Source organism: Perissodus microlepis, chromosome 7 (genome assembly GCF_051167445.1).
Source record: "Perissodus microlepis isolate ML-2025 ecotype Zambia chromosome 7, ASM5116744v1, whole genome shotgun sequence".
NCBI classification, from domain to species: domain Eukaryota; kingdom Metazoa; phylum Chordata; class Actinopteri; order Cichliformes; family Cichlidae; genus Perissodus; species Perissodus microlepis.
The window spans coordinates 54852616-54995872 of NC_140467.1; the positions used below are offsets into that span (position 1 = coordinate 54852616).

At 39.1% G+C, this 143257-nt stretch overlaps 6 protein-coding genes, 1 long non-coding RNA gene and 1 pseudogene across 12 annotated transcripts in view; 2 read left to right on the forward strand and 6 right to left on the reverse strand.

The window, feature by feature from the left end:
* The window catches only part of fbxw2 (F-box and WD repeat domain containing 2), an 11916-nt gene extending 3387 nt beyond the window's left edge, over positions 1–8529 (reverse strand). Inside the window, exons 1-7 of the mRNA XM_084936054.1 lie at positions 8234–8529; positions 7249–7541; positions 5908–6130; positions 3009–3203; positions 2295–2428; positions 2062–2148; positions 1776–1945 (exon numbers count right to left, since the gene is read on the reverse strand). Of these exons, the coding sequence (XP_084792180.1) occupies positions 1776–1945; positions 2062–2148; positions 2295–2428; positions 3009–3203; positions 5908–6130; positions 7249–7515 (1076 nt within the window). The 5' untranslated portion in view covers positions 7516–7541; positions 8234–8529. The remainder of the gene's footprint in view (positions 1–1775; positions 1946–2061; positions 2149–2294; positions 2429–3008; positions 3204–5907; positions 6131–7248; positions 7542–8233) is intronic.
* Positions 8530–23239: 14710 nt separating this feature from the next.
* LOC146384181 (ras-specific guanine nucleotide-releasing factor RalGPS1-like) lies at positions 23240–100854 on the reverse strand. 2 transcript variants are annotated; one of them, XM_084936055.1, is made up of 20 exons: positions 100542–100854; positions 92903–93042; positions 87481–87585; positions 81211–81261; positions 76210–76293; positions 74018–74107; positions 70964–71056; positions 68462–68588; positions 47965–48102; positions 45142–45235; positions 40729–40796; positions 33954–34080; positions 32363–32514; positions 32221–32269; positions 31656–31736; positions 31141–31246; positions 30927–31019; positions 28076–28181; positions 27875–27966; positions 23240–25565 (listed from the first exon to the last, which is right to left on the reverse strand). In XM_084936055.1, exons 2-20 carry the CDS (start codon positions 92957–92959, stop codon positions 25536–25538), a joined length of 1743 nt encoding a protein of 580 aa, XP_084792181.1. In that variant the 5' UTR covers positions 92960–93042; positions 100542–100854; the 3' UTR covers positions 23240–25535. The 2 variants fall into 2 exon arrangements, with proteins under 2 accessions (XP_084792181.1, XP_084792182.1); XM_084936056.1 differs by lacking the exons at positions 92903–93042; positions 100542–100854 and adding an exon at positions 86131–86246 and having other exon boundaries at positions 87481–87554.
* LOC146384182 (angiopoietin-related protein 2-like) lies at positions 52452–68043 on the forward strand. Of its 3 annotated transcripts, none has more exons than XM_084936057.1 (5): positions 52452–52799; positions 56127–57044; positions 61400–61593; positions 62980–63250; positions 67600–68043. In XM_084936057.1, exons 2-5 carry the CDS (start codon positions 56162–56164, stop codon positions 67797–67799), a joined length of 1548 nt encoding a protein of 515 aa, XP_084792183.1. In that variant the 5' UTR covers positions 52452–52799; positions 56127–56161; the 3' UTR covers positions 67800–68043. The 3 variants fall into 3 exon arrangements, with proteins under 3 accessions (XP_084792183.1, XP_084792184.1, XP_084792186.1); XM_084936058.1 differs by having other exon boundaries at positions 52452–52682; XM_084936060.1 differs by lacking the exon at positions 52452–52799 and having other exon boundaries at positions 56108–57044.
* An 8864-nt stretch (positions 100855–109718) lies between the features above and the next one.
* LOC146384183 (E3 ISG15--protein ligase HERC5-like) lies at positions 109719–117947 on the reverse strand (annotated as a pseudogene). Its single transcript, XR_014800602.1, has 16 exons — positions 117928–117947; positions 117714–117838; positions 116969–117027; positions 116723–116841; positions 116567–116611; positions 115570–115690; positions 115258–115456; positions 114629–114771; positions 114405–114512; positions 114177–114275; positions 113586–113753; positions 113349–113489; positions 112959–113238; positions 112679–112862; positions 111318–111420; positions 109719–110371 (listed from the first exon to the last, which is right to left on the reverse strand). The product of XR_014800602.1 is annotated as an E3 ISG15--protein ligase HERC5-like (transcript).
* Positions 117948–118282: 335 nt separating this feature from the next.
* Positions 118283–119888, reverse strand: LOC146384184 (kinesin-like protein KIF1B). Of its 2 annotated transcripts, XM_084936062.1 has the most exons (5): positions 119805–119888; positions 119383–119704; positions 118964–119156; positions 118670–118788; positions 118283–118560 (listed from the first exon to the last, which is right to left on the reverse strand). In XM_084936062.1, exons 2-5 carry the CDS (start codon positions 119472–119474, stop codon positions 118518–118520), a joined length of 447 nt encoding a protein of 148 aa, XP_084792188.1. In that variant the 5' UTR covers positions 119475–119704; positions 119805–119888; the 3' UTR covers positions 118283–118517. The 2 variants fall into 2 exon arrangements, with proteins under 2 accessions (XP_084792188.1, XP_084792187.1); XM_084936061.1 differs by having other exon boundaries at positions 118518–118788.
* Positions 119548–124661, reverse strand: LOC146384185 (kinesin-like protein KIF1B). Its single transcript, XM_084932477.1, has 10 exons — positions 124653–124661; positions 123275–123379; positions 123146–123176; positions 122813–122921; positions 122628–122694; positions 122396–122480; positions 121124–121176; positions 120037–120141; positions 119805–119938; positions 119548–119704 (listed from the first exon to the last, which is right to left on the reverse strand). The coding sequence occupies exons 1-10, from the start codon at positions 124659–124661 to the stop codon at positions 119548–119550; spliced, it is 855 nt and encodes a 284-aa protein (XP_084788603.1).
* Positions 124662–128502: 3841 nt separating this feature from the next.
* Positions 128503–133372, forward strand: LOC146384186 (glutathione synthetase-like). Its single transcript, XM_084932478.1, has 6 exons — positions 128503–128519; positions 128982–129234; positions 129378–129459; positions 130464–130683; positions 131187–131283; positions 131389–133372. The coding sequence occupies exons 1-4, from the start codon at positions 128503–128505 to the stop codon at positions 130481–130483; spliced, it is 372 nt and encodes a 123-aa protein (XP_084788604.1). The 3' UTR covers positions 130484–130683; positions 131187–131283; positions 131389–133372.
* A 9186-nt stretch (positions 133373–142558) lies between these two features.
* Positions 142559–143257, reverse strand: part of LOC146384187 (uncharacterized) — a 2907-nt gene continuing 2208 nt past the window's right edge. The window contains exon 4 of the long non-coding RNA XR_014800818.1: positions 142559–143257. This exon is cut by the window's right edge and continues 229 nt beyond it. This is a non-coding gene — a long non-coding RNA (uncharacterized LOC146384187).

Below are 143257 nucleotides of genomic sequence, written 5' to 3' on the forward strand. Positions count from 1 at the left end.
ATTTCAATAACAAATTTTCAAACCTAACTTTTTCACGTCTCCATAATTTTTCTTGTAACTGCCTTGATCTTTTGCTCATATTGAGGCTACAGGCTGGTTGGTGGCTGGCTCTAAGCTTTGGATAGCTTTAGCCACTTTGGTGTGAGGTATTTAACTTTGACAAACTATGTGCCTCTACTCAGAGTAAAGAGTTTCCATGCTATCAACATGTTAGTGTTTCACTGTGAGAGCGCATGGAACTATTTGCCTGTGCTGCTGTGTGCATGTTTATACGTATGAAATGGATGAGCTCATAATGAGTACGTGAAGCCAGTCTGCTGGTCACCAAGAAATTACCTGACTCCGGTCCATAGCCGGTCAATTGGTGTATCTCTAGTGGAAATCACTCAGACTCGACTTGGATCGACTGGCTTTCCATTACAATCACTACCACCTAATGTGGTAGGTACTATTTAAGTACCTAGTACCAGGTACAATGGCCTAATGGAAAACCCTGAAAACTGTGGTGAGTTGATCCGAGTAGATACTAATGGAAAGGGGGTTTTAGATTTTCGCAGATTTTTTTCAGTGTTTACTGTAACCACGTAGATTAGTATTGTTTTTTTTTTTCCCAGACCAGAAATAAAACGTTTAGAACGCTCATGGGCCTTCATATTTATATCTATAGTCTATATCAAAATGTATTTTCCAACCTGTTCTTGCAATGATGACAACTTGTAATTTCATTAAGGTTTCATATTATTTATTTAAATCCGAAATGATAGCCAAGTCACCTCTCATTCACTCCATTACATTTCGTAAACCGTCTGTCTCCCCTGCATATTATAGATTAATTATAGAGATTATAGAGCCAGGTGGAACTAGAATTCGGTATGTTATCAAATTTCCCCTTACACGCCATAATTGCTGATAGAGAACTGGCAGTTAAATCTAGAACAAAAGCAAACTGATGGATAAACCACACTAAAATATGTCAGAGTGGTCAATTTGGGTCGGTTTTACATGTTGCATTTTTTCAGATGTTGTGCTTATGACACAAAGTTTTTCCTAACCAGTCTCTATGTGTTAGCCCTGTGACAAACTAGCGACCTTTCCAGAGTGTACCCTGCCTCTCGCCATAAGACAGCTGGGATAGACTCCAGTCCCCCCGCGACCCTGAAAATGTTAAACTGAAGAGAATGGATGAATAGATATTATAATCTGAATTTCAGGGTTACAGCCTTGTCATCAATACAAATTCAACAGGTGATCAAATAATTATTTCCTCCACTTTAGTACAACCCTCATGATCTTACAACTTTAAAATCCCAAAAGAATGTCATATGGACATCTTGGGAAGGAAATGTGAACAGGTGATCGACGGACACTTTCCTTGGTTACTTCAGTTTTTAACTAGCTTTTTGTATGCTGTAGTTTTATTTGATTTTCTCTATCCATCCATCCTCTTGTGCTTATCCTTATGAGGGTTGCAGGAGAGCTGGAGCCTATCCCAGCTATCACAGGGCGAGATGCAGGGTACACCCTAGACAGATTGCCAGTTTGTCACAGGGCTAACACAGAGAGATAGACAACCACTCACGGAGGAACTGCAGGAGGAAACCGGATTACCTGGAGAAAACAAAACGCAAACACAGGGAGAACATGCAAACTCCACACAAAAAGGGCCCGGTCTGATGGGGGAGTGAAACTCAACAGTACTAACCACTGCATTTTCTGTTCCATCTTAGTCATACTAGGCACCTGCATGTTTTCTAAAATTATGCAACCTATTTTACCTGAGAATCTCAAAACTGGCAAAATCCCACTGATAGACTCCGAGGTCAGAGCTGCATACGATGTAGCGTCCATCAAACTGCAGGCGAGGTTGGAGGCTGATGCTGCGGTCCTCTGACACCGACAGTGTCTTTAAACACTTGCAGTTGATCTCTCGGCCTAAGGGCCATACCTGTACACCAAACACAGGACTGGCTCCATCTTATGGACTCTTTAGATATAGCAGGTCATGTATGATGACCAAGTCGTTTTCCTTTAAAACACATTAACTATGGAAGGGAACATTACCTTAATCTCATACTTGTCAGCACTGAGGAGAATGTAATCACCAGGACTGTGCACCATTGATTCCACTTCACTCTTCTGTAGTATCACCTGATAACAGAAAATCAACAAAAGTTTCACATCTTTAAAACAACAACAAACAAAAAACATTAAGATTGGTTATTTTCTGCCAGTAATTGAAGTAATGGAAATAAGTTTCACACAAACTCAGACAAAAAAACCCATAAAATTCTGACCTTTGTTACCCACTCAGTGTGTCCAGTCAGCGTGTTGAGACAGGCACCAGCAGATAAAGCCCAGACCTTCACTGAGAAGTCTGCAGAGCCGCTGACAAGTACATCCAGCTCATCATTGTAGTCGACACTGAAAACTGCACACGTGCACATACACATGCGCACACACATGCAGTTAGGAGCTGTAGCACACATTAAACATGTAGCTATTCTTGTTGGCAGATAATACCAAGCTTTGCCTAGGAGAAGTTCCACTAGTATAACAAAAATGAAACTGTCCCGTTCTTGATAACCCTCATCTTTACACCAGCTCTTGAATCCACCACTGACTGTTTCAATGTACTCCATCTCTCTACTCTTTTTAATCCCCAAAATTGGTGGCAGATGACTGCTAAATATTCCACAGTGTACAGAAATGCGCACAGACAGTTGGGTTATATTTTTGCCATTTCCTTTTAGGTTTGTTTCAAAACTGTCTGTGGACTTGTGTTTCTTGCCTAATCAGACTTTTTGTAATGCCTTTGTTTTGACAGATTTTAAAGTGCCCTTGCCATATAAAGCACTGTCACAAAGAGATAACATAAAATACTAAAAATAATGCTTCTTCCACGCAAAGTTGACCGTTTCGCTATTGACCACATGTTATCTGCCTCTCCTCTAGCATTAATATGCTTCCTATTCTAGATAAGGACATAACTGCTCAACACTGAAACCAACCTGCTCCTGTGTGGCCACGGAATTGCTGGATTTTAGCCCCTGTACTCCACTCCCAGCATGCAATAGTGTTGTCAAAGGACCCAGTCACCAGCTTCTGTTCATCAAATTTTACTGTGGCACAGGTGTGTGTCTGAATTCCATAAATGCACTGTCCAGTACGCACATCCCATAATTTGGCAGAGAGATCGTCAGATCCTGAAAAACAAGTAAAAACCATCAGTGTTACTGCTGTAGTGACAGATTCAACCTACATGAGTGTATATAGAAGGCTCAACATGTACAAGCCCTCAGGACCACACACTGAGAATGAAACAAACATTACAAACAATGCTTCCACACCTATTCCAGACATGGTCTGCATGAAAGAAGACAAAACTGGGTATACTCAAAACAACCCTTATGAGTGTGCTACTGGTAGAAACTACTGTGCCATAATGTGATACAGATGAAAAAACAACAACAACAGCAACCTATACAGTACCATTAACAAGTATATGTCTTAGTTTTTATTTTTTGCATGTTTGTCATACTTTGGGCCCTGAAGCAAGGGCACTCAAGTTATGCGGCAGGACAATGATCTAAAACGCACGAGCAAGTCCACTACCAATAATGTGGGGTTTTTTTTGTTTTTTTTTAAATACAACAAGACAAAAAACAGTTATCCCAAATACTTTAGTGGAGTTCTTGCTGGCAACAACGGCACAAACAGTTATTAGGGTTAAGGTGCAATTTCTGTTTCACACAGGGTCAGGTAGGTTTGGATTAGGGCTGCCCTAGTTATCATTTATATATCACTTTAAGCAAGACATAAATGTACATACAAGACAAGAGAGGATAACTCACACGCCTATCTTTTTTCCTAGTAACTCTCTCTTCTCTATTTTATCTATCAAACCTCCAAAGAAGAACCAACAGTAGCTAAAACAGACTCAAAGAAAAAGTGTTTTTATGATAACTATGAACCTGAGTGAAAGTCAGCCTCTTCCTACAAGGGTGCAGAGAATGGAAAAACTGTGTTGGAATATGAAATGTAAAATAAAAAGCATATGAAACCATCAATGCGGTGTGTGTGTGTGTGTGTGTGTTTTGGGGTGTAAGAAGTTGGCAAAGTATTTCAGGTAGCAGCTTCCTAAGTTGTAAAGTTTCCATTAACTACCATTTCCTATTGGAAATGGTAGTTAATGGAAACAGTAGAGGACAAATTAAGGTGTGGTTTTAAGATCTTAAGGCCAGGAACCCGTCAGAGAAACTTGCTGATGATAGAAAAGAGATATCATGTTGTATGCTTAACATTCCTAGTAATGAAATCCCAGAAAGTTGATTCTGTTCATCTGCACTAAGAGTTTCCAGTAGGTAAAACCTCTGATCACTCATTCAAGTGACTTCTGTTTTCTGTATAAGGTTTCCCCAAGATTATATAGATTGTACAGGTGCATAACAAATATCAACCATGAACTAGCATCATTACCTAACATTGAGTCACAAGTGCAGTTTCATGATCATTAATATGCAAATTGGTATGACGACTGATCAAAGTCCAATTTGAGTACTATTAAAAATTCTGCAATAAAAGCATAGTCCAGACATCCTCTCATATGCATATATTTAAATTTTGAATAAATCTATAATCATTAAAAGCAAACTTTTTTTTCATTTACCCATTATTGGGTATGGTGTATAGAGTTTAAATATAAATCCATTTCGGAACAAGAGAAGTACTGTGAATACTTTCTGGACGCATTGCATGTGAATGACTCCTGGGTGAAAATCAAATTTCAAGACGTACAACAATTCACTGATCACATTAACACAGGTTCACCACAGAAGGAAAGACAAAATCACGTGGTAGTGTTCTTGAACTGTTAAATCACCATGCACTACAGGGAACATATGAAAGTTGTAAACTGACACATACCAATCAGTTTTTAAGGTTTTGACTATCATCATCCACTCAAACACAAATTGTGTGACATCAGGACTCTACAACACAGAGTGAACACCATCCCCATAGACAATGGATATCATATCAAAGAGGCCCTGAGTAAATGTGGTTATCGCAACTGTGCATTTGTCAAAGCTCAGAAGACAGCTAAAGAATGTTCCAGGCGAGAGAGAGATCAACTACTTCCTAAACGAAAACCAATGGTAAGATCTTATGTGTCCGGAGTATAAGAAATGTGCTTTGTCTATGCCAAAAGCCAAAAGCACTATGCCAAAAGCTGGACCTTGGGTTGGACCTTATACTACTTAATTTATGAATTCAGCAGGGGATCAAACAATTAATTCCCCTGCTGTACATGAAAAGTGAACTGTCATCTCTGAACTAAGGAGTGTGCTAAGATTGAAGACATTTCCCAACTCTTGTTAATAGTACTCATGGACGTTAATCCATGGTCATGACAATTTCCAAATCAAATTCCTTTTTAAATAGAAACAAAAAACAAAAAAAACAAACCATGTCACCGGTTGTGATCTGTCACAACCGGTGACAGATCTATTTTATAAGCACTCTTTAAATGACTATAACTCTCTTACCATTGCGCTAAAGAGAAAATTGAAATGGTTTTAACCCTTTGAAACACATCATATATCAGTACTTTTAGTGTATTCAGTGAATAGTTTTATATTTACTTTTTGTCTATACAGATGTCAGATGATAGACTTGTTTAAACGCTATTTTCAAACTGCAGTTTTTCATGTGTGTATGGGTACATTTCTCAGGACATGATGTGAAGTTAATCTAAAAGGAGTGTTAGTATTATGAGGTTGACAGAAATATCTCTGGATAAAACTGATGAGCTGTACAGCACTGTGTCATGACTCTATCGTAGACGTTTGAGAGCTACCAATTTGATATTTTGCTACTCTAATAAAGACAGAACACACAGTCATGGGGTACCTGTACAGAGGAGGCCGTCCTTGTAATAAAGAGCATATACTCGAGCACTGTGACCAATAAGTGATGACGTCTCAAAGGCTTCTTGATCCTTTAACTGCATCATACGCAGCTTAGCCTTCAGGTAGACCCCCTTCCAATGTGATGCATCCTGAATGGTCTCATCAGTCTTCCAGCCTAGCTCCCGACACACACCCTGCCACACCTCAGTGCAAGAGTTTATCACCTACCAAAAAAAAGGAAAAAAAAGAAAGAAAGTAAGAATATTTGATATGTGAAACAAGTTTTGTCAGGCTCTGTGGATCAATAATAAACATCCTTAAAAACTTGATTATCCATCTGTGTCACATAAATTAAGCTGTATGACACATTTAATCAATTAAATTTCCACCTGTAATTCACTTTGCTCATGCTTCATATAATCATTATCTATACATTTACACAAACATATCAGAAAGTCCATGCAAACAACTAATATATATATATATATATATATATATATATATATATATATATATATATATATATATATATATATATATATATATATATATATATGCCACTTGGTGGAGAGGTTCATATTCATCTAACTATGAGAATGTATACAGTCTTGGTAGTCTAAATATGTGTTCGCTTTTCATGCAAGGAAACAAAAGTCATCCCAAAACACAGATGTCAAATGCATTTTACATCACTGGCCCCACATACAGCCCAGTTTGATGTTAAGTGGGCTGGACCAGTGACACTACATGATAAATGTGTAAAATTAGTTAAGTGCATAAAACACAGTCTTGTATGCTTTTGCTCCCACATGTTATACTTCTAATGTGACAGTATTACAGATTCATCAACAGATCAATCCAGAGTGCTGACATGATGTCCATCTCAAGCGTATTTCATAAGAGCACTGAACAAACACTATTCTTTTTCACAGATACAGTAAACCAAGAAAAACTATGTTGAAAATACAACATGAATATATCACAATTGGAACTGTCAGTGAAGCTCATATGTGGGCATACATCAGTGCAACAACATCACTGTCTGTATATGTCTGTCAGTTTAGCTATTGACTGTATCTTTGGGCCTGGACAACCGTCATATCTGCAATTTTGGATTTAGGTTGTTATTGAGGATTAAATGGATACCTATAGACAGCATAATAACAGATAAGTACCTTCTACAAACCAAACAATTCTTTCAGAAGCTAATAGCTGCACTTTTATCAAAAACTGAAAGAAGGCATTAGATTTCACTGTGAATGTTTGTAATCATTATTTTCTTTTACAGTTCATTCCTTGAGGAAAGTCAGATAAACAAGGAGTCTGGAAATTTTAGAATTACCTTGTTCCATTGTTTGCAGACTAGGCAGCAGGTGAGCAAGGTCTGAGGATCCAGCCAGCGCAGCAAGTAGAAGGCCAACTCCAAGGGAAGAAGGCGCAAAAAGTCACGTTTCAGCAGTGTCTCTAGTCCATTCGAGAGATGGCGGAGCTGAGCAGCACCACTTAAAGATATGAGGTGGTCCAAAGACTGGTTGCGCTGCTGGTCATTTAGAGTAAGGAAAGTAGCAGAGACTGACTCCAGCCACCCCTCAAATGCTGCCTTCTCCATGGGCACATGAGAGCGACCTGCAAGAGCTATAAGAATAATGCAGGGTCCGACCTCATCACTTTGGTCAGGAGAAAACTACCAAACTCAGCATACACAGAGACAGATTCAACATCTGGGATAAAAGGTGATGCCCTCCAGTCATTGCAATAATCTTTTTTTTTTTTTTTTAAAGAGTACGTTTGAGCCCCTCCAACCCCTTAACATTTAAATCTCTTGAAGAATGAATGACGCCAATTCTGAATCCCTGAAAGGTCATGAACAATAACAGTACAAAATGTATGATTTAAGAAGTGTCCCTGGTTCAGACATTTAACCTGGATCAACCAGCATCATCTTCTCACTCATACAGCGTTTAAGATCCGGCCATAGCAGGGTAGCTAATAACCAAAACTGCAGAAGGCTTTCCGTCAGGCTTCATAAAGCCTTCCGAGCCTGAAAACGACATATGAATGTAAAATAAAGTACATTCGGGTATATGTTTCACTTATTTAAAATTTAAATTTAAAGGAAGCCACTTTTAAGGGCTCCCGTGTCTGCTTGTGCATTCGTTCTAAGTTAGCCTGACTAGCTAGCAACTTTTGTAGCTAACGTTAGCTCTGTAGCAGTGTTATTGTTTAGAGCAAACTAGCTACAAGTGGAAACACTCAAATACTTAGAGAACAATATATGCTATTAAATGATTTAGAACTGTAATTGGAAATTCAAATTGCCCACCAACCAGAGTTGCAGGGAGTTTCCGGATCAACACTTTCCCGGTTTAGGTCACATCGCTAAGTTAGCTGTCGAAAGCTAATCTGGCAACCACCAAGTTAAACGGATTCCAAAGAAAGCTAGTTTTGTAGTTGAGGTTAGCTAACAACCACGATAGTGCTTGTTTTTGTTAATTTTGAATTACACGTAAAACACGTAACGGTAGTCTTCGTTACAGCTCTATGGTGTAGATATTTCATGCAGCAGGGAAAATGATAGCACCTTCTGACAGCATGAAACTATAATATAATGGAAACGCTACCCCTTCATAAAGAGGTCGTTGTCACCCTCAGTTTAATCTTACAGGAGGCAAAGTAAGAGTTTTTATCTCAAAACAACGGGCAACATTTAACAATATACAACCGCATATTTAGTAGCTTTGCCAGCATATTCAGTATACTTATACTTTATAACATTTTTGCATTTTTATTTTCAGCGTTCCCTCTTTTGACGCAACTTGCCTGCAAGACAATGCTGCTGGCACGAAAACAAATAGATTAACTAACTTCCGGTTTTCGCGCGAGTAGGTGTGTCCAGAGTCAGAACCCTTTTTTTAAAAGAAAAAATTCTCTTTAATTCTCGAATACATAAAGGAGTATTAGTACGACGGAGTAATAGCGCCACGTTAAGAAAACAAAATATTATTGATCATTTTGAGAATAAAGTCGAAATTTCGAGATTAAAGCTCTATTTCGAGGAAAATAGTACAAATACTATTTTGAGAAAAAAGTCGAATAAAAAAAGTGAAAAAGTTCAATTTTGCTGCAGGCTTTGAATGGTAAAAAGTAGCACCACTTGGTGGACAAATATAAAATTAAAAATTGAACCGAGTAGTCCAAAAGAAAATCTTAGCATAAAGGAATGCATTAGTTACGTATGGAAGCGTCATTCCGCCACTAAAAAACCGCTATCCATAACTCGAAATAAGTCAAAATTTCGAGTTATTATGGATCAAAGGAGCTTGCAAAGAAAAGCGTCTGGACTTCTTTAAGCTTCTTCTTAAAACTGGGTGTGGGTCCCACACCCAGTTTCACACCTTGGCTCAGGCGATTAGAGGATCATCAGGGGGTCCTTTTGTCCCTCTGTGGGGGGATACTCCCACTAGGTTTATATCTGGGACTCTCCACCATTTGACCTTAGAACTGAAGAAGCTTCTCGGATGAGAGGTGAAACGTCTTCAAGTAACTTAAAGAAGTCCAGACGCTTTTCTTTGCAAGCTCCTTTGACTACGATGACCTGGATGACTGAGAACCTTCACAGACAGTTATTATGGATAGCATTTATTTTTTTAGTGGTGGAAACAAGCTTCCATAGGATAGCAAGGAATGGTATAAGGTCTACCCCAGTGCTCCTCACCTCTAATGAAGGATATGCTACCAAGGAAAATAATGTGGGATGAATTAGTTACACTTTGATGGGGTAGAGCCCTCCAGTGAGATGTTTCAAGTGTCAGAGTTATGGATATGTGGCAGCTAGGCTGCTAGGATTCAAGGAAATTAATGTGGAAGAAATATGTCAAATTACCTATCCTCAGGACAGTGAAGCACAAAGAACAAAACAAAGTCAGCACTTAGGATGGGATGACACAGACACAGAGGACTTGTTCTAAAGAGGTTATGATCATGGCAACTAGTAGCATTTGCATACTGCTGTTTGTTATGCAGTGGAATGCTAGGAGCCTCATGGCAAATGAATAGGAATTCAAACATTTTCTAAGCGGTCATAATTAAAAGCCTAATATTATTTGCATTGTTAATATTACAAGAAAGTTGGTTTAAACCAAGGCTAGGTTTTGTGATTCCAAGATCCAAATGTGAGAGGAAAAATAAGGAGATAACCTTTGGTGCTGGAACCTGTAAAACCTTTATTAGAAAAGGACTAGAAATGAATGCAATAATTGAGTGCATAATAACAGAAGTGTGGACAGACAGGGGAAAATTTACTGTTGTAAGTACATATAATTTCTGCATTACATTAGAGGAAGACTATTTCGTAGCAATTACAGACAAAATCGGTGTCCCTCTAATGTGGGTTGAAGACCTAAATGCACATAATGAGCTGTTGGGAAGCAAGAAGAAGGACAGAAATGGTATAGTAGTGGAGGAATTTATAGACAAATACAACTTGGTTGTTTCAAGTGACGGATAACCAGCATGGTTTAGGACAAATCAAACAATATCATCATCTATTGACATTACATTTGTATCAGCTGATTGGCATTAGTTAGCAAATGTGGATTGTGGATTGCAAAATGTTTACTGGAGCGAAGTACAATGGGAAGTGGCCATACCCCCAAAATCAGTAGCAAATAATCAGTTGCTTAGTTGGAATGAGGAGTCAACAATACCCTCCCATAAGATTCAGTCTACAGCATTATATAATATTTTATTAGTGTCCTGTTAGACCCATTTATTTAAAAAAAAAAAAAGAAAAAAGAAGAAGAAACAAACAAATAAAAAACAGTCTCTTTACAGCTCCGAGATAGTCGTCATTTACTTCCGATATTTATGATATGGCATTATTTTTGTCAGTTAATAAAAACATATTTTAATATACCAGTTTAACCTTTGTTTTTGTTTTGTTTTTCTTGCTAACATTAGGGGGTATTGCCCTAAATATGAGTAACTAAAATGTTTTAAACAAATGTTGTGGTTGCAATATATTAAAGGGAAAAGTGTTTAAAATCTCACGAGGGGACATCAGTAGATCGCACTATTTTCTTATCCCTCCCAAGTCAAGTGAATGGTCTTAGCTAAGGGGACTGATGTAGGACAAACGACTTTGGCTGCTGTTTATTTGTTGCTTGCTGATGTTACATGTTCTGAATAAGAAACATTTTATTGTCATTAAATATCAGATGTTCAATTAAATGATAAGTTTTTACATTAACTTACATATTCCACTCTCCATGTTCCTTTCATGCACCTTTGAAACGCAGCTGGTGCATTTGATAATGCAAATGGCATCCTGCCCCTCTAATATAGCCCCCAAGGAGTTGTGAAAGCTGTCAGGTACATTGATCCTTCTGCTATGAAACATTGGTGGTAGGCTTTTCCCTGGTCCAGTATGGAAAACCAGCTGGATCTCTCCAGTGAGTCAGTGAGATCCTGGTTCTGAGTAAACTGGGGTTGGTCTGGCACTGTTTTGTTATTCAAGAGCTGATAATCAATACAGAGGCGTATGGAGCCATCCTTTTTCCTCACACACGACTGGAGCACCATAGGGTGACTAAGATTTAACAAACCATCTTTTTACCAATAACTCTGGAATTTGTTCTTTTACCTCCCTATCGACCGGCACATCATCCTTAAGTCTGATTTCTATTTACAGGGCTGAAACACGGCCTCTTCACAGAACATTTCTTCCACCACTTATTGCTTTTCGGGGATCAGATGGCTAATGTCAGCTGGTGGAAAAGCAAGAGTTCTGTTTGGGGTTTACTGGGAAAAAGTTAATCTAAAAAGATTAACTGTTCTCTCATGCCAGAAACACAGTTTTCTGTGTCTCTGGCATGTCCGATCTCAGTCACCTTGGTGACCTGCTAAACTGTACCAAAATTTTTTCTCTTTGGTAGCATGATCTCATGTTTTAAGTGCTTAGAGATTAGTACCATGATATAGGGGTGGTGAAGGTTATCGAACTCCAGAAGGCCTTCCCTCAAACTCAGCTGTCCTCGGACATCGTCCTGCTCCACAGGTTCACACAAAAACAGTAGTCTGTACCAAACCTGGAATGACAGCACTCCCACTCTTACTGTAGCTGTGTCACAGTATTTTCTTGGTGGTACCTGGATGAAACTGACCATGTGAATCACTTGTTCACCATTCCAAAGACATTGCATCGGAGGCTAACAGCTGTGGGAATGGCATCACCTGAGAGTTCTTGTCTCTTGATAATCGCTTCAAGCACATTAGCTGCTAGTAGGTGCTGTTGCAGTGACAGCTGACTGACCAGGAAGGGGGCTTGAATGGTGAAACTGGAATTGTAATTCCCTCCTAAGGTGAAGGTGATCTCTACCCAGCCATCTTAGGGGATGGTTTGGCAATTAACTGCATAAAGATCGGCGGCTACCCAGTGAAAGTTCAATTCTATTCATCTCATAGGTGAACATCATCAAAAATGGGCTGCCACCCACATTCCCAATTATACAGTCAGATCGCTGCAGGAGCTTTTCAGTGAAGACTGTCTTCACTTTTTAGGTAGGGGTACCTTGCATTCATGGTGCTCTGACAAGCGACTTTGTGTGACTGTTGCTTGTTTTTCTGTGCACAGAGGTCCACAGACAGATCAGTATGGTGATAGACATTAAAATAACATAAATATTAATAATACTTTTAGGCAATTTTATTATCACCATGGTAAATCACCAGGGCCTGATGGCTTGAGCTGTTAATTCATTTTTTTAATAAGGGTTCCAGCATCATGTGGTATGATAATTTCATTAGATGCAGAAAAGGCCTTTGATTGTGTCAACTGGCTGTTTTTACACAACTGAAATAATCATGTTTGTACAAAACAAAGGTTGGGGCGCCAGCATAAATAAAGTGCAACTATGTACAGTGGCTGTCTTTGGACACGTCTCAGTCCTTTTTCTGGAGGGCCTCTGTCCTAGCACCTCATCCATGGCACCAAACCAAGGCCATGTTGCGGCAGTGGGCTTCCCACTTGCACCCTCGCCCGTCGCTGGATACTTGCACTCCTGAGGGCAGAGTATATCACAAGTGGCAGTTGGCTACAGCACTTTTACATAGGTGACTTTTCAGTGTTCCGTGTGGAGTTACATCTGTCACTACCACTGTACATACTTTGTATTTCCTCTTCAGGTTCTCCCATTTGCGTTTGGCCTGCACAGGGGAGATTTTCCCCGCCAGATTCATCTTCTCCACGATTTCTCTGACAGACGAAATATGAGAGCACATGTATATCAAGTCATTCTGTTTATGGCATCCACAGCAGGATGTACTGGATTGGGACCACAGGGCAGACAGTTTACTGTCCCTTGTGCCTCGATAATTGTAAACCTCATACTGTTGCTGTACCTCCAACCCACTGCGGCTGAGTGTTTCGCACCCGTGAACAGGTGCTCATTGTCATGGCAGAGTCGGATGAGGTCTGCCGTCTGCTCATTGGTCCCTGTAATGCAGCATGACATTGGATTACATTCCCCACCATCCTGCACTTCTGTTTTAGCAGTTCTCCGTTTGCCGTCTGTTCAGCATATACAGCTAAAATTATTTAGAATTACATGAAAAGTATCTGAAACTAGAAAAATTTGCATTTCCTGCGAAAATGCAGTGTGGATGCTTTAAAGCTGAAGCTGTATGCAAAAACTAGCTGAAAAAGCTGAAAAGTTTCAGAAATTGTAAAAACTTTGCAGAAGCAAAGGAACTTTGCTAAAATGTAATAACTTAGCAGAACTGCAATATCTTAGAGGAAACATAATACTTGGCAGAAATACAATAGCACAGCAGAACTTAGCAGAAATATTGTAACTTACCAGAAACATGATAACTTCTCAAAAATACAAGAATTTAGGAGAAATAGTATAAGATAACAGAAAGAATATATTTAGCCAAAAATACTTAAACATTACGGAAACACTATGATTTAGAAAAATAGTACAACATAGCAGAAATACTGTGATTTACCAGAGACACTGTGATGAACTATGAATATTGTAATTTTAAATTAAGACTATGTTTTAGCACAAATACTATAATTTAGCAGAAATACTATCATTTGGCAGAAATACTATGTTTCAGCACAAATACTCTGGTTTAGCACAAATATTATAACATAGCAGAAATACAATTATACAGCAGAAGTGCTATATTTAGAGAGAAAAATATAATATAGTAGAAATACTATGATTTAGCAGAAATACTGTAATCAGGACATATACTGTAACATGACAGAAATTCCTCCACTTAGTAGTAATACTATAACATAAGACAAATGTTATGATTTGGCACAAAAACAAAGATTTGGCAAAATACTATGATTGAGCAGAAGTACTAAGATTTAGTAAAAGTACTTTGATTTAACAGAAATACAATTATGGAGGAGTAATACTTTAAAATGGGAGAAATATTGATACACACACACATACACAGAGCCTAAAGGGAACAGTATTTGTGCCATGGAGTGTTAACAAGAATCTGAGGTCCATATTAGAAAAGCTGGTAAAATCATAAAAGTTTGCAGAATACTGTAAAAGGCTTTCTCTCTCTCTCTCTCTCTGTGGTTGTCTCGCACACACACACACACACACACACACACACACACACACACACACACACACACACACACACACACACACACACACACAAGATCCAATTCAGTCAACCAGTCTAAATATATTGAATTTGAATCTTACAATGAGATCATCCCATAAAAAGGCTTTCTCTCTCTCTCTCTCTCTCTCTCTCTCCCTCTCTGTCACACACACACACACACACACACACACACACACACACACACACACACACACACACACAAGATCCAATTCAGTCAACCAGTCTAAATATATTGAATTTAAATCTTACAATGAGATCATCCCATAAAAAGGCTTTCTCTCTCTCTCGCTTGCTCTCTGTCACACACACACACACACACACACACACACACACACACACACACACACACACACACACACACACACACACACACACAGGGAGAGAGAAGTAAGTTTCTAGGTCAAAGCCTGGGAGCTGCTGAATTTGAATCCACCAATCAGAGAGCCTGTGCACTTTTTCCCGCCAAAACAGGTGCACGCAGCACAGAGAGACACAGGATTTTTGCAGTCTATTTCTCATAATGACGACTCCCCTCAAACAAATGACCATAATTTCCTAACCGTAGGGGCTAGAACGGTCATTCTTACACCGTTTTGTTCAGAAGAGATGGGGGAATCTTAAAGTGTTGACAATTTATCATTAAAATATGAATTGTTAAAGATATTTGACTTCTAATGCACCATAACTGAGTAGAGCAAAGCAAAAACTGCCTTGACTTGCCCTCAAACAACGCTTTCTAACTCTAAATCTATTTGGAGTATCAATATCATTCTTTCACCGTAAGAGACAGCAGGCTTTGGTGAACAATCATGGAAATTTTCAGGTCTCTGTGGAAATCCATTAAAAAGATATAATGAGAGAAAAAAGTGGTTCATTTCCAGAGTTTGAAATCTGAAGAAATCTGAGCGAAGGACGAATTTCCTACCCTCAAACAAGTCTAACTCATTTCAGAACGGTAATAGGTGAGAAAATAATTCTTGAATTGTGAGCGTCAGGAGTGTCTGAAGATATACTGGGACAAGCCTTATGTCTTAACTTTGCTTCGTTAAGGAGATATGACGATTCGAATATGCCTCTCATTACAGAAATCAAGCGGTGATTTTGAACAAGCTCTCCATTGACTTTCTATGGAGAGTTTTGCGACTTTGTGTTGGTCTGAGGAGATTTGCCAAAATTCTATAAATCCCACAACAATGATAGTGACATTTTCGGAAAGCCAGCAAAAATACCTACGTTTTGATGTATAATTTGTGGAAGTTGAGTGAAAATTGAGCAAGTAGCAAGAAGTTGTTCGGACATGAAGAGAAGACTGCAAAACCTTCAGTGGCACACTGGAAGCCAAGTGCATAGCAACCATAACAACGCATGTATTTTGTGAAAAATCACAATTTTGCAACTGAAAACTTTAAGAGGCATAAAAGTAAAACGGTAAAAGATTTGAAAAAGCTGATTTATACCTGAATAGCCCAATAATTTGAGAACATTTTAAAGTTTGAATGGTTGTTCTACGTGAAAATATGAGGAAGTAGTTAAGTTTCAAAAACAAGCAAATTTTAGCAGAATTGCAGAAGTTTCCCATTCATTTCAATGGGACAAATTAAGCTTAATATTTTAAAAAGTATAATATTAGCAGAAATAACAGAATAGTTTAAAATTTGAACGGTGAAAATCGGCTGAAAATTGTGGACTCAATAGTGTGGATGCTTAAAGCATCCACACAATTAATATCCCTAAAGAAAAAATGCACTGCACCAGACCCAGCAACCAAGCAATTTCTATCTCCAGTCAATGAGCAGATAAAACAACAACCAGGAACACACGCAGATGCAGTTAACTATTCAATAAGACAAATACCCCAGATAAAGTTGTATATCAGAACGTGTATTCAAATTTGTCTGGTCTTAAATTGCTGTATAAGAAACTGGATTGAATTCTCCAACTTTTTGTCTAATTTCATATAATTATTTTAATTGAAAGAATAAGTGATGATGAAGTTTGTATGGGCTCTAGTTTGTCTTTCCTCTTCCCATTGTGAGCTGTTCATTATAACAACGGAAGTAATATTCCAGATGAGGGAGGGACACATTTATATACAATCTTCACAGTCACACACAAAGAGATACAGACGCACTTCATAAAGTCACAAAGTAAACGCATCTGTACAGAACGTTTATTCCCTGTTCAGTGATAGAACAACATATAGCAATTCAATGGTGGGAAATAACTTGGCAAAAAAAAGTCACAGACTGATAATCACAAGCCAGTGGTTATGTTATTCACAATTACAGAAAACACAAAAAGTTTTAGAACACAAAAAAATGCATGTATGTCTGTTCAGAACACAAGTGGTATTTCCTCAAAGGAATTCATCAAAATCATAAAATAACTAAAAACAGCATATAAATTCCTCACCTTAATTATTTTTTTCATTTAATTATGGTGCATTAAAGAATCATATAAGCTGAAGCTAACATACAATATATTTGTTTCATATGTAATTTAATAATCACGGTAAAGGAAAGAAAACTGGCAATGTGGAAGAAATATATTCTATAAGTACTCTTCTGGTTGTCAAGTCAATATTTGAGAGACAGTGTTTACAAAGATGGATGAAAAGCTCCACTAAGGAATGACAGACTACCTTTGTGTGACATCACCTTGGCAGCATCCAAATCACAGATTGTGTGTATTATATATATATATATATATATATATATATATACATACACAGTGTTGGGAAGGTTACTTTTAAAATGTATTCCACTACAGATTACAGAATACATGCCCCAAAATGTATTTTGTAACGTATTCCATTACGTTACTCAATGACAGTAACGTATTCTGAATACTTTGGATTACTTAATATATTATCATGCTTTTTATAACTACATGAATGTACTATTGCTGTGTGATTTATTGAGGGTTACTCGCCATACCAGATGTTTAAATCTTAATATAAAATGAGTAACCGTAGGGTGGACATTAGGTAAGGCTGCACTTTTTTGCAGCGATCTCGTATAGAAAACTATTCCGCGCGTATATAAAACAGGTCCGCGGCTCTGAACCGAAGTAAAGGGACCTATGGCTAATATGTCGGGTTCCGTGTCGGGCTCCGAAAACCAGCTTTACTTTGTTGTGTGGGTCAACTTTGCTAGTGAGAGACAGGGAGAGGCGTTGAAAGGCTGCTCCAATGGATCTTATTGTTTCAGAGGAAAACACGAACACAGTGTACAGTCGAGTCCTAATAGGTTACTTACAACTGGGCTCGTCAGGCACTCTTTTTGGCTGCAGTGGTTATTATTATATTTGCATGCTTCCATCTCCCGTTTCTGCTCGGTGACAGCTCATACTTTTCTCCTTTTTCTCCCTCCCTCGCTCACACAAAACGGGTATGGCAGTCCATTCTCCCTGCAGCACGGACTACACTGACCATGAGGCTACATTCTTTAGGGCGATGCCTGTAACACTCTGCCTATTGCCTTCATATTAAATCATATTAAATCAAAATATTTCTTCACGCCATTATGAGCCGCGAGATTGAGACACAGGCATTAGAGCCTCTTAATGCGTGTTTTGTTTGGGTTTCCACCGGCATGGTATTACCAAAAATAGAGAGAGCATAGCCTAACATATGAAACAGGAAAAGACCGCCATGTAATCCCTTTATTTCAACAAAGTAACTGTAATTCTGAATAATACAGTTACTCATATTTTGTATTTTAAATACGTAACGGTGGTACATGTACTCCGTTACTCCCCAACACTGTATGTATGTATATATATATGTATATATATATGTATGTATATATATATATATATATATATATATATATAGCAGAGGGCCATAGAGGGCCATAGAGGGCCAATCCTGCTGATGGGTATCCTTTGTGCATGGAGGAGCAGGATGAGCACTGCCAGAGCCCTATAAAATGACCTCCAGCAGGCCACTGGTGTGAATTTCTCTGACCAATCAATCAGAAACAGACTTCACAATGGTGGCCCAGGTCTAGTGTGTTCTAGTTGGCCCTGTGCTCACTGCCTGGCACCGTGGAGTTTGATTAGCATTGGGGCCCTGTGCTTTTTACAGATGAGAGCATGTTCACCCTGAGCACATATGAGAGATGTGAAAGGGCCTGGAGAAGCCATGGAGAACTTTATACTGCCTGTAATATTACTCAACCTAACTGGTTTTGGTTGTGGGTCAGTGATGGTCTGGGAAGGTATATTTATGGTGTAACGCGTAGACCTCCACAGGCTATACAATGGCATTCTGACTGCTATTAGGTATCGGGATGAAATCCTTGGACCTATTGTCAGGCGCTACACAGGTGCAGTGAGTCCCGACTTCCTCCTGGTTCACAGCACGTCTGGCGAGAATATGCCAGCAGTTCCTGAAGGATGAAGGAACTGATACCACTGACTTGCCCCATGTTTGGCTGACCTAAAGTTAATAGAACACCTCTGGGACCTTATGTTTCAATCCATCCAACGCTGTTAGGTTGCATCTCAGACTGCCCACGAGCTCAGTGATGCCCTGGTCCAGATCTGGAATGAGATCTTCCAGGACACTTTGTGCTATCTCATGAGGAGCATGACATTATGTTTTCAGGCATGCATAGAAGCACATGGGCCATGCAAAGTACTGACTACCATTTTGAGTTGCTGCAATGAAATTTTGGTGAAATAGTCTAGCCTGCCGGCTCATTTTATTTCATTCCTAACAATTAGCCAGTCCATCTCAGTATAGATATCCATCATAATGTTTTTCTCATTACGTTCTGAAGTGCTTTCTTGGTACTCCTTTAAATGAGTGTTTCTTTAAAAAAGAAGAAGGAATATATAAATATATAAAGTTTACATAAGTATAGCGAATATCAGGATATAACTAGCAATGGACTGTATATACAAAGATGGACATAACCACCTTGGCATCACCCATTGGTTAAGACATGCTTTGAAGCTCCAGGTGTTTTCACCTTTACCAGTATAGCTTTTGGAAACTGGTATGTCATGCTTGTGGGGTAGATCTGATTGTGAAACAGAGGTACAGTACAAACTGTAATTTATAATAGTTAGTCAATGAGCATACTCTGGTTTATCTTAATTCCTAACATTCACTGGAACACAATTTCAAAATAAACATGCTGAAGCCAAGGGCTGTTTTCCCATGGTCTTCTATACAATTGCAGGGCTTTTTGCAAAATGAGTCACTGCCCACTTCTGACCATTAGAAAAATGCATGTTTAAGGCACGTCTGCACTGACTGCCTTTTGTCAGACCAAGAAGCTACATCCACCTTACAATAAATGTAACCAGCATATAAGGTTTTTGGTTTTAGTGGAAAGGTTTTATATTGAAGTGGGCAGGGAGACTGTTCTTCATGTGCCAAAAAATGCTACAATTCATTCTGATGTCTACACAATGTACTGCCTATTCATGGGCCAATCAAAATGGACTAACAAAACTATAGAACTAACATGGATTTTAAGCTTCATAGTGTTTCCAAATTACTGCAAACCATATTAATGACATTTTTGTATTATTTCCTTCTTTTATTTTTTGCATACAGTTACTCGAATACAGAAGTATCTCCAATGAGCTGAAGTTGTGAATATGTCAGTGTCAACCGAAGCAAATGCCAAATTATTCACTATAAAATTAGGAGTTAAAGATTTTGCAGGTGGGGGATAGCTATGCCCACAAAGGAAGTGGCAATTAGGTGCAACAAAAATTCAACAACATTCAGCAACTTCAAATGGCTAAAAATGACTCTAATGACTGATGATGATACAAACAGGGTGTGTATAATTCATGGAAAGTATGTTTTGCCTATGTCTATTCACTGTCACTCTCCAGCAACTGATGGCAGCAACTGATGGTACTAAACTGTATTCGTCTAACATTTCCCTTTGATCCTGCCAATGGCAATGCCAAGGGAAGGACCTTGACGTCAAGGCAGCTCAAGGTCTCCATATATCTCACTCAGGCTCATAGTGCCCTGGAGAGCACACTCCTGGGCACCGTTGTCTTGCGACAATGGTACAACAAGGGGGAAGTGGCAGTTATCAGTAAAAAGCTTAGTCTGATTGGCATAGGAAAGGAGTGCATGGGACCATTTCCAATGGTGGGAGAGACCATTGTTTCTCATTGGACAGCTGCCACAAGCTAGGTATCATCTCGCCACAGCTTGCCTGCTCCCCTGGGTGCGTTAGGCTTAGAGGTCATTGACCATGACAAGGAAGCTGTAATGTTGCACTAGGAAAAAACAATAGAATTAAGAATGTGAAAACTTCAGCTCTTCACAAGCAGGAAAGTGCGGACCATGTGGCCTGGACTCACCAGCAATCTCCAGCAGATCAATAATGCTTGCAAAACTATAATCGTTGACAAGCATCTGCAAGACTAAATGCTTACATGGCTTGCTTACAGGAGACATGCTTAGCGGACATCAGAGAGTCCAATTAGACCTTCTTCTGCCAGGGTCTGTCACAGGATGTCCCCAGAAAGCATAGTTTCAACTTTGCTGTGAAAATCTAGCTTACTGCAGCCATTGAAACACAAACCGGTGGAACAGAGCAAATCCTCATTCTCTGTGTTCCAGCATCATCAGGCACCATTAACCTTCTGAGTGTCTATGCCCCAAGACTTTGCTCAGTGGCGAGCTGACTGAGGACACCAGGCACGATATCAGATCATCTATCAAGCTTGTGTACTTGACACACTACTCTCCGGCAGTGAGTATTGGACCATTAATGCCAACTAGAAGAGAAGGCTGAACACCTTCCACCTTCTTTGTCTTAGATGTGTTCTGTGCATCGAGTGGCAGGACACAGTACCAAACACCAAAGTAGTACAGCAAGTCAGTAGTAAGCCTTCCTGCACTGATCAATTAGAGACAACTTAGATGGTTGGGCCATGTTCTACACACGCGGGTCGCATCTCCAAGGACAATCTGTACGGTGAATGTACGTTGACACTGAATGTACGGTGCAAAGACTCACACCCTGTCAGCCAATCCAAACTCCGCTTCAAAGGTGTCTGCAAATGTGACATGAAGCTCACAGATATCAACCTACACCTACCTGGGAAAGCTAGCAGATTATCGAGAGGCCCGAAGAGCTATAGTACTATCAAGGAGGGAGTTGAGAGGGTAGAGAACACCAGAAATACCAAGCTGGCTGACAGGAGACCCAAGAGGACAGCAAGCTCATACACTGCTACAGCGCCATCTTTCACCTTCACCTTTGTTTGCAGCCAGTGTACAAGAGACTGTCCCTCCAGAGTGGGACTCCACAGCCACTCTAGGATGTCCACATCCAACCCATAGCACTACACCATCGTCTCACGAGACAAACGGATGCCAATAGGATGATTCCAGCGTTCAGAGTTCCTACCATATGGATTTTTTGTTATTAAATTACTTCTGTTCTTATTTATGTATTATTCATTTTTTCTAGAAGAGATGGCTTAAAAAGGTGTTATCCCTTTTTAAAAATATATCATGGCTGATCTCTCTCTCTCTCTCTATGATTACTTTTCACTCTGTTTTCTAGTGTTGTTATTCTCGTCATACCAGTAATTTCACCTTCTAATGTGGTTGCACATGCAAATGGTAAATGGACTGATTCTTATATAGCGCTTTTTTTTTTTACTGTCCTGGAGTACTCAAAGTGATGATTTCAGACACATGCCACATTCACCCAGTACCACCCATTCTCACAAGCACTTTCTCTATACTTAGTGCTTTCTAACTACATTCACACACATTCATACTCCGATGGATGCACTGGAGAGCAACTTGGGGTTAGCATCTAGCCCAAGGATACTTGAAATGCAGACTGGAGGAGGGTTGGTGGATCGAACCACCAACCTTCTGATCAGTAGGTGACCTGCTCTATCATGTGCTCTACCTGCACATGATATAATCTAGTTTAGCCAAATCCTAATGATGCGTTCTTGTTAGGATTAGGATGTTGCTTCGATAAGGTCAAAGACATTTCCAAGCAAACTTACTTGGAGTCTTTTATCTGCCATATCACTTTATGGGCTATAATGCTGAACTTATAATCACAGGAGACTTTAAAAAACTGATAATGAAGAAGCTTGACATAACTTCATTTGGCTCACTGGTTAAGCAGACTTAAAGAAAAGTAAACTCTTTTAACTCTGTCATTCCCATATTACTAACAGAAGTGAAAGAATTGCACTAAAGAATAATTTTCAGGTATCTGCACTCTACTTGAGTATTTTTCTGACAACTTTTTACTTATACTCTCTACAAATATTTAACACAAATATACTTTGTTACTTTTGAGGTAACGCATTTGAGGTAAGATATTATTTTACATCACTACACACCTTCGCACATCAAGCAATCAATCAATCAACAATTCTATTGGGATATCAATCATCGTTGCTTATCACATACAAAGGGAGGAAAGAGGAAAAAAAAAAGTATGCCAAATGTCTATCTTAAAAAAAAAAAAAACAACAACAGGCAGGTGATTTAAAATGCGATGTTTCTAACGTGTCATATCACATTAACAATATCACCAACCACACAAACTGTTTGTGTGCAGTTTGTTACACAGTGAGTCTGTGTGCAAATGGCTCAGTAGCTGTATTTAGCAGGCAGAACAAAAACTTCACTCAGAGATGAACACAGATGTAAGACAGACAGGATTTAAACAGGATTTATTTATTTAAAGAAGAGGACTACTCAGTGACATTTGATAAACTGGGAATTTAAAGCAAACGTATGTCCTCATTTTAATTTAAATTGTACCTGTATATGATATGAAGTTATGTTTTTCATATTGTGAAATGTCCTGCAAAACAAACTAGGTATACTAATTTTGTGTTATTGAAATACTTGGCAGTTTAATGCAGAATAAACAGGTTAGCTTGTTGTACTGTGATGAAACACTGTTTTTCACAGGGGAACACTGGCTGTGGTGTTCATGGTCAGTGTTAGGTTACAGCAAGTGTAGCAGAGATGAATTTGCATTGAAGCTGACAATGCTTAAACTCACTCGGTAAAGACAATATAAACAGTATACTGTATGTGTAAGGGACAGAAAGCCAAGATAACTCATGAAAACTTGGGTTACATGTTGTTGAATTCAGTTGTGCAAATCCACAAACAGCAATAAACCTCAAAGCAGCTCAACACAGGTTAGCTGATAACAGCATGTACACAAAGAAAATCTACTATAGCTTACAATAGAAATGATTGAGTTGTAATTCTTTTCCCCATGTTGAGTCACTGCAACTGATCTTATCGTTCCCCCACCTGCTAAATTTCAAGTTAACTCCTGACTGTACTAATTTTTCTGTTTAGGTGTGGATGCAAAGTCAAAAAAGTTGGTATTCCCATATACCACTATTATATCACTGTAGAAAGAGGTTCAGTTAGCTTTGCACAAAACAGTCGTGCTTGGAAAGGTCCTTCAAAGACCTACTTTTCTTACTTTGGATATATATTTAGGAGCCTGTACTGTTTCACTTGAGTAAAGAAGTTGAATCAGTACTTTAACTTTTACTGGAGTATTTTTTACTAAAAAGTATTTTTACATCTATCTAAGTAAAGTAAATGGTTCTTCTCACTTGAAAACCCATTTAAGCCAGCCAGCTAGCTAGCTAGCTTCGCTGACTGTCACACAGCTGTACTTTTGCCACCTCTGACCACTGATTCAGTTATTGGTAAAATTTACAAAAAAATAAGTCCCATCCAATAAAACAGAATTAGTATTTAAAATCAACATAATATTTTGATTTTGATGCAGATCATTAATTAATGCCATTGCTAATGGAGTTTTATCCTGATGTCCTTCAGTTGGAGAACAGGAGTCCATCCAAGTTTTACGGTGGGCTTACCAACAGTGTCTCTGAAGAGCAGAATCCCACAGCAGCTGGTGAATCAACAACAATCCATCATATCCTTTTCCCTTCTACAGCCAATTGTCAAAAATAAACTCTTTTTATACATAAATACAGTATTTACACACATTTGATTAATGAAAACTTGGTATTTCATTGGAATTCACTTTAATTTTACTCAACTAGCTGCCTCAGCATACTGGTGTAGACAACAGCTGGCTGTCTTCTGCTTATTAACTGGAATCACCTCTTTGTTCAGTATTGTTTCCATGGTATCTTACTATTTTTCATTTGTTCTGTAGAAAATATTAATTGTTTGTAAATCTTGTTACATACATTTGCAAGCACATTTTACACAAGGACTACCAACTGAGGTAGCAGGGGTAAACACAGATCCAGGGCTTCATCCCCACAAGAGCATCGCATCTCAATCATAAAACAACCTTTAAGGTTAATTCCTGCGTTTGTATGTACAAATCTTCTATTCTGGATTAGATTCAGTCAAACTGTAAGTCACAGGGCTGAAGGTAATGAAGACTCAGCTTCTGTCATTTTTGCTACAGTACTGATCCTTCATTAAAATAACGAGGCCTTGAGATGATGTCACATTTTTTCTGGTGAATAAAAGTTTATGAGTGGGGATGTGCACTTCCCACCTTCCACTTCCTTATGACGATGACACTCAGACTAAACTAAATCTAACAGTCATCTAACACTGTCATCCACATTTATACACTGATGCATCTTTTCACCCAATTATAAGCCCAACATGGGCCAAAAACCAACGTGTTCATGCACACATTATAGCAGCGTAACAAATAACAGAGAACATGGAAACTTAGGGAACGAATCCAACGCCGCAAAAGTCTTCCATTGATTGGATTTTTATAGAGATCATATAAGACTTGTTCTGGTGAAGATCAAAGCAGGTGCACTGGCACGACAGTCCCACATCCAGCATCACAGAGCTTCTTCGACAGTGTCATATGCTTCTTGACTCTAATGCTGATGTCAGCATTATCAAATTCCTTATTCAGTGTGTAATTCTCAAACAACAGTTTGGCACGATAATATCCTGCTCAATAAAGGCTGCTCTCATTCAAATGACATAAGGTTTGCAGGTATCTGTTGAGAGAACAGAGCAGATATTCAGCACAAGTGATGGAAAAAATTACAACAAGCAACTAGTAGGTTGAATAAGAGGGAATGTGGTATATGATGAAGAATTTCTAGACTGTGTACCCAGACAGTCCTTTAATGTTTGGTGTCTTCTCCTGTGATTGGTCACTTTCAACTGTCAACAGTAAGGAACATCCATCTCTACAATGCGGTTCACAAAAATAGCCAAAATTTCTTATATGACGCTATTTTCTGAGTCCTTGATAATCCTAATGGCTGACAACTAACTTGTGAAAGTTGCTAGCACTGACGTTAACTAACTTGAATTGAATTGTAGCATTGAATTTACATTCTTTTCATAGCAACTCTAAACAACTGTATGCATCACATATACCACTATGTAATAAAAGTTAGTTTAGAGAAACAGCACTGCAAATATGTAGATGCTCCTCAGTTTACCTCGACTCACTAAAATAATTTTTTTTAAATAATTTGGCAAAACTAGGAATGCACAGTAAGTGACAGGCTGGAGACCAGAAGTGCTGAAGGTGACCAGCTAAAGGACTGAATACAAACATTTCTGTGCATCTATATGTGCAAACGTGTGTTTTTTGCTTACACTTTGAAACTAACAAACACCACATTCCTATTTGTATAGCTGTTTCAGTTCCTTTTTTTGATTCACTAAACACAAAACAACATCATCTGTCTGATGATTCTATAAAAGATTAAGAATGGGGAATGAGGCCATGGTCCTCAGCTGGAAAAGGGCGGAGTGCACAGTACTCATTAGGGACAAGCTGCTGCCCCAAGTGGAGGAGTCTTTGAGATTTTGTTCATGAGTGAGGGGAGAGGGGAGCAGAAGATTGACACACAGATTGGGAATGTGACCTCAGTGAGGCAGATCCTGTACCAGTCCATTGTGGTGAAGAGAATGATGACTAGGGATTGATAAGAATTTAGCAATTCCAATTACATTATTGATATCACTTATCGATTCTCTTTGGCTCCACTTTGATTCATGCAAATTAATTACATGCTGCATGGTCAAATGTTTGTGCATGTTGGAGGCATTTCTTCTCTTTGTTGTGATGAGTGTTGTGGTCATTACTCAAAATTAATCATTGCACATATTACACAGAACAATTTTTCTTAAAATTAATACAGTAAGTTACTTAATTAACCCAGAAGACAGACTTTGGTTATACTACTTGTTATGTTACTTTCATTTTACTCCGTAAAATGATCTGAAACACACAGTCTCATAATTACTATTTAACAATATAAACCTACAAGCTACAGCCCCCACACACCAGGACAAATCAGAGATGGAAACCAGCACAAAGAGACTTTAAAGCACAGGTGTTGAACTCCAGACCTCGAGGGCTGCTGTGCTGCTTGTTTTCCAACTAACCTGCCCTTGTAGCTTCTTTTTGGCAAAGCACACCTGATCCAGGTAATCAGCAGCAGGTAGGGCAGGGATATCTCAAAAGCAAGCAGGATGCTGGCCATCAAGGACTGGAGTTTGACACTCCTGCTTTAAAGCAACTGCCACAGTAATTCTACTTTAGAAACTTGAACCGGTAGAAACAGAGGCTGCAGCCTGACTGCTCATCAGTTTGTTACCTGTTGAAGTTCAGCAGCAGCTCACTTTATCATGGTGCTGGGCTGGAGTGAGCATTTACTCAGCTTTAATATCACTCTAGATTTTTGGCTAGCTTAGTGTTAGCATGCTTCCTTTGCAGGTGCTTGCAAAGTTCCAAAATTATGTTAACAGTATAATGCAGTTGTTTCTGTCCTTGAAAAGTCTCCACTTTACCATCGCGCTTTCATCCTTTTGTGCAATAAAAATAAAAGTAAGTCCATATCCACGATGGAGATTGCGCCACTATTTTTCTCCTCTGACACACGAACTGAAATCAGCTGATTGATCCCTAGCAAAGCTGTAGTTTTATTCATTTATTACGTCCCTACCTTCACCTATGGTCATGAGCTTAGGTAGTGACTGAAAGAATAAGCTAGCAGATGCTAGTGGTTTAAGCAAACCTTCTCTAAAGGTTGACTGGCCTCTCTCTTAGAGACAGGATGAGGAGTTCAGTCATTTAAGAGTGGTTCAGAGTAGAGCTGCTACTCCTCAAAAATCAACAGGACCTAGTTGAGCTCAACCAGTGCTGCAAATACAACACAAGAAGGAATACTGCTTTAATAAAATAAAATGAAATTTGTTTAAATCACGTTTTAATGAAAAAGGACCGTTTAATCTGACCAAACCAGACGAGCGAGCCAAACGATATGTTGTGTTGTGCTTAGCTTACCTGAGGTCTACTTTTTCTACAAGCCTCCTCTAGGTTTTTGTGCCAGATGATTGCTGAAAACCTGGACCCCGTCTGGAACTTGTAAACATTGCCTGTAAAGTGACATAAATGGTCTTCATGTGAGTATCTAAAATAGTCACATGAATAAAGACAAAAAAGACAAATAAAATAGGCAAGTTTTGCTGATGGTGGGAGGCTGACCTTTTTCTGGGTCACTGAGCTGGAAGATGTTGGGTCGGGCTGGGTCATCTGGCAGTACCACCATCCAGCCAGTCACACAAACCTTTTTACAAGGCCTTGACTTGTACTGTGGCAAACACAAAGCACAAAATGAATTTATCCACTTGCCCTCACTGTACAATTCTGCACTTATCAGGGGAAAACCTTCACCTTAAATACAACTTTATGTGGCTGTGCAATACACACTTAAAGCCAAAATGTGGACATAGTTTCTCTGAAAGTGTCAAGACATTAGCAGCAGATCTTTATGTGTAGTAGTGTAGTGTGTAGTTTCCAAATGCCCCACCATATCTTGGACAATTGTCATCACTGTTCACTAAAGCTTGCCACAAGAAATTTTGACCAGTTGTCCAGTACTAACCATTTGGGTTAGATCAAAGTTCCTTACAACTTTACAGCAGAGCACAAGCTTAGTGTGTTCTAGACTAGAAAAAGACAAAAATGTGATGTGGAGAGATGAGTTCTAACTTTGAGAGTTTTGCGACACGGATTCAACACGTTCCTTTCCATCATTTTTCAAATGTGTTGTTCAAAATGAGGAGAGGCTTTAGGAAAAATAAACTTCTCATTTTCAGCATTTGATGCATGACGACCAATTCATTCATTTCTTCTATGAACAGGAAAGAAAACATAATAGAATAAAGAGGCACCACTGTGCAAATTTGTAACGGAAAGCCTTATCTGCTTTCATAGGAATTAAGTAACCTGTGACTACCTCTATAAAAGAATAGGAAAGACATCAGCAATTAATCTAGGAAGTGTAATAAGCACATTTCCAAACAATTTAAAGCCCATAATTCTAAAGCAACAAGGTGGAAAACACTTCAGACATTTGTCAATCTTTCCAGGAATGGACATTCCAGCAAATTTGCCTCAAGGTCCTGCTGTACAGTGGAGTATATCTAAGAATATAACCAAGCTGTTATCAAGTTTTTTTTATTAACTCTATATTCTTTTTCAAGCTATCTTCAAGTGGAGCCATGAAGATTTTCAAGGTTTATGGTGGGAGCATTTTAAATTTTTAGCTTTTTAAATCACTATATTATCCCATTCACTCCTGCATGAGCAGATATAAAAAATATATAAAAATTGGAACACAAATAGTTTTCTGCAAACACCCCAATATAGTCATAAAATATGTCCTCAGGTACATCTGTGATCATTTTCACATCATATGACTGTAGAAATCTGAAATTATTACATCCAGTAGTCACAAAAATTTCCCTATTCACTGCTGCAGATATTGAAAATTAATAAAAAATTACAATAAACTTGGTTTGCGCAAACTCTTTATAACATTATTTTCTCATTTTAAATATTTGATATGTTTCCTATGCTCTGTTCTGAATAAAAGATGGGTTAATGAGTTTGGAAAATAATCACATGACATTTTACACAGCACCCCAGGGAGTCAGACGTCCTTGTATTTTTTTAAAAGTGGTCTTGAGCAACAGTTCTCCAGGGTTTCTGAAGGCATTTCAAGATTTTTCGTTAGACATTGGCTGCTTTTTCACTCATTTAAAGACCAGTCCTTACTACCTGACCATTTTCAGTGGAATGATTTTTTTGTTTAATAACCCACTTACACAATCGTTCGAACATAAAAACTTTGTTATTTTGTTACTAGATGGCTGTCACAAAAACACATCATTTGATCACATTGTGTTAGCTGAATGTACTAAAGTGCCACAAATAACACAGTTTGACAGGCATAGAAGCATACTTTTTCTTCAACAAGTTGCTTTTCAAAGAGCTGTTACTGAAAACTTGGCATTTGTCTGCTCAATGCAGTGCGTATTTCCAGACATGTGAAGTACAAATGAAGAAGTGACAGTTATAAAAAAAACCCTACACCACATGAACAGTGTCTGAAAGTCAAGTTCTTAAGAAATAAAAATACAATGATACCAAACACACTGCCAATGCACTGAAAGCATATCCGGAAAGAAAAACACACAATAGAACACTAACAGAGAGCCAAACAAAAGGGCCGCCAACGTCTAGTAGTCACACTAATAATTATAATAACAATAATAATATATTTTCAGTAATAAGATCAAATTTGGAGCCTCTGTTCTAAAGAGTTTCGTGTTTGTTTCCCTTGCCATGATCTAGTACAACCAAATTAAGGACAAGGTTAATGTCAAATAATTCCTAATGCTTTTATTATTATTTTATCATTGTCACACTACCTGCTTTTGTCCCAAAAGGCAACTAAAATGACAAAATGATATATTGGGGCCCTAAGAAAGCATTCCATAAAAGCAGAGTATAGGCAGTTTTATTTTATGCCTTATTTTATTTTACTTTGAGCTTTGACTGTACTTGAGATTATTTATTTAGTTATGCATTTAAGAAAATGTTTTCTTTAAAAACATAAAATTTTATATGGGTTAAATACAATCAAAACATGTAGATGTTGTATGCAGTTAAACTTAAAACCTTGCAATTTCTGAAATGCAAACCAATGAGCAGTTCAGACCTGTGTTTTTTCTATTTTGAATATTTATTAGTCTTCATTAATAAGACAAAAGCATTTCTTATCCAATTACTTGATTAATCAACAGAATACTCAATAACTAGGAATTGCTAATTGCAGCCCTAATTAGGTGTATTTAGTTTTTCACACACTCCTTCATTTTTCAATTGTCTCGTTTTGTTTTTCATTTGAGCTTTTATTTAAATAAAGTTTAAACACAGTAAAGAACAGACTTTTTTGTAATTATGTGCTCATACATAAAACCTTACAACTGGAAGAGGGGGTATTTTATTATAACATTATTTACTAATGTTTCCAAGGCATCACACTTACATGCTTCCTCTCAGAGTCCCTCAGTGCTTTCGCTCCATAGAACGTCAGTGTTGATCCAGACAAAATGATCCAAAATCTGGTCCACGAGGACAACTGTTAGATAGAAATATATAGAGAGGCTGAAAACAGTTTTTTTTTTTTTAAAGTTGCTTATATTCAGTACTAGACTGAATGCAAAATAACTAACTTAAACAACAATGAAAGTTCACCATACCTTGGGCTTTCGTCCCTCCTTCAGCAGTGTTTTCCTTCGCAGTGGTCCTTCAATGGTCACACTACCAGCTTCACTGCATCCATAGCAGGAGTTGGTAGCAGAGTAGCTAAGGATGTTGGGTAGTAAAGAACATTTAACATTGTAAGCAACTAAAACAGTATTGAGAGCTACCTTTAAGAGACTCTTTAAACAAAAGGAACATCCATAATTGTTTCTAAAAATAGCTGCTGGCAAACCATGAAGGTCACTGTGTGGTGTTTTCCTACTTAATTTTGTAAACGGATACTTTAGAGACTTAAACAATGACCATATCACAAAATACAGTCAGTGTTTCTATAACTAGAAAATCTCTTTTTAATTAAGTGGAAAGTAAAGCAACATCATTCTAACATCCAAGCAGTCAGGAAATGAAGGGAGTTAAAACATCAAACATTAGAGTGTGTCAAATACAAATGATGACTTCATTCTCTTTTAAGACTGTAATACTGATTTCTTACTTTGTTGATTCACTGTACCTGTAAACATAGCTTCGGCTCCGGGGAGAGTTGCGAAGAGGGACCCTCCAGTTCGGGCCCAGTGTTGCATACATGCGGCCCCTGTTTGTCATAAATTATCATAGTCAGCCTTCGTGGTTGGATAGGTCAGTGCTCAACATCATCGAACCCGAAGTGTAAACCAAAATCAACACTTTACAGTAATATATGACTAAACAGATCATATTGTCCACTCCCAGCCTCTACACAGAAAATAATCCACCTCATTTGCAAAATTGCATTTCCTCTTTCTGGGATATCTATTAACTATAGAGAACTGCTGTTCTAATAACTTTAAGCATCATTGAAAATTTTAAAATGAATTTATCATAGCTTCAGTATAAGGGCAGCGGGGTGATAAATTCTAAAGAGACTGACCAAAATACTGTTGATAATAGTCTTTTCATCTCATTGTACTACAACCTATTAGTGGTTCTAAAACAAAGTTCTTTTTTCCCCGTTAACGTGAAAATTTGTGGGGGAAAAAAAACTGTCATCTAAAAAAATTTCTTATTTCAAAATTTTTACAATTATAATTGTCTCTCACCTCTCCACTGCAGGTGATAGCTCCTCCCAAAAGGAACTTTCACTACTGCCTATCATGGGAAAAAAGAAAAACAAATGTAAAAGTCTAAAGATTTGGATTTGCTAATAAATTGAATACTTGGGAATATTTTTATCACACATACCTAATGACAGGCCATTGGACACAGATGTACTGTGCGGATCATTTCTGACTGGGCTCTGAGATTCTAAGAAGCTGTCATCCAGCAGGTGTCGTGTTTTCTCTATAGGAAATGTGGCACTCCTGCTTTCTGACATGCCATACTGACACATCACGCTGTGGACAGAGATCAACCATCAGACAATCAATGAAACAGAGATGCTGGTTGTACATTTTATGTGTCATGTCATGGCTCAGGTATAGAAATCCTGAACATTGATTGTAGGTAACAGAAGCATTTCATGGCCTTGAAGTTCTCTTTAAATCTACCATCCTTTTTTCTGCTTGTTCTATTCTTGTTCTATAACTGTGCAATTATAGAACAAGAATAAAAGATGATATTATTTTCTGGACAAGAATTCATTCATTTAACACGGGGGTGTCGAACTCCAGGCCTCAATGGCTGGTGTCCTGCAGGTTTTAGATCTCACCCTGGGTCGACACACCTGAATCAAATGATTAGTTCATTACCAGGCCTCTGGAGAACTTCAAGAAATCTGATGAGGTAATTTAACCATTTAAATCAGCTGTGTTGAATCAAGGACACATCTAAAACCTGCAGGACACCAGTCCTCAAGGCCTGGAGTTCGACAAGTGTGCCTAACATGTTGCATGTGTTTTCTTTATTTTGTTCCCATCTTTCTACCATTTTATCGTGCTCTGTTGGAAATGGCCAACATTACATTAGTGGGATTAAACAACAAACAACTCCAAAGTCCTCTATTTTTAAATAATATTTTGAATGCATGTAAAGTCTATGATATTTGTCAAATATAAATCAATATTCCATAACCAACACACCATACTACTAATTACAAATAACATGAATGCATCTCAAATGGTGTAAACAGTTTATAGAAAGACAGTAAGTCTTCATTTAAGGCAGGTTATTTAATGGCCTTAATGGCTTCCTGTTGGGTAACTCTCCTTTGTTTGTCACCCCTTCATATGGAAACAGCAGCATGGGAATTCCAAACACCAGTTAGGCAATGACAACCTTACAGAGTTATTATATTACACAGATTTTTTTTTCCATGTCAGATTTGTTTATAACTCATTACTCTGCTTTTGTTGAGGACAATACTGATGTGTACAAAACGATCAAACAACTGGAGAATACAGATACAGAAACAATGGGCAACCATGGATCAGTCATTGTACACTGCAGACCATGAATTGGACTATGGCACTACCTACACCCCCATAACAGTGCACTGTCCATATTACAACCATTCCTTTTCAAACCATTCCTTTCCATACCAGTCAATGAAAGCTTTTTGGAAACATTTTGGATTTATACATTATAGGCCAAGAATGACTTGGATTTTACTGCTTTTAAAAAAGCATTAGTTTGTCCTTCTATGAGCACTCATATTATTTGTATTCAGTACACTGTATTTTTCTGTGTTGCTTTCAGTGAAGTCTGTTTAATTCCCTAATAAAAGCTTGTGCTCCAAAATGTTAAACAAGAACATGCCATGAGGATGAATTATTTTAATAATATTGTTTTAATATTATTACTACTATTAAAATTGGTAATAGCTTGTTCTGCTTACTTGTTTCCCAGACTGTGACTCTTCCTGTGGTGAGAGGGAGGGGGGGTGGGAATATGAACCCCCACAGACGCATCAGGGCAAGTAGGTCGTCGGTTATACCTCATAGAGGCTGATACCTCACACAGACCTGAAACATAAAAGGTCATTAATAGTACTTATGCGCAATTTACTTATGTGCAACTCTTTTAAATTGACTTATAGTAGGCTACTTTGGTTACTTGAAACTCATGTGTCTTATTTAATCCCATTCACACTTATTATTTCACAATGATTTTCTTCTGACAGCGCAAAAAAAGTGTTCATGATAAATTGGTTACTGTATATCTGAATTTCTTTCTTTCACATCTTCAAAGTAGCAAACAAAAGCAGCAGTGGAACAAGTACAAGTCCTTTATTTGCCTGGTATTGAGACTTTCAGGTTATGTGCCGCTTATTGGTTACTAGTCTGTGTGAGACCTTAAATAATATATTAAGGCACAAAGAACACTTCTGATATTAGAAACTAGATCAATTATTAACAATGCAGAGAATTAAGGCTTATGGAGCATTAAAGCAGGATTTTGTGAAATCACTGGCCAAAAATCAACAAAATCCATAATCATATTGTAATTCAATTAGTGTGTGAAACAAATTCACTAAAATAAAATATAGTTTATGACAGAGGACCTCTGGCCGATCACAAATCTTTTCGGACTTGAATTTAAACAGGGTTTACATTTAATGGGATGCTACAAATGAAACACATACATGCATATGCTTATTCTCATTTCAAAGGGCTTAGAAGTAAGAGTGCATTCCTTATAAATGCACATAAAAAGGTACCAAGGGCTTCCACTGGCCTGCTGGCCACACTCTGAGATCTCAGGGTGTATTAAAAAAAACAACTCAACACCACAGCCACTAGAGGGCACTGGTAAGGTGCAAACTGACCACATAAAAGCCTTTGTTAACATAATTAATCAGTGCAGTCACCCTGTCTAAGCGCCTACATAAATTTATCATCAGTCCAGTCACAGTTTCTGGCAGCACTGCTGATGGACTAGTAAATTGATCCACTGTTCCTATGTGCTTTCTGCGCCAGTGGAACCTCTGAGTCACTGTGCGTTCCCTCTCACTGGAAACCCACTGGGGGCCAATCATTTTGACCATTTGGGACCCATAAGGCCAGTCTGTGTTCAGCATGCTCAGCTTTGAACACTTTAGATTTACATGAAGTTATTTTTTTTTAAGATTTTTTAGTATAGCAGGATCTTTTGATCTCATATGGAGCATATAGAGCTGAACAAAAGACATACAAGCAGCTGTATATGATTGTGTCTATTGGTGGGGTTGTTGGGAAAGCAGATGCATTCCCAGTCATGATGTAATGTGGAATTTGTTGAAATCAGAATCGTTCTACCAGCAGGAGGAATAGATTTAGAGCTCTATTAGCAATCAGTATTGCAGTACAGTAAAGGTAAATTGAAGGAATATAACACACATTAAGGCAGTTTCTTTTCCCGAAACTGGGAATAAAGTGATCTTTCCAGGAAAGAACGTTCTTAATATGGCTTAAATATCAGCTGACAAAAGCTCCTGCTGGTTTGGATTATTGTTGCTTGCTCTGGAAACATTCTCACTCAGCAGAATAAGTCTAATGAAAACTCTAATTTTCATTTCTTTAATTGCCAAAAGTATTTTCTTTAATTTACCACATGATTGTAACTATTCTAAGTGAGAGTGATTGTATTGGTGGTTAGTTTCATCAGCAAGAGGTGGGAATCATTGTGTGTTTTTCAGCCTTTTTTAAGAAATAAAACATTATCCATTGCCTCCCATACCTCACCAAAGAACAACAGTTAAGCCAAAATGATATGCTGACAAGAGTCTTTAATATATGACTGCAGCATTTCTTCATAATAAGAGTAGAATGATGTGGAGGAAAAAAAGAAAAACTGAGACACACTGTGCTGAAAAGTGCATTTTCAGAATGCGCTAGAAAATGTTGGATCTGTTTTTAGGTTATCATGAGACAGGTTAACTGGTTTAGCTCACTTTTAGATCAAATTAGATTGAGAGTGACTCAAACTAAAATGACTTTTACAATATTGAGAAGCACAAAAACACACAAAAATCAAATCTACTCTTGTTTGCTGCTTTTGTCTTTAAATAGCATTGTTTCTTGATATAAGCAGTTTTGAAGGTACTTAGCAAACGCATTGTTTTAGTGCTTTTTGCCTGTTTTCGTAATCTCAGAGTAACTCCATGATGTTGAGATAAGGGTTCTGCTGCTGGAGGACTGCCTCTTCTTGTTGTTACTGAAGTTAATACATGCTGCTTATACTCTGTCTGTATGCTGTAAAGATTAAAAGATATTAGTTTTGTGTGATGAAAAGATTATAATTTAAATTAAAACCAGTCCTTTAGTTTTTCTCAGACAGCCAACGGGAGAAGCAATTCAGACAAAGCAGGCCTGGCAGGTTGTCCGCAGCAATAAAATTCTGCTGTTACCTTACAACAGTTCTTTGAACAGTCATTCCCAGTGATTGTGTGGCAAGCACACATACAGGCTTGTTTAGCTTTTTGATCTGCTGCTCAGACATTACAAAACAGATTGGATGAAATTAACCACAGTGAGGAGTCTCTGCCACGATGAATTCAGTCACAGGCTTACAAGGACAATTATTAAAATGAGAATGGAAAATTGTAAGGGTGCTAACGTCACACAGAGCAGCAACATTTAAACGGTTTCACCTTGTCAGACACAGTGATGGTGAAACTGATCAGTTCAGTCCACCACATTTTCTCAGTCTTACACAAAGAGAGTGAGCAAACCAAATTCTTCTGTTTGGCATTGTGTGAAGTGGATGAGACTTGTTTATACTGACTGAGCCAACAAGACAGTGGACACAGCCAGAACACCCCTTTTCTGCCATGTTATGTAACTGCAAATCTTCATCAAAGCAACAAGAGGAGAGTACCATTAGCTGCTATCATGCACTTATAGTATGAGACAGCCTGCTGACAGTAAATCAGGTAATCCCTTAGTTAGCCAAAACATTGTGTTCACCTCTACATTAGTTTTTTGTTGTTGTTTTTTTAAACTGAAACCATGCCTCCAAAATCTGGATGTCTACAACATCTTTTCCACTGGTGCCTAATCTAAAACTGCTTTAACGAAAAGGTTGCTGCTATGTTACACTTGCACTGCACAATTAAATTGCAGGTTCTAGTTGCTCTTATCTACTTAGCCAGCTGGATGAGAGCAGAGCATTGTAATTCAGGAGAATGCCCAGATGCCTCAGTCCCCAGCTCCTCCAGTCTACATGTCAAAGTATCTTTGGGAAAGATACTGAGCCCTGAGATGCCCCATATATTAATTGGAGTGGGAGTGTTTCTGCGAATGTTGTCGTGAGAATGAAGCGCTTACGCTTCAATGAAGGCTCAACTAGAGTAAAAAAGCACTAAAGAAGTACCAGTGAGTCTTGGATATCACATGAGCTTTACACCATTTCTCTTACATCCAACATGCTTACTTGGAGATTTATTTTCATTATATTCACCTGCCCAGAATTTGCAAATTAAAATGAACTAGTAGTTAAATCTGATACAAAGTACGTTTTTGCATATGAGATGAGTGCCACTGTGCATGGTTCCTGATAAATAAAAACGAAATAAAAAGCAAAAGAGCTGAGTTTCTCATGCTTCTAACTCCGTCACAAAATAATTAGTGCTATTCACTTAATATGAGGTTGATTAGAATGTTTTGCCTCATCAAAGCATTTTTTTTTAAATTAAAACACATTAGTCCAAAGCAGAGAACTTTGCATCTTTAAGTTGGCAGATTGTTTACATTAGATACCCTTTCTGACGCAACTCCAAAAGTATATGTGTCTTTGCTAGGGATCAAACAAAGATCTTTTACTTGTTAAGTAGACATGTAAACTACTACACTATGGAGCCGCCTTGAAAGAAAAACGCCTATACACACAAATTTGTCCAAAGAGAGATGTCAGGTTTATTGGTGATTCTAAACAGACCGTGGATGAAATGGGTGAAATACTTAAAGTATATAAAATACCTGTTTCCCATTCAATGAAAACAATAAGGGGGATCATTTACATTTTGAGAAAAGACAACATGCGGTCACACAAGGTCTCCATGCAGGTGAAACAAGCCATCCTTGAGCTGCAAATGTTTTTTGTTGAGGGTTGGGGGTGGGGAGAACATCCAAGAAATTGCTACATTAGGAATAGCAGACAGAAGAAAATAGTGGTGGATGATCACAGAATCATTACCATGGTGAAGAGAAACCCTTCACAACAGCCAATTAAGTGAACAACACTCTCCAGGAGGTAGGCGTATCTGTCCGGCAATTTGACTGATGAGTTTTGTTTTAGTGGTTACCAGGAGTCTTTCCTTTAATCTGATAGAACACCTTTGGGATGCTATAAATCCAGGCCTTCTCATTCAACAGCATTGTCTGACCTGCACTTCCAGAAGAATCATAAAAGTCTATAAAGACATTCCTAAACCTTATGAAAAGCATTCCCACAAGAGTTGAAGCTGTTGTTATTGCTGCAAACAGTGGGACGACACCATATTAAAGGCTATGCATGCTTTTATATGGTGTCGGCCACATACCATACGGGATGCCACTCAAATTCATATGTGTGTTTGGCAATTTAGTTTATGTTTAATAACTGAATTTCATTACATTTGTGTGTGTTTTATTGTTTGTTTGTTTGTTTCTATTTCAATCAAGCTAGCTAGCTAAACAGATTAGACAGCACTTAGAACAATGTGCTTGTGTGAATGGGTGAATGCACAAGTTGTGTAAAGCGCTTTGAGTGCTCAGAAGAGTAGAAAAGTGCTATATAAGAACCAGTATCATATAGTATTTACAAGGCAACGGGTGGGAAATAACATACAATTTTTTAGGTATCTGTACTTCAATTGAATATTCTCTACATTTTTACACAAATATCTCTACTTATTACTCCTTACATTTTAATAACAGACTTGTTACATTAAGACATCTGAGGAAAATGTTTATTTCAGTACTTGCCTTTAATTCATCAATCTGATTGAGCCCAAATTTTAGGGAACAATAACATATAAAAGACAATCCTATTGGTGTATCTGTTACCGGGACTTATCATATACAAAGAGATTAAACAAGCTAAAACCTTATGTATCAATTACAGCGCTATACTCAGAGTTTATTGCGAGCAGAATGACCCTGAACTGCATTATTAGTGCACCTATCCACAAGTTATAAGCTTCTAGCTAGCACTAAAGATAAAAAGTATCAAACATACAAACTGTGCACAGCTTAAATGTAATGTTCTCATTTTTGAATTAGATGTTTTTAACACAACTATGTGTACTTATACTATACTATACTTATAAGTAAAGAATGTCTGTACTTTTGCCACCTCTGCAAGACAATAACTACTCCTTGCCAAGTCAAATCTTCAGATTCATTATAAAACCATGACTTTAGATTTTTAAAAACCTGGTGCTGGCTCATCCCCATATTCCCAAACCATAAGAACACAGACAAGTGGGTCTGGCTGTATGATGCTGACATTACTTCCTGGTAGAGATGGGTAGAAAATAACCCTGAATGTAGTCTTCATCATGCTACACTAATAAATGAACACCATCACTTAAATGGTAAATGTTTCTATCAGTGCAGTGCACCAAAGCACAGCATGTGACATTATGAAGTAAATGTTGGTTACACCCGCATGTAATGACTATAAACTAATACATCATTAGAGTCTAAACCACCAGGTACACGATACTGTAAAAAAATGAAGGTTTAATTTACAACGGAAACAGAAAGAGGATGGCTTCTTTGTTCATGTTGTTAGCTACTGATACTTGATACACTTGGTTACTGAAATGGTGAAAATATGAACAGTAGGAGTACCTGTGGGAACTACAGAGCTACAGAAAAGTATATGTGTGTGCCTGTGTGTATGCGTGATCTGTTTCACCACAGGAACAGTTATGTTTATCTCTGATTACTCTTTTTAACACACCCAATTTTTTTTTCTGTTTTTAGTGTAAAGTAAATGTTCATACTGATGCTAAATGCTAGTGTTCATTTCAATTCAGTTCAATTCAGAATTGAATTATCAGCGCCCAGGTAAATTTACATAGCACCAAATCAAAACAACTGTCATCAGGGCACTTCACATAGTGTGTTTACATATACTTTTTATGAAAACTCTAAGGTCATGAACATGCAGCAGAGTTATTATAGTTTTGTATTTTCTAATTAGGTTTTATTTTTATTTCCTTTTTCCATTTCAGGTTTTTGGATTTTCTTATTTCAGTTTAGTTTTTATTGTTCTAAAATGTTTAGTTTTACTTTAGTTTTCATTAGTTTCACAGTTATATCTTTTAAATTTATTACTGCATGGAGGGCTTGGAAAATTAGCACAGGTATTACCATAAACACACAATAAACGTGTCTATCAATGAGTCATCAGGCAAGTTGTAATTCTTTTTTCAACCAAACTAATAGATACTAAAAACAAAGCAAATTTCCTCCACAAAAATCAGTTCAGTTACTTTAAAGTTTTTTTTAAGTCTAGTTTTTATTTTTATTTCATTTTTTTCACATTTAGTTGAACTTTTTAGTTCAGTTTCAGGTAACTATAATAACCTTGCCTTGCGGACTTGACAGAAAAAGCTAATAATTTTTGTTTTGAGTACAACTTGGTGGAAGTGCAGGATATCTGCAGGGCTTTTTATCAGTGCAGTTCAACCATGTGTGACTTACCTGCCAGGTCTTCTTTAGAAGAAGCAATGCGAGGGGAACTGTTGCCAGGTTCAATCTTTAGAGAAAGCCTGTAACACAAATGTTTCCATTAGATAAAAGAGCTCAGTGCTGTTGTGTTTGTCAGTTAAAAGATAGTTTCAGATTTTACTAAACACACTAAACATTACGCAACTGAGTAAGGCGATGTCACATCATCTGCTGACGAAGAAAATTCTTTTAATTAACATTGTGTTACTTCTACATATAAGCCGTCTCACTCACGCGTTCTTTTATATCTCAAGTCTTAGGTCAAGCAGTTACGTCGCCCATAATACTCGCAAAATATCACTTTCTTTGGTCTCTGTTTGCCACATCACCACAAATTTCTTACAGCATATGCAGTTTTGCTGGGGCTGAGACAAACAGCATTAAGCAACATATTTTTAAATGTAAAAATGAGGAAAGATAGATTTACTGCTGCCACTCCTCATTTTTTAACATAGTCTAAACACATACTTACTCTGGATAGCATTACCTTGGCCACCAGCAGTAATATTGTTAGGAGTCTTGGACTAGTTTTTGACCAGGATATGTCCTGTGCATATTAAACAAATATGTAGGACTGACTTTTTTGATAAAGTATATAGTTAAGATTGGATCTGGTGACCCTGAATCCTCCCTTATTTATGCTGCTATAGGCCTAGACTGCTGGGGGCATCCCATGATGCACTGTTTCTTGTTCACTCAGCTTTTTCACTCACTATGTGTTTATAGACAACTCTGTATTTAATCATTAGTTATTATTCATGTCTTTTTAATGAAAAACACAAGCCTTGTAATGCCCCAAAAGGTTGAAGTCTTGTCTTTGTCTGCCAGTAACTGAAAGTTTCGTTTTAGACCAGTCTTATTTTGATCTGCCTTTTGCTGCTGGATTTAATATGCAGTATACAATACTATGCAGTATTGTAATTTCTTTGGAAATATGGATTAAAACTTTAATATTAAATTCATGCCATAAAATGCCTTGATAAGATGTAGGGAAGAGGACACAATCAGCCTTAGATTAGCCTCCTCAGAGATTGGACCTTAGTATTATTGAAACAGTTCCATTCAGCCAACATCCAAAGAAGAGGTTTGGAATGTTCTTTAAAAGCCCGGACAACTATTCCTGAAGACTACTTAAAGAAATTACAAAAAAGATTGCCTAAAAGAGTTAATGCTGTTTTGAACAATAAAGATGGCAATACCAAATACTGACTTTAAAGTTCATGAGAAATATACAAACTGTTTTTGCGTTATATGCTGCATTTACATGCATGTTCACATGTTTCCATTAATCAGTGCGCCTACTGAACACTTTCCTAGCATAACAAAGAAATGACTGGTAGATCACTTGATCTTTCACTGTGTCTCTCTACAACTACTAGCAGCAAACCTTTACAACTTATTAACTTTTTTGAGAGCCAAGAAAAGACATGTCATGTGTTCCTGCCCAGTTTGCCACTAAATAACCGTCTATGACCTATGAGTCAACTTTATTGAACAAGATGCATCTTCTGTACATGCAAGCTCATCCTACACAGGGTGGTTTTTGGGTGTCTCAGTACTTGTTCAGGAAATCTCACCCAGGTGAATTTGTTTCCATCATGAACATCTTGAGAGTTTAAAAAGAAAGTTACTGGACTTTAAAATTTTTTTGAAGCTTTTTCACCTCACATTCAAGAGCCTTCTTCAGGTATTTATTTCTGAGTTGTCTCTTAGGAGGTAGTCACTGACCCACTATTAATCACATGCCTCATCAAATGAGCAAAGCTGGAGAAGGCAAGAGATGGGGTACACACAAGGCTAACACAGAGAGACAGAAAACCATTCACATTCAACACGGACACCTATGGGCAATTTATAATCATCAATTAATATAACCACACAAACTGCATGTATTTGGACTATAGGAGGAAGCCAAGAGAACATGCAACACCCCAGACAGAAAGGCCCTGGCCAGATGGTGGATTCAAAACCAGGGCTTTCTTGTTTGATGCGCCAGTGCTGCACCAGCCCAATCTTGTTAGAAACAAAATTATTATACAAAACCAAAAACTACCATGGTCAAAATAGACGACCTGATACTAATAGTGAATTGTCTATTTTGTTTTGCTGAAGTCATTTGTTATAGTTTTCAAGAAACCTCACATGTCTCCCAAGCAATCCCAGCTTGTTCTTCTTTGGTGAATCTGTGGATCTTGGTCTTCTGTTCACCCTACAGATTTCCAATGGGACTGAAGTCAAGTTTTTGTGCACACCAGTCAATAACATTCACTTTGGTGATGCAGTTATTTCTTTACCAGAAGCAACACATGTTTTGGGTTGTCAACCCAGACCCAGTTTTGCTGCAAATACTTGAGAGTTTCTTTCAGAATTGTCACATAGCCTTCTTTCTTCAAGATTCCTTCCACCTTGACACACTCACCTCTCTATAGTTCTCTCACACATGCACAGCCTGCTAAAACTCAGAACAAAGAGTTGTAGCCATATTCATTAAGAGAAAGATAAACTTCACCATTCAATTTTATTTATATAGCGTTGTTGCTGTCACAACAACAGCCGTCTCACGGGAATTAAGGTACTCATAATAGGGGGAGACTTCAACCAGCCATTTAATCCAAAAAAATTATAGGCTCAGTACAGGACTAGCTCAAAGGAACTGCAGGCTACAGACATTCTTAAACAATGAATTATTCTGGTCTTTGCAATGCTCTGCATTCATATGTCCCTACAGGGACTGCGCTATCTTTTCACTAGGACACCACTCACATTCTCACTTAGGCTACTTTTATATTAAAGCAAAAATTTCTGGCACAACTTAACCTACTTCCAAGGTGTGTGAAGAGGATGAAAAAGTCACAATCCAGCAACACTTGAAGGGAAGAGGAACAACTTTATTGCCTGATGAAGGCCACAAGCTGAAACCCGTCGGTCAGGCAATAAAGTTGTTCCTCTTCCCTACTTTTATATTAAAGACACTCAGATTCATCCTATCACTATCAGTGATCATTCACCAGTGTCTGTCTCTCTGACAAAGAAAAGAGTCACACATATTAAGATGGTCCTTGTTGTCCTAAGACATTTACTGCTTTTTCTCTAATTACACTTAATAGCTTAACTACATTAATAGGCTAGATGCTCCTTAGAGATATTACCTCCATCAGTGCTATCTGGACTCTCACCAGGATTGGTCCATCATTGCTATTATTATCAGCTAACTGAGGCAAGGCTGCATTCAATCTACTTTAAACATACCAACGTAACATCTTTGCTAGAGCAAATCTAATCTTGATGCCAGCTCTATATGGCATTTTTTGCCTATTTCAAAATTGCCATTTTTCGAATAATTTGCTAACAAAATTGCAGAAGTCAGTTAGCATGTAAGATCTGTCACATTCCTGTTTCTTTCCTTTAAGGAATATTTCCTAATTGTGACATATAGTCTCCTCAGCTGAACTCAAGCAAATTGTCAATGAATTTGTGTCATCACACTTATATTACTGTAATGGCCTGTTTACTGGCTTGAACAAATCATGTCTTTCACATCTCCAAACTATACAAAATGAAATGGCCCAACTATTAACACAAGTTCACATCACTCATTTTATGCTTTTTACATTGGCTCCCTATACATTTTAGGATTAGTTTAAAAATACTAAACGACCAGACTGCAGATTATTTATCAGAGTTTCTAACAAAATAAACAGATACTTGCCATCTTCATTCCCAAGCTCTGAGTTTTTGTTAGTTGTTCCTCATCCACAACTAAAGACTATAAGGGAAAGAGCCTTTCAGTCTGTGGTACCATGACAGTGGTACAGTCTACCACTACAGCTACATTTAGCTGATTCTGTGGACTCATTTTTAAAATTAGTTAAAATATTTTTTGCTTAAAAAACTTTTTTGTTGATGATTTCATTTTGTACTTACCTGTTTATTTTATTGAATATTTTTATTGCTAATAATTGGCTTCTCATTTTCTTTTTTCTTTTACCGTTTTCTGTTGCACAGTGCTTTGTGACAGTGCTTGAAAAATTTACTGTGTTGGCTCTATCGTCCCAAAAGATATCATATTTCATTTCATATTTAAAGCGTATATGACATATCATTTATGTCCAACTTGAAAAATTATGATGACAAAAGTGACCCTAAGAAACCAAGAAACAAGCAGAGCAACCTAGACTCTGTCAGATAAAGCCATCAATGTCTGCTGAATGAAAGGACACACTATTGAAAAAGATCCTTTCCATTTTGCTTCCTGTGTATTGACCGTCCTCAATTTTACACTTACACCCATGCTTCTTCTATGTGCCTGCCATAATCGACTGATATCAAACAAATGTCAAATAATTAATTTCACAATCCCATGCCATTCACATTGAAAACACTTACTTGAAGTTATCGTCCTCTACAAACTTCTGGAGTTCCTCTATGTAGCGAACTGACAACAGATACTTCTGAACATGCGGCAGGGTCACCAAGTGATCTAATGGAAAAAAGAAAAAGCAAATTACCTTCAACACAACTCTTGGTAGAGAATTAACTTTAAATAAAGTTACTTCTCTTGTCTATGTTCTCCTTCAGTACATCCATGAATTTCCTCAGTGGTCTTTCTCTTTTCTTCTTGACTGGTAGTTCCAGTTTTAGCATCCTTTATCCAATATATCCACTATTCCTCTTCTGCACCACCCAAACAATTTTAAGTCTTAGCTCTCTAACTTTTGGAACGGTCCCGAGTAAGTTGGAGGTCAGAAATTCAGAGTTCCCAGTCAGAAAATGTTTGTGGAAAGCCTCCTTTCCCACTCAGAAACTCAGAGCAGAGTTAACAATCCAACATGGCAGTACTGAACATAAACAGTAGTAAAACTATAAACTATATAACTATTTCAGTCATACTATTACCTGTATACCTCTCATCCACCCACGTGTAATCTGTCTTTCATTTCTCTTCTCTTATACTTTCACCTCTCTAGGCTCTCTACCATCCATCTGCTCCCTATTCTCACTTTAGATAACAATGTCGTCTGTAAATATCATAGTCAATAGAGACTCCTACCTGACCTTACCTGCCAACCCGTTCACCACTACTGCAAACAAGAAGGGGCTTAGAGCTAATTCTTAATGCAATAAACCTTGTTTCCATCATTGACTCCTACTGCACACCTTATCACTGTCTGGCAGTCCTCATACATGTACTGCACCAGCCTTTCATTAGATCCACAAAGACACAGTGCAACTTCTTTTGATCTTCCCTATACTTCTCAACAGTATCAAAACAAACATCACAGCATGAAGCCATACTGCTGCTCACACCTCACACTTCCACCTTCTCAACATAAGCTACACGTATCAGTACATTTACATTTCTATCTTTCATCACACTAATCTGTGCACACTCTTTTGAGCTCAATCTGTCTTTCTAACCAACTGTCTGCATTCCATGTAGGTTATCCTTCACTAGTGTCTAGCTATGCGTGCAACTAATTATAAGCCTTTTCCTTTGCTTTTGCCACCACTATCTTGGCCTTGCACCTCGACTCCTGGTAGTCCTGTATACTTTCTTCATCACCTTGACAGCAATTTTATCTTGGACTTGCATTTACGCCTGTGTAAATGCACAGCAAAACATAGAAGTACATTTTTTATCTGGACAACAGTATTTTATATAACGCTAGCACTCAATAACGCACAAGGATGACAGCAAAGCAATTACAGAATCAACCCACTGATTTGCCATCTATAGAAGACTAGGAACTTATTTTGTCAGTTTAAAATTATCTGAATTATATGTATTAATATAATAATTTTTAAAAATAATTTTTCATCATGTTTGTTAAATTTCACCGGTTTAGCACAGTGTGTGAGCAGGTGACCACATGCCACATGGCCAAAGAGCAGGAGTCGGGGTTTGAGTCTGACCCGTGGCCCTTTGCTGCATGCCTTCGCCTCTCACCTCCCTGCTTCCTGTCCTCTTCACTGTTATTATCCAATAAAGGCTAATTTATAAAATTTGAGTCTCTGTTCTTATACTTAAAATTAATTACTCTGATTAAAATTGCTTACAGTACAATGCCTGTCTTCTTTCCTGTAAAAATACTCATGATTTCAAATCAATTACTTGTAATTACATTTTATTACACAGTAGTTACTTACCCCTAGTAGCTGAGCGTATTATAGTGTTGCCCAATGAAATTTTAAAAATAACATTAAAATGTAGGTACAGGAAGCGAAGCTTATTTTTGGGAACAGAAATGATAAAACACAAAAGTGACTTCCCTGAAACAAAAGCTTTACAACTCATTTATTCAATTATTCCCCTGCTTAGAGTTACAATTTGAGTTATTCTAACTTTTAGTCACTTGCAGATAGTGAAAGTGTATCTATGAAGCGCCTTGAGGCGACTTTTGTTGTGATTTGGCGCTATATAAATAAAATTGAATTGAATTGAATTGAATTGAAAGGTAAACATATTTAAACTAATTAAGATTTCCAGATTTTTTCAATAAAGCATTTAAAAGGCTTCAGAATAGTAATAGAGGATTTATATTTATTGCAGAAATTCACCCCTACTCGCCCCTCCGTCTGGGGCAACATTTCATGCAGGTATCTTGAACATTTTTATTACTCAGCAGCTCCCCACACAAAGCACACTGGAAACACCACATGTTAGCCAAAACAATTAAGGACTTGAATAAACTTAGTGCGACTGGCTGACACTTGAAAATTTTCCTGAACTCGTCAGTGAAAGTAACTTAAGCAAAGCAGAGCAATAAAGGCTTGGGTAACTAAAGCAGAGCCAAGCCATTAGAACTTTATACAAAAACCCAAACTTACACATAAAAGCTAAAAAGACCATATTTCTTTAGCATCCTGCAGTGGTGATCTACTTGGGTTATTATGAACACATACATATTTTGGCTTCATCCATATTAAAGATTTATGACATACAGGGCTGTGAAAAATGTTTAGGTTTTTTTCATATTTGTCACATGTTTCAGATCAAACAATTTAAAAAAATATTAAACAAACTTAAGCTTTGTAAATACAAAATGCTGTTTTAAAACTAAATGCTTTTTTTTTATTAAGGAAAGGAATTACATTTTCACAGTACTGTACAACCATAACTCTGATGTCAGAAGATCATCAATATATACATGATTAGGAAACAGACACTATACTGTTCCTACTGCAACTACTGATGTAATTGTGTCTTACCATAGTTACATGACATCTGCAGGTCTGAAATAACTCTCAGAAGATTGTTCATCTGATTTGTCCTCTGCTCTGTCTCTATGATGCTGTCTGATGCAGGATAAGCCGAGTCAATGTAGATAATGTCCAACAGGTAGATCCCTGTAGAAGGCACAAAAAAGCTAGTTAAACTCTTCTAACAACAGGAATAATGATGGGTTTGAAAGCATACCCAGTGATTTCAACAGAAGAATTTATTACTTCAATGAAAGCTTTAATGTGTGGAAGCATCAGTGTTTTCTGTATTTGGTTCTTTTTAGTCTTTCTCACAATGTCTCATAATGTCAGCGAGAGAAATTGTGAGAGCTAGAGGAGCTGCCAGAAGATTTCCCCTGGAAGTCATTAACACAAATGTGTTATATGGAAACACTGATAAACACTGTTAATCTTGTTCACTACAGATTCTAGTGAAAATGGGCATTAGGCTTTTATTGGTCATTGCAATGTTTTTACTCATTTATAAAGGATGTGGACATATTATTTTTCTGTACAACTGGAAAACATGAATTATTTTGTGGATTTTTGGTTATGAATAGGGGATTTTGGTAGTTGCAAACCTCAGGAGAATAATATAATTACTAAAATTTAAGAAAAAGTGTAGTAAAAGCAATTTAAATAATCACATCAGCTCTGTCACAAATGATCTGGAAAACAGCTGCTGAGTCACCAACTTTCCAACAATTTATTTTAACTTCTCAAGTGTTACAAAATAGTGGGGTGGAAACATACCCTGAGCATGAACAGAAACTCCCTTATCCTGCAGTGTACTTTAGAAAAATAACTACGTATACAATAATGTAGAACATTTTCTGCACTTTATATTTAACTTTATATCCACATAATATGATCAAAAAGGTGTCTGATCTAAATTCATTCTGCAATGTCTCCAGACATCCAGAGAAAGTCACAAAGAACTATCTTCAATTAAAGAAGAAGAACAATAACTGCTGGTACAACCTTCATCTGAGAAAAACTGTGTACAAGTGTACACAGAAGTACTGGTGCTGTGTTAAAGTGCCTGCAATATTTGTGCAGCTTTGTGTTTGGATAATGTACAATATGTAATCTGCAGACCAGGGACTAATAGATGGAAACTGTATAAAGATATTGTTCTATAAACAGTGAGATGCTTTTTGGTCAAGGGATTATGGTGAAAATATCAAACAAACACATTACCTTTTCAAAGAGGTATATGTTCAGTTATTTAGCTAATACTTCCTTCTGTAGCTGGTAAAACCTGAGTTCAAAGATTGTATTAAGGTTACATCCATAGAGCATGCCAAACCACCACGGTAAACGGCAAAAAACACGTTTTTATTAAGTAAAAGCAACAGCACGGTGGCCTAGTGGTTGGAAATTTACCCCATGTAGATACCTTTCTGTTTCCCTCTCAATTATTATTTAGTGTACACAAAAAAATTGATAAATAGCCATGGCCACATTCCATTCCACTGTAGTGTCCTATACTCATGACCCAAGTGTTCCATACACAGTTACATAAATCAGTGTCAGCTGTTAGGCCACAAATATGGTTTTGTTTTTCCAAACATGCAAGCCAAGGACAGCTTTAATTCAGTACAGAAGGAAGTGATAATGTGCTAAACTTGTATGCTAACGGCCAACCATACTAAATACAACAGTACTAAAGAAAGTTCACAGTAACATTTTATTATATGATCCTAATAAATGGTAAACTGGTTGTTGAATAAATTTTAGTGAGTATAGAAATCAGAGGCAATGTCATCGTCTAGCCCGTCAAATATTAGGAAGATTTGGGGGGTTCCTTCAAGTCTTGTATAATTAGGCAACAAACTTAGCACTGGTTTAAAAGACATGAACAAAGAAAACCTTCCCCTACTTATTCAGAAAATTGAGAGCGCCTTACAAAGTTGGGCCAATTTAGGGCTCTCCCTGTTGGGTAAAATAAACAGCATAAGAATAATGCAGCTGGATAGTGTAGTGGTAAGACTACACACCTTTAGAGTGGGAGTCACAAGTTCAATTCCCACCTGGTATCCAGTAAAGATAATCTTAATCTTTGATTAAGAATCTGCATAATGGAGAAAATGATACAGGAACTATTTCAGAGTAATTGGAATGCTAAGGTCAGGATATCTAGGCTTTATAGTACAATGAGACAACATCATTATTTGAGGGTCTCAAGAGAGCTTGGGAAGTGAACCTACAGTGATAGCTATGGAGACAGAGAGAAATTGTAGGTATATAAGAGTCCAGACAAGATAAATGACATATAGGATCATTCATAGGAGGTACTGGACTCCCCGTAAGATTGCAAAATTAAAATTGAGGGAATCAGATATGTGCTGGGGTGTGACAAGAGTAGAGACACACTAATACACATGCTATACGAATACCAAAAGAAATAGAATCTATGGAAAAATAATTATTGTTTCTCACTGAAATACTCAGAATACAGCCATTACAGATCCCAGTACTCTAGATATTAGGTATAGTGACAGACGACCTGAAGTTACTATTCCTTCCACCCCTGAAGTTATCGTAACTGATAGTCACATAATATCCCATAAAGTGATACAGGATATGATGTGATGCTGCTGAAAGAAAGGGGCGTTGCTGGCATGTGATGCCATGAAATGTTGATGCCTACTTTGTATATGAAAATATATTAATACATAAATGTACCTTTGTTTTTTTCTTCTGTTATCAGCTCGTTGTTAGTTGAGTGGTTTGTAGTTTTTTCCTTTTTTTGTGTGCATCTATGTAAATATTGTTGCTATTACATGTCACCATCTTCTCAACTCCACATTTGCTCAACTAGTCTACATGTGGTTACGGGACTTGGAGAAGGTATTCAGCTGCATCCCTTTGTCCTGTAGGGGTGCTTTCAGAGTGTAGGGTAGTGGGCCTGTTGTTGCAGGCTACTAAAATGGATGAGGAAGAACCTTCATTATTAACAATTACACACCAAGTTGACAAGATGTGTGCACATGGAAGAGGATCATGGACTCTACTGGAAATACTGAGTAACACCTCAGGCAGTGTTTTAGCATTTTATCTCCTCATGTAATGACGAAAGAAATTAATAGGATGAAGCCTCAGTACTGGCTCTGAATCCTTTGCAGCTCATATCAGTGTTGGAACAATCAAAAGTAGTAACTTCTTCAAGGACACGAAGAAGACAAATACAAGTCCAAACAAGAATATAATGGGTTAAAAACAATTCTCTGGGTTTCTATTTTTCTTAGTGCTACAGCCTAACCCCAGTGAGATGCACTGGCTCTACATGATATCAGCTGTTCTGACAGTTCAACTGTTAATATTACAGCTGCACAAAACAACCAAAACGATTAACAAATATTTGCCTATGATGTCATACTGATAGATACATGAGTTTAATGCGTTTCAGCTGTGCTCAGTCTAAAAAAGCTGTGCAGCCTTGTTTCCTGTCTCACAGCAAAGCCTAGTTTGAATTTGCCAATGAGGGCTATCCAGCCCTCATTGGCAAATTCAAACACATTGAGTCAGTAGTTGGGCAGCTGCCACTCAGGATATAATGCTACTGTTCATAACAGATGAAGCCAATTTAAATTCAGGAAGTTGTTTTTAATGATTACATTATATTACTACATTTCTTTGTCATCTCCATATTTGTTACCTTTCTTCAAGATAAATGTAGTGTTAAAAGCAAAAAATGTAAAATAATAACAGGAATAATATTGCTGTTGTACCATAATGCCTCTTAGGATCTTTGCTGTCATTCTCAAACAGGACTCCAACTCCACAATGAGAAATGTTACAGCTGAAGATGCAATTATGATACAAAGCCACTGAGAATGTCCCTGTAAAGATTTGGAAATAAACAAAAAGCACAATCAAAAGCTTCTAGAGTTTCACCAAATTAAATAAAAACCATCTCAATCAGATGTCTATGAGGGAAAGATAAAAGTATGTCTTACAGCATAAGTCTGTGAGCATGTTGTGCAATTAAAAAAAAAAATCACTGAGTCACTGACTATTTGTTGAAAGTTTCTCACATGTTATGCAACCAGTAATTACTATGACAACATAACAAACTGTATCCAGACGCTTCCACCTCTCCTCCAGGCAAATTGTTTGAATGGACAGTCACTGCTTGGTTTTACAGATATCCCCCATTTAAAGACAGAAGGACAGAATACACTATTTTTGAAGGAGCTCTTGAAGGTTTACTATCATCTCACTCTGTGTTCTCCCTGTGCCTGCGAGGGCCTTCTGCCCACAGTCCAAAGACATGCATGTTAAGTTGAATTGTTATTTGTGAATGATCTCCCAGTCAGATGGAATTCCACAATCACTGGAGAACAGTGGAAAAAGAGATGACAGCGGGACTTGCTGAGGATAAGGAATTAAAGGGTTTTTGGAGCCTGTCTCGTGTCCCCATGATGTTTTTGCTGCAAAGGGGAGGGGAAGGAGGAGTCGCTATGCCTAACAGCTTAATTACTCCAAGCAACACTGTCTTCCTTCCATTACATATGAGACACAAAGTAGGAAGAGAAACAGATTTTGTCTGCAGAGCAGGCACGAACTTTGAGTTTGAGACTCATTCCTTCACTGCAACACATGAAATTAGAAAGGAAGGCTTTGTTGCCGCTGTACAGATCATCACATCACCACAAGTGGACCACTGTCTTTGTGAACTTTAAATCTGATTCTGACAGAAGGTAAGAAATGATATGAAGAACTTCTACTGCCTAACAGAGGAAACGTGAATGACTTCTGAGGACCTGGAGTCAAATCTTAAACAAAAGCAAGAGAGAAAGAGACATAAACAAGTGGAAGTAAGTCGGGAAATTCATTTTATATGCAACACACACTGAATAAGTGGCTCAACCTTATTTTACACTTAACATACATATAGTTAATAAAAAGGCAGAAGGGAAAGTAAACTCTGTGTTAAAGTTATTTCCTGCTTTATTTAAAAATAATGCATTACTTCAACTCTAATACAGCTCTAAAAAGTAGAGATGTTACACAGTTCATGACATTACTTTGCATTACTCTATAATGTTTGTTTGAAATGCTTTGTCACATAACTGCCAGTTCACATTCCATATACTCCTGAGAACTGAGGACAAAAATCTTTCAGTTTAACTGTTTTTGTGATTTGTGCGTCCACTACAGAGGACATAAAAGAATATGCTGGGTCTCAGGCGCATATGATCACATGTGGAAAAATATTTAATAAAGACTTGCTTTGCAGAAAGTGTGTTCACATTGTGGTTCAGGGAGCCTGGAAGTCATTCAGCTTTTATACTAAAGAATTATCTTGAACCTCAAGCATTTAACTCAGACTTTCAATCCATGAACTGCCTTTAAAAATGTTTGTGTTAAAAATTATAAGAAGCACTCCAAGAGTCAAGACAATTCATTCTCTGTGCAGGTTTTTACTTATAATAGTATTAAATTATTTATTACTATTAAATTATTGTTAATATTTAGTTTATTTTATTTCTTCTTTTTAACACAATTTGAGGCGTTTAAGATGTTGCAGTAAATACAGGTTCAAAATGCAGATTTTTGCTATTTGTCCTGTTTAAACCGACTTTAATATACTTGACATCATTTTGAGTACTTTTTTTTCATTTTTATGTGAATAAAGTACAGGTGCAGAATTCATTTCATTGTTCAGTAAAATTTGCTTAGTGTTAAATTTCAAGTGAAAAAGTTTTTTCCTCATGAGTGTCTTAAACAATACTGATAATATGTGACAAGCTGTGCAAGCTATAGGCTGTAGCTTCACACTGGTTGGCTGAATCCCAAAGGTTTTGAATGCCTTTAACTATCCTGATAATGTCTATTTGTGACGTCTATAAGGGTATAATGTTTATGACGATGACTTTAATTACACAAAGATTATGTAGAAGAAGATAATGAATAATAAATATTGACTTTTAAATAACTGGAAACAAATAACTTTAGCTTATTATATATACTACAGTATAATTAATGAATTTATATAAAACTAACTGGGCAGCTCATTTTCTTGCTCCTGACAATACTTGCTTTAAAGATATAACATACTTTGAGGTCAAAAAGAAGGCACATGTGAAATACAAAGCTCAAATTAAAGCTTCATTGGAATGCAAACTGTAATGTGATATTTAAGATCCTATTTTAACAAATTTATTTCTAAACACATATAATACAGCCGAATGATTCTGATGTCTAACACACTTAAGTGTGTTCAAACATGTCAGTTGACACCATTTGTGGATTTGCATGACAGACTCGGATAAGTGTCTGCTTCTGTATACATCAGCTTCTCAGTCACAATAAGTTACAATTTACAACTAGTTCTTTTATAAGTTGTGTGTTTTGTGCAGACAACATTGATCCAACTCTGGTTAGGTGTTTTCCACGATTAAACGACTCACAGGTCAGTGTTAAGCGGCCTAAAAAACACAATAAAACAAAACAAAATAACCCCATCTCTTAAAATGGTCAGGTACAAGTACTGGGTTGAATGACAGAGGAAGCTGCCTCGCAAAACTTAAAGACTCCAAAAGAGTTTTTATATTATGCTTGTAGCCAGACAGAGTGCAAAAACTATACAGAAATAAATTTATGACCACTCACATGTTGAACTTACTTGAGGTCAACTTGGCCAAGTAACAGTACTTATGGCCTCTGTTGTATGGGGAAAAACAGCTCACCAATGTCTGAACTGACCTGGCTGAGGCTAGACATTTAAAAAAAGAAAAATGAAAAAGATAGATGATGTAGTAACTACCATATCCTAAAGCCCAAGATAACATGGTCTTGTGTAACTGTCAGGGGAGGCTCCGCTTTTCATGTTGTGTTATTGAACATTCCAAAGCTGTGACAGTATTTTTCATCACAAAAAGCAAGAGAAACAAGAAAACACAATATTCTATTATATGAGGTTGGAGCCTAGACTGGATACAGGGAACATCTTTCACTAAACTACTAAAGTGTAACTGGTCAAATATTGTTAAAATGAGCAGCAATGTTTTCACTATTTCATAATAAGGCATAAAGGCAACTTTGAGCCATACTTAATATTTAGTGAATATCTTTTGTTCATAACGTAGACCATGAAATATGTACATGCAAAAACAGCAGGCAGTGACTGAAGCTGGTTGTTGTTCTGGCAAACTTAACGTATAAATACTGATTCTTATACTGATTCATCCTTATAAACCTGCTCTTTCCTCTCTGATTTTACCCTAGCATAGACTGGCTGCAAAAGACTTGCTGTGTAATTAAGTAGATATTAGTTGATTTGCAAGTTACCGGCCGTAATTAAGCCACTACCTTTGTTTTATTTTGAAAATTCTTCAAAGAGTAGTTGTAAAACAGCTAACTCATCATCTTCAGAGAGAAAAGGTTTATTTGAAGATTTTAAGTCAGGTTTCAGAACCCATCACAGTACAGAAATGGTGGTAGTGAAGGCTACAAATGATCTTCTTTTGGCCTCTGACAGTGGACTCATCTCTGTGCTTGTCCTGCTAGACTATAATGCTGACTATATATTTTATTACAGGGATAAGAGCATGCTGTAGGTATTAAAAGTATTGCGCTGTAATGGGTTGAACTACATGTATCTAACAGACTTCAGTGTGGCTATGTAAATGGGAAGTCTTCTTCATACATAAAGGTTAACTATGGAGTTCCACAGGGTTCTGTGCTAGGGTCAGTTGTGTTTATATTACATACACTTCCCCTAAGCACTACAAATAGAAGGCATAATATACATTTTCACTACTATGCAGATGACTACCAGATTTTTCTATCCATGAAGCCAAATAAAATACACCAATTTTGCAGGAATGTCTTAACAACATAACGACCTGGATGACCTGTAATTTTATGCTTAAAATAACAGATAAAACTCATGTTATTGAACTAAAGATCTTAGAAATATGGTATCTAACTCTGGATGGCATTACCTTGCTTACATTATAGGCAGCAACTTTCTGGGACAGAGCTGTGAAAAAACATACACTGCCTGTATGTATATACATATGAGCTTCTGAGCACACAGAGGTGGTGATAAAGTAATTGCCTTCAACGACCAACACCAGGTCAATAACTGATGAGAGAAAACAGACCCTTGCTAAGCATCTCTGCTTCATCTCTTTCAGAAATTGTCGTGGTCTGGGAGCAGCTGAACTGTGCTATGATTCTCCCTGTGGTGGTAATGGTGAGTCTCCTGTTGCTCTCTGGACCAGAGTCAGGTCTCCAAGAAGACACTCTAGAAATTGACAACAGCAATGACATCCTAGAGAGAGAATTTATCTACGTACCAAAACGTCAAAAAAGGGCTGTTGCTGACTACAGTGCCTACCAAACAGACAAATGTTCTTATACCTTCATTGTCCCTCAGCAGAAAAACAACGGGGCAATATGTGTGAACTCCAAGGAGCCAGAGACCTTGCTGCAAAACCGTATTAATAAGCAGGAACTGGAGCTGCTCAACAGTGAGTTGCAAAAGCAGCGAAAGCAGATTGAGGCACTGCAACTGCTGATAGAGCTTGATGGGGGTGTGATTAATGAAGTCAAGCTATTGCGTAAAGAAAGCCGCAACATGAACTCCAGAGTTACTCAGCTCTACATGCAGCTGCTGCATGAGATTATCCGCAAACGAGACAATGCTCTGGAGGTGTCACAGCTGGAGACCCGTGTGCTCAACCACACAAATGAGATGGGGAGGCTAGCTGGACGGTACCGAGACCTGGATCATAAGTACCAGCATCTATCAGCCCTCGCAAGCAGCCAGAGTGCTCTCCTGGAGCAGCTTGAAGAGCAGTGTAAGCACGGAGGATACTTTTACAGAAAGGTTCAAGAGCCCAGCCGTCGTCTCCAGCCACAATCTCCTGCAATCTCCCAGCCTCCTTTACAAACACCTGAATTGTCTCCTGGTGGCTACAGACCTTTCCATCCACCCACTTACACTCGTTACACCAACTACCCCATGAATAATGAGATCCAAAATGACCAGAAAGCCAGAGCACTGCCCACAATGCCAGCCGCAACATACAGCTTCACAAATGAGCCCTCTGGTAAGTACTGGTAAGAAATGTTTGTATCTTCCTTTGAAGTCTGACTGAACAAACATTTGCAGTCCTGCATTCACTGAGAATATACCAACAGAGAGAATAACTGAATTTTCTTTTAACAAAAATGTCAGATAGTTTAGGTTACTATAGGGTAATTTCATCTTATATTAGCCAATTTGTAGAACATCTTCTGTTCGAATGATATGCATAAAGGTTTTATGGTAGAACATTTCAACATATATAATGGTTGCTATTAAATTTTAGCATCATATAACACAGATATATATTTTTTTGAAAAATGGTCTGTCAATCCCCACTTTTGAACTTTTTTTTGCAGTCTGGGGGAATGTTTGATAATAAATATCTCAAATTCTATTAAAGGTAAAAGTCAGGTCATCAATATGAATTCAATGTAATTCAATACAATTTTATTTATATAATGCCAAACTGCAATAGCAGTTGTCTCAAGATGCTTTATATTGTAAGGCAAAAACCCTACAATATTACAATCTGTAACCCAAATCAGAATCTGTAATTTAAGACATCAAAAAATGTCTGGATATTGGCTAGTTAAAATGTGAAAAAAAAAGCTGAGCATGCCTGCAACTTTCATGCTGGGTTGAGCAAAAATATAATTAGATAGTATATTCCAAATAGAACAACATACTTGAGTTTATTCTTAGTCACAACAAGAAGGAAATGCAAATCTCATGCTGGATTGTGCAAATATCTCAAACTGTACCAACATCATTACTAGCTCAGGTAGATCAGAGCAGGTCAGCTACAAACTGGAAGGTTGGTGGTTTGATCCCAGTCTGCATGCCAAACATCCTTGGGCAAGATACTAAGCCCATGTTGCTCTCCGATGAGGGGTGTGAATGTTAGAAACAGCACAGAGAAAAGTGCTTCTGTGAATGGGTGAACGAGGGAAGTTGTGTAAACGGCTTTGAGTGCTCAGAGTAGAAAAGCGCTTTATAAGAACCAGTCCATTTACCATCAAAAATATAATTGCCTATACAGCAATCACATTATAAACTGTATAAAATGTACTGTATAAACATACAAATGTATGTATTTGAAGATGGTGGAGCAGAAAACATTCTAAAAAAAATGATGATTTGACATTAGTGTTATAATCATTTCTAGCAAAATTATAAAACTCCAATGTTTTGTTCCATTTGGAAAGGACAACCTTTTATATTTTTGTGGTACAACTACTTATATTTTCTCAATCCAGCATTAAAGCTGAATCAAAATGGCATTTTTGTCATTTTGGGGACCACAAATTTAATGTTTACAAGCATTCTACATTATTGTTTTACAGTATTGTGCAATTTAATTATTTATCATTCAGAAATCCTAAATAGAAATCTTCCTCACACCTCCCCTATATAAACAAACCCATCATTTCATAAACAGTGTGATAGTGCCCCTTTGCTTTCTGTAATGTTAAAAGTACTCACATCATCCTAAGATAAAGCACAGAGACTCTGGACTTTTACATAATGATATTATATTGAACTTTCCATAGGACTGAATATTTAAAATATATATTATTCTTTCTGCTTACTCTGGTATGAATGACTGAATATATTTTAGTAAATAACACACTATTAGCAAAACACAGTGTGAAAGAATTCTAGATTAAAATTTTTAGTTCAACATACAAGTGAAGATGTTTGACCTTCATCAGGTTTTAGTTAATGCTATCAGAGAAAATATCATGTTCTCTTCGTGCAGCTAACTACATTCAGTGTTAAAAGCAGAAGTTGTGCAGGTCTGAGATCAGCACCACCTTAAACACCAAAATGAGTTACTGTTTATGCTCCTATATAGTGACACCAGTTACATGGATCATGAATCCCTTTGACTTTTTGACTTTAACTTTATCAATAATACAGCTGCAGTTTTCACTGACAGTGTTTCATAAGGTACTTTAGCCTTTGTACTTTTTTCATCAGTTAATTTTGGAGTTACTACAAAGGACGGATATATAGGATGATTTGTCTGTTGTCACTGGGTGGTGCTGAGGTCTGAATCTGAGGGCAGCTCCTGTAATCACAAAGAGAACAGAATCATCACACACTGTGAAATTTGAAGTTTATCCCTCAAATATTAAATAAAACAAAGCCTTATATCCAGATTATCCAGTATCATTTTTACATTTAAGTTGTTTGTGCTTTTTAAAAGGAGATCTGCAAAGATGAGATGAGCAGGTTTCCAATCCTGGTCACCTGCAAGAAAATAGAGAAACATATAGAGGTATGCAGTTTTTGAGCTGCTGCCTGAGCACTGGACAACATATATTAACGCTCTCTATATTATTTCTCTCAAATGATGCAAGATGTACATTCAGGATTAATTCAGATAAATTTTTAACCTCAATATTTGAAACAAACTCTGTAAAAAAAAAAATCTATAAATAAATATATAGAGTTGTGCTGAAAAATTAGCTTTTTAAAAAAATGTGGTGTTCCTGTTCTGTTCCTCATATAAACTGTTTCAGTGCCTCATCTTCAGCTACTGGTCTGAACATCCTTCAATTCAGTGTGAACCCTCAGGTTCAGAGGGTAAATTCATTCGTGTGCACAGATTTAGCTACTAAACATGGCTTTCCCCAACAGCTGATTGCTCATCTTAGCTAGCTAGCTAAGGACATTGATTACAGATTAGTTTACAAACACATTTAACTTACTGAAAAAGTGTGCCAGGGCCTTGGGTCCTTCTCTTAGTTAGTCCAGGTTATTCCAGAACACCTCACAACGTCAGTTTAAAATATTCACTTGTGGTTATGGAAAATCAACACTGAACCTCCTCACAGCATTCCCGTCTATCTGCCATTCCCAAACAGAGATACGCAAGTTTCTCCAAGAAAGCAGCTACCATCAAAGATATCATGATGATGTTGCACCCCAAATTCACATAATGTAGTTGGTAATTAGAATAGAACTTATGAGAAAAAAATGCTTCAATACAAATCGGTGATGAAGACTACTAATAATGCAGAACGCATCTTTGGGAAAAACTTTTTTTTTTTAGAATTTGACCCCCCCAGTCCCATCCACTAATATGGAGGCCAGGGGGATAACAGACAAATTTTGGCTTCATTGTTGGGGAGATGTTAGGTTGTTCACATTTTCTACGGTCAATGGTTTATATACAAGTTACGATGCTGTGTAAAATGTAAAGAAAAAAATGTAATGTGTGTAATATGACTTCTTCTTTTAATACTCTCTAAAGTGTATGGGAACTAAAGAAACCAGTTGCTGTAATTTTAAAGAAGAATGTTTCCCATTCTCACTTAATGTAGGACTTCATTTCATAATATGCTAAATGTTTTTAGTGGGTGACAGGTCTAAACTGCATTTGACTGAGCAAATCTTACCTCTCATTGATTTTCAGATACAGTCACCCTACTCTACTCAGTGTTTTTTCCCAACTGACAATTTTCTGCAGTTATTTTCCCCTCTCTTCTTTTGCCCCCAATGGGTGGCAGGAGTTGCCCTACCTAAAGTGAGTTCTGTTGGAGGGTGAATCCCGTGTAAAAGTAAGGGTTTTCCTCTGGCCATCACCAGTAGGCGGTAGGTCTTGCCCAAGGACACAACAACCAAGACAGACAGAGCTGGTGATCGAACTGGCAACCTTTCGGTTACAAGATGAGCTTCCCAACCCCATGAACCACGTGTGCCACGGGTTCTCCAGCTTCAGCCCACAGTCCAAAGACATGTAGTTAGTGGGGTTAGGTTAATTGATAATTGTAAATTGACCATAGTTGTAAATGTAAATACTTGTCTGTCTATGTGTTAGCTCTGCAACAGACTGGCGATCTGTTCAGGGTGTATCCTGCTTCTCGCCCTAAGACAGCTCAGATAGGTCCCAGCCACCCTGTGACCCTGAATTGGATAAGCAGAAGAGAATGGATGGATGGTTGCCAAGTGGTTGCTCATAGATCACTGGCTCTTTTAGGTTCTGTCTTTAATAGAATAAAGAGAATTCCACTAATTTTGTGTAATACCTTCTATCATTCCACAGAGGGCAAAAAGTGAGATATAATTTAAGAATAGCTGTGTTCCCATGTGTGCGCTGTGACTACAGTACTGTTTATTCTTGCCAGCAGCAAACAGACTGGAAAATATTTGTCATATTTCGCAGAGACAACACGTGATCAGGAGTGACTCACTTTTCCAGGAACCCTCCATCTGTATATTTTTCTATTGCACTTCGTGTCTCCATGTGTGTTGTGTGCACAGGTTGTTAAAACTATAATAATGATGAAGCCAGCATGTCACTAAAAATGAGCCTGTGTTGATCACACACCAGATGCAATTGTATTACCCTTCATTTTCTGCCTTCTACAGGACATTTCAGAGATTGTCTGGAGGCTCTGGAGAGTGGATATACCACCAGTGGAATGTACCTCTTAAAACCAGACAAAAGCAATCAACTTATGCAGGTCTGGTGTGACCAGAGACAAGACCCTGGTGGCTGGATCGTTATTCAGAGACGTCAGGATGGCTCTGTCAACTTTTTTAGGAACTGGGACACTTATAAGGTAATAAGTTATAGTAGCACCCAAGATTGTACTTATGAGGTTGTATGTGCTGTCTAGATACACTGAAGATACTACGAAGCAAAACTGTTAGCCGCAAATGCATTAAATATCGATGGAGCATTGCATTTTAGTAATTGAAACCTCAGTCTTTCTTAAAATGGGAAATAAATGCAGAACTATAGTAGTGCTGTTGCTAATGTAAAGAATGTCTGCCCATTACCATATACGAGTCTGGGTATTCTTAGTGTATAATTAAAAATAAACATGTAGAGAAAAATGTAGCTCTCAGCTGAACCCCACTTTATAAATCACTGTGTCTGAGATTAAGGATAATCTGACTCTAACTGTTCATATAGTCAGCAGTCAGATACAAGACATTTTTCAGAGGAATCTCATTTTTGGCAGTGTAGCATACAGCAACTAGCTTGAGAGGGAAGGGCAGGGTTTTTATAGCTTTTTGTAATAAATAAAGATTTTCAGTAATGCTATGCAACGCTTGCATTGTGTGACATTTGAGAGAACTTATAACATATTATTAAACTGAGTTTCAAGGGTCAGACCTAAAATTGGACTTTAAGAAAACAAGCTGTTACCCATCTCATTGTGTAACATGACTAATTGTAAGAAAAACTCAGTAAACTAAAATACAGTATATGAGATCACAACAGCAGAGAAGAAATCAGTTCCAGTGGTCTCAAAATTCTCACTGTTGCTGCCAACACAGTGATCCAAGAATGTTATAAGCATGCTGTGTTAGTCATGTAGTCATAAATGGTGCTCGATAATACACAAATATAAATGCATATGGTAGAAGCCCTTATTGCCAAAAATCTTGTGACCTAAAGTCATCTTGTGACCTAAAGTCAGCTGAGTTCTCTTCTCAGTCTCAAGACAAAGGGCGATCGTGGCTCAAGAGTTGGGAGTTTGCCTTGTAATCGGAAGGTTGCCGGTTCGAGCCCCGGCTCGGACAGTCTCGGTCGTTGTGTCCTTGGGCAAGACACTTCATCCCCTGGTGGTGGTCAGAGGGCCTGGTGGCGCCAGTGTCCGGCAGCCTCGCCTCTGTCAGTGTGCCCCAGGGTGGCTGTGGCTACAATGTAGCTTGCCATTGCCAGTGTGTGAATGTGTGTGTGAATGGGTGGATGACTGGATGTGTAAAGCGCTTTGGGGTCCTTAGGGACTAGTAAAGCGCTATACAAATACAGGCCATTGACCATTTACATTAGTATTTCCAAGCCAACAATTCCTCTAATGCAACATTGATGAGTCAACAAAGCACTTTTTTTAGATGCTCACAGTTGGAGAGAAGAGGCCTCTCTTCTGACTTAATCCATGTGCTTGTTCATGTACTTTACACCTGACCAATTCAGTGTCTCTCTCCTTCCACAGCAAGGTTTTGGAAACATTGATGGTGAATACTGGTTGGGCCTAGACAACATCTTTTGGCTGACAAACCAGGGCATCTACAAGCTTTTAGTGACGCTGGAAGACTGGAGTGGACGGAAGACCTTCGCAGAATATGCTAGCTTTCGTGTAGAGTCAGAAGCAGATTTCTACAGGCTACGACTGGGCCGATACCACGGCAATGCTGGAGACTCTCTAACCTGGCACAATGGAAAGCACTTTACCACACTGGATAGGGACCATGATGTCTACGCAGGTAAGTGGGTTCCCGTAAAAGACAAGGTGATCACACCTTCTGGTAGATTTCTCTTTCACACACTCTACAGTTGTTATTAGTAGTTACTAACAACTCTTAATAGTTTCTACACTCTTGTAGATTGGTTTGCAGGGATATTCACTTATCCAGAAATACTGGATACAACAATTGCTTTTTGCTTATTGCTTTGTTATACACTTCAATTAGGATCTGCAATCTCTTTCTCCAAACCACAGGCTTGTCTGGAGGTACACAATTTTTCTATGGTGGTATTTCTAGAACAGGAATTTCAGACCTGTACCTCTTTTTCCCCATCTCCAGAGCCTCTCTGTGAGAAAAAAAGGAATATGAAAATTAATGAATATGAAAGATGTCATTTTATGGACTTCCAGTGTCATGTACAAAATTTTAAATGGGAAGCCCAACATGGCAGTCTTAAAGAAAGCGACACTCTACTTAGAATTCAAGAAAAGTTGAAGGAAGCTGTGACTGTGTGGAAAGACCCTGTTGAATTCCTCATTAAGTTATGTGAAGATGTAAAAAAAAAAAGAAGAAAAAGAAAAAAAAAAGAAGGAGGAACTCACAGCAGAGTTCAACCGGAGAATACAAGAAAATGCGCATCACATGGAAGGAACTGAAAAACAAATTGGAGAAATAGAGGGGGACGTGGACAGAGCGGTGGAATGTTGGAATGCTCTCTCACGGCTTCTCAGAAGCCAAATATAAAGATGAGCAAAATGTCTGACCTCGAAGATGGTTCCTGACGTAATATGATCACGGTATTCCAGAGGTTGCAGATTGCACTGCCACTGTAACTTTTGTTGAAAATCTAATTAAGTCAGAGCTGGCTGAAAACAGCATGCTAAACTGAGAGTGAGACCTAGGAATAGAATGAGTACAAGGGGTCCTCGCACAGGGCCTCCAAGCACACCTCCTTGCTCTGTAGTGGTCCAGTTTATTTGATATTGTCAGGGTTCCTGGGTCGTTGACCCAGTGCTTTCAGTTTTGTCACGTTCAGTTTATTCTTCACACTCATGGTTTTCACTTCCTGTTTTCTGTGCCAGCATGTTGCCTTTGTATTGTGTTCCGCTGATTTCCATGTATCATTAGTCAGACTAAGTTCAGCTGTGCACTCACTGGTTTCTAATCACTCATCATCCAGTGTGTATTTAAGTCCTCAGTTTCCATCAGTTCATTGTCGTGTCATTGTAGATGTTATGTTGTCGTTCCCGCCTGTGTTCAGTTGTTCAGCCAGCCATTCAGTCTTTCAGTCAGTCAGTCCTTTCGTTCCTGCTCTGTTCGTTCACTCGCTCCAACAAAATATCATCATCCTGCACCGTGAGTCCTGCGTTTGGGTCATCTCTTCTTCGCCTCCACACACAACCTCTGACAGATATGTAGTCAAAGAATAGAATCCTCCATGCAGCTCAGACTAAGAAGATAATGGTCCAAAACAAGTGGTTGTATTTTGATCATGACTATGTCACAGAAGTACAGAACAAAAGAAGAGAATGTGAACCCCTTAAAAAGGCACTGAAGATGGCTGGTATACGCTTCCAGACATGTATTATGACATGGCAGGGTGGCTTACAACTAGAGATGGCACGATACCACTTTTTTATGTCCGATACCAATATCATAAATTTGGATATCTGCCGATACCGATATGAATCCGATATAGTGTTTTTTAATCAATAAAACAGTTTTTTTTATATCTTGCTGCATTTTGTATAAGTTCATACTCAAGTTAAAAAAAAAACAACAATAAAGCTATTCTGTTATACCTGTATGCAAAAAAAATAGTTCAGTTTCGCAATACTGATCAATCTAATAAACTTAAACCTACACCATCCTCCCTATTCTGGTATTTTAAAGAGTAAGCAACCTAACTAATAGGGTTCCAACTCCCAGTAACAACAACAACAACAAAAAAAATAGGGAAGCATCCCTCACGCTCCACCTCATGATGCTTAATCAACATAATCAACCTTAATTTGATGCAGTGTGGGAAAAAAAATGCACAGAAATCTATTATTTTTCAAGAATAATTAAATAGATTCAACATCTTTCTTCAACAGAATTGCAGACTGCACAGATGGTACCTTCCCAAAGGAAAAAGTACTATAGCTTACTAGGGTATATTAGACTTAATAGTTACTATATACAGTAATGGATTTCTATACATTTTACATCAGATTAAAACTTTGGGTGTAAAATTCGGATAATTATTTATTAAAAGCTAGACATTTTAAATGAGAATAAGAAAGAAAAGTATGTCTTTGTGCCCCCTTTTCCCTGTTAATGCCCTATCGGCCCCCCTGGCTAAACTTTGCTAGATCCGCCCCTGCATAGTTACCAGCCATCAGCTACGTAGAAAAGTATCCTGGTGTAGAAAGTAATATTAAATCAATTCTAACAACAGCTTATCAAGCTTAAAGGTGCTGCTGTTGTTCAGCCGCTGGTTTCCTCTTTCTGGTGCGAAGTGGGCCAAAAACAAACAAGAGCGAAAAGCCGATCAGCTGATCATTAATCAGTTTCATGATTGAAGTAGCAACAGGAGAGGGAGGGAGAGAGAAAAGGCCGTCGCTCCATATATCGGTTGTTAAGCTTAATGTGGGAATGCTTTACAAACATTCAGAGATGAACTTACACACTTGCTTTACTTCTCTCTGGGATATCTTTGTCGGAGATAAAATGCCGGTTTGGTAGCGAGGCTCCAAATGCTCAACCAGACCACCGACAGTTCTCACACGCCACAGCCGCTCTATCACATGATGCATACTGCTCCGACGTGCTAAGGTTATGAGGCGAGTTACTGCGTGTCGCAAGTTTTGTGAGGTGCTTTCGTGATATTTAATGGATCGGATTACATTTTTTATTTCTCTCCAATATCCGATCCAGTAATTTAGGTCAGTATCGGACCGATACCGATACGTAATATCGGATCGGTCCATCTCTATTTACAACACTGCAACCCTATGGTATTATGAAACAGCCCCAAACCATCCAAAGTGTTAGCTTGGAGATTAAGAAAATAACAAAAAAAACTACTAAATACTACTCACAAGATTAGAGATCCAGTCACACAAAAAGCCACCTACAACTTGGATGGTATCCAAAGAAGGTATCCTGCTCCCTTTGGACTTTGGCAGCCGAATTATATGACTTAAAATTAATATTCTCCCCAAATTATTCTTTTCTCAGTATTACCCATAAACAGAAATAAACCTAAACAACAATGTAGAGCCTGGAATAAAAATATCTCACAATTCATGTGGAATAATAAGAAACCAAAAGTGAGGAAATGGGGGTAAGGCTCTGCCTTTATTACTTACCTGCTCAGTTACTGTCACTTTATGTTTGTGTAATCCATGTTATGTAGCCAATTAATGTAGCCAACCATTACAGTCAATGTCTGTTTGTGTTGATAAAGAAATTAAGGCATCCAAGCAATGGGTAAATATGGGAAGACTTAGTAAAAACCTGTTAACTTTAGGATAAGGCAAAATTGTTTAGGCGGCCAACATATAAATCTGACTTTGCACCAGCAGTACAAGACAGCAGGTTCTACCAATGGTTTTCTTTAGAGATTACCTCCATATGTAAGCTCCCTAAACACTGGGAACTGCGATTTTATTTTAAAACCTTATTTCAAACATACCGCTTGAAAATAACTGGAATTTTATAGATATTCAAAGAACGATGGGAAAAGGAACTGGATATTGGCAATCTGTCTGGAAAGTACAGCCATCATCTAGAAATTCCTGGACTTACAAAGACTTTTGTTGGAAAAACATAAATTGTTTCTTTATAATCTAATCTTATAATCTAAACAAAGCATCTAAACATATTCTGGTCTTGTATCTATTCAAACTTTTTTGAATGAGGTATCAGTAATCCTTTCCTGTCTTGGATTTTAACTTTTTGTGCAATAATCATTATTAAATTTTAATCTGTCGATAATTGTCCCATGATCACTTGTTTCTTCTTTTCCTGTGTATGTGTTCCTGTTTTTCTGTTCACAATTTGAAAAAAAGAAATATTTTAACTTTTACTTTAATTGTGGTGGATGGAATTGAAATATACACACAAATGGCTCATCTTTAGATCTTCAAGCTATGCATTCCAAATGGAGGAAACCAAGAACTTAATAGTGCAGGGAAACATCAGTTTGCTTTCAACGCTAATGCTGCAGTCTTTCTCGTATACCAGGTCTACTGATGGACTTTTGACAAAATTGAAACTGTCTTAATTTTCTTTTATCATATTTAAAGCTGTTAGGCTGCTAGCTGTTTTATTTAGTGTACATACCAATTGGTCTTATTTGCTTGTGTTATTTGTGTTTCCAGGGAATTGTGCCCACTATCAGAAGGGAGGATGGTGGTATAATGCCTGTGCTCATTCCAATCTGAACGGTGTGTGGTACAAAGGTGGGCATTACCGCAGCCGCTATCAGGATGGGGTCTACTGGGCTGAGTTCAGAGGAGGAGCTTATTCTCTGAAAAAAGTGACCATGATGATAAGACCCAATGGAAATACCTTCCAATAATTGCTCAGTATGGTGAAACTTATATTTAACAAGATGTTTCCACCAAAGGGATTCTGTATCACAAGACCAGGCACCATTGGTTGATTTTCAAAGCTTCTTTTGGTTGTTATACATTCACAATGCCAAGACGTGGCAGAACCTGTTCATTTCATTTGTCCTACATGTAATGCTTTTATTCATGTTCTTGTGCTCATAAAGTTATACTGCACACAAATAAAAAGAATACAACCTTGCATGTAATGAATGTAAGATGATGCCTGCATTCCTTTCTCAATGCAGGCTGTTACTGATGTAGTGTTTAAAGGGTTTTTTCTCCATCAGAACAAAATCCACAGTTACATATCAGTGAAAAAGAACCAAGAAATTGACATCCAGAAATGTTAATTTCTTGATTGCTGGCAAAAAAACTTGTACTTCTCAATATTAATGGCATTTGTAATACTCGTTAAGTATAAAAAATATGTGCTCTTTGACATAATGTTTTCTTTGATTCTTCCGATGTGCCCAGCGGAATTTGAACTGTTTTGAACAAAAAGAAAAAGTATACATATAAGTCTGGAATGGATGCCGGGCTTGGAAATCTAAAACTTACTTAAAAGGAAATAAAAGAATCTAAAGCAGATTGTGTTAAACTAATGCTGAGACACAGATAGCAGACTCACCAAGGTAAGGAATACAGGGCACCATCTTCAGGGAGCGAATATATTCCCTCATGCGGGTGTAATTCTCTTCCTTGGATGTCAGATAGTTTAGCTTCTCAAACGTGGCCTTGTCTTTCCGACTGATCAGCTACAACAGACAGGAAACAATGACACATACATAATTTTCTATTTTCATGTAGAGCCTTTTACTTAATTGGAACAGAAGCATTGACAGACTGGAGTGCTTTCTAAAAACCAACAGGTTTATTGATATTATGAACTCAGGTGAATTTATATTATTTCTTTATTATATTATATTATATTATTTATAGTATTTCGGCTGACCTTATGGCATATGTATTTATAAGAGTTTTATTTTCATGAGGAGAATATTTAAACAAATCATGCAAACGTGAATTACAAAGTCTGTGGAACACAATTTAATGCTATCCTATGCTAAAGAAAGCAATAAAGGAAGCACAGAAGCTCCTTTCCTTAGTGTTTGGAGAGTTGGAACAGCTCTTATTAAGGCTGCCATACAGATACTTTCAGGTCACGTCTCTCAGTTAGGAACCTCCCTAAGTAAAATGGACTATTAGAATGCAATGTGAACTTGACACAAGGACAAGAGCTAAACATATCTGGGGCCAGGTCACGGGGGCAGCAGCCTAAGCAGGGAAGCCCAGACAGTCCTCCCTTTCTCCGGTCACCATCTCCAGCTTGTCCAGGGGGACACTAAAGCGTTCCCAGGTCAGCTGAGAGATATAATCTCTCCAGCGTGTCCTGGGTCTGCCCCAGGGCCTCCTCCCGGTGGGACATGCCTGGAACACCTCACCTGGGAGGCATCCTTGTTAGATGCCTGAAACACCTCAACTGGCTCCTTTTAATATAGACGAGCAGCCGCTCTACTCTTAGCTCCTCCCGGATGGCCGTACTTCTCACCCTATCTCAGAGAGGTTAGCCACCCTTTGGAGTAGGCTCATTTCCCTCGCTTGTATCCGCAATCTCATTCTTTCTTTCACTGCCCACAGCTCATGACCATAGGTAGGAACATAGATCAACCGGTAAATTGAGAACTTCGCTTTTACATTCAGCTCATCACTGCAGCTGCAGCACCAATCAATCTAAAGGGCAGCCCTGGCGGAGTCCATCACCCACCATAAATGAGTCTGACTTATTGCTGGCTATGGGACAAAGCTCTTGCAACGGTTGTATAAGGATCGAATGGCCTGTAGCACTGGGCCAGATGCTCCATATTCCTGAAGCACCTCCCACAGGACACTCCAAGGGACACGGTCGAATGCCTTCTCCAGGTCCACAAAACACATGTAGACTGGTTGGGCAAACTTCCATGTACCCTCAAGTATCCTCAAGAGCGTAAAGAGGTAGTCTAGTGGTCCACGACCAGGACGAAAACGACATTGTTCCTCCTGTATCCAACGGTCCAGCATCCTCCCCGGCCACCTGATCCAACTCACCACCAGGTGGTGCAGTTACTCTGAACCATCATTTGGCACATAAGTGCAGACAACAGTCAGGACCGTTTCCTTGCACCAAAGGCACAGAGAACAAACCCCCTCATCCACCGGGAGAAACCCCAACATACAAGCAGCAAGTTGAGGGGATACTAGGATACCCACCCCAGCCCGCAGCCTCTCACCAAGGGCAACTCCAGACTGGGACAGAGTCCAGCCCCTCTCCAGGAGACTAGTTCCAGAGCCCAAGCCATGCGATGAGGTGAGCCCGACTATGTCTAGCCGGTACCTTTCAACCTCACACACTAACTCAGGCTCCTTTCCCACCAGAGAGGTGACATTCCATATCCCAATTGCTAATCTTGGTAGCTGAGGCCCACCAGGGGCTCCCCTCATGGCTGCCGCCAAACACACATTGCACATGACCCCTACGGCACCTCCTGCAGGCAGTGGGCCTACAGAAGGAAGGGCTCATGTCCCTTTTTTGGGTTGTGCCTGGCCTGGCCCAATGGACTAAGGCCCGGCCACCAGACGCTCACCCTCAGACACTCTCCCCAGGCCTGGCTCCAGGGTGCAGCTCTGGTAACCCTATCCCAGGTATGGTGAACTGTTCCCTTGATTGTATACTCTTAGGGGTTGATTTGCTCTGGGTCTGTTCCCTCACCCAGGACCAATTTGCCATGGGTGACCCTATCAGGGTCAACAACATGGCCCCTGGGACCCCTGGGATACACAAACCCCTCCACCACAATAAAGCAGTGATTCATAGACGGGCAACAAATAACAAAATACAAGTCAAAACACTGGGTCAAAGTGTCGTATAAATACATTAACTGGTAATACCATATGTTAGTTAAGTTTAATACAAGTTCAAAAGAGAACGGCAATTGACCTACGATAAAGAGATACCCATGACAGGTAAATGTCATCACTGGCACACACTAGCATCTAATTTAAAGAACAAACAAAAAACAACATATTCATGAGTTGTCAAAACTATGAATTACAGAAATAAGACTTTAAGGCATGCACAAAGCTGAAATCTTACCGCCCAGGTTTTGCTGAGTCTGAAGATCGGTGCACTCTGCAGAGCAGAAACCACGGACACCAGAGAATGGAGATTGTTCAACTCCAACAGTTTCTGTAAACAAGAGCGATTATAAAAGACATGTTAGGAACAGGATAGGTAACTTACTTAACTGCGTAAAGTAACTTAGTTTTCCTTTAATTTTAACTGGTTATTAGGCTTTATTAGGCATTATTAGTGATTACCAATTATGGTACTAATTACTAATGAAGAAAAAAAAATACCACAACAAAACAAATTCCAATTATTACTTGGATAAAGTACCAGGATGCGGAGTAAAAATACAATTAAAAAAAAGTCTTATTTACAAATTACAAATTATTTAAAGGTTATATTCAACTAAGAAAAGCAAAAAAGACAACTTCACTAAAATATGAACACTGAGAAATTTGCTTCTTGAAACATTTGCGCTCATTTTAAATTTAACACCCACTGTGTTATATCACCTTGTCCTTTAAAAAAAACTGTACATGTTTAAAGGTCTAAGGGACTGAAGTCCCTCCAAGCTATCTCTGAGTGACAAACAGACAACTACACACTCTCACATACCTATAGCATTGTCCCCTCATCTTTCACTAGAAACATGAGGGGACAATGCTAATCACTGCACCACCGAGACACCCTGCTATATAAATCTTTTTCTCTCCCAAATAAATTTGTATTTTTTGGGAAATAAGATGTGCATACTGACTCACACACAAACTGAGGGACCTTGAAAGTAGCCCTGACCCCCTTAATATACCCTTTGCATATCTTCCACATCTCAACCTCAATGACCCAGGCGGGTAGAGAGGGCCTGGGCGGAGGGCAATTTAAACTGGGCAGCAACAGGGTTAATCATAAAGTCTATCTCAATCTGGACAATTTCTTTGACTCCGTACGGAGAGGAATGCCTTTTGCTGATAGCCAAACCATCTGGCTGTCCTGGCAGGACGGAGTCAAGGTTCGATGGCCAAAAGGTTGTTTTCCTCCTCGGTCCTTAGCAGTGTGGAGCAAGTAGCTCTCCAAAGGTAGCAGCATCTGCAGATGGGAACGGAGGTCTCACCTTTGATGGCTGGGCAGACAGGCAGCTGATAACTGAGCAATGCTTGAAAGGGTAATAGGCCTGTAGCAGCAGAGGTCATGGAGTTGTGGACGTACTTTACCCATTTTTAGATGGGACTTCCATGTGAACTGGGTGAACTGGGGGCCCCAGTCAGAAATTATGTCATAAGGAATGCAGATAAGTCTAAAAATGTGCTGGGTGAGTTGTTCTGCAATTTCCAGAGCTGATAGGAGTTTAGGAAGAGCAGCAAAATGGACAGCTTTGGAGAACCAGTCTATGCTGAATCTAGGGCTAGGTGAGACCACGGATGACCAGGTGTGGGTAGGGGTTTCAGGAGTCTTACAGGTAGGCAAGTGGAAATTTTGTTTTGAGCACATCTGGGTTGGAACATATTCATAGACATCCTTGGACAAAGATGGCCAGGATGGCAGGTGAATCTTGCAGTCTGGGCCCAATGAATTACTTTTAAACTGAACTCTTGTGGGAACACAGAGACTATTTGGGGGTCCTGTAGTGGGGTATGGCTCCCTCTTCTGGGCACTGACGATCTCAGACTTAATCTCCCAGGTTACGAAACCAGCATGAGGACAGAATCGTCTCATCCTCAGGTGAGCTGTCGGAAGTGGCAAATTGTCTAGACTAGGCGTCTGACAGTGGGCCAGTAGGTTATAGAAATATTAAAGCGTGTAGAGAGCTGACCCACCTGCCTTGATGGGAGTTTAATCTTTTTGCAGTTTACACATAGGCAATATTCTTGTGATCTGTCTAAACAATAAATATATGCTCTGAGCCCACAAGCCAATGCTTCCATTCCCCCAATGCCAACTTTATGGCCAGCAACTCCCGATCATAGTTTTTCCTTTGCTGGAGTCAGACGATGGGAGAAAAAGGCACACGCATGGATCTTACCAGACTGTTGCTGTGAGAGAACAGCACCCACTGCAGAATCGCGCTGCGTTGTCTGGAAGTCTGGACTCCCGTGTGAGCTTACAAAGTCCAGTCTATCGAAAACGCGAATACGGACTCCCGTACTTGAGTATTTAGAAATGGCCTAAAAGTCTGCAGTCTATTAACTAACCTCAGCTAACAATGTTGGCTCAGTGTCAGGAATCCTTCATTAATAGTAATTAAAAAATAAATTGAAAAAAAAAAAAATCACACAGCAATAGTACATCAAAGATTCTGAAGTTTTGCCCATCCCATTCTTCTTATGAAGTAGTGTTGGAATTTCCAAGTAAGAAATGCATTCCTGCCCGTGCAGTGCTGGCTCTGTTGTGCTGGCTCTGGGTCCATTGTGTAACTGACGCCACCAACATTAACAGGACACTTTCATTAGAGCCTCTTATTGTGTGTTTTGTTTGGGTTTCCAGCAATCAGAATGAGAGAAACTGTATTAATCCCAGATGGAAATTGAGTAAAAAAAAAAAAAAAAATGTAAAAAAAAAAAAAAAAAAAGAGCAGCAGGTCACACTCGAACCCAGGCTGGCCGCTCTCAGCCATGCGCCCAACTGCGTTTAGCCTTTAGCCTAAATCGGAAATCGGAAAAGACTGCCGTGTATTCTATTTATTTCAACAAAGTAACTGTATTCTGATTACCGCCTATTTAAACGGTAACTGTAACGGAATATAGTTACTCATTTTGTACTTTAAATACATAACGCCAGTATATGTATTCCTCCCCGACACTGTGTGGTAAGTCTATACAAGTACTAGTGGGAAATGGTGGTAATGATGAATATGGTAAATCAATAGTGTGTTGAGCAGGGGTAGGGATTAATAAGTGTGTATAAACTTCTTTCAACTCCATTTCGGACTTAATGATTGAGATGTTATTACATGTCATTGACATATAGTGTATGTTGTTTGAGCACATATCTGTGTGAATGTGTATACATATGTGTGTGTACATGTGTATATGCAGCTGTGTATATGTTAAATAAAAGGTTGTCGTCATCATCATCTGAACTCACCTTTGCTATCTTGACAAAGTGACTCAGTATCTCTGCTCGGATTTTCAGCGTCTGGGCAGTTAAGATTTCTCTCACCAGCCAAAAGCTCACCTAAAACACACAAATATAATTTGAAACACAGGCACATGCTTACACACACATACACACAAAACTTCTGAGGATTAAGTCTGTTTATTTAGGATTTTCACGATCCCACAGATTTTGAATGACTCATTAACACACACACACACACACACACACATACACACACACACACACACTCCAAATTGAAGACAGAAGACAACTATTGATGTATAGTGTATTACTGTAAAATACAATGAAACAACATGAAATTTCTAATATCAAAATGAAGATAATTTTATTTTTAGTCAGTTCTCATGTTGGAGTGTATATTTTTTAGATGATACTCTAATAAAAACTAAGAAAATAATTTTGTTAAATATAGGCATACTTTTTATTTTCAAGACCTATTTGCCCTGTCTTCCTACAATTTTGAGGCCTACTCCCCTGGAAGAATTTGAAAATTAAGAGCCAAAATATGCATATATTTAACAAACGTACTTAACTAGTTATAACCAGAATAGTTACAATAATGTTTGAAAAAAAAGTGCAGTGAAAGTTAGCTGGCTGACATTTTTAAATATAATACATCTTGATTTTTAAGAACCTTAAAAAAAAACCTTTTAAAAAACAAAAACTAAGAGGTCCAAGGGGAAAGAAAGACTCTAGTTTGTGAAAAGTCCATTTCAATAGTAATTACACCAGATCTACCAAGATTAGCAAATGGGGAATATCGAAGGTAAACTGTTTACTTGACTGTGAATTGTAGTTATATGTTTTAAATAAGAGAAAAAACAGCATTTATCTTCACCAGTAATGCATCAGAGATTGAATCCATCAGTACTTTTCATACAAAAACAATGATGAAGATGAAATTTGTCATAATTGATAGAGTGCATCTTCCTGGTTTTAATCCTTTAAGACCTACCATAGAACCAAGTCCGCCAGAGCTTACTTTATATTTTTACATGCTGTAGTGCCATTTTTGGGAGCATTTCAAGTTGCTATACATCAATACAACAATTTTAACAATAGCCCAAATTTTAATAATATTTATGCATTAAATCCATAGTAACCACATAAATTGCAAAAAACTGCAATAAACTACAGAAAAATTGAAAATCGTTTTTGTTTTTTTGTTTTTTACATATATTTCTAATTAAAGAAATTTAAGAAGTTTATCCCTCAAAACTTTAAATACAAAAAAGTTGCAAAAAATAGTTTACAACCACAGGAAATTTATTTTGAGTGTCTTCATAGTTTTATTTTTGAGATACAGAAATTTTTATATACTGCAGAAAAAACGAAAAACAATCCTATAATGCAAATTTGCAAAGAAAATGTGCATCAAAATAAACTATTTAAAGCAGTGCAATTTGAGTTCTAAGCATCCCAGAAACTATTCAGAAAAGCATAAAGTCAAACATGACTTTTAAAAACACCAGTATAGGCTTTTAAGGCCTACAAGTAAAAAACTACATTTTCTGCGAAAATGACGTCACTTCCGGTTTTGGGCAGGTAATGGCGGACATGCGATTGTTCGCGACGTCTATTTCAATGTAGGAAGTGTTACGAACAGCTGATCGGATCGGCAAAGTGTGTTTCTGGAATATTATGTTTTTGTTCCTGCAAGCGCTTTTTATGCAATTTTTGCAAAGCTATATGTGGAAGGAAACTGTGACCTAGCACAAGCTGATGGCATGAGATGTAAGTACAACTCCTCTGGTTTCATATGCAAAAAAAATTATTGCGCTAGCTTACGTGGTTCCGGTTCTACAGGGATTTAAAAATAGTTATGCAAAACGGAGCGTGCCCGCTCCAACCGGCTTTAAAGGGTTAACTAATGACCTTTGAGCAGCATCAAGTTTTTTATTAACATCAAAGCCAAGAATGTTCACTATGAGCTTTATAGTTGAAAGAACTATAGTTTAAACTCCCTAGTTTCATTTTCATTTTTTAACTCCATATATTGAACTTAAAAATGCTCAAATATATTGCGTTCAATATAAAGCTAAAACAAAAGTGGGCCATCAAGTCTGACACCTTAGTATTAATAGATTTGAACCTTGAATGTCCCTACCTGACCAGAAGACTAAAACAAATATGTGCTTTAGAAATCGTATGGGACAAACCTGGTTGAACCGACGTGTGAATGCAACCACATTGGGGGCTAAACTGTGTTTCTCCTTCCCACTCCATCCACAACTAGCCAGCTCCTGCAGAGTAGGAAAGAAGAAAAATTATTTCAGGAATCACCAATAGCACCTGGAGTGTGGTTGCTGACACTATATATATTTATGCATTTTACTAAACTGACAAGGGATGATCACACTACATTATTCGTGGTCAGCAACACTTGTAAAACTAGGAATATATGGGATTCCCCTGCTGCAAAATAACAAACTGCCATTTAGGGTGTTTGCTTTGTTAGTCAGCCTCATACATCCGGTCAGGTTGGAGGCTTTGCTGCTGTGTTTGAAAACAGATCCTCATGTCATTCTATGAAAGTTAGACATTTTTCATTGTCTCAAATACAGTTGATTGAAGCAGGGAATAAGAATAATTTTCCCATTTTGTGCGGTATCATCTGCTTTTTCAAGGAGTTCAAGTGACACTCTAATCTTCCACTATGGAGCTGTCCAGATTAGTTATAGTTGATGCGATGACTCTGACCTCTTTACCAGGACCTTTATCAGTATCATGGATTGTTTTCATTTTACCCAATATGTGTCTGGCCCCACACATTGTAAAGGACAGATACTGGACCTTGTTTTTACTTTGGGTTTCAGAGTGGCATTTGTTCTGAGGAAGTTTTTACTTCATCCTTTCTTTTTAAGTTCTCTCTCCTTGTGTCTTCGTCTCCTGTTTGCCATGTAGTTAGCTCTCACATCCTAAATCTCTTTTCTGCAGTTAAATTATTCAGATTCTTTTAATTTATTTTTATATCCTTTTAATGATGTTGATCTCTCAACAAATTCATTATCATTATGTTTGCAATGACCCATGATGTCAACGGGCTTGTTGTAGTTTTTTTTCTTTTCTTTTTTTGTTACTCTGGAAGTCAACCATTTCTTTTTCTTGCTTACATTCCAAAAGAGGTCATTTCTGCTGGACCTTTCCACAAAGCTCCTCACCTCACCCTGTATTCCAATTCCACTCCAACCTTTATACACCCAATCACTGCAGTGTCAAAGAACTTCTGCAGGTGGCATGTTTTACTCCTATACTGGAAATCTGCAATCCACATCAGTAAACAGGAATGGAGATACGACTGTCCTCTATGGTGCGCCAGCATTACTAACCACCACGTCAGACAGGGTGCCCCTAGCTGCACCAACTGAGGCCTATCTGACATATATATACAGCAATCCAGGAGACATTAGAAGTGGTGAAATCCATTCTGAGCTTCTTCTCACTCATCTTCTCACTATTCAGGTGAGAATGAGTATTCTGTAATAGGTAAATAACAGCATCATTCACCCCCACAAGAGGATGATAAGCAAACTGAAGAGATTCAAGATCATGTAAGCTAAGCCAGCTAAGAACCAGTCTCTCCAACACCTGCATGACATGTGACATCGTGATAAAGATTTATAAAGAAGGAATCGCTTTCTTTGGTACCAGCACAAAACATGATGTCTAGCACTGGTACCTTTTTCTGTAAAAGACTCAAGTTGAAGAGTTGCTGCAGGATGCCAGGCAGCTGGGTAGCACATAAATTTAGGAACTTTGGAATGATGCGATCATTGCGTGAGCCTTGGCTTGGTCTAACCTTTCCAGCTGTCTTCTTATCTGGCCAACTGTTACAGTCATGTTGACAACTGTATAATGGGCTGAGGGCGTGTTAAGGCTGTATTTAGTGTTTAGGGTCAACAGGGATTCAAATACTAAACCTGTTGAAAAACAGATTCATTTCACTGACTCTGTCCAGGATGACCCCCTGCTGCTGTTGATCTTTTGGGTTTAGGCCAGTAACATTCCAAGTCAGCAGTAGGACAACTTCAACACTTGGACATGGATTGATCTACCCAATAGGCAGCTCAAACCCAACAGGCAGATCAAACCATTCCAGGTGTTTGCATAGAAGGTCATATTTAAATAAACTTTAATAGATTTCTAGTAAGTCTAAAATTAACTCACTGAAAGTACAAAGGCTAAGTTATAGTATACACTATCAGTGAAAAATGCAGCAATTTTATTGAAAAAGTTAAAGTCACAGTGAAAGTTACAATATTTCCATGTGATTGTTTTTCGCTATATATATTCTTATTCCCATCATTCTCTTCATTTTTGTACAATGGGAGGAGACAAATCATCCATCTTTTATACAGCCATAGAATAGAATAGAATGTCTTTATTGTCACTATACAGTTGTACAATGAGATACATTGTACAGGGCAGTCTGATATGCTTTGTGAAGAAGTGGCTTCACAAAACAACAGTCCTTCTGATGTCTTACTCGCAACTACAAATTATCCATTTTGATAGCCAGAGAACTTACATTCTCCACAATCACCAAAGGGATCAAGGGTTTATATTTTATATTTCCTTCTTGCTTTGGCTCTTGGTCTGGATTGGCATGCGCAACATCTCCTCTCAAGTTCCAGTAGGATGACTGATCTGGGTCTAGGTAGTAGATAGGTTTTTGGAGAGCGGTAGCTGCTGGTCCGCAGCTGCAAGTGTCAGTAGCAGCTTGGGATCATCGCCACTGTCCGATATCATGATAGAGCCACTCCATTCAGCATGACCCCTTACCATTAAAAGCATTTAAAAAAAGACTATAAAAACCTAGTTTTAAAGACAAGATAAGCCAAAACTATAAAATAAAAAAATTAAAATAAAAATACAAAGAAACTAAGGAAGCTGCTGCAACGGGCTCCCACTCTCAACGTGCCACTCACCAAGTATTCAGATCCATGTTTAATTAGAGCTGGATATGTGGACAGATGTAGAGATTAACTGCTGAAAAGTCCTAAATGCTTTGCTCAAAGTATTTAAAACAGATGAATCAACAGTTGCAACCTGAAATTTTTGCTTTGCTTCTCTCATGGCAGATGCATGTGTGGAGAGTTCTCTAAGTCTTGGATTTCATTAACCCCAGGCTTATTTTTCAGGCTGTGTACTGCTCCGCTTGCACTGTGCCTCAATAGTTGTGCAGCCCATATAACAACAGTCAGCAATGGAGCCCAGTGATTTTAACATTCCAGCATTCCAAGGGAGCTTTTATTTTGACTTAACACTTTCTGTCACACATACACTCACTGTGATGGATGCACTAGGGGCAATTTGGGGTCAGAGAATCTTTCTCCAAGCAAACTTTAGCATGTGAACTTGAGGAGCTCAGGACTAAACTAACATTTGATTGGTAGACTACCCACTGTACTACCTCAGCCACATGCAACTGAATAATTGAAAAATGAACAACGAATGACAACTACTTTGTTAAGAACCCCACCATATTCAGCTCAAGACCCAAATGCATTATGGAAAAAGAAGGTGACCGAAGAGAAGCCTTTGTTGTCCAAAAATTACATCCATCCAAAACTACAGTTTACCAGAAAGCATAAAGACTGACCAGACTTTCTGTCAAAGATGGAATTGTCTGACCAATATAGTAGAGATAACTGGCACAAATAAAAGACAGATTTCAATGAAGAAGCAGATGCATGGTGGAGGAAGTGTTCTGCTTTTGCTGTATTAGAGATTGGGCAGTTTGTGGTTTCTAATTTCCATTTGAATTCTATAACACTTCAAAAGCAGTGACGTCGTCTGTCTGAAACTTGAAGTTGGGAGAGAAATAGATCCTAACCTAGCACTAGAAAATTTCTCCAAGGAATATATCAAAAAGAAGAATTTGAGGGTTATATAATAGCCTAATTAAAGCCCAGATTTGAAACAACAGATCTGAACCTGGAGGACTACAGTTCAACTAGTCAATACCAGAGACTGGTGATTAATTATGCAAAGAGCCTTCAAGAATGTATTTTTCCAAAGGGAGCAATACATTATGCAGCAATGACAAACTTATATATATATTCAGTCCTTAATAACTTACTGCCATGTCAAAATCTATCAACAAATATCTTACAAATGCATAATATCTACAACAAAAAGCATATGCTTTGCTCCACACACTCATGGTAATCCTTTTGCATTTCAATCCGTCAACACAATATTAAAAAGCCAAGAAAATACAAATGTTAGAAATTGTTAAATTGAGGTAAACAAAACACAACAAAAACAACAGAAGTACATATGTGCTTTTGTTTGGTTAAAAAAGGAATGAATATTTCAACTGTTTGCACCTGATTCAAGTGACATTTGGGGGAAGCCTGAACACATGTTGGATGGGCTTTATAGTACACCTACCACTGACAGATGTGATAAGTCTTAGAAATCACATTAGAAGCATGAAACCCATGGCTGCAAAGTCATAACTTTCTGACTGACATTCAGAGATAAAACTACTTGGGATGCCATTTTAGAAGAACAGATTTGTGTACAATTACGTAATTAGGGGATTTCATCCCGAGCCAATTCCAAATCTCAATTTCTTTCCATTTCTCTCCCCGGTAATCCTCCTGGCACATAGCATCTGAAGACACTGATGCTTCGAGATTTTTCAGCCAGGAACAGTGAAAGGAAGTTTACTGACTAAAGCAGGCTAAGCAGCATTTCCAAACATGGAGGACAATCCAGGTTCAGCTGACTGGAGCAGCTGTGAAGACCATCTTGAGCAGAAATACTTGTAATCAGTGAATGAGGAGGAGCAGCTCTCTGAGGGGCCTCCTGCATTTTGGTTTTTCACCTTTTTTAATGATAGAGAAAGATGGCTTTCAATGAAGCGCAGTAAAGGTTTGTCTGGCCAAGAGTCACACCACTGAGTGCACTGTTATTGCCACTGTATAGGCGATACCATTTAGCAATCATAATCATATTGCCCAAGAACAGTGTTCATATTCCATGGGACTGTTATACATCTAAGCTCATAGAATTTAATCAGAAACTGCTTGAAGAATTCAGTAATAATCAACTATTAGGCTTATGACACTCCACAGTTGGCATTGAGAATGAAACTGTGAAATGATTTTTAGAAGACTACCCACCACTTTAACATCACAAGCATTTCTTACCTCTGGTTGTATGGCTTTAAACACTGGTGCATCCATCAGGGTGATTTGACTCTGGAAAAAAAAAAAAAAAAGTTACATGGACATATACACACACACACCAAGTCCAATTAAAATTATATAATGGACATGGACATAATGTTTAGACTCTTGGCTTTCATTTGAGGGTATCCATATTCAACTGGATAAAGGGTTTAGGAGTTTCACCTCCTTAACATGTGCCACCCTCTTTTTAAAGAGACCAAAAGTAATTGCAAATAATTGAAACTTAAAGGCTATTTTATGGGCAGGTATGGGCAATTCCTTTATTATGTTATTGACAATTAAGCAGATAAAAGCCCTGTAATTGTTTTGAGGTGTGGTGCTTGCAGCTGATAGATTTGGAAGATTGTGCTGTGAATGGACAACACGCGGTCAAAGGAGTTCTCCCTGCAGGTAAAACAAGCCATCCTTAAGCAGCGAAAACAGAAAAGAAAAAAAAAAAAAAACATCAGAGAAACTGCCACATCATTAGGAGTGGAAAAATCTACAGTTCTCAGTACATCCTGAGAAAGAAGGAAAGCACTGTTGAACTCAGCAATGCAAAAAGACGTCCTGGACGTCCACGGAAGACAACAGCGGTGGATGATCGGAAAATCATTTCCATAATGAAGAGAGACCCCTTCACAACAGCCAAGGAGGTAGACAGATCAATATACAAATCTACCATAAAGAGAAGACTGCAGCTCATGATCCAAAGCATACCACATCAGAGGTAGTGTGATGGCTTGGACGTGTGTGGCTGCCAGTGGCACTGGGACACTACCGTTTATTGATGATGTGACACAAAACAGAAGCAGCCGAACTAATTCTTAGTTGTTCTGGGAAATACTGTCTGCAGCAAAATGCAGTCAAATTGATTGGGCAGCATTGCCTGATACAGATGGATAATGACCCAAAACATACAGCCAAAGCAACCCAGGAGTTTATTAAAGCAAAGAAGTGGAATATTCTTAAATGGTGAAGTTAGTCACCTGATATTAACGCAACTGAGCATGCATTTTGAAGACTAAACTGCAGACAAAAAGGTCTACAAACAGGCGGAGCTTTAAAAAGGAGGAAACCCACCATCTGGTGATGTCCATGAGTTCAATACTTCATGCTGTCACTGGCAACAAATAGGTTTTCAACCAAGTATTAGAAAGGAACATTTTATTTTCAGTTATCTAATTTGTCCAATTATTTTTGAGCACCTGAAATGAAGGAATTGTGTTAGAAAATGCTCTAGGTCATCACATTTTTATGCAGTCTTTTTGTTCAACCCACTGAATTAAAGCTGAAGGTCGGCAGTTTAACTGGACTCGAAGATGTTTCATTTAAAATTCATTGTGGTAATTTAGAGAACCAAAATGAGGAAAAAAAGTTGTCTCTGTCCAAATATTTATGGACCTAACTGTACAGCTAGTGCTACAGAAGAAGAATAGGCATAAAGAGAGTATTTCTACAACATCTCTATCAGCTCAACAAATATCAGCAAAGACATGGACTGTTCGTGCGCAGTTTGTCACACAATGTTTTGCTAACTAAAGGTCCAGCTGCTAAAGGTCCAGAGAGAGAAAAAAAATGAGTTTACTTCACTCAGAGATGGAGAAACATAAGAAAAGACAGGAGAGAAGGGGAAGAAGAGAGGGTACATTTAAAGGTAAGGACTCCTCAGTGACACTTAACACATAAACTGCAGAATTAAAGATTACATGTAATGCTGCATTAAAATTCTGGGTACTTTTTTGCAGGATTAGCTTAGCTTTAATGTAGTGAATTCACATTGAAAAACTGTGTTGGACTGATACACAGTGGCTGTGGTGGTCAGTGTTAGGTAGCAGAGATTAATTTACATTTAAACTGATGACGCTTAGATTCTTTCACTGAATTCACTCATTATGTTGTTATGTATGTTGTTGTATGCTGTTGGTGTAGGAAATGGAACTCAGCAGAGATAGCTGTCACACAGCTGCTTAGATCTTGTTGAATTCAGTTGTGAAAATTCACAAACAGCAACAGGTCAGCTGATAACAGCTTCTCTACTAAGAAAACCTATTGGAGCTCACAATAGAAATTATTGTAAGCTGTTAGTATTTTCTCCAAGCTGTGCCACTACAAAAGATCTTAGTCTTGCCCCACCTGCTAAATCTCACTGTAACCGTTCACTGTTTCTATTTCGTAGTGGAGGCAACAGAAGACATTTATTTTTTTTATTCTCTTTTTTTTAAAATTCTGCTTGTGTTCCTAAATAACAGATTCAAACAGAGTACATTCATTAGAATTAGAATTTAGATTCAAAAAACATTTGCATTCTCGTGTACTAATATCATACTTATATATAAGTATATTAATAAAGCAGAATGTCCAGTTGTCTGTGCATAAAAACAGATTATACTTTTTACTTTGAGTAGATTACAGAGACTGTACTTGTTCACTTTTACTTGAGGAAAGAGGTTAAATCAATGCTTCAACTTTAACTGGAGTATTTTTTAACACAGGTATTTCAGCTGCAGAGGAGGGGTGATGCAGTGGGTTCAGGGCAGTGCTAGTTGGGGCTGATTGGTGCTGCTAGTAATAACTGTCTAATCTTGCTTCTTCTATTTAATAGAATGCTGAGACAAGGCAAGCAAAGCTGCAGAGTGGAAGCAGTATCCTAGTCAAATGCCCAAACCAGCTCAAGTGGCACTTTTCGATGTGGAGGAGTAGTATCTCTACTTTGATCCTCTCTCTGATGGCTGAACCCCTCATCTCTAAAGGAGAAATAGGGTGAGGAGAAAGCTTACCGTTTCTATCCACAGCCCTGTTCGTTAGGTCACTATCAAAGCCTGTGACCACTGGTGAGAGTGTGAACATAGGTTGACCAATAACACGACAACTTCGCTTTTACGCTCCTGTCTCTCTTCTCCGTGGCGGACTAGGACTGGTGTAGCATGTGCATAACTGCAGCCTCGGCCCCAGTCCATCTCTCCCCTCACACATGAACAAGACTCCAAGCTACTTAAACTCCTCTACTTGGAACAGCAATGTCTCTGACCCGGAGTGGGCACTCCACTCCACCCTTTTCTGGCTGAAGACCATGGCCTCAGACTTTGAGTTTCTAATTCTCACACCTGCCACACTCTGCTGAGAACTGCTCCAGTGTAAGATAGAGACCACGACCTGATGAACCGAATAGGACTACATCATCTGCAAAAAACAGAGATGAGATTCTGAGGTCACCAAGGCAGATGCCTTTCACCGGTTGGCTACACACCTAGATATTATGTTTATAAAAATTATAAGCAGAATTGATGAAAAAGGGCAACTCTGGTGGAGTTCAATACCCACTAGAAATGAGTTAGACTTATTGCCAGCAATGTGGACAAAGCTCTCACTGCAGCTGTACAGGGACCGAATGGCTCATAACAATGGGCCAAACACCGTATACTCCAGCACCACCCCCCACGGGATACCCTGAGGGATATGGTCGAATTCCTTTTACAAGTCTATAAAACACACCATTCTTAAAGATTGGAACCACCACCTCAGTCTGCCAATCCTGAGACAATGGCCCAGATTGCCACAAGCGCTGCAGAGGTGTGTCCACCAATACAGCCCTATAACATCCAGAGAATTCAGGAATTTAGGGTGAATTTCATTCACCAAGGCCACCAAGGTGTTGTTTAACTACCTGAGTGACTTTGCCATTCAGACTCAATGTCCTCAGCCTCCCTCAGAACACTATTAAAGTTCTGCCAGAGGTGAGAGTTGAACATCTTGTGGTCAGGGGCTTCTGCCAGGTGTTTCCAATGCACCCTCGCTATATGTTTTGGTGTGCCATATCTGTCCAGTGTCCTCCCTTGCCACCTGATCCAACTCACCACATGTGGTGATCAGCTGACAGTTCAGCTCCTCCTTCATCTAAGTGTCCAGAACATTATGGCCAGAGATCTAGTGCCACGTACACTTATTGACATCTTTATGTTCAAATATTGTGTTCATTATTGACAAAGTCCAATAAGAGAAAACCACTGAGGTTCAAATCAGGAAGTCCATTTCTCCCAAATGGAATACAGTCAAGAACCCCACCCAGCAACGCCAAGAAGGCGAACCATCCTTCTGCACATAAGCACAAACGACAGTCAGGACTCATTCCTTGGCCTGAAGATACAGGGAAACAACCTTCTCGGCCCACTGGAGAAAACACCAAAAGTAGCGGCATCAAGACGACGGGATACAAGGATACCCACCCCAGCTTGCCACCTCTTACGAAGGGGAAGTCCAGGCTGGAACAGAGTCCATCCAGTCACCAGACGACTTCCAGAGCCCTCACCATGCATTGAGGCAAGCCTGATTATATCAAGCTGGTATCGACCTCAGGCACTAGCTAAGGCTCCTTACCCACCAGAGAGGCAACGTTCCATGTCCCAATTACCAGCCTCAATAGCTGGGGGGATCAGTCTCCCAGGGCTTCCAACCTTGACTGCCGCCCAGCAGGTGGGTGGTGGGTGTACAGGAGGTATTCCTTATTCACAAATGGAAAAAACTTGGAACAGTTGTTGGCCTACTAAAATTATTCTAAGAGCACATTAGTGATTCAAGAGGTTACCAAAGCACCTAGAATAACATTTAAAGAACTGCAGGCTTCAATTGCCTCAGTTAAGGTCAGTCTTCATGAATCAAACAGTAACAAAGAGACCAAGCAAAGATGTCATCCATGGAAGAGTGCCAAAGTGAAAAACCACAAGTGACCACAAACACAAAAGTTTGTCTCACATTTTCTAAAAAACATCTTGACAAAACCCAAGACTTTTGGGAAAATATTCTGTAGACTAACAAGACAAAAGCTTAACTTTCTGGAAGGTTTGTGTCCCATTACATTTGGCATGAAACTAAGAGCATGTCATAAAAAGATCATCATACCAACAGTAAAACATGGTGGTGGTAGTGTGATGGCTCTGGGGCTGCTTTGCTGCACCTTTGTTGGATGACTTGCCTTAACTGATGAAACCATGAATTCTGCTCTCTACCAGAACATCCTGAAAGACAATGTCCAGCTATCAGTTTATACCCTGAAGCATCATTTTCATCCAGAAAATGATTCGGAACATATCACTAAATCTACCTCTGAATGGCTCCAAAAAAATGAATTACTTAATTTAAAAAAATAAAATAGAGGTTTATGAGCGACCTAGCCAAAGTCCTGAGTTTAATCCAGTTGAGATGCTTAGGCATGACCATAAACGGGCTGATAATGCTTGAAAACCTTCTAAAGTGGCTAAAGTATAACAATTCTGCTAAGATGAGTGAGCTAAAATTCCTTCACAGCAATGTGTAAGACTCCTTACCAGTTATTGTAAATACCTGACTGCAGTTGTTGCTCCAAAGGGTGGCACAAGGAGATTTAGGGAGGGAATTACTTTTTTCAACACAGTGCCAGATAGGTTTGGATAGCTTTTTACCTGTAATTGTACAGTACCTACATGATGTTTTTATTCATTTATTTATTTGTATTATTTTTGAAAACCTTAAATAATGAAAACTTTAACGGAAAAGCATGTTTTGTCCTATTTTAAATTTATTTATGTTAACATGGCACAGCTGTTCTACTTTGTTTCCAGCATATCATTTAGTCCATAGCAGGATGCTTTAAAAATCCAGTGTACCAAAAAAGTTTGGAAAATAAAATATATATCACAATCATGTTTGATTTAGGGCTTGGATTTTAATTTCAACGACTTTTCCTTCCAGCAATTATGAAAATAAATTAACCAGGATAAAAGGGTTAGTCTTTACTGTTCATTCTGTATTCCTTTCCTTCAGATCCACCCACTTTTGAGCAGGTCAAGACAAGATGACCAAAAGAGATGACTCTTTCTGTTATATATAATTTTTTTCAATTAAATTACACTCAAAGTTATAGAAGCTCTGCTGTAGTAAAAGAAAAAAAAAATCTGAAGTCCAACTTGAATTCCAAGTAACAGCAAATTATTTTTATTGTTAAGCTAAGCTAATTTTATTGTTCAGCTAATTACTCATGTTAACCAAGTATCATCCAAAATTATCATTATGTTCTTTGGTATAATCAATTTAGCTTAGGCTGCCACCTAAAAATCTGAAAATAACGTTAAATGGCAAGGTTTTTAAAGAAAATGTACTTAAATTAAATTTATATGCCATTTACTATCATCTATTCCACAATATCTATTCCATGATATTCTCTTATAGAAGTTATTCATTAACCTCATAAACTAATTTAATCAAGATACTTACAGCAAACTCCTCAGGCGTCACCTTAAGCACATCAAAGACGACCGCATCGTAGCTCTTGGCGTAGTTCACATAAGGTCCTTGCAGAGAGTCAGAGCTGCTGCTGGCCTGACAGAAACAAATTTCACCATCAATCTATCACAGAATAACTCAAGATACAATAGTGTCACAATTCATGCAAGACAATCCTCTGATTTGTAACTAAAATATTTTACGTTTTACTGTGCCAGATTAGGCAATTGTGATTTGCTGCCAGCCATACTTAAGTTGTTTCTTCACTGTTTCACAGTAAGAATGAAAAAAGTAGTGACTTTGGTTAGGAATGTCAAAAATTAATACATAATAATTGATACCAAAATTACCATCAGATTAAATACTCCTTTACAACAATACCAATAGTGCTCTTTACATTCTTCAGTAGACACAGATTGCAGTGGAAATGCCCCCCAAATTATCCTCAATTATCCACTATAAATATATACAGGTATAGGGATCAATAAAGTATTCTGATTCTGATACAGTACATGTGCAGTACATTTTTGCATATCAATATTATTAATGTTAATATTTTTTAAAGAAGTATTTACAAATGTATTATCAACACAAATCATATGATAAGTAAAACTTGATGCTCTGTCGAAGAAAGTACTTCTGATGCTTAAACAAATAAAATAATAAACTTTTCTCTGTGATTTATATAATTATTGAGCCACCCAAGAGCAGCATTGAAATTTCGAATAAGGCCATGTCCTCTGAGTTTAGAACTTTCTTCAAATGTAGAAAATAATTTGTTAATGAGCTCAGAAACACAAACCCACATTGTGACAAGAATAACAGTCTAGATTCACAGGGGGTATTAAAATATTAATGAAAAATTAAGGTGGAGTTTGGCACTTAAGCTTAGGCTTATTGCGTTTGGTCATTCTCAACCAGTGAGTAAAATAAGTACTGAAAATGCCACAAATTTCTTAACTAAATATTTTTTAGAGGTGCCACTGACATGAAATTGGCGATAATGATATACACATATACATTGTTTTTTGCCACACAAAGGGAGAAAGCTAGATCACATAATTAAATACAAACAAACAAAAACATACTTAAACTAGATTAGATAGGACCTTATTAATCCCTCGGGTGGATTCCTCCAGGAAATTCAGTAAAGTATTGTACTTGTGTATCTAGATGCATATTAGGAAGTGAGAAAACCTTTACAATGCCAATTTGACATAATTTTTGGGTCTCAAGATACAGAAGACAAAAGAGGCACAAAATTTTTTAAATTTCTCTAAATGAGAAATTAGAAAAAAGTGACATAAATACAGAAATTGTCTGTGAATTAAGGTATCTTTACAGTTCTCAGTTACGAGATTATTTGGTTCCTCCTGTTGGCCTTATCAGCAATATTACACAGTATTGGTCAGTCTATGGGTACATCTTTACACTATTAAACATTTATAACAACATTCGTATGATACATCACCAAACTCAACAGATAAAGGCTTTAAAAACAAAACTAAAAGACACTGGTCATTAGAAGTGACATGGTTTTTAAAAAAAAAAAAAAAAAACTTTGACTATCACCAGTGGTTTATCATTATTGTTATATTTGTTATTCATTATATTGTATTATTTGCCTTAATACAAGTGAGCAAATAATGTGTCCAAGAGTGATTCTTCTTTTAGTTTAATCACATGATATTAACCAACAGAGTGTTTCTGATGGGCCAAGCGCCCGAGGACTTGAAATATGCCATGAAAGAATATGGTAACACATTAAATTATAATACAGATATATCTATATGTTTAGTGTTTGTATTCATAAACAACACAAACATATATGTTAAATCCATCCATCCATTTTCTTCCGCTTATCCAGGGCCGGGTCGCGGGGGCAGCAGCCCAAGCAGAGAAGCCCAGACCTCCCTCTCCCCAGCCACCTCCTCCAGCTTGTCCGGGGGAACGCCAGACACCCCATACTCCCGGGGTACCCCCCACAGGACCCCCTGAGGGACACGGTCGAATGCCTTCTCCAAGTCCACATATATGTTAAATACTTAATTCAGTTTTATTTATAAAGTGTTCAAACAGCTGAGAGTACAGGGAGTGGGCTTGGAAAACAGTGGGAAAGCAGGTAGGTGCTTGGTCATAAAGCATGATAAATGTCTCACTGGTCAGTAGATGGCTGAGCAAGATGGGTGGAGAATCTGAGAAACAAAGAACCATAGTACAGTGCAGATGACATGGAACCAACAAGACCACAAGTTGGTCTCAAAGTGTCTAATTAGTGTCTAAAATAATGTGTTTTTCTACTTCCACAGAGCCAGTGATGGTTGAAGATGGCTGAATAGATAGTTTGATTTCTAGTGATCCAGAAAGGAACTTGGAAACATGCATACATTTGTTTAAGCTGTGGAAAATCTATCTATCTAGAAATAAAGGTGTAGAAGTGTGTACCATGTATAGTGTAGTAACAAAATTCAGTGCTTGATGTAACTGAGTCACATGAGACATAAGCCATCAATAAGCTATCAATAAGAATAGGTCAAATAATAGAAAATAGACAATAAGCCGTAAAGCATAAAAGCAGTGTTTCTCTATCTGTTGTGGAAGACTCTGGTTTGAAGGAAACTTACCAGAGGGCAGCAAGGAAGAACACCTCTTGGTCTTCTGCTTCCTGACTGGCTGGCTGGCCTGTTCCTACCACCCCCCAACCCTCCTTCACCCTCCTTTAGTTACAGTTATAGTTTTGCGACATGTTTCCCGAGAGAAGCGTCGCAAAAGCAAGTAAGCGGTTTGAGCAATTGAGCACTTGTATTCACTGATTCAAAAGGTTGTAATCACATTAGAATTGCAGATTTCCAGCTGTCGGTATATTTGTATAATATCAAATATAATATCATGGGAGGGGGGGGGGGTCATATGATTGTTTAGGTTTTCTCTGTATTGTTGTGGGTCTTTACCTTACAATAAACAGCGCCTCCAAGCAACTGTTGTTGTGATTTGGCGCTATATATTAAAAGAACAGAATTTGATCAAAAACCAAAGAATTTGCATGAAAACAACAGATTTTGAACGAAAACAACGGAATTTGAATGAAAACAACGGAATTTGAATGTATAGAACAGAGTTTGAATTAAAGCAACAAAATTCTAAAACAAACAATAGAATTTGAATAACAAGAGTAGAATTAGAATGAAAACAACAGCATTTGAATGAAAACGGAATTTGAATTAAAAGAACGGAATTAGAAAGAAAACAACGGAATTTCAATGAAAAGAACGGAATTAAAATGAAAACAACAGAATTTGAGAACAAAAAATGGAATTTGAATGAAAACAACAGAATTTGAATGAAAACAGAATTTGAATGAAAACAGAATTTGAATGAAAACAGAATTTGAATGAAAACAACAGAATTTGAATTTAAAAAAGGAAAAAGAAAGAAAGAAAATTGAACTGAACTGAATTAGAGATTCAATAATACCTACTGCCTTTTAATATGCTGTGCAATGCATTATAATGCAATAGTAGTGACACGGCATTATATCCAGTCACACCAAGCCAAATGCAGGCACGAAAATGTTTTCCAGGCAGTTTTCCCTGGAAAACTTTTTAAATAAAAATCTCAAATAACTGCTTAACACTTTAACAATAACCAAGCAACTTTGCAGGAACTGCACAATAATGTCACATAATAAAACTGAAAAATATTTTCAACCTGGAACGTTCTTGGGTCGAGCTTTTTAACCAGCTGCTTAATGCCCTGTTTTTCTACCAGGTAACAATATCAGTAACTTCCATCCACTATTTATTGTTCCTGTCATATGGAGTATATCTAGCAAGTAGTTCAGTAATTTATTTAAAATATAAGTTGTTCATCACCAGCTGCTAACATCTCGTCCGTCATAGCCTGGTTGTACTACAGCCTCAAGTAGTGAAAAACATTTGTTTTCCACATTTATTTTTTTTCTCCAATGACTGTAGAAAACTGTTTTCTGACTGTTTTCTACAGTCACTGGTTTTCCCACATTCCACATTTAGCAGAAACAGTTTTGTTTTGTTTTTTGTTTCTTGTTTGTTATATTTTGCAAAATATTCTGCTTCTTTGGAGTTTTCTGAAGTAGATCCATTTTTAGGTATTCAAAAGTCATTGGCAGGGGGATGAGCACCTCTGACGACCTCTGACTCTCAGACATGCCCGGGCTTATTTTGTTGTTATTCATACACAGCAGCAAATGTATGGCATTGTTATAACAACAATTTCATAATATGACATTTTGATATAAATATCAAATAAAAAATACATACAAAATATAAACTGAATACTCACATTAAACACAAACAAACAAATAAACCCACCAGCTTTCTACTACAAAGTACAATGTTGGATACATTTTATATTTCAGAGACAGCACGCATAAGATAATGTTTAGGGCATCATGTTTTCTCCCATCCCGTGTATTAACCCCCCTATGAAAGTTTTTCTACACAAAACCAGGGATTTTCAACATAGCAATTCTAAACATACTATTTTTCTTTAGAAAGCACCAAATATTTCTATTTGCACCTGTAATCGAAATATTTCAGAAATCCAACTAAAATTACCAGTGTCATTATTATTAAGCCCTCTGAAAAACTGACCTTTTTTTAAAAGAAATTGAGCCATTACACAAACCAATGCTGAGCAATGAGGTGCTTTAACTTGATGCTCAAAGCTTGTAAAAATGAAGTTAAATCTGAGGTATTTCTTCCATATTTATATGTAGTATACAAGCTTTTGCAAGTTTGTATACTATATATACAAACTTATATAGTGTGTGTGTGTGTGTGTGTGTGTGTGTGTGTGTGTGTGTATATATATATATATATATATATATATATATAAATAAAGTTTTGCAAGGGTTTGAACTGTTACTTGAGAAGGTATCACAAAGCCTTGTGTTCCATGCAGAGAGGACGGAGTCAAATCCCTTGTTTGTGTGCACAAATAAAGATAATTCTGATTTAGCCCTGGACAAAGTCCTGACATAAATCCTACTAAAAATCTGTTGGGTGAATTAGAAGCCAAGGTCCATGCCAGAAGACCATCAAATCTAGAGGAGCTTAAGAGATTCCTCAAAGAAGAATGGGCTGGGATTTTCTTTTAGGAGACTGCAGGCTGTTATCTAGCAAAAAGGATACACAACTGGCTATTAGCATCATGGGACACTAATAATTTTGACCCTTGTAGCTTTTGGGGTTATTTTTAAATAATTTTGTTTCCGTGTGCAAAGCAAAATAATGGAAGCATCCATTATAAAACTAGCATGTTTGGATTTGTTTAAAAAAAAAATGTTGCTCTCTTTAACAGCACTTGGGGATTATTAAAAAACAAAACAAAAATAAACAAACAAACAATAATCTCCGTAGAATCATGTCCTTACCTCTGAGGTGACTGAATTGATGCTAGTACCATCCGACAGCCCGTTCCTGCGATACATGCTCACAGAGGGATTGAATGGATGCACAGGTAAGGGCAACTGAGGCCTTTAGCTGGGGGGCACACATAACCTGTCATCCATGCCTGCAAACAGAAGACATAAAGCAACTTTGAGTTTTTGTTTCCATCTTAACAGTATTCAAATGCCTGTATACCAGGTTGGCCAGGTCCACCACTGGCCTGCTCTACTACCCACACAAGACACAAGCAACAGTGGCTCACAGACCAGTGGTGGCACATACTTTGTGCACTGCCTCAATCTGACAATAGAGTTCACTGCAGGCAGACGGGCAGGCCCTTGAGTAGAGCGAAAAGTGAACACACTCTCTCTGCTTGACCATAAAACCAATAAGACCCTGTGTCAGCATGACCGCTTTGCCAGTGGATAAGTGATGGTCTGGGAAGGCATATCCATGGAGGGACACAGACCACTACATATTAGACAAGAGCACCCTGGCTGCCATTAGGAGCATGAAATCCTCAGACTGACCACAAACGCTTTGACCTTTGAACTTTAACTCTCATGGTGTCTTTGAATTCACCCCTCTGTAGGTCAATCAAACAATGTGGCATCCTTTCATTCCTTACATATGACCCAATCCATAGGAGTATAGATATCGAGCATGATTTCTTCCCCATTGAGATCTGGTGTGCTTTCAAAAGTTTTCCCCACACCATGGCTTATTACTATGCATTTGTTTGGTGTTTAACAACATTTCTTTACCTCTACACCATAGCAACAGCTCAGAAGTCATTTGTGTTCTTTTTAGAAAATAAAATATTTGCCCCGCAAGAATTCTAAGAACCACACACACATATACAATAAATGGACAACCCATTCTTCTACTCTGCTGACTGATGCATCCTACTCAGGTAACACCGCTCTGTGAAGAGGGCTAATCTATCTCTGTAGCTGCATGGTAATCAAAGTTTAAATCAAGGCTAGACTGAAACATTTGGACATTTAGACGTACAAGTTGTATGAAAGGGAACCTTTCCCTATTTCTGATACAATACTTTATGATGGTCCTAAAACCAAACTTCTTTTTAGTTCATGAAGATATTTCACCGCTTACGGTATGAGTCTGTCCTAAAAACTACACTGTTTAGCTCAGGTGTTTTGCCCTTGTGATGAGCCAGTTTTTGTCAAAGGGTGTTGAGTCTGAAGTGCACTGGGATGTTACGTTTGGAGAATATTATTCTGACAATGTTTTGTCATTCGGTTTCTCCTTGGCCAGCATCTGAAATTTTTGCCATAGATTTTTGCTGGATTAATGAAGGCCCAGTTAAGATAATCACGTTTTAAATGCTTTCGCCATGTTTGCATATTCCTTTTCTTTCCCTTCTACATTAGAGGAAATATTCTCTGTCCCGTATGGTGCTGAGCTACCTGAAGGACATCTGGATCTCCCGCAGTTTGCGTAATGGGCAAATAGTAAAGTAAAATGTTATTTATATAGCACCTTTCAAGATAAAAATCACAAAGTGCTTCACAGAAGCCAAAACATAAAAATCAAAATCAACCAAAAGAAAGTTTAAAAAGATGAGTTTTTAGCTGTTTTTTTTAAAAGCGACCACTGAGTCCACAGATCTCAGGCTCAAAGGGAGAGAGTTCCACAGTCTGAGGGCCACAGTTAAAAAAAGCTGTGTCGCCTTTTGTTTTCAGCCTTGTGTGCTGGACAACCAGCAAACCCTGATCACATGACCTCAGGGACTTGCTGGGAATGTATGGATGTTAAATTTCACTGATATATGTTGGTGCTTGTCCATGCAGAGCCCTGAAAGTCAAGGTCAAAACCTTAAAGTGGATTCTGAATTTAATAGGGAGCCAATGCAGCTGAATCGGGAGGGGTGTGACATGGGAGTACTTGGAAGACTTGGTCAGAAGCTTTGCAGCAGCATTCTGAACAACTTGCAGATGCTTCAAAGAGGCTTTACATAAACAAGTAAACAAAGAATTACAATAATCCAGACGAGATGAAACAAATGCACGAATGACAATTTCTAATTCGGAGCACGATACAATGGGACTCAGCTTAACAATGTTTCTCAAGTGATAAAAACAGGAGCGGACCAGAGATTTAACATGAGCGTCCAAAGTCAGAGCTGAGTCAATAGTAACATCAAGGTTCCTGATAGAAGGTTTGGCAAATGTAGCAAGTGGACCCAAGTTTTCCATAACACTAGGTACAATTTTTTTAGGAGCACAAACAAGGGCAGATTCTTAATCATTAAATTATCTATACTTGATAAAAAAGCTATGTATTGTAAGTATATATGGTCCAAATGTTGATGATCCCTCATTCTTTCACGGTTTTTTCAGTGCACTCTCTGAACACTTAGATGGCACACTTGTTCTTGGAGGCAACCTCAACCTTGGACTAAATGGAGAAATGGGTAGGCTCAATACAGCAGGAACTCGGCGTATTTGGCAGTCCACAAATATAATCAAACTGTATATGAGCAACTTTGGTCTTTGCGATGCATGGCGCTCCCTTCACCCCAACAGTAAGGAATATACTTTTTTCTCACATGTCCATCACTCCTACTCTCGTCTGGATTATTTTTTGGTCAGCAGCTCACTGCTGAGTGACATTTCAGATACTGAGATTCACCCTATAGCTGTCAGCGATCATGCTCCTGTATCTTCAACACTAATGCACAAGAATAATACTACGCCAAGTAAAAACTGGAGATTTAATACATCACTGCTTAAAGATGAAGACTTTATTAAATATTTTAAAAAAGAATATTTAGACTATAATGACGCTCCCGGAACTTCAGCATCTGTTCTATGGGAAGCAGGGAAAGCTGTGATGAGAGGTAAAATAATTTCTTTCTCATCACATAAAAAGAAAGAAGAAAACAAAAATATTCAGGAATTAGAAAAAAAAAAAAAAACATCAAATCCCTGTATGTCTGTGTCTATATGTCAGGTTGGGTATCAGACGCCACCTCTCTGGGGACATCTCAGGCCCTCTAAGGTATGGAGGCCGATCTCTCCCCACCACTTCACCTGCCAGTGGCAGACGCCCTCAGACATCGGTGCGTTGGTGGTTCTTTGTGTCCGGGAATGGGCGCCCAGGTACACACCGGCTCACTCCTTGGTGGCTGCTTATCGGGGCCTGGAACCTGGGGCTCGCTCGGGCCACTTCGGTGGTGGGGTGCTCTCAGCCTCTCGGCCTGGGGCTCGGTCACTCTGGCACAGCTGGCTGCCGGCGGAGCTCATGGGCATGTCACTGCAACCCCCCCTGGCTTCTGCTCCGCGGCTGCAGAGTGACCCCTCATCTGGGGCTCTCTTCAGCTCTTTCTGGGATAGTGGCGCAGCTGCCCCTCTGTTGGTCTTCCTTGGTCTCTTGTGTTCTGAGGGCCTCTGGATGTCTGGAGTTTTGATCTCCTCCATACCTGCTTCATGCCCTGGAGGACTGGGCTATGGCCCCCCCACACCCTCTAGCAGATCATTACATGAAGAAACGTTTTAAATACAACGGCGCTCATGCTCACAGGTGTACACACAGGTGCTCACACACAAAAACTACACCCTTTTTGGCTCCTACCTCAAAGCACACTGTGCGCTGTCGATCTTACGTGCTGCACAATAATGTTTAATATTTAGTATTTACTGTTATATTCCCATAGATCATCGTGATGTTGTTTATTATATTGCTCTCTTTTTCTTCTGCTTGTTTTCTCTTTTTTCTTTCTCAACAGGTGATCCAGGTGATTGATTGGTATTTTTTGTCTGCTTATTTTGTTGGTTTTTGTTTTTTTGCCCTTTATCCCCGTCCCTCTTGTCCGCTTTCTTTCTCCCCTTTCTTTTCCCCAGTCAAGTCTGTCCCGTATTTAGCAAGTGAAAATAAAATAAAATAAACAAAAGGTGAATCAAATAGACCATTATGGCAAGGCTGGGATGGTCCATTTGGTAAAGTAAATCCGTTGGGCATCTTTCTTCGCCTTTAGACAATAATTCTGATGGCAAAAGAACCAAACGGGACAGGCAAGAAAAAAAAAAAAAAAAAAAAAAAAAAAAGGAGCACAAACAAGGACTTCAGTCTTCTCCTCATTTAGTTGAAGAAAGTTTCTAGCCATCCAACCTCTAATGGAGTCTATGCACCTATGAAAAATCTGTAGCTTGGAAACATCTTGGGGCTCAAAGGAGATATATAACTGAATATCATCTGCATAGCAGTGATACGAAATGTCCTTAAAAGTGCTCAATGTGCTGAAGAGGAAGTAAATACAACAAAAACAATAAAAGGCCCCAAAACAGAACCTTGAGGCACACCATAGGCAAGAAAAATAGAAGATGAACTGTACTTAGAGGTAGCCACAGAAAAGGATTCATGCAAATAAGATTCAAACCAGTCCAAAGCAGCCCCTGATATACTCACCCAGTGTCTAGGCCTATCTAGAAGAATATGATGTTCCACAGTATCAAAGGCAGAGGTCAGGTCCAACATCAACAAAACGGAGCATTCTCCTGCATCACATCTCATCAAAATGTCGTTGGAGACTCTAAGAAGTGCAGTTTCAGTAGAGTGAGCTCTACGAAAGCCAGATTGGAATTTATCCAGAATGCTGTATTCATCTAAAACAGCTATAAGGTGCTTATCCACAACCTTTTCTAAAATCTTAGCAATGAACGATAATTTTGAATTTGGTCTGTAGCTACAGAGAATAGAAGCGTCAAGCTTAGGGTTTTTTTTTTAACAGTCGGTGAATAACAGCATTCTTACAATAAACAGGGACCTGACCAGAAATCAGTGAGGTATTGATAATTGTAAGCACACAGTGACCGATAGACTGAAAGACATTTTTAAACAAAGACCCAGGTAAAATATCAAGAGAGCAGGAGGATGCTCTTATCGAATCAACTAACTTGACCAGCTCTGGTAAGGACACAGGTAAAAATCTTTCTAAAATTACAGGCCTAGCTTGAGTTGGAGCTGACAACAGAGACACAGAAGGAGAGATTCCTCACATTACTGACTTTTTCAACGAAGAAAGAAAGAAAGTTTTCACAATCTTCATTTAATGAAATTGGGACAGCAGATGGAGCAGGAGCAACAATATCACTAATAGTGTCTAATAGTACCTTGGGGTTACCTCTGCTCTTAGACACTAAGTCTGAACTTAGTTCGCATCTCGAACTGAAGTGTTAAAAGAGACTAAAAGGTCCCTTAAATGAAGGAGATGGACATGCAAATGAGTTTTCCTCCATAAACGCTCAACCTTACGGCAGCAACACTTTAAGAAGCGAATGCTGTCATTTATCCAGGGGAACGACTTTGAAACTGGAGCTAGTCTAGTTTTGACAGGACAAACATTGTCTAAAATAGAAAGAGAATGATTATTAAAAAGATTTGTTAAAAGATGAACATCGTTATAAGGAGATAAAACTAAATTAAAAGCAACGGAAAATTTAACAGCAGTAGAGGAATTTAAGATGCGAGAGCTAACCACATGTTGAACAGGAGAGAGGGACAGATGAAAAGACAGGTTAAAAAGAATACAACAATGGTCCGAAATAAAAATGTCATCAGTACAAATAAACTCAATGTTTAAACCTAAAGTAAAAACAAGGTTCAGTGTGTGTCCTTTGGTGTGTGTGGGACCAGACACATGCTCTGTAAAATGAATAGAATGCATGACGCTAAGGAAACCTCTGGCAAAGAGCTCAGGAGAACCGTCTGTTAAACTCCTGAAGTTCACAGATAACGCCATCATCATTGGTCTGATCCAGAACAATGACGAATCAGCGTATAGATGGGAGGTGGATCAGCTGGTCCACTGGTGCCGTCAGAACCATCTGGGGCTGAACCCGCTCAAGACTGTAGAAATGATGGTGGACTCTGAGAACCCCCTACCTACAGTGCTGTTTACAAAACCCAGCCGCTGCAGAGACAGTTTGTTCCTCTACTCTGATAAACACTGTGAAATAACCCACTATAATATCTTTCAAGGTCAGATCAGATATCCTGTCTTCCTTCTTATTCTGTCTTCCTTCTTATTCTGTCTTCCTTCTCTCACCCCAACCAGTCGCAGCAGATGGCCGCCCCTCCCTGAGCCTGGTTCTGCCGGAGGTTTCTTCCTGTTAAAAGGGAGTTTTTCCTTCCCACTGTCGCCAAAGTGCTTGCTCATAGGGGGTCATATGATTGTTGGGTTTTTCTCTGTATCTATGAAGCGCCTTGAGGCGACTTTTGTTGTGATTTGGCGCTATATAAATAAAATTGAATTCAATTCAATTGAAATAGATCAGACCAGGCCCCCTTCTTGCACTGCTCCATGGTTGAGGTCTGATGCCCATTGTTACCACTTTAGGTAGTGGACAGGGGTCAGCATGGGTCTGTGCCTATGCAACCCCAGACACAATAAACTGCAATACACTGTGTATTCTCACAATTTTCTGTCAGAACCAGTATAAACCTTTTCAGCAGTTTGATCTCCATAACTGTGTTCTTGGATCACCACTGTTCCTTTCTTGTACCACTTTTGATAACCACAGATACAGACTACTGCAGACTGGAAACACACACAGTGAGCTGCAGTTTTAGAGATGCTCTAACCCATTCCTCTAGCCATCATAATTTAGCCCTTGGCAAACTCCTTCAAAACCTTATGGTTGCCCATTTTTCCTGCTTCCGATACATCAGTGTTGACGGCAAAACATTCACTTGTTTCCTAATATACCCCACCCACTAACAAGTGCCATAATGAATAGATTATTACACTTATAATGTTATTCAAGTATTTATTTATATAGATAGAATTCATGTGTTTATACTGTGGGAAGACAGCAGATTATTTCACTAAATAGTCTGAAAACAGTTTTTTTTTTTTGAGAATGTGCCAAAATAAGACTTAAACAGCATACAGTGGACCTCATTACTACTATGCAGTCTCAAAACATGCACAGGGTGTGAGCATGTCAGTATTATGGGACAGTTTAAGGTCACTGCAATAGAAGTGTTTGTTTCCACTAATTAAACCAAAATGGTATTCAATTGGTCACCTCACTCACCTCAGCTGGACTCCAACAGAAAGTCAGAGTAAAGAAGGAACGTCATTTAATATCAAAGCAAGTATCAGATTTTTTGTATTGCACTATACTACTGTAATAATAGTGCAGTTACACACACACACACACACAAAGGCTGTGTGTGTGTGTGTGTGTCGACAATGTTGTCTCTATTGTATATGCTGCCACGTCCCTACATATGACCCTGCAGAGGCAGGGGTGGGGGTAGTGACGAGTTAGTTTCTTAGAGGGGGGGAGGCATTTTGTGCTTTAGGCCAGTTCAACACTGAAGCGAGCACTTTACCACACAGACATCTTTTGGCAGCTGAAATACATGTAAAAAGCCTCAAAGAGACACACATCCACGCGCCTGTACAGAAAACATGCGCATCGCAAGCATGTTTGCGGGTGTCCGCAGGCGGCGTCTTGTGACAGCGACGTCGTACGCTGCAGTTGTTCTAGTAGCCTATTTATTAAGCGCGCACTGTCAGGCCTGCTGCCAAGTCTGTATCAACCTCTTCCCAACGATAAGAGAAAAGCATACAAACACATCTGTTGTGCCTACCTTTCCATGGCACAGTCCCTCCCTCCTCCTGCTGCTGTAAAAACAAAGACGACAATATGAGCCCACATTAAAACAACCCCCGAAGCTGTAGCTCATTAAAATCCAAACGGTGTTTTCCAAGCGGTGTCCAGGAGGGTTACTCCTCCTTTAAGCCGAACATGAAGCCAAGGTCGCAACGTGTGGTCCGCGCGATCCACAAGCTGCAAGGGATACATTAGACGAAATCATTCAAATATGGCAGTGACGTGCCAAATTATCCCCAGAATTTAAAAAAAAAAGCGAAAATGAATAAATACCGACAGCAGGAAGTGACAGGTAGGCGCATTCATCTTGATAGCCAGGTGTATTGCCTAATAGTGTGCTTGGCTTCACAGACAGCTCCCGCCTCTAAGAGCAACGGACCAATCAGGGAACGGATCAAAGACAGCGTCCTTAAGACGCAGGTGCATCTATGTTGCCTTCAACAGCAGTATATAAGCTCGTACATTATACTCCTTTTATGCCGTGCTCCTGGGCTCGGCTACATCACAACATCTAGTCAATTAATTTTCAATTGATTTTTATTGTAGGACTTTTAAATCAGAATCAGAATCATCTTTAATTGGCAAAATAAGGAATTTAGCTCACTTTGCTCACTGCATCCCCCCAAAAAAGAGATAGGTTTTAAAATATAATTTATAAATAATATCTGTGAACAGAAAGTAAGAAAAAACAAGTTGCAGAAATTTTTAAGAAGCTATGCAAAGTATAAGTCCTGCGCATTTTCTTTTTTCTTTTCTTTTTCTGCTGTGAATAAACCACCCAGATCTTTAAAGCCTTCTGCACTTTCACACATAATATTTCTCGAATTCTTTTTGGAAATAATTTCATCTTCATTTTGAAAACAACTGAACCCACACAGCTGGAGCTTCAGAGCCCAAACTAACCAAATGTAACTTTTCTTCAATCAGCGCAACAATTTTGAGCTCTTAGTTTGTTTTGTCTGCTCACAGTTTGCTGTCTGCTTCTTCTACTTGGTCCACGATTATCTCTGCACCATCTTTCTCCTGTTGTATTTCTCCTCATGCTGCACCTTCATGTGTCCTGTGCTGAGATGTATTTTTCCTCATTGAAATCATCTGGGTAACAAATTAAGCCTTCATACTTATCAGGCTGCAGGAGTGGGCTCATTAATGTGTTAGCTATTATCTCCATCTCATCCAAAGCTTACATAACACAGGCATTTTCTTCTTTTTTTTCTTGTTCATTTTAATTGACTTTCTTTACATGCACAAATCAAAACTGTTGTCAGGTCAATCAAATCTGGCTTGTTTAGAGCAATATTTGTCACCATGCTTAGTTACTCAACTGAGACTATATATGGACGTCTGCAACCTCAGTTTCTATCGCTCATTCTTCCAGGTCATTTGGGATTATTTGAATTTTATTTGCCTTACACACCCATCCACACACTTCACATATTACAGACATTGACTTTGTTTTTTAAATACATTCATTTTTTTCAGTGAGGTGTCCATTTCTGTCTTTCCCCTTCAGCCAGGGGTGTGACATGAATGGTGGATGATGCATGTGATGACAGTCACACATAATTAAGGGTAAACGCTGAACTTAATCACCTGAAATCATCATAAAACTTAGACTGAGAGGCAACAAAGACATTTATTATTTGTAGAGTAGTTTAAAAATATGTACAGCACCCTCATTTAATGTAATTAAAGGATGAAAGAGAGAGGGATTAGTTAATCCATAATGTTACAGATTTAGGGGCTTTCACACAGGACAGATCAACAATTGTTCTAATGAAGCTCTAATGAAGCTCTGAGGTGTGCTGGATTTGATCACTGTCAATAGACACAATTAATCTGACTGACAGAGAGAAGGCCAAGACCTCAGGAGGACAGTTCATCATCATCTTATTCAGCTTGTTTTAGAACTGAAGATGAAGATGAGAGGTGAAATGTCTGCATGCCCTCTGCTGGGAGTGAGTGAAAACACTTTTACTGACGGCTGGATCTAAATACTGAGTTTGGTGCCAAACGCACCATTAAACAGGGAACATGTCTATAGAAGAAGAAGGTCTTGTCTTGTTACAAACTTAAATTGTAAATTTCGAGTGTTGGAGCTGTTTGCCTGTCAAACCACGGACCATGAGCATGGAGCAGGAGTCAGGAGCACGTTCATGGAAACCACTTCTTTCCTTCTGTTTCACGATTGTTCACATTTCTCACTGTAAATAAACACACCGACTCTGATGGGAAAATCCTGCATTTGGTCCCGGTTCTTGCCACGCATCTTGACATAAGTAATAAACACTTTGATTTAGAAACTGCATTTTGTGTTCACTTGTGTTATCATTGTCTTATATTTAAATTTGTTTAATGATCTGAACCAGTTTTTCACAGCACTGTACGTACGTAGAAATTCTGTTCAAACTCTATGAACAGAATCATTCTAACAATGTGAAACAAGCTGTCACTGCATCTGTACTAATGCTCAGTTTGTAAGTACAGACATGATGCCTCATGCTACAAAACAACCCTAAGAGATGCGGTTAATATATTGACCAGTTGGGTAAACTTGTCAACACTGTTCTTCAGAGGATAAAGTGCTGGTGCTGTGTTCCACCACCAGACTTGCACACAATGTTGCAGAGATGTGCCAAGCAGGAAAGCACAGGAGCCTTAAGGCTATTTCCAGAACTTTTTTTTTTTTTAAAGTTAATTGTAATTCTAACAATCATTTTATTAAAATACAGATGAATCACTGACTTGATGCTATTGTTTCTGTTTCTTCAGTCATATCTCCTCCTGTTTTCCTGCTTTAGTGATGCTGGCGTCTCTCTTACACCATCATCACTTTCTCCACTTTACCTTGAGGTAAATTTGCTTATTTGCAAAGAGAAGTAGAAGCATGACAGTATATGGATGATCCAGAGTCATTAACAAACACACAGTGGTAAGAACAAAGTTTGCACAGGGGTCAAAGGAGCTTGCAAAGAAAAGCGTCTGGACTTCTTTAAGTTACTTGAAGACGTTTCACCTCTCATCCGAGAAGCTTCTTCAGTTCTAAGGTCAAATGGTGGAGAGTCCCAGATATAAACCTAGTGGGAGTATCCCCCCACAGAGGGACAAAAGGACCCCCTGATGATCCTCTAATCGCCTGAGCCAAGGTGTGAAACTGGGTGTGGGTCCCAATCAGCCAGAGTTTCGGGTGTGTTCATTGTGAAACCTGGCCCCACCTTATCATGCGAATTCCTGAGGTCAGATGGCCCAGGATGTGAGTGGGCGTTAAGGCGTCTGGGAAGGGATCTCAAAACTGGATTATAGATGGCAGAGAGTTGGTGTCGTAAACCCCCGCCTCTGTTCAAAGATGGTCGCTCACAGTGGACATAGATGGCCTCTTTCACTCCTCTTTCAAACCATCTGTCCTCTCTGTCCAAAATGTGAACATTGGCATCCTCGAAAGAGTGTCCTTTGTCCTTAAGATGCAGATGGACTGCTGAGTCTTGTCCTGTGGAGGTGGCTCTTCTGTGTTGTGCCATGCGCTTGTGAAGTGGCTGTTTGGTCTCTCCAATGTAGAGGTCTGGGCATTCCTCGCTGCACTGTACAGCATACACCACATTGTTAAGTCTGTGTTTTGGCGTTTTGTCTTTCGAGAGAACCAGTTTTTGTCTGAGCGTGTTGCTGGGTCTGAAATGCACCGGGATGTCATGCTTGGAGAAAACTCTCCTAAGTTTTTCTGATACACCGGCTACATAGGGGATGACAATGTTGTTGCGTCTGTCCTTCTTATCCTCCCTCGCTGGTGTCTGGTCTTCTTTTCTGTGCCTCTTTGCTGACTTTAAGAACACCCATTTAGGATAGCCGCACGTTTTGAGTGCTTCCTTTACATGTGTGTGTTCCTTCTTTTTTCCTTCAGGCTTAGAGGGAACATGTTCTGCCCGGTGGTGTAGGGTCCTAATTACTCCAAGTTTGTGTTCCAAAGGGTGATGGGAGTCAAAGAGGAGGTACTGGTCCGTGTGTGTGGGCTTCCGGTAAACTTCGATGTTGAGTTTGCCGTTCTCTTCAATGTGCACAGCGCAGTCCAGGAAAGGCAAACAGTTGTCCTTTGTGTCTTCTCTGGTGAACTTGATGTTTTTATCCACAGCGTTAATGTGCGCAGTGAAGGATTCCACTTCTTGTGTCTTGATTTTGACCCAGGTGTCGTCCACATATCTGTACCAGTGGCTGGGTACTCTTCCTTTGAAAGAGCCAAGAGCCTTCCTTTCCACTTCCTCCATGTAAAGGTTGGCTACAATAGGTGACACGGGGGAGCCCATGGCACAGCCATGTTTTTGTCTGTAAAAGCCTTCGTTGTATTTGAAATATGTAGTGGTGAGGCAGAGGTCTAACAGTGTGCAAATCTGATCGGGTGTGAAGTTGGTCCTGTCCTCCAAGGAGCTGTCTTCTTGTAGTCGTTTTCTGACAGTCTCCACGGCCTCCGTGGTGGGTATGCAAGTGAAGAGAGAGACTACATCAAAGGACACCATGGTTTCATCTGGGTCCAGGGTAAGTTTCTGGACCTTGTCAGTGAAGTCGGTGGAGTTCTTGATGTGGTGTGGGGTGTTCCCCACAAGAGGAGCAAGGATGGTAGCAAGGTGTTTAGCAATGTTATAAGTGGCTGAGTTTATGCTACTGACTATGGGTCTGAGTGGGACAGCTTCCTTGTGGATTTTAGGAAGTCCGTAGATGCAGGGTATGGCATCCCCTGGGTAAAGGCGGTGATATGTAAGGCGGTCAATAATTTTGTCCTTTTCAAAGTCTTGAAGGCAAGCTATAACTTTCTTTTTGTAGCTGCTTGTGGGGTCTCGCTTTAAGGCTTCGTAGGTATTGTTGTCACTGAGGAGAGTAGTGATCTTTGTATGGTAATCTGTAGTGTTTAGGACCACGGTGCATCTTCCCTTATCAGCTGGTAACACAGTGATGTTGTGGTCTTTGCTCAGGGAAGCGACGGCCTTCTTTTCCTGTATTGTGAGGTTGGATGGAGGGACTTTGGCACTGGAGAGCGTGGCTGAGACTTTCATCCTGATTTGCTCTGCTTCTGTCTGTGATAATTTATTAATCCGTATGGCAGATTCTGTGGCTGTGATGAGGTCCACTATGGGCAACTGTTGTGGAGAAATGGCAAAATTGAGTCCTTTGGCTAATACTCTCTTTTCAGGTTCAGTGAGAATCCTGTCTGAAAAGTTCTTAACCCATTTCTCCTGACTGACTGCCATGGGCTCCCCCGTGTCACCTATTGTAGCCAACCTTTACATGGAGGAAGTGGAAAGGAAGGCTCTTGGCTCTTTCAAAGGAAGAGTACCCAGCCACTGGTACAGATATGTGGACGACACCTGGGTCAAAATCAAGACACAAGAAGTGGAATCCTTCACTGCGCACATTAACGCTGTGGATAAAAACATCAAGTTCACCAGGGAAGACACAAAGGACAACTGTTTGCCTTTCCTGGACTGCGCTGTGCACATTGAAGAGAACGGCAAACTCAACATCGAAGTTTACCGGAAGCCCACACACACGGACCAGTACCTCCTCTTTGACTCCCATCACCCTTTGGAACACAAACTTGGAGTAATTAGGACCCTACACCACCGGGCAGAACATGTTCCCTCTAAGCCTGAAGGAAAAAAGAAGGAACACACACATGTAAAGGAAGCACTCAAAACGTGCGGCTATCCTAAATGGGTGTTCTTAAAGTCAGCAAAGAGGCACAGAAAAGAAGACCAGACACCAGCGAGGGAGGATAAGAAGGACAGACGCAACAACATTGTCATCCCCTATGTAGCCGGTGTATCAGAAAAACTTAGGAGAGTTTTCTCCAAGCATGACATCCCGGTGCATTTCAGACCCAGCAACACGCTCAGACAAAAACTGGTTCACCCGAAAGACAAAACGCCAAAACACAGACTTAACAATGTGGTGTATGCTGTACAGTGCAGCGAGGAATGCCCAGACCTCTACATTGGAGAGACCAAACAGCCACTTCACAAGCGCATGGCACAACACAGAAGAGCCACCTCCACAGGACAAGACTCAGCAGTCCATCTGCATCTTAAGGACAAAGGACACTCTTTCGAGGATGCCAATGTTCACATTTTGGACAGAGAGGACAGATGGTTTGAAAGAGGAGTGAAAGAGGCCATCTATGTCCACTGTGAGCGACCATCTTTGAACAGAGGCGGGGGTTTACGACACCAACTCTCTGCCATCTATAATCCAGTTTTGAGATCCCTTCCCAGACGCCTTAACGCCCACTCACATCCTGGGCCATCTGACCTCAGGAATTCGCATGATAAGGTGGGGCCAGGTTTCACAATGAACACACCCGAAACTCTGGCTGATTGGGACCCACACCCAGTTTCACACCTTGGCTCAGGCGATTAGAAGATCATCAGGGGGTCCTTTTGTCCCTCTGTGGGGGGATACTCCCACTAGGTTTATATCTGGGACTCTCCACCATTTGACCTTAGAACTGAAGAAGCTTCTCGGATGAGAGGTGAAACGTCTTCAAGTAACTTAAAGAAGTCCAGACGCTTTTCTTTGCAAGCTCCTTTGACTACGATGACCTGGATGACTGAGAACCTTCACAGACAAAGTTTGCACAGGTTTTCTGTAATTTTGTGCGTGCACGTGTTTTTTGTTTGCACAGAATAATGATGTTTCCATACACATACTGAATGAGGACCAATGTTTTTGAATGAAAACTGGATCTACTTAGTTCTGCCTGTATTTTCTTCACATGTCTACACTGATATGAATGCACAATTTTAAGAGTTTAACCAGCCATAGAGGGAACGGTGCCACTCCACCTTGGAAGATGAGGGCCAATTTAAACTTTTTATATTTTGTGTTTAATATAACTGACAATGACTAGGAAACCTAAAAAAGATGATACAACACATTAACACACAGAGTACATAATAACACAAATAATCGTACTGGCGATGATTGCTCGTATTAGGTGAATTAAAATCCACCAAGAATGCATTTAAGGTTTTGTTTCTTTCATTACACTTTCAGTTGACATGTGCTTTTCAAACGTTATATTTAAACTGTTTAATATAGTGGTCATTCCATCCACTCACCTTTTATCTTTAATAGTTTTTTAGATGTTGGTGAAAAAAGTGTTCATGACAGTGTAGATTTCTGGTATTTTGTGTAAATTTAAACATGTAACAATTCAATTATTTCTAATAATAAAAAAGTGTGAAACTGACGTTAGACTTGTGTTTGGAAATGAACCACCCCATGTTGTGTAGCTTTGTGGATTTTATACTTACTGGATACATACTTATTTATTATATAGGCTATACAGTACATAAAATGAAAAAATTGCATGTTTTATGTAACTGAAATGTTTAATCATGTAGATTAAAGAAAATAAGAAAGTTACAAAGTATATTTATATGAAACATGTGTACACTTACTGCATTTGATCTATTTTAATGATATATAATGCGTATTATGGAATGTAACACCTGAATATGTGTAATTTTGCCACCACATTTGATTTCTATGCCACCCTAAGAAAATTTCTCTATCCGCCCCCTTCAGTGTTACAATGTTATGTCTTCTGTTCAGTACAGTAAAAAAACCCAAAAACATTTATTGTTGATCACTTAAGGATCCACTTATTGTTGCTCAGGGCCACTGTGAGTTTGGTTTGCACGATCTCCTTAGTTGAATATGACGGCAGCTCCAAGGTTAAGAAGCACGTGTGTGTCTTTGACTTGCATCTTGATTTTGTCCATACTGAGAATAGGCACGCGGTCAAATCCTGTCACAAACCCTAGAGGAGGAAAAAAGTCAAACTCTGTGAGGGTTTTTTTATGTGTTAATTTTTGTGCACAACATCTGAAATCAGTCTGTCAATTCAGGCATTAGTGCTCAACCATCTCAGCTGTTGGTCAAATGCTTTTTCCATCAAACTCAGGTCATAAAACCCCAATATTTTACTTTATTAACTCCCTGTGATTCGTTGCTTTGTTGTGACTCTTTGGACATACTGAAGAATAAGATTCGCACTTATTGTTTTACACGTTAACATGAAATACAGTACTTACAAAGGAAAGCTTTCTTCTTGTTTTTAGTCAGTTCACAAAGACCTCCCAAAACATCTGTATGGTGAGATGGTCTGCGCTTTATTCACCTTCATAATGTGTGTTCTAATCATAGTGAAAGAGACTGTTAGATATACCAAAGATAACTCATTCACAATAATGGGATGTGATAAAAGAATTGCAGACAAATTACATCTTTGTGTCACTAACAGCTGTTTATCTGTTTCAGCTTTTCCCAATCACTTAAGTCTTTGCCCACCATCACTTCTTGCAGCTCCTTTGGCCTGAAGAGTTTCACCAAATCCCGCTCACACACCAGGAAGAAGCCTGAACTCCTGAAACACATTCTCCACTGATGTGTTGAAGGCGTGATTCACGTAGGCATCCACAAACTCCTTCCTGTTTGGAAGATAAACGTAGTGATTTACATCCACACTTTGGTCAAATCATGAACTGTTCTGTTCCATTTTGTTTAAAGAGTAGTCGCTTTATATCTCTGCCACTGATATTTTACTGTGGTTACTTGTCCCATGGTAATTCATTGTGTAGAAACTTGAAAATTTGTGGTGTGCTTCAAGGATATGCATTCGACCTCTTTCTGTTAGATGCTTCATATTGGCCACAAACGAGTTTATGTAATAAAGCTTTGTTTCTTTGTAGATGATATGCGGTTATATATTTGTGTAAGCTGACTTTACAGATCAGCTGCATTTGTAGGCTGATCTAGAGTTATTAGATTAGATTAGATCATAATAAGTGATGATTTGTTATTATCTACAGCATCTGTCTGGCTGGAAGAAACTATGCTTGCTTTTTTAACATATACTATGAAAAACTTTTTTTTTTTTTCAAATATATGTCCCAGCTTTCATCACTTGTGACTCTATTGTACTACTGTACTCTTTCTTCTTCAAATCGTGTTAAGGAAACCTCAGACTGCAGTAATTAGGGATTTACTGACACCAGGTAAGCAAAGTTTAGTGTAAAATACACATTTTTATTGTTCCAACAAATAACCAATGTTACATATGTTAAACATTTATTATTGGAAATAATTCAACCCCACCAGAATTAAACAAAACACAAAGAATAAAGTGATAAATAATACAGAAGTGTTCTATTGGATTGTATTACATAGTCAGATGTTTATAGCAATATAGTAGTTATAAAGCAATACATTCTCCTGTTCATGTTTGTCTGAGCATAAAAATTAGATTTGATTCATAAGAATTATAATGCAGCAGTAACTTAAATTATTGGATAAATTATGACATATTAAGAAAAGTCAGATAATTCTAAAGTGCCTTATGATGCTGATGTTGTTACACAGCTGTCTTATGTAGGGATGTTGAATGTTTTGCATTTGCTATAGTGTAATATTATTGTAACACACAGTGTAAATTATCCTGAGGTACCACAGGGGAAAAAAAAGATGAGTTCCCAGAGTAAAAATAAATCCCATCCCTCCTCCTCAGCACAGACACAGTGCACGCTCCTTTAGAGCTGCATACGATCCACCATCACAGTGTGAAATCTGTATCTGCTAGCAGGGCCTCTGTCAGTCTGTCTCGCATGATCTCCTTAGTTGAGTAAAAAGGCAAATACAGATTAGAGTGACATGTCTCTGACTCAGGGAAGTGCTGATCACAGGTGCCGCTCTGCATAGCAAAAACCTTCATCTTGACCTGGTCGATGCTAAGAATAGGAGCTCTTCTGTAACCAGTCAGGAACCCTGAAGAACAACAATGGAAAGAAAATATAATATTACTTAATTAATGATAGTTAGACAGCTATCAATGTCAGTATATTGTGAAAAAGCTCATCAATATCCAAAAAATTCTCACAATTCTATAGGAAGATAGCACTGCTCATCATTTTTGGTCATTTGGTTGGCTCACCTAAGCTAGCTTATACTAAAAATCTCATTATATCTCATTAAGCAAATAATTAACAACTTTTTAGTGAATTTGAAAACTTTTACATACATCTTATCATCATCACATCACAGGAAAAAGTATTTTTGCATATTTGTCACATTTATGTGTAATAAGTAAATACAAAACACAATTGTTAATTTATAATTTCATTCATTAAGGGAAAAAAATATTCAAGCCTAGCTGGCCCTATGTGAAAAAGCAATTGACCTCTAAATGTATTAACTGGTGGAAGCATCCTGGCAGCAAGAACTGCAGTCAAGTGTTTGTGATAACTGGTAATGAATCTTTACATAGCTTTGGGAGGAATTTTGGCCCACTTTCCTTGGCATACGTTTTTGTACTTTGAACAAGCATGATAAAAACAGAATCAGGGCCCAGTGCAAAAACACATGCCTTTTTTAAAAGGCTTAACCAGGCTATGAAGAATCTTTAATTTGACTGAAATATTGTTATTAAGGTATATTCGTCAGATCTGCAATAAGCCGGGTACTGACCTATTCAAATTATAGTAAGAGAGTCACTACGTTGTCATTATACTTAAAATCATCTGTCAGAATTTGAGGTGTTGTGTCTCTTTTGCATTTGATGACTAACTCAACCATAAAGCAGCTTTACAGTATATTAATCAGAACAATGCTGCTCTCTAATATATCTTGGTAAAGTGAAGAAAAATCTAATGTTTTATATGATACAGTGTGATTTCAGTAACATATCATAATGGAGGCTTCAGCAAGTACTTACGAAGGAAATCTTTCCTCTGCTCTTCAGTTAGTTCATCAAATACCTCCCAAAACATCTGTATGGTGGGGTGGCGGTCATGATATTTCCAACCATAACTTGTGTTCTGAAAACAGTGAAAATGACTGTTATAATAGAGTTTTTAAAGTCAGGCATATATACACTATATTGCCAAAAGTATTCCCTAACCCATCCAAATCATTAAATTAATGCGTTCCAATCACTTCCATGGACACAGGTGTATTAAATCAAGCACCTAGGCATGCAGACTACTTCTACAAACATGTGTGAAAGGATGAGTTGCTCTCAGGAACTGAATGAATTCCAGCATGGTAATGTGATAGGATGCACCAGTGCAACAAGTCCAGTCATGAAATTTCCTCGCTATTAAATATTCCATAGTCAGCTGTTAGTGATATTATAACAAAGTGGAAGTAATTGGAAATGACAGCTAATCAGCTGATGCTAAGGCTCATAGTGCACTTAAGTCACCAATATCTGCAGTCTGCTATTGTTACAGATGTCCAAACTTCACTGGTTTCCATGGCTGAGCAGCTGCATCCCAGCCTTACACTGACAAACACAATGCAAAGCGTCAGATGGAGTGATTTAAGCATCTCAACACTGGACTCTAAAGCAGTGGAGATGTGTTTACTGGAGTGACGAATCACACTTCTCTGACTGGCAATCCGATGGATGTGTCAGGGTTTGGTGGTTGCCAGAAGTACTTGTCTGGCTGCACTGTGCCAAGTGTAAAGTGTGGTGGAGGGGCGGTTTTGTTGTGGGGCTGTTTATCGGGAGTTGGGTTCGCCCCCTTAGTGCAGATGAAAGGAACTCTTAATGCTTCATCATATCAAGACAATTTCATGCTTCCAGTTTGGGGATGGCCACTTTCTGTTCCAACATGGCTGGGCACCAGTGCACAAAACAAGGTCCATAAAGACATGGATGAGTGAGTTTGGTGTAGAAGAACTGGACTAGCCTGCACAGAGTCCTGACCTCACCCTGACAGAACATCTTTAGGATGAATTAGAGCAGCAACTGTGAGCCAGGCCTTCTCCTCCAACATCAGTGTCTGACACCACAAATGCAATTCTGGAAGAATAGTCAAAAAATTCCGATAAACACACCTAAACCTTGTGGAACGCTTTCCCAGAAGAGTTGAAGCAGTTATAGCTGCGAAGGGTGGGCTGACTATTATATTATACTATCATATAAAAGTCTGGATTAAGACTGAGATGTGACTCAAGTTCATATTTGTGTTAAAGCAGCCGACTGAATGCTTTTGGCAGTATGCAGTACACAGTTATTGTGCTACAGGACAGCTGTGAAACTACAGCCTGTGTCTGTTTGGCTGACTGTACCTGTTTAAACTTTTCCCAGTCATGCACGTCCTGGCCGACCAGCACTCCCTGCAGCTCCTCTGGTCGAAACAGCCTCACCAAATCCTGGTCACACACCAGGAAGAAGCCTCGCTTGAACTCCTGGAACAGACTCTCCACTGATGTGTTGAAGGCATGATTCACATAGGCCTCCACAAACTCCTTCCTGTTTAGTAGGGAAAATGTTAAATTAGAAAACATTTCACAGAGACAAAGGTGCTGCAGATGAACCTCACAAACACTTCATGTTTTATATGCTTACTTATTTTGACCTGTCACTGGCTTTCCAGGAGTTTGAGGATCCAGGTCAACATCTATTCCATCCCAGATTATCTGTAAATTAGTTATAAATCAGATGAGTTTAGCTGCAAAACCTGAGAATGAGACAGATTACTGATCATCTCCTCCAGTGTCGGCTCTAAACTGAGTAGCTTCTTGAACAGAACCAGTGGGAATGGTAAGTGTATGATACACTGGTTGTACAAGGCCAAGCCACACAGTAGTCCGAACAGGAAGAAGTTTCTCTTGCTCTCCTCTGTTGCCTGCATTAACAACACTTTGGTTTATTTTTGGTTCATTATTGCTTATTGTTAAAATTTCAATCCTTTAACCAATTTTATACAGTTGGTGGGCTCAGTTTTAAAAACCTTACATTGGAGGGAAACCATGCCAGGGTTTTGGAGTCATTGAGCATGAACATCCCAGATTCTTCTGACACCATTTTAAGAAACAGGTGGTGAAAAAGGTCTCGTTTGTAGACATCTTTGATGTTTGGATCCTCATCAAAATGGACCTGAGAAATATAAATATTAGAGATGCTTCTGGAAAGAACAGTTGCAGAAGAATGGCTATGCATTAATCATCAGGTGAAAATCAATCAAATATTCACCACAAGTGGCTTTTTGAAGTCGCTGTGAGGAGCAGCTGCCAGCTCTCTGAAGGTGCTTTCGAAAAGTGATGCGCACTGCAGGTGCAGTTTAAAAAATTTGGGTTTTGACTGGGGAATCCATCCGTAAGGAAAAACAAAAACCATCTGTGGAGGCGCCTGCTGTTCATTCTGCAAGACAAAACAAAGTATCATGATTTTCAAATAAATTCTCTATTTAAATTCTCAATTGTGATGTATATAAGGCAGCTGGTGAACAAAGTGAGCTAGACTGGCTCTTGCTTCTGTTCTGAGGTTCTGAAACTGACGCCTGCCTGAACTGTGAGTGAAAAGAGTGCTGAGAGAACTAAAACAAATAAAACAACAAAATGTTGGAATCTTTTGCAGCACTGAGGGCAGCTGCTGATTTATGATTGTATTCTGTTAGTTTATTTTCTGTTGTGACTCCTTTGTTTTTTATAGATGGTTGTTTTGTCTGTTATATAAAACTGCTGAATAGTGTAGCTTTAAAGTGTGATCACTAAAACACACTAATGCAGACTGGAAAATTACAAATTCTGCTATTGTTTTCCTATAACAGGGTGGTGAAGTTACCTGAGTGAATGCAGAATTCATGTCAAAAACCAGCTTCTTTGATTTCAGATCCATCACAAATGGGTACTTGCAAAGAATCACAGGCAGATCATCTGCATTCTGGGAAAAAAAGGAAACAACCCACAAAAACAGTTAGTGAGCTTAACAGTGTCTTAACATGAATGAGTCATTTGGTGGGTTGACTGCCATCTTAGCAGGTTCAACGTACTTGTTGTCAGCTGACCTCACCTTGAGTTTTGACTTTGTTCGCCAACGTTTGAGATCCTCCTTTAGAAACATCTGGCTAAGCTCGAGGCAAAAAGTTGTTTCTGGGATTTTCTTGTTTATCTCATTGGTCTTAAAACAAGAAGTGGTAGTATTTGTTATACTGGCTGTGTGAAAATCCAACTTTTTTTGTTGAAAAGCTGAGCAGTAATACATTTAATTAAATTTTGATCATTTCTGATACTGACATAGTACATATGCTGGAGGATTAGCAGTACGTTTCTGGCTTGAGAGTTGCAAGAAGCAGACTCCAGGATCCACGAGAGGGCCGTCTTCCACACCTGAACATATCTGATCGTGTCGGAGGGTGACAGTGAGGACCACCATTCCCCTGAGGATGACAAAGTTACAGTCAGCTCTTCACTGGCTGATATCATGGATTAAGAAGTCTAGAGTGTTCGTTAGAATAAAATGCTATCATTTAATACATTGATGCATTTAAACAATATAGATTAATCCAATAAATACACTTTTAATAGACGTGCTGAAGATTTTAAAGTTGTTAAAGTCTGCCTAAATATATGCCTGAACAACAGACTTTAAAATTGCTTTAAAAACAATTAAATTATATTAAATAATAATTGAGTTGTGACATAATTATGAGCTCTAAATCGCAAAGCTTCAGCAAGGTTTTGGACTAATTCCTCAGATTTGTTAAATTAGTTGTTAGTTTAGTGTTTTTTGCATAGGTGAGATTGTGTTATGAGAAATGCATTAACTGCTTTGAGAACTGTTCGAGTTGGATAGAATGATGTTGATGTGAGAACTGCACTAAAGTCGGGACAGCCAGTAAGCAAAATAGTAGGTGTCACCGTACCTAAAATCTGGACGCTTTCATTGGGGAGTCGTTGCATGGTAACAGCGACTGCATCAGCAAGCTTTTTGCTCTGTTGCCATCTGCATTTCTGTATGCATGTATGCAGAAGTTCATTGAGAAGCAGGAAGATCCTCAATCCTTCCACTCCCACAGGGTTCATATCAACAGATGGAAGCAGCTGCAGAACAGCAGTCTCAGCCTGCTGATGCAACTTGTTATTAATTAAAGGTTTAATTAAAGTCCACTTCTTACTTTTTTAGTTAATTACTCATCAGGTTACAAACGTGTGTTAGTCACATTCCAGTTCAATACCTCTGCAAAAACAACATCTCGCATCACCAGCTTCTCAAAACCTCGCCGTGCAAGTGACAAGTCCAAACTGGAGTACGTTGGTGAAGTTTGGAAATGTTTATCTTTGCTGACATGAAGAAAATGACAAATGTGTATATTCAAATGTTAAATTCAACAGATATAAAGAAGTCATGATCATGCTCATAAATGGTGTTCTTACCTCCTGTCAAAAAAGCCCCCGCATCCTCAGGACCTTCTATCGCTGTGCCATTGAGAGCATCCTCACTGGATGCATCACCACCTGGTACGGCAACAGCACCGCTTACAACCGTAAAGCTCTCCAGAGAGTAGTGCGGTGTTCTGAAAGGATAATTGGAGGTGAGCTTCCCTCCCTTCAAGACATCTACAGGAAGCGGTGCCTGAGGAAAGCGGGGAGGATCATCAAGGACTCCAGTCACCCCAGCCATAAACTGTTCAGACTACTTCCATCAGGAAGGAGGTTCTGCAGTATCCGGTCCCGTACCAGCAGACTGAGAGACAGCTTTTTCCACCAGGCCATCAGACTGCTGAACACGTCATAGACACCTCACCTTCACTACTGGAAATTCAACATTATGCACTCCATACTGTATATAAATGCCTCTGTTTTGCACAATATCAAACTACAAACCTCTGTATATTTTATATATTTATTTTATTTTTACTCTATTTAATTTGTAAAATATGTACACACACACACACACACACACACACACACACACATATATATACACACACGTAGACATACATATTTAGTATACAGATTCAGTAATATGCATACACTCTTATATTGTACATATATTTATTCATATAATTCTCAGATTTAGCATTTCTTATATTTGCTTGTTCTTATGTTATTGTACTTTGCACACCTCTGTTGCTTGTGAAGCTCGCACACAAGAATTTCACTCACATGTACTGTACCAGTGTACCTGCACATGTGATGTGACAATAAAAGTGATTTGATTTGATTTGAAAGCTTTGATTCATACAGGATGGAGATGTGAGCATCCTGTGAATTTCCCTGTGAAGAGTTCATGAGGTTAGTCAGTAACACTAAGACTACAGTGTACATGCTGTGCAGCATACCAGTTACATACAACAACAATAACAGCTGCTTTTGTGTTAGACTTACTCTTTTAGATTTTTCCACAGCTTTGGATTATATGCAGAGACCCATTTGTCAATCATGTTATCAATAGAGTGTTCTGTCACCTTGTTCTTTGTGCCACTGCCTGACTCGTTATCAGCACCCTGTGAAAGAAGCAAAGGTTCATGTTTGGTTTAGACACATGACCTCACAAGTAGATATAACTGGTAAAGCCATGTTTACATCCTCCCACAGGTATCCTTACTGCACTGTATGCATTTGTGCTGGTACCTCATTAGGCGTGCATGTTGCAAATGAAGTGTTTCCTCCTGCATAGATGTTAGAAATGTCTAGAATAACAACAGACGAGAAATTATCTACCTAAGAGTCAACTGTACTGTATGGGATGGTTTTTCAATTCCAGAAAGAAAGATAAGTTATAGCGACTTGCTCTTACAGTAGGCTTAATTTGTGACATTTAGGCAATAAACCTTTTTGTTGTTAACTGTGGTTACCTTGGTTATTTGGATCAAATTCAGGTCCAGTTTTATTTGCTTAAATTATTTTTTCATCAGCACTTTAAAAACATACAGCAGAAAACCTAAAACCTGCTGTGAGTTCATGACATTTATTTTTAGATTATTTTAAGTTTTCCAGTATTTGATGCGTGGCCAAACATTTTGTCTATGATTATATTCAAGCCCTTATAGTCAGAATTACTAATTATTTTAAACTAAAGCTTTACCCAATTATCTATTGGGCTATTGGCTCATCTGTGTTACACCTGCAGCAAGTGCAAAGCCCAACAGTGCATCTCCTCACTGGTTTCAGAAGACTCAGTACCTCTGAGTAGCACTTTTTATTGCTGCATAGTGAATATATGTGTGTGCCATTGTCAGGTTTATAACCTCTATCTATACAGTTGGATGTGACACACCTTAATTATTACTCTAATAATAAAATTATTTTATTGTTACTGTTATTTTTGTGTAATTGTAAACTGAATCGACTCTTCTGTTCAGATAAATGTATTTACCATGTGGCAGTTGCACAGGTAGTGGCACTGATGCCTGAGTCTCTTCTCCACGTCCCAGCTGCCCTTGTTCATTACACCCAAACGAGTACACCTTCTTGGATTCTGTCAGTACCAGTGTGTGATAGCTGATTGAGAAAAGAGTGCATGAAAAGGAAAGTCCACAATGTAAAACATGCTTTTTCAAAGATTTTAAAGATCTGTGTTGTTGGTGGACCTGTTGTGGAAGTTTTCCATTTAAATAAAGCCTGCAGACGAGCAGTGAGCGGTAGCTAACATTCTTTAATCAAAACACACAAAGAACAGATAACCAAGCTTGTGGAGAGCCTACATGACCGCGGGGCAGGGTCAGCAGAGTCTCACTAAGCCTAGCATGGCTCTCAGTTAAAGACCTTCTTCAGGAACAAAAGGCAGTACAAAAGGGAAAGTTTCTAAAGAGTCGTGCACACACAAGTAGACTACTACAACATGCTACTTAGTTAGGGGAGTTTGGGAATGACAACCAAGTGGAACAAAATTAGACCCAAACATTGTCATTGAAATGAAAACACAAAAAGCTGAGGGGAGGGAATAGAGAGGCGGAAAGCTAAGTTGGCAGCGGGGTTGCAGGAGGAAGGCGGGGAGGCAAAAGTTCTGAGGAACGTTTTAGTCGCATGAAAAGAGACTTAAGCCACAAGTCTACTTACAAGAGAAAACTGTCAAGAATCACAATGATTAATAAGTTTTAACACTTGGTATTTTCGGTATTTTCAAAGGCTTTTCAGAAAGGATGGAAGCGGTGGTTCTCCCGCGTACCGTTCTGCACGCTCAGTTCTTCGTCAGGCCGCTGCGCCGTCTCGCCAGCTTAGATCTGCAGGGAGAGTTTTACGTTGTGAGGAGAAGGGAATGTTTTTGAAGGGTGCAGAAGCTGCACGTTGGACTGTGGTGTGAGAGGAGCGTGTGTGTCTGTGTGTGTGTACCTTATCGTTCCTGCTAGCAGAGGATTAAAAGCGTACAGCCAGTCGTTCATGTCTTTCTCGTTGCTGGCCTGCAGGAGGATGCCTTCATGTTTTGTGCAAACTGCAAATGTGTTGGGCGTCTGAAAAGAAAACATCACATTATATTCATGTTCCTTCAAATGATAAATCCCAGTCCATTTGCCATTTCATCAATCAATGTGTCCAAAACTGGCCAACGTGCACCAAAACAATTTGAATGAATTCTCATTAAAGACAAGCGTGTTACATCCAGCCTTTCTCTATCCTGCCTCAAACCTTAAGCATGGCCTGCTGGTCTTCACTGTATTCCACCTGTGCTGTGGAGAAGTTGAGGACGCCTCGCTCCACGGGGTCCTGGTCGCTGTTGTAGATGAAGACGTAGGGCCGGCGAACAACCACAAAATGCTTCCCCCATGAGTTAGAGCGAGGCTCCACGAAGCTCAGAAAACACTTCTTGGACACAACAGATCTGAAAAGAAGAGATTTTATTCATTTATTTATTTTTTAAGAGAGCGCTTGTTTTTCTGAGGAAGAAGCAGAGTTGGTTTGTTTCCAGCTGAAATCATCCAGGCTCAGGAATTTGAATCGATCCACATCATTTCTGCTTGAACTAGAGAACATGAGTATCGACTTACATTTGGTCTGTGAGACACATGTCATAGTGACAGTATTTGGGTTAATATGGCATTACTCACCCTGGTTGCATTTCTTCAATATCAGGCACCAAGTTCAGGAACTCGTTCTTTGCAGCCCGCGCAAGGTAGGAGGTCTCCAGAGTGGGAACCATCGGGAAGTTTTCATAGTCTGAGCAGGAGGGACTGGAGGCACGTGAGCTGTTCTCAGGGGTCCTTTATCACAAATCACACCAAGTTACAATCAAATAGAAACCTGTCAATAACCGTTTGCAGATCGAGGTCAATGTTCCTAAAAATATGTTTACTTCTGGCCCATGGAGCCACAGCTCCATGGGCTGACATCTTACACAAGCTCAGCTCGTAGATCCCAGTCACTCGGTTGCTATAATGAAGCAGAAGTTATGAACAAGGAAACTTTGTAACAGGGCAGATATCTTTCATTGTGAAACAGAGATGGCCACAGTACAGCAGCCCAGATTTACCAGTCAGGAGTTTTGGAGTATCCAGTCCCAAAGAGGTTCTTGAGAGAACGGGGTGGGGAAATCTTGGCGTCTCGGGAGTAAAAGGCCGTGCAGATGTCTTTGGTGATAATGGCAGGCTGGATGCAATGGTCCAGCTGCAGAGAGGAGATAAAGAGTGTGTGTTAGACACGATGACATCAAGAGACTTAAAAACATGTACAAACAGGTACAACATGGTGGAGCAGCAGCTGACCTCCAGATACGCAGATAAGGTCATGTAGATCTTCTCTCCGTAGGGAGTGACGCGGTTGAGCAGGAGGGAGTTGTGCAGGGAGCTGTCCCACACTGCCTCAAAGTCCTGAAAAAGACAGAAAGAGGAAAAGTTAGCTTGACATCATTATTTTTTATGAAGTACTTGGTGCTAACATTACAGGGTCTCTGTTTACAGCAGAGTGTCATGTTGTTAACAAAAGTGAGTGACGTGAGCACAGTTCTGACATATCAGGAAGTGAACACAGTGACTGAAGCGGTGTTCACATTCATCCTTTAATCATTACAAAACTTGAGGAATCGCACTGAGGTGAGACCTTGACAACAGATAAATCAGGAGCCACAGAGTGTCAAGTGTCAGCCGACACCAATCGGGACAATGATAAGAAAGAAATTCATTTACAGACACGTGAAAAAGCAGTTTAAGGTTCTAGATCTGGATGATTACAACACATCATTATTTATTTAAAGCAACCCAAAATGCACAAATGACTATAACCAAGTACATCCTGTGATTCAGCAGCTGATAGAACCAACTTTAGCAGCAAAAACTTGAGGTAATCATTTTTTATTAGTGTTTCACAGCAGTGTGGATGGATTTCTGGCCCGTTTGTCTTTACAATGTTTCTTCGGTTCATTGAAGTTTGCAGATATTTATTCATTCACAGCTTTCTTAACGTTCAATCATGTTGAAGTCTCAACTTTGAGCCACTGCAGCACCACTCTGTTGTTGCTTTGCTGCTGCGCTCTGGAGTCACTGACCCAACGATGATCTCTTTGACTCTAGAATACTTCATGGCTCACTCAGTGACCTGCACACAGCCCAAATAATCATCACCCGAGCAAAACCGTTGGTATGAGGTGTTTGTGCTGATATGCCGTGTTTGGTTTTCACCAATGTTGAAGCTGTGCATTAGGGCTTAGCTTTTCAACTTTGCAAACCTAATCCATGCTGCTATGTTGTATTTAGAGGGAAAATGGTTTCTCCTGGAAGTCTTTCCAAACAGGCCATATTTGTTGAGTCTGTTTCTAATTGCACTGCCATGAACTCAAACATTTAGCATGCTAACTGTGGCCTGTAGAGCCTCAGATGTCTGGGGTGAATTTTCTGGGTCGTCCACTCCTGGTAAGATTGGAAACAGTCTTTGATTTTTTTTAACTTACGAATAATCTTTCTTGCTGTAAAATGATCGACTTCAAAGCCTTCCTACATTCGTGGGTATCAACAACTGCTTCTCTCCTCCTCAGTATGTTACCACTTACCTGAATACACCACAACAGCAAACTGACAGTAGTGGTTACACTTACTGATGATCTAGTGCACTTGATTAGCACTTGGCTAATACTGACCCTTTTAAATAATTATGGAAATAGTCTTGGATGTACTTAGTTTTTTAAACATCTGAATTTCGGCTCAGTGTGTGTTAAATAAATAATGACCTGGTATAATGTGTTCTGTGTTGTTCATCTGAGGTTGCATTTACCTCATATTAAGACCTACTAAGGACCTGATTTTTTTTAATTTATGTCCTGATACATAAAACCAGAGAGCTCACATAACTGCATATGCTCAGAATAGACAGCACACATGGATACAAATTACTGCCTTGCAGCAGCAATCTTAAGACCATCACTATGAGCTCCATACAAGGTTACACTGTTCCTGTTATTAACAGCAGGGGGCACTATCAGCCACAGACTGAGAGCCAGATACGCTCTGCTGGTGCCTCATTGGCCTCATTGTTACTGAGGAAAGACTCTATAGTGAGAAACAGCTGAGGGGAAAACACTGATCTGGAAACATCTGAGTGTTACAGAGGATATACATAGCACTGTGGTTCAGTGTCACACAATCACAAACAAATATAGCAAAGTACTAAAAAGGGTGTTGCCTCCAAAGATTGCTTTTACTGGTTTGGAGCTTAGGAGGCTTAATAACGACAGGCATGAATGAAGACAGATCAGAACAGCTGTTTTATCACAGCATCCAGTACCAACACAATCATCCACACTCAAGAGCCTGTTATCTTCAGAGTCAGCAGCTGAATGTCTAAAATATCAAATGTCATTTTTTGGTCCATCAGCTACAGCATGAACTGCTTAAAGTGAGAAGCAGCCTAAAGCCCGACAGATTCATCTTTCCAGACTGAAAATATCTCAGAGTGAACCGAGTGGTGCGTTTTCAGTGTGATCTCACAAAGTCAAATCCCTTTAATGATGTTCTGTCCTGTCTTCCTCTATCAAAAGCACACAAACACTATAAAACATTGTTTCTGTGCTTTGGGGTTTTGTTTACTACAGAGAGGTATAGTACGACTAGACCCTAAAGGTAGGCTGCTCACCTACAACCAGCTCACGAACATCTTTCCAATGGAGCTCGCTGCCCTTCTCGTGGATGAGGGTCACTGTGATCCTCTGCTGGATCCCCTGCAGCAAACATAACAGGAGCTCAGGATCACAGTGAGCACAGCTAGAGCAACATTACGCTTTAAAAGAAGATATTCAACTGTGTACAAAGGAAGCAGTTACCACTGTGTGAGTAATAAGAAAACAACATGTGCACCAATCCTGTACCTGGTGCAGCAGGTAGGTACCATGGCAGGGCAGGCCTCCACTGTGATCCACGATGGCTGGGATGTACCTGTGCATGGAGGGAGGAGGTGACACAACATCCCAACTTATAATATTCTTCGTGGAGATAATTTTTATGGTTCCTTTAAAGCTTGTGCGTGAATATAACACTCCAGGTGGATACTCACTCTCCAGCGGGCTCCAGCTCGCTGATCTCAAACCAGACCAGCAGGTCGTACTTGCTGACACACTGACCCAGGTTGGATTTGGTGATGGTGTTCAACTTGGTGGCTGCAACTGCCACACACACACACACACACACACACACACACACACACACACACACACACACACACACACACACACATACGCACACACAGAAGCTCAATGTTATCAAGCTGGAATTTGTCTGGATTTAAGAGAAGATGAATAAAAGTGAGGAGTATTTACTACATGCTTTGGGTGACTAAATGGAGGATGGATAGGTGACATGAAAACACTACTGACCGATTATGACTGACTGATAATGGCAGGCTGGATGCAATGGTCCAGCTGCAGAGAGGAGATAAAGAGTGTGTGTTAGACACGATGACATCAAGAGACTTAAAAACACGTACAAACAGGTACAACATGGTGGAGCAGCGGCTGACCTCCAGATACGCAGATAAGGTCATGTAGCTCTTCTCTCCGTAGGGAGTGACGCGGTTGAGCAGGAGGGAGTTGTGCAGGGAGCTGTCCCACACTGCCTCAAAGTCCTGAAAAAGACAGAAAGAGGAAAAGTTAGCTTGACATCATTATTTTTTATGAAGTACTTGGTGCTAACATTACAGGGTCTCTGTTTACAGCAGTGTGTCATGTTGTTAACAAAAGTGAGTGACGTGAGCACAGTTCTGACATATCAGGAAGTGAACACAGTGACTGAAGCGGTGTTCACATTCATCCTTTAATCATGACAAAACTTGAGGAATTGCACTGAGGTGAGACCTTGACAACAGACAAATCAGGAGCCACAGAGTGTCAAGTGTCAGCCGACACCAATCGGGACAATGATAAGAAAGAAATTCATTTACAGACACGTGAAAAAGCAGTTTAAGGTTCTAGATCTGGATGATTACAACACATCATTATTTATTTAAAGCAACCCAAAATGCACAAATGACTATAACCAAGTACATCCTGTGATTCAGCAGCTGATAGAACCAACTTTAGCAGCAAAAACTTGAGGTAATCATTTTTTATTAGTGTTTCACAGCCAGAGATGGGCAGTAACGCGGGGTAAAGCGTTACTGTAATCCGATTACTTTTTTCAAGTAACGAGTAATGTAAGGGATTACTATTGCAAAAAAGGTAATTAGCTTACTGTTACTTTCCCGCTGCATTACTGCGTTACTAAAACCGTAATTTTTTTGCCAGAGTGCCTCATGACAATAACAGCTGTGTGCAGATCAACAATGGATAATCTATGGAGGAGTGCAGAGAGAGTATGACCGTGCAGCGTTTAAAGCGTGGAAGTACTGACCTTACTTTGAGTTTGATTCCATAAAAAGTGACAAAAACTTTTAGAAACTTCTTTTTACACCGAAAAAAACCCTTAACTTCCGAGCAAGCACCGAGTAGCTACTACGGGATTGGAAATTCACAGAGAGACTCGCGGATTCTTCCACAAATTTCTTCTAGTCAGAATGTTGCATATAATTTAATTTTTGCTTGATGCATAAAGTTAAAAGATTAAAACTAATAAAACAAGTTTTAAAAACAGACTTTTCCATTTAATTACATTTTGTATGATGGATTATGCAGAAAAAGTAGAATTGGGCTGAAAGATCTATTGCTTTATTACCTATTCAGGTCATAAATCATGTTTTTAAAAAGTAACTAAGTAATTAATTACTTCTGAAAATAAGTAATCAGTAAAGTAACAGGATTACTTTTTGGGGTAAGTAATCAGTAATTAGTTACTGATTACTTTTATTCAAGTAACTTGACCAACACTGCTAGTTAAGTTACTACCATAGTTAATACAGTTACGGGTAACATGATAGTGCTAACCCATAACCCCGAACTCTGTAATACTGTAAATGATGAGTGATTTAAGTTAACACTAAACATGAAACAGTGTCTCCTGAACATTTATAATCAGGTGTGAGTCTGGCTGCATTGACTTTTGAAGATGCAAATTTAGCATGATGGCTGATGGTGCTGTGTAAGCTTCTACTTACCTTCTACACTGTGTTTAACACACATTTCAGAATAGCAAAGAGGAGCACTGTTGCTTCATCCTTAATACTTTAGAGGAGAACTGGACTGCAGATCTAAAGGTCCTTAATAGCTTTTTGTCCTCCCCGACCCTCAAAGCCAAACCAGCCATGAGAGCTGATGGAACACGATTTGTAAAAGTGACATTATCAGAAACAAAGGGGAGCAACAATACTTCATATTTGCATTCTTTAGAGAAAAGTATTTGAAAAGGCTGTCTGCTGTTTTGGATTGATGTCGTTCTCCTGAGGCTCAAAGAAGTAGGGCAGTGTCACGGTCCTTTTGGCAGCAGAAAGCTGCTGAGTGCTGGAAAGAAGCACGGCCACACCAGCTGAAATGTCTCACTGACACAGAAGCTGTTGGCCATCCTCTGTGTTGCCACTGTCTTCACCCTGCTGTTATTAAGTCTCAATAACATACATTTCTATATAGCTAAGCTTGATGAGCGATGCCTTGTTGGCTGACATTTATGTCTTTGAGCGTGAGAAGTTTAATAATTATAAAACCACATGAATTTGACAAATGTCCTTTTAACCGTCAGCTCATAGTGAAGTACACTGAGCCACCCGGAGCTATAATATCAAAATAGAAGCTGCTACCTTTGTCAAGAGTGGCTGGATCTGAGTGCATACTACTTTCAGTTATTCAAATTTTGCTGAATTTGTTAAAAGTCCTGTCTATGTGCAGAGAGTGTCTTCCAGAGGAATGGTTCTGTGGGGATTGTGATGTTCTACATCACAAACATCAGCCACTCCACAACAGAGAAAGTGTTATTGATGTTTTTTAAAGCCATTCCTCCAACCACATGTATTATTAGAGTGGACGGTCAAAATTGCACCAATATACAAGATATTTCCTCATGAGATTCACTCAATTTTGGTTTTCATATGTGTCTACAGCCAGTTAGAAAGAATCTATTTAAGTGGTTTTCTCTTTCTTGGTAGCTCGCATTCTGCCAACAGTAAAGCTTTGAAACTGCTCCTGTGGGTTGCGTAAACTTCACAGTGTCAGCAGGAAAAATCGTGATTTTAATCAACATTAATAGTAAACAGCAACCTGCTATTTAGGTTTCTGTGATGGATTTGAACATAGTGTGATGGAGCATGTTTTCTGCCCTTGCTGTACAATCAGAACATGGTATTACTTTAACAGAAGTCACCTGTGAAGGCAGTGGTGTATTATTCATGTTGTTTCTTTTTCTTTTTGGTCCAAGGACGTTATGATGTGCACCAGGCGATACACAGATGTCAAACATGCCAGCAGCAGTGCAGCCCTGATTTAAAGGACCTGATTAGGAGTGGATATTGGCCAGCATCTGTCAACATGTCTACTCTTTACACTTTAGACCTCTTGAGCTCCTTCCTGGAACTAAAAGTATTTTCTCCATGATTCTCCAGGGAAGCTTTTGCAAAACTGTTGGAGCGTCGTACTACAGTGGCTTGCAAAAGTATTCGGCCCCCTTGAACTTTTCCACATTTTGTCACATTACAGCCACAAACATGAATCAATTTTATTGGAATTCTGCATGAAAGACCAACACAAAGTGGTGTACACGTGAGAAGTGGAAGGAAAATCATACATGATTCCAAACATTTTTTACAAATAAATAACTGAAAAGTGGGGTGTGCGTAATTATTCAGCCCCCTGAGTCAATACTTTGTAGAACCACCTTTTGCTGCAATTACAGCTGCCAGTCTTTTAGGGTCTGTCTCTACCAGCTTTGCACATCTAGAGACTGAAATCTTTGCCCATTCTTCTTTGCAAAACAGCTCCAGCTCAGTCAGATTAGATGGACAGCGTTTGTGAACAGCAGTTTTCAGATCTTGCCACAGATCTGAGGGGGGCGAATACTTTTGCAAGCAGCTGCAAGTGTGGGGGAAGGGTGAGTGAAGTATTTCTTTGATATTGTTTTTCAATAAGCAGATGCAAATATTTATTCCTCTGTTATATTTCTGTACATACAGACTGTGCGTGCCAAAAGCGATGCACTGCAGCACAGCTTTCTTGATGAGGAAGACCAGCTGTGCTGTGATGTCAGCTTCAGCTGCCCAGCATGCACACCTGAAATGTTGGCGGTTTCAGTTGATGGTAACAGAAAACTATATCACTTTCAGCAAAAAGAAAGGTGCTCATTGTTGATGTTCTTTGTGTTTGTGTTTTTATGCATATATTTATAAAAACCTTCCATGGTTAGACTTTATTGTTTCTCTGATGTTGCTCTGATGACCGTGACTTTTTTGATGCCGTTTTTTTTAAGAATGTTTATTGAGATTTTTTGATATAAGAAAAAAAGACAAAAAAGACACCCCCCCCCAAAAAAAAAACAAACAAACAAACAAAACAATAAAACAAAACAGACAACACAACAGCAAGGGCAAAAACACACAAATAAGGCAAAATATTTCGCTGCAACAACAAAAATACTACTTCAGCACCGGCAATAAACAGAAATAAAACGCTGAGGTGGTACGCTGAATTATTTGCGATCCATCAAAGAGAACTTTGTTTTAATACATGATCTAAAAATGGCTGCCATACATCAAAGAAATGACTAAGTTTGTCCGCTGATGTGTACCTAATCCTCTCCACGTGCAACAGAGCAGCCAGTTCTTTTAGCCACATTTTGAATTGAGCTACAATATCCGACTTCCAGAAAGTCAAGATCATTTTCTTAGCAATTACCATTCCGAACAAAAATGTAGTTTGTGCAGCAGAGCTGAGGTGTAAATGGGAAGAGGAAGATCCAAACAATGCAGTTATTGGGTCCGGCTCTAATGTGCAATTGTAGATATCGAAAAACGTTTAAAAATGTCCAACCAATAGTTATGCAATTTGGGGCAAGTCCAAAATAAATGAGTGAGAGAGCCTTCTCCAAGTTTACAACGATCATATGTGGGACTAATAGAAGAAAAAATGATGACGTTTTTGTTGCTGAAGACAGCAAAATGTCTGCATTTGTTGACACTTTACAGAAGGCAGTGAAAAATGCAAGTTTAGGTGATTTTGTTTTTCATTTTGGTTAATTTGACATAATAGTTTTTACCATAGTAACCAAACGACTGTCTTCTGCAAGATGACTACTGTTAAATTAGAGTAAATTGAAAATGTTGTTTTTTATTTTATAATTTCTTGCTATTTTATTATATTTGTTACATGTCGTAGACACGGGGAAGAGGCACATGTGGGGATTCCCAGTGGACAGCAGCACGAGAGACTTCAAGGAAGGCCTCCAAACTGGATGAAGAGGAGATGGAGGTCGCTGTGTGTCGACATAGATTGTGTCTTTTGTGTCACTTTCACTTCAGGGATGGCAAACTGTGGTGTATTTCAGGAACGGTTACATGCCTGACAACTACACTTCTGAACAGGTCCACCTTTTGATTTGCACTCAGAATGATTACATCAAGGAGTTTAGTTAAAAACACTAAAATGAAACCTGCAGACTTGCTTAAAGTGATTCGTATTCATGAGAAACTGGAGCGTCATTATCATTGAGTTTATTTCTTTCCCTGCTAAGCAACACCAAGTCTAGCCCTGATTGGCTGATATAAGTGACCACAGACCTGTCGCTGTGTCAGTTTGAATGGGTGATTAGAGACCAACACATGTTTGTTGCTGCTCCATGTTTTCTGCAACATTGTGTGTAGTTACTGCAGCTGTGTGTGCATTCTGCTGCCAGGAACAGGAAACAAGTGAAAGAAAACTGGCGAGCATCCTAGAAGGAAAACTTAATCGGACATAACAAGTTAAAACAGTTTGCAAGTTTCAAGCCAAACTGCTGAATCTACCGTCCAGGTTCTCCTTGATAGCGTGACTCTGTGTTGTTCTCCTTCATTCTTCTGTCTCTGTCTGTCAAATCTCAGCGTATTATAAACCAACTGTTGTCACCCTCTGCTGGTCAGTGTGCTGGCTGTTTTCTCGGGAATCTCAACCACAAGAAAGTTTATACGAACGAAGCTAAAAAACTTGTGACAGTTTGTGAAACGTCATTAGCAGCAGTGAAATAAGATTCCAAAAGTTAGTGAAATGATAGAGGCTATTTTATGCTGGAAAAATTCTTCTAGCACAAAGTGGCCCAATAAACTGAATTTTTTAATACAGAAATACATCTAATGATAAAAAGACAAGCAGAGAATTCATTGTCTGTTTTCAATTGCAGAGCTGGGATGCTCGTCTCCTCATGGAGCGCTCTCGAGCTGTGAAGTGTCCAGATATCAGCGCTCACCTGGCTGGTACCAAGAAGGTTCAGCAAGTGCTCCCCAGACCTGGAGTCCTGGACAGATTCTTCCCAGACCAGCCTCAGGCTGTGCAGCAGATCCAAGCGACATTGGCTGACCTCTACACTCTAGACATGGTGAGAAAAAGGGCACGGTTTTTCCATTGTTTGGAAAATTTGGCATTAGATAATCCTCACCTGGGTGTTGCTGTTCAGTGTAAGCAATATCATTTGGATTTTATTCCTCTGATTTATTTCTCTGTGGTTGTGCTCGTCTACAGGGTCCAGAGAGGGACAAAACAGTATCAGTGGCCTTGTCAGCAGCAGAACGGTTTGTCTTGAAGTCTCAGCGAGAAGGAGGAGGTACACCGGGGGGATAGAAGCATCTTTAAAAATGCTGAAAACTTCTGTTTGTTGCTCACCATTTGTTAAACTAGGGAAGTTTAAGCAGTGCATGTGTGGATCTGCACACACATGCAGCATTTTCTTGCATTCCATGTATGAGCTAGCCTCAGTCAAAACAGTGACGACACATACATGACTGCCTGCTGTTTTGCATTACTGTGTATCTACTGTGATTCATGCATGCTGTACTGTGACTGAGATAATAGTGTATATGAGACACACTTGACAACAACATTGATCAGGATGTGAAAAAGCTACCAGATACAAGTTGTCAGCAGGTTATGGCTGACTAACCACCCTGCCTTAAATCACTCTGGGCTAATACTGTAAAAAGCAAGCATTAGTTTGTAATATCAGATCATTTGTTTTGATAAATACATAGTCCAGTATCAGGGTTCATATGAGCTATTTTAGCAGTAATTTTACACCTCCACTATGATAGTATTTAGCTGTTAATCATGTTAGCAAGGAAGCTCGGGTTTGCAATTCATTCTTAATTTAGCCACGCTGCATGAATTTGGATGATACGGTTTTTGAAAATGGCAGTTTCATTTATCGGGCGTTTATAAAATCGTATTTCTTAGGCTGGCTTTTAAGGAAGGAGAAAAGGTATGTATCAGTTGGCTGGGAAGAAAGATGGAGGTGGAAAGGATGTGCGAGCTATGGGACAAAGTTGCTGAGACTAGGTTAAAAAGAGGTGAGGATCAGTGAGCAGGAGTGTGGCTTTGTGCTGAAAAGAGCACAACAGATTGTCTGGAGAGAAGGTGAAGGAAAGTCAGCTGAAGCAAGACAGTTTGTGGAGTTTGTGTTGGACTGTATGTTATGCTGGGAGCCTGGGGATTAGTGGACTTTGATTCCAAGTTAATACTAGCTAGTGTTTCTCACTGGTTTTTGGGTGGTGGAGTAAAAGGGATTGGTTGGTGGCTGTTTCTAATGTTAGCCTTTTCTTGGTTTTCTTACAGGCAGGGTAAAGACATGGTGATGAATGAGTGTGTGGGCCGTCTGCTGAGGACCAAGAGCTCAGGACAGTCAGACGGGGGCGTCGCAGCAGGAGTCACCGTGCTCGACAATCCTCTGCTGTTCTGAGATGTCACACTCCTGCCTGCACATACAAACCACAGTGAAGTCAAAGTTCCACCTGCACCTCCACCTGTTCTTGCAAAAGCATGAAAACTGACAGAGGTGAGACAGCAGAAAAGTTTTTGTTTATTTATTTTTTTACTAAGTTAAGGAATTAAGTTAAGAAGAGTGATTAAATAAATTGTTTCTTGCATTTTTGATTTAATGATTGTGTTTAGGATTATTTCAGAAACATGTTTAGAGGATCTTTGTAAGCCTGTATTTACTTTAAAAGAAGGGAAGCACTTCTTCATTCTACAGAAAAGGAGACACATTACAGATGAGTTCATAAAAAGTGTCACTGTCAGTCTTTCAGGGCTCTGTCACTTTTTCTTTTTTACTGGAACAGCATGGTAAAGTAGGCCTAGGTTGCCATCTTTTGGCAGTGTGTTGTTACTACAACATATGAAATTGTGTTTCTATTGGAAATATAATTCAGCACCACCGAGCCGCTCTCTCAGTTACAAACTGAACCTGTTTTTTAGACATATAAATTACTAAGTACAGTGAAGCTTTTGGTTTTGTAAAAGTGTTTCTTATTCAAAATGCATGTTGATTTTTATAAGGGTGAAGAGCAGTTAGCAGTGCATTCATGGACATCTTTAAACTATTAATTGAAGAATCTTTGGTCATGATGGCATGAACTAGAAACGTGAGCTCCAGGTGAGACTGCACAGAAGAACAAGTGTCCTTAAACTGCATCAACTGATGACGTCTTACAATTTTATTCTACTGTGTGTTTTTATCATTGAACGTTTCTGTCTTCAGGTTTCTCTCAGACCAAGATTGAATGTGATGACAAGGGTGATGGATGGTGTGACATGTGCTGCTGGCCCACAGAACCAGGTGAGTATGCTGTCCATGTGCTCTGCAACAATGAGGACATCCAACACTCTCAGTTAAGATTAGTTTTCATGATTGTTGCCTCAAGACCTGAGATCATGGTGGTGGGCTTGTGATGGACACACTTTTCATGGCTGAAACCTCTCCTGTAGAGGCTAAGCCCAGGCTTGAAGCCACTGGGGTGTTCGTTGGAGGGGTGACGCGATGTCACTGGTATGCATGAAGTTATTAAACTTGATACAGTCCAATAACTCCAGCCTTACTCATCTTGTCCTTCAGATTCTTTATTTCCAGGATTTAACAGCAGCGCAGAGGTCACAAACTGTTTGCTTCCTCCCGATCAACAACACAGAGCTGTGTTACGTGTGTCTACCTTAAATATCTTCACAAACTCAAAATGTGACCTCTAGCACCAAACGCTTGCTGCAGTTCTTGGTGTCAGAGGTGACACACAAGGTATCGGGTTTTCGCTGCAATTACTTTTTCATATAGGACCAAGTATGTTTGGATAGCTTTTTGCCCTTGAAAACTGCCGTTTAATATTAGACATTCTTGTCTGATGTTATAAATGTATTGATCTGTCAGAATCCTGCCTAGACGCAGTGATACCGTAGCGCTGTGGATCTTCGGTTGGTCTCGGATAGCCGGCCCGCCGGTGAAGTAGAGCCATTCGTGACTGGGCTGGGGGACGGCCCGACGACGGTCGCCCCTCTCCAATCGCGCACTCATGTTTGTGGAGAACCTGGTGCTAAATAACTCTTAAACGACCTGATTCTGGGTCAGGGTCTTGTGCGTAGCAGAGCAGCTAATCGCTGCGATCTATTGAAAGTCAGCCCTCGATCCAAGCTTTTGTAAGAAAAAAAAAAACAATTAAAACTGCTGGCTAAGGGTAAACGTAAATTCAGTAAAATCATAATTCACGTCGGCAGTAATGACACCTGGTTACGCCAATCGGAGGTCACTAAAATCAATATTGAATCGGTGTGTAACTTTGCCAAAACAACGTCGGACTCTGTAGTTTTCTCTGGTCCCCTCCCCAATCAGACCAGGAGTGACATGTTTAGCCGCATGTTCTCCTTAAATTGCTGGCTGTCTGAGTGGTGTCCCAGAAACGATGTGGGCTTCATAGATAATTGGCAAACCTTCTGGAGGAAACCTGGTCTTGTTAGGAGAGACGGCATCCATCCCACTTTGGATGGAGCAGCTCTCATTTCCAGAAATATGGACAAATTTATTAAACCTCCCAAAATATGACTATCCAGAGTTGGGACCAGGAAGCAGAGTTGCAGTCTTACACGCCTCTCTGCAGCTTCTCTCCTCCTGCTACCCCCCCCAAAACCCATCTCCATAGAGACTGTGTCAGCTCCCAAAAAGACAAAAAACAAACTAAAAACCAGCAACAAACAACTTAAACATAAACAATTACAAAGAAAGAACAATACAGTATCCACATCTGAACCAAAGAGTAAAACAGTGAAATGTGGATTATTAAATATTAGGTCTCTCTCCTCCAAGTCTCTGTTAGTACATGACTTAATAATTGATCAACAAATCGATTTACTCTGCCTTACAGAAACCTGGTTGCAGCAGGATGATTATGTTAGTTTAAATGAATCAACACCCCCGAGTCATTCTAACTACTAGAAATCTTGAAGCACAGGCCGAGGGGGCGGTGTGGCAGCAATTTTTCACACCAGTCTATTAATTAATGAAAGACCAAGACAGACTTTTAATTCATTTGAAAGCCTGATGCTTAGCCTTTTCCACCCCAGCTGTAAAACTCAGAAACCAGTCTTACTTGTTATCATCCACCTGGGACTTACACAGAGTTTCTGTCTGATTTCTCAGACTTTATATCTAATTTAGTTCTGAGCTCAGATAAAATAATTATTGTGGGTGATTTTAACATCCATGTAGATGCTAAAAATGACAGCCTCAACATGGCATTTAATCTGTTATTAGACTCAATTGGTTTCTCTCAAAATGTAAAAGAACCCACCCACCACTTTAATCACACTCTAGATCTTGTTTTAACATATGGCATAGAAACTGAACATTTAACAGTGTTTCCTGAAAACCCTCTCCTGTCTGATCATTTCCTGATAACATTTACATTTACAATAATTGATTACACAGCGGTGGAGAGTAGATTTTATCAAAGTAGATGTCTTTCTGAAAGCGCTGTAACTAAGTTTAAGAATATAATCCACCCACTGTTATCATCTTCAATGCCCTGTACCAACACAGAGCAGAGCAGCTATCTGAACACTACTCCAACAGAGGTCGATTATCTTGTTAATAATTTTACCTCCTCACTACGTACGACTCTGGATACTGCAGCTCCTGTGAAAACTAAGGTCTCAAATCAGAAGTACCTGACTCAGTGCTATAATTCTCAAACATGTAGCCTAAAGCAGATAACTCGTAATCTGAAGAGGAAATGGCGTGTCACAAATTTAGAGGATCATCATTTAGCCTGGAGAAATAGTTTGCTGATTTATAAGAAAGCCCTCCGCAAAGCCAGAACATCTTACTATTCATCACTGATTGAAGAAAATAAGAACAACCCCAGGTTTCTCTTCAGCACTGTAGCCAGGCTGACAAAGAGTCAGAGCTCTGTTGAGCCAACCATCCCTTTAACGTTAACTAGTAATGACTTCATGAACTTCTTCACAAATAAAATTTTTATCATTAGAGAAAAAATTACCAATAATCATCCCACAGATGTAATATTATCTACAGCTACTTTTAGTACCATCGATGTTAAGTTAGACTCTTTTTCTCCAATTGATCTTTCTGAGTTAACTTCAATAATTACTTCCTCCAAACCATCAACGTGTCTTTTAGACCCCATTCCTACAAAACTGCTCAAAGAAGTCCTGCCATTAATTCATTCTTTGATCTTAAATATGATCAACCTATCTCTAATAATCGGCTATGTACCACAGGCCTTCAAGGTGGCTGTAGTTAAACCTTTACTGAAAAAGCATCTCTAGACCCAGCAGTCTTAGCTAATTATAGGCCAATCTCCAACCTTCCTTTCATATCAAAAATCCTTGAAAGAGTAGTTGTCACACAGCTAACAGATCATCTGCAGAGGAATGGTTTATTTGAAGAGTTTCAGTCAGGTTTCAGAGCTCATCACAGCACAGAAACAGCTTTAGTGAAGGTTACAAATGATCTTCTTATGGCCTCTGACAGTGGACTCATCTCTGTGCTTGTCCTGCTAGACCTCAGTGCAGCGTTCGATATTGTTGACCATAATATCCTATTAGAGCGATTAGAACATGCTGTAGGTAAGCAGCATGTTTCTGGCCCCACACATACAAAGGGCCACACTCTTGATCTTGTTTTCTCCCTGGGTTTAAATATATATGATGTATGTGTGGAAGATGTCCATGTGAGTGACCATAGTTGTATATTCTTTAATTTGTCATTTTACGTGGATCCTTCACCTCCTAAATTGATGATCCAAAGGCGGATTATAAACCAGGATGCTGCTAGAAGGTTTTCTGCCATGTTTGTCCCTCGCATGGCTCAAAATGATATGGATTCACTTATTTTGTCTTTTAACAATCAATGTAAATCTATTTTAGATACGGTGGCACCTCTGAAACTAAATGTTGTCCATTCTTCAAATTTCTGTCCTTGGATAAATGAAAGTATTCGAAATTTTAGGAGATATTGTCGCAAATTAGAATGTTTATGGAAGGCTTCCAAGCTTGAGGTCCATAGGGTACATCTCAAGGAATCAATTTTCTCACTTAACGACATGATAAAAAATGCCAGAACGGAATATTTTGCTAATCTAATAGCTTCAAAAAAGAAAAATCCCAGAGTATTGTTTGATACAATTAAAAACATTGTCTCTCCTGATATTCCTCATGTACCAGTCTATACTAAATCTGATTGTAATGACTTTTTAAACTATTTTGTTAATAAGGTCGCTGCTGTCAGGTCTAATATTTCTCCATCATCCTCTCAGTATCACACTGACACGTTGCTTACCTCTGATACCTGGTCCTCTTTTACTCCTGTTACCTTACAGGACATCAGTGCTCTGCTTGGTCGAATGAAACTGACTTCAAGCCACCTTGATGTACTTCCTCCATCATTTTTCATTAGTGTGTTTGACTCTGTTGGCCCCTGTATTCTGGAAATAATTAATACTTCTCTTTATACTGGCTCAGTTCCCAGCTATTTTAAACAAGCTATTGTTGAACCAATATTAAAGAAACCAAATTTGGACCCATCTCTTCCAAGCAGTTACAGGCCAATATCAAAATTACCATTGGTGTCAAAGATCTTGGAAAAAACAGTTGCAGAACAACTTAACAACTTTTTGGAAAAGAACAATGTGCTGGACATTTTCCAGTCTGGTTTCCGCAAATTGCACTCCACTGAAACCTCTTTGCCTAAAGTGTCTAGTGACATTCTGATGGCAGCAGACTCTGGAGAGTACACTGTTCTGGTTATGTTGGATCTCAGCTCTGCTTTTGATACTGTTGATCACAGCATCATGATAAATAGGCTGAAGGACTTGTTTGGGATTACTGGTGTTGTTTTAAAATGGTTTATGTCGTATCTATCTGAGAGATCCTTTACTGTCTGTATAAATCATGTGCTGTCGGAAACATCAGTTCTGCCTTCTGGGGTACCTCAAGGATCTGTTTTAGGTCCTATTCTCTTTTTGCTGTATATACTCCCTCTAGGCCACATTATCAGACGTTACAATAATATTTCTTATCATCTCTATGCTGATGACATTCAGTTGTACTGTTCTTTCAAAGCTTCTGAGTTGTATAAATTGTCTTGTTTAAATAATTGTCTGTCAGAAATCAAACAATGGTTAAATGACAATTTCCTTCAGTTAAATGCAGATAAAACAGAAACTTTGATTATTGCACCTGATCACATGCTCTCAGAAATTAGGCAGCATATCAGTTTTTTAGACCCTTCATTTCAGTCGAGTCTCAGAAACTTAGGTGTTATATTTGACAGTTCAACGTCTCTTGAGAAACACTCTAAACAACTTGTCCGGAACTGTTTTTATCATCTAAGAAACATTTCTAAACTCAGGCTACTGGTGTCAAAGGCAGAACTTGAGATGATTATTCATGCTTTTATCTCTTCTCGTTTGGATTATTGTAACGGTCTTTTTACGTGTCTCAACAAATCAGCTCTGGATCGCCTTCAGTCTGTACAGAATGCAGCGGCAAGACTTTTAACTGGTACAAACACACATTACTCCAGTTTTGGCTTCTCTTCATTGGTTGCCTGTAAATTTTAGGGTTCATTTAAAAATTTTAGTTGTAACTTTTAGAGCTCTGCACGGTGAAGCTCCCCAGTATATCTCTGACCTGTTGAAACCTCATGCTTCATCCCAAGCACTTAGGTCTTCAAGTCAGAGGCTACTGGTGGTCCCACGTACTAGGTTTAAAACACGTGGGGATCGGGCTTTTCAGGCACTGGCACCTAGGCTGTGGAACTCTCTGCCGTTGTCTTTACGCTGTCTAGACTCTGACTCCTTTAAAAAGCAGCTGAAGACATTTTTATACAAACGGGCTTTTAATTAATTTTAACTTGTATTTTCTGATCTTATTGTAAAGCACTTTGTGATTTTCATCTGTGAAATGTGCTATATAAATAAATTTTACTTACTTTTTACTTACTTACAGGTACTGTGCTGCAGTGGTTTGTATCATATCTATCTAATAGACTCCAGTTTGTACATGTAAATGGAGAGTCCTCTTCACACACTGAGGTTAATTATGGAGTTCCACAGGGTTCAGTGCTAGGACCAATTCTGTTTACATTATACATGCTTCCCCTAGGCAGCATCATTAGAAGACATAGCATACATTTTCACTGCTATGCAGATGACACCCAGCTCTATCTATCCATAAAGCCAGATAACACACACCAATTAGTTAAACTGCGGGAATGTCTTAAAGACATAAAGACCTGGATGGCCGCTAACTTTCTGCTTCTTAATTCAGATAAAACTGAGGTTATTGTATCGGCCCTGAAAATCTTAGATATATGGTATCTAAGCAGATTCTTACTCTGGATGGCATTACCTTGGCCTCCAGTAATGCTGTGAGGAACCTTGGAGTCATTTTTGACCAGGATATATCCTTCAATGCACATATTAAACACATATGTAATACTGCGTTCTTCCATTTGCGCAACATCTCTAAAATTAGAAATATCCTGTCTCAGAGTGATGCTGAAAAACTAGTTCATGCATTCATTACTTCCAGGCTGGACTACTGTAATACATTATTATCAGGATGTCCAAAAAACTCGCTGAAAAGCCTTCAGCTAATCCAAAATGCTGCAGCAAGAGTCCTGACAGGGACTAGAAGGAGAGAGTATATTTCTCCTGTTTTGGCTTTCCTTCATTGGCTTCCTGTTAAATCCAGAATTGAATTCAAAATCCTGCTCCTCACATACAAGGTCTTAAATAATCAGGCCCCGTCTTATCTTAATGACCTTGTAGTACCATATCACCCTATTAGAGCACTTCGCTCTCGCTCTGCAGGCCTACTTGTTGTTCCTAGAGTATTTAAAAGTAGAATGGGAGGCAGAGCCTTCAGTTTTCAGGCCCCTCTTCTGTGGAACCAGCTTCCAGTTTGGATTCAGGAGACAGAAACTATCTCTACTTTTAAGATTAGGCTTAAAACTTTCCTTTTTGCTAAAGCATATAGTTAGGGCTGGATCAGGTGACCCTGAATCCTCCCTTAGTTATGCTGCAATAGACGTAGGCTGCCGGGGATTCCCATGATGCATTGAGTTTTTCCTTTCCAGTCACCTTTCTCACTCACTATGTATTAATAGACCTCTCTGCATTGAATCATATCTGTTATTAATCTCTGTCTCTCTTCCACAGCAGGTCTTTATCCTGTCTTCCTTCTCTCACCCCAACCGGTCGCAGCAGATGGCCCCGCCCCTCCCTGAGCCTGGTTCTGCCGGAGGTTTCTTCCTGTTAAAAGGGAGTTTTTCCTTCCCACTGTCGCCAAAGTGCTTGCTCATAGGGGGTCATATGATTGTTGGGTTTTTCTCTGTCTCTATGAAGCGCCTTGAGGCGACTTTTGTTGTGATTTGGCGTTATATAAATAAAATTGAATTGAATTTCAGAAACTGAAAAACATTGTTCTCATCAAAGGAAGCATTACATTTAGAAAGTTTGGGGTCCTGAGCAATGACTTTTTGGGTTCAAAGGGATGAAAAGCTGCTGCAGTGTGCGCTAATGTCTATAGAAAGTGCAAATTTGATCTAATCATATTAGAAATGTTGTCTTTCAGACACAGATGTTACTAGATTTACTACTTTTTGGAACGAGTATAATATTTTGTATAAGGATAAGGGTGTTTATGTATGAAACTGGAACACAAACTGAAGATTTCTTACACCGTGGTGTGTAACTCCCTTCAAACAAAAGTGCAAACTGGGTCCAGTTATGTCTTGATGCATGCCTGTTAGATAAGATAAGACTTTATTGATCCCACGGCGGGGAAATGTTTGAATTAACTCAGCTCAGGTACAGATATCAGAAGGAAAATACAGAAAATATAAAAAAAATTACAAACAACTATAAAACAGAATAGAATAGAATAAACCTTTATTATCCCACGAATTAGAAATGTTGGTGTTACAGAGGTCTTACAGCAAGGCAAAATAAAATATAAAAGGAAGACACAAGGTGGTCCTATGAACGTAAGCAACTGAAGTTCGTATATACAGGTAACAATGTACAGAATATGTATAGAAAATTTGAGAAAATTGTACAGAGATATGTATAAAATGTAGAGTAAACAAACAAGCTGGTGAGTAAGATGACCAAATGAATGTTAAGCTGCATTATAGTCTGACAGCTGCTGGTAAGAATGACCTGCGGTAGCGCTCCTTCCTACACTGTGGGTGTAAAAGTCCACTGCTGAACGAGCTGCTCAGTGCTCCTACAGTCTCATGCAGGGGGTGGGAGGTGTGGTCCATGATGGATGTTAGCTTAGACAACATCCTCTCCTCCCCAACCTGCTCGATGGACTTCAGCGGACAGTCCAGGACAGAGCTGGCCCTCCTGACCAGTTTGTTGAGTTTCCCCCTGTCCCTCTCTGCTATTCCACCACTCCAGCAGACCACAGCATAGAAAATAGCAGACGCCACCACAGTGTCATAAAATGTCCTTAGGAGCGTCCTGTTCACCCCAAAGGATCTCAGCCGCCGTAGCAGGTGGAGACAACTTAGACCCAGTAGAGTCGTTGAAGGAAAAGGAAAAGGGGGACAGGTGAGGTGCATTTCATGTCCCCGGTGCTATGGGGGGTTGCAGAGAGGTGTGAAGAGCTCTGGTGGATGGGGGAGGGAAGGGCTACTGAATCAAACCTGTTAAAAAACTGGTTCAATCTGTTAGTCAGAACCTGGTCTCCAGACTCTGGACCCCCTCCGCTCACAGTGCTCCGTCCAGTGATGGTGTTCAGTCCTCTCCACACACCTCTGGTGTTGCTCTGCTGGAGCTGCTCCTCCACCTTCCTCCTAAAAGGAAGCATTACATTTAGAAAATAAAATACTTATTTTATATTTGTTTGTATTTTTTGTAAGATAATACACTATATACACAGAGTTTATCTGGACGTAGTGTTTTCAGTGTCATCCAAGTGACTCTAGAGGATGAAAATCTGTTGGAGTGTGTGCTAATGTCTATAGCAGGGCTGTCCAAACTATGGACCCGCGGTCCATTTTTAATTGGCCCGCACTTCAACTTTTGCTTGAGTGTATTGCACTTCTTAGTTTTAACACCAGGGGAATCTACTGTTGATCAAGGCAGTTGCTCCACCAAAAAGGACAATCACAGAAGAAATTTACCCCAAGTTACTAAACAGGTCAGAACCAAAGAAGCGAAAGGTAGAAAGTGAGTGCAGAAAATTTCAGACACGGTGGGAGAGTGAATATTTCTTCAAAGAATTCAAGGGGAAGTGTCTGTTTGATCTGCACTGAAACTGTGGCAGTTATAAAAGAGTATAATGTACGACGTCATTATGAAACCAAACATCAGGTCTATGCATCCTACACTGGTGCTGAGCGAGAGCAGAAAGTAAAGTAAATGGTAGCTGTCCTGCAGGGTCAGCAACAGTATTTTTTTGTGCTCAAAAAGTCCAGGAAAAAGCTACAATAGCTATGAGGTCGCCCAACTCCTCGCAAGACATGGAGTTACAGAGGAGCTGCTCGATCTTAAGAGTCTAAAAGGTACAACAACAGGTATGGATAGTTCTGAAGCTGTGTCAGATTCAACTGACAAAATGGGACTTAAATGGGACAAGCTGTGTGGAGATACAACAGACGGGGCTCCAGCTATGACAGGTGCACACAAAGGAATGGCGTCTATGATGTGCGCTGAGGTGAAAGAGACTGGAGGTGAGGCTGTTAAAATGCACTGTACTGTTCACCAAGAAGCCCTTTGTGCCAAGACAGTCAATCTTGGAGATGTAATGAACACAATTGTAAAAACTGTCAACATAATTCGAGCAAGAGGACTGAACCAAAGAGAATTTCAGGCTTTCCTTTCTGATGTGGATGCTGAATATGGGGATCTACTCTACCACTCGGAGGCGCGCTGGCTAAGTTGCGGCACCGTGCTGAAGCGTTTTTACTCCCTGAGGTCAGAAATTGACCGTTTTTGAAAGAGAAGGACCGACCTCTTCATGAGCTGAATGACCCTCTATGGTTGGCAGATCTAGCATTTTTAGTTGATCTTACTGATCATTTAACCACCCTGAACAAGAGCCTACAAGGGAAAGAGCAGCTTGTACCACATCTTTATGCGCTCATGAAAGCATTTTGTGTGAAGCTCAATCTCTTTAAGACACAACTGCGCAACTTCAACGTTGTGCACTTCCCCACACTGTCCGAGATCAGAACTGCTTATCCACAGGCCAAGCTTTCTGCTAAAAAAGGGAAATATGTGTCTGTGATTACATGTCTCGAAACAGAATTCAGACAGCGCTTCCAGGTTTTTTCTGTCATTGAAAAAGAAATCAAGCTATTCGCGACTCCTTTCTTGGTAGATGCTGAAGAAGTGGAAGAGAATCTGCAATTAGAGCTCATCAAAATCCAGTGTGATGATTCTCTGAAGAATCAGCATCAACAGCTTTCCCTCCCCGAGTCCTACAGGAGCTTGGAAAAGGAAAAGTTTCCTCTGATGAGACGCCACGTGAAAAAAATGATCAGTCTATTTGGCTTAGATTTGCTCCTTGATCAAATGACATTTGTCCGGATTTTTGGCACAAGTGGTGTCGGATCAGCACCGCAGCTGGATGGCCAGAAATCTACATTATTGTCCTGATGGCAGAGGACAAAGGCTGTGTTAGCATGTTACCTTTGCAGGTAATGCTCTACAGTCATTTTTAGCCTCAAACAGCAGGTGGGTTAAATAAGTTTCCCTGTAATATCTGTTTATAAACATGTTACTGCTGTTTGGAATATTTCTTTGACATGATCATATATTTGCGCTCTTTAATCTCAAACACACAGTTTTATGGAGCTTTACCTTGACCAGACTCTGAGCAGTCAACAGTGAAGTATGTTGGCTCGAAGGCCTTGAGGCCCGTCTTTGCCGCTCCAGGGTCAGAGACCTTCACCTTGTTTGGAGGACAGCCTGCTCCGATATTCATCTGTGGGCACAAACACCAAAACTCAAGAGACTTTTCAGTGAGAAGATAAGGAAAACCCTGCATGCCAGAGTGAAAGTGAGAGCGTGTGTGAGTGCATACTCACCCTGAATGGACTCTCAGGGATGTTAACGTCTCCCCAGGAGACCATCACAGTGTGCTTCACAGGCTTACGTGTGGTGTAGGTGCATGTGCTGTTGCCATTATCCTTAACCTGGACATCCACAGAATTACCTTCAACATCCTGTGCAGAAGAAAAGGGATTAGTTCTATCAGATTTAACACGCCGTATTTTTTAGGACCATAAGGCGCACTGTCGATTTTTGAGAAAATTAAAGGATTTTAAGTGTGACTCATAATGCGAAAAATACGGTACATGCAATATATTTAACATATTTGTGATCATATACAAAGCCAGATATTCCTGGGCTATAATTTTCAGAGGAGCTTTTCCTCCTTGCTAGGCATCAACTGTGAACTCAGTGGGTTTTCCAACAGCCAGACCACTGCTCTGAAGGCCTGGACCGTACGCCTTAACCTAGAGAAAACTATTTTAAACAAGGAATTAAAAAAGGAACAAGTAAAAGATCTACTATAGCCAAAAGAAGACCATTAACAGACGATAGCGCTGTGAAAAAACTATTTGCCTCCTTTCTGATTTCGTATCTTATTCCATATTTGTCACACTTACACGTTTCAGATCAATACACTTATAATATTAAACAAGAATGTCTAATATTAAACGGCAGTTTTCAAGGGCAAAAAGCTATCCAAACATACTTGGTCCTATATGAAAAAGTAATCGCACCGAAAACCCGATACCTTGTGTGTCACCTCTGACACCAAGAACTGCAGCAAGCGTTTGGTGCTAGAGGTCACATTTTGAGTTTGTGAAGATATTTAAGGTAGACACACGTAATTAGCGGCAGCTGTGTTGTTGATCGGGAGGAAGCAAACAGTTTGTGACCTCTGCGCTGCTGTTAAATCCTGGAAATAAAGAATCTGAAGGACAAGATGAGTAAGGCTGGAGTTATTGGACTGTATCAAGTTTAATAACTTCATGCATACCAGTGACATCGCGTCACCCCGCCAACGAACACCCCAGTGGCTTCAAGCCTGGGCTTAGC

Excerpts from the sequence above, each read along its gene's own strand:
- LOC146384185 (XM_084932477.1), bottom strand. Across the intron at positions 122,695-122,812 it reads GAGCTGGAGCCCGCTGGAGA|GTACATCCCAGCCATCGTGG; the intron begins GTGAGTATCCAC and ends CTCCATGCACAG. Across the intron at positions 122,481-122,627 it reads GTACCTACCTGCTGCACCAG|GGGATCCAGCAGAGGATCAC; the intron begins GTACAGGATTGG and ends TGTTTGCTGCAG.
- LOC146384182 (XM_084936057.1), top strand. The coding sequence starts at position 56,162 with ATGATTCTCCCTGTGGTGGTAATGGTGAGTCTCCTGTTGCTCTCTGGA. Across the intron at positions 61,594-62,979 it reads GGAACTGGGACACTTATAAG|CAAGGTTTTGGAAACATTGA; the intron begins GTAATAAGTTAT and ends CTCCTTCCACAG. Across the intron at positions 63,251-67,599 it reads GGACCATGATGTCTACGCAG|GGAATTGTGCCCACTATCAG; the intron begins GTAAGTGGGTTC and ends TTGTGTTTCCAG.
- LOC146384184 (XM_084936061.1), bottom strand. The coding sequence starts at position 119,474 with ATGGTTCCCACTCTGGAGACCTCCTACCTTGCGCGGGCTGCAAAGAAC. Across the intron at positions 119,157-119,382 it reads ATTGAAGAAATGCAACCAGG|ATCTGTTGTGTCCAAGAAGT; the intron begins GTGAGTAATGCC and ends TCTTCTTTTCAG. Across the intron at positions 118,789-118,963 it reads ACCAGCAGGCCATGCTTAAG|ACGCCCAACACATTTGCAGT; the intron begins GTTTGAGGCAGG and ends TTTTCTTTTCAG.
- LOC146384186 (XM_084932478.1), top strand. Across the intron at positions 129,235-129,377 it reads ACCTCTACACTCTAGACATG|GGTCCAGAGAGGGACAAAAC; the intron begins GTGAGAAAAAGG and ends GCTCGTCTACAG. Across the intron at positions 129,460-130,463 it reads GTCTCAGCGAGAAGGAGGAG|GCAGGGTAAAGACATGGTGA; the intron begins GTACACCGGGGG and ends GTTTTCTTACAG.
- LOC146384181 (XM_084936055.1), bottom strand. The coding sequence starts at position 92,959 with ATGTATCGCAGGAACGGGCTGTCGGATGGTACTAGCATCAATTCAGTC. Across the intron at positions 76,294-81,210 it reads TTAAAGCCATACAACCAGAG|GAGCTGGCTAGTTGTGGATG; the intron begins GTAAGAAATGCT and ends CCTACTCTGCAG. Across the intron at positions 31,020-31,140 it reads AGGAGGGACGAAAGCCCAAG|TTGTCCTCGTGGACCAGATT; the intron begins GTATGGTGAACT and ends TCTATCTAACAG.